This window comes from Triticum urartu, chromosome 3A, assembly GCF_056163025.1.
Source record: "Triticum urartu cultivar PI428250 chromosome 3A, HENAU_Tu73, whole genome shotgun sequence".
Classification (NCBI taxonomy): domain Eukaryota; kingdom Viridiplantae; phylum Streptophyta; class Magnoliopsida; order Poales; family Poaceae; genus Triticum; species Triticum urartu.
In genome coordinates, this window is record NC_141875.1 from 299,175,596 (window position 1) to 299,319,774 (window position 144,179).

Genomic DNA, 144,179 nt, shown 5'->3' on the forward strand with positions numbered 1-144,179 from the left:
TTTTCAACTTCGTTCATCTCCGTTGTATTCTTTTCTCGAAATGGCTTAACCTTTTTCAAGGTTCTTTGGTTTCACTCGTTTTGTCAAAGAAGCAACTTAGTTTTACCTCTCATCTTCCTCTTCCTTTTCCCTCCGGTGCCATTCTAGATCTCGGGACGAGATCCTGTCGTAGTGGTGGAGTGTTGTAATTGTAACACCCTCGATGCGACTATAGCTCCCACGTGTCGAGGCACGACTTAGAGACATAATCGCATTGAAGGCATATGACGCAAGTCAGGCAATCATCACAAACATCCCATGTAATATAGATAATAAAAAAAGGAATAACATAGTTGGCTTACACTCGCCACGTCAATCAAGTACATAAATAACATCACATCATCCAAGCACTCATGGCCCGACTACGGCGCCAAAATAAAATATAACCCAACATGCGACACGGTCCCGATCACCCCCAACAGGGCACCACTACTTATCATCAGGAAAGGAAACATAGTAACGTTGAGAGTCCTCGTCGAACTCCCACTTGAGCTCGAACGCGTCACCTGGAGCGGAAACATCAGGCCCTGCATCTGGTGTAATAGTAATCTGTGAGCCACAGGGACTCAGCAATCTCGCACCCTCGCGATCAAGACTATTTAAGCTTAATAGGTAAGACAAGGTAAAAATATATGTGGAGCTGCAGCAAGCGACTAGCATATATGGTGGCTAACTTATTCACAAAAGAGAGCGAGAAGAGGAGGCAAAGCGCGAGCGAGAAACTAGAGGACAACCTGCGCAAACATTACTCCAACACCATGTCCACTTCCGGGACTCCGCCGAGAAGAGGCCATCATGGTAACACACTCGGTTGATTCATTTTAATTAAGTTAAGGTTCAAGTTATCTACAACCGGACATTAACAAATTCCCATCTGCCCAGAACCGCAGGCACGACTTTTGAAAGTTCAAATCCCTGCAGGGGAGTCCCAACTTAGCCCATGACAAGCTCTCACGGTCAACGAAGGAATAGACCTCCTCCCGAGACGTTCCGATCAGACTCGGTACCTCGGTTCTTCAAGACACTTCGACAGGTTAAAACAAGACCAGTAACACCGCCCGAATTTGCCGACAAATCCCTATAGGAGCTGCACATATCTCGTTCTCAGGGCACACTCAGATGAGCTCTCCATACAACTAAAACCAAACCTCGAGTTTCCCCGAGGGGGCGCTGCACAGGACTCTAGTTCGGACCAACACTCAGAGGAGCACTGGCCCGGGGGGGGGGGGCTAAAATAAGATGACCCTCGGGCTCCGGAAACCCAAGGGAAAAAGAGGCTAGGTGGAAAATGGTAAAACCAAGGTTGGGCATTGCTGGAAAAGCTTTAATCAAGGCGAACTATCAAGGGGTTCCCATTATAACCAAACCACGTAAGGAACGCAAAATCCGGGAACATAACACCGATATGACGGAAACTAGGGCGGCAAGAGTGGAACAAAACACTAGGCGAGAGGCCGAGACTTCCACCCTTTACCAAGTATATAGATGCATTAAGATAACATGGCAATATAATGATATCCCAACAAGTAAATAAATGTTCCAACAAGGAACGGCCTCCAAGCTTCACCTGCAACTAGCAACGCTATAAGAGGGGCTGAGCAAAGCGGTAACATAGCCAATCAACGGTTTGCTAGGACATGGTGGGTTAGAGGTTTGACATGGCAATTTGGGAGGCTGGAAAGCAAATGGTAGGCATCGTAGCATTGGCATAGCAAAAGAGCGAGCAAACTAGCATAGCAAAGATAGTAGTGATTTCGAGGGTATGATCATCTTGCCTGCAAAGCTGTCAGAGTTGACTGGATCCTCGAAAGAAAACTCAACGGGCTCCTCGTTAGCGAACTCGTCTCTCGGCTCTACCCAAACAAGAAAAACAAACAACAAGGACAAAAATCAACCACGTGCAAGGATCAAACAATATGATGTAATGATGATATGCTATGCGGGATGCGATGCGGGATGCATATGCAAGATTTGACAAGTAATGCATGAACCTGGCCTCAACTTGGAAAGCCAAGTGTGCCACTGGAAAGATGAGATGAAATCGCTTGAAAACAATATAAAGAACGCCGGAATCGGAGTTACAGTTTGGAAATGGCAAGCGATTCAAATATGACACCGGTTTGCGATTTACAGCAAGTAGCTATCTAAAAGCAATGAGATGAACATGCTACAGCACTCAAACATGGCAACAAAATACATGGCAAGGGTGCATACAAGATGCTTAACAAAAGTCTAGCACTGAGCTACGGCCAATTCATCCATTAACAGGTTCAAACAAGCATGGCAAAAATGCATATGGAGAACAGATCTCAGACTTAGTGAAATTAACACTTGTCTGGAATTTCAGATCAGGTAGCCCACTTTGGAGCAACAAAACTACATGCTACAGGACCTGAACATGGCAAAGTAAAACATGGCATGGAGCTTCTCAAAAAGCTTAACAAAAGTCTCTTAGTGACCTTGAGCCAAAAGGGATCAGAAAACACATTTGCAAGCACGTGAACATAGCAAAACATAATCAGTTTTCAGACTTAGTGAAAACTGACACATGCTGAAACATAACTCAAGTAGGCATGTTTACGAGCTCGATGCACTCACTACGGCGCAAGTCATGAAAAGCTAAGCATACATCCATCAAGAATACACAAAATGCAAGCTAGACATGGCAAGAACAATAGCATAGCATGCACGGATCAACTACAACATCATCGGCAAAATTGCAAACAAGTTGACAATCTGCCCAGATTCGCGAAGTAGCAAAAGTAGAGCTCGATTGACTCAAGCTAGGGTGCTCCATAAATGCAAACAAATACATGGATGGATAGAGCACTACAAGATTAATAAAACATCCTTACTGATCATCCTCAAAAGAGGCACGGATCACTCGGAAACAACATGAACATATGACAACATGAGCTAAACAGCTCAAGGACTTAGTGGAAATGCTAAGTCCCTGAAATCAGAATTACCAAGTGCCTCACTTGGCAAGCTTGTGATAGTCACCACACACATCACAAAAATACATGGGTTGCACCTTTGGAAAGATGACAAAACCCTTAACAAAACATCTGTAGAGCATCAGGGCATATCATGCACACAATAATCATGACAAAAATGACAAATGTCTAAATGGAGCAACAGATCTGACAATTATCTCAAGTAGCCCTCTTCTAACAGCATTTCGGGCATCAAGATGAACTCAAATGAAAATGATGCAATGGAATGAAATGATGTACTCTCTGAGACGAACATTTTGATATGCTATATGCCAAAAACGGAGCTACGGATGCGGAGATATAGCATGATGAAGATGGGCACATGGATTAGGGTTTCGGGCAAAAGTCAACCCGAAAATAACCAGATCCAGATCCAGCGCGGGTTACGAGGTTGGCCGGAGTGAGTTCGCCGGAGTTGGAATGGTGGCGGCCGGAGCTTGAAGAGACGGTAAGGGGCGGCGCGGATCCAGTCGTCGGAGCTCGGGGCCGGAGCGGCGGGCGGCGGAGATGGCCGGAGAGGCTCGGGCGAGGCCGGGCGGCGATGTCGCGGAGGCGGCGGGCGGCCGGACCGCGTCGAGGTGGCGGCGGAGCGGCGGGCGCCGGCGCCGGCGTCGGGGGCGAGGAGGCGCGGGGCGGCGCTGGCGGCTGAGCCCGGGAGGGCCCGCGGCGGGCCTCAGCGGGCCGGCGGGGCATCCAAGTGGGCGCGGTGGCGGCGGCGAATGAGGAGGCGACACGTGGCGGCGGCGGGGTGGATCCGGACAATGTCCGTCGGTGGCGAATTGTCCGGCGGCGCGCGATGATGAGATCTAGGGTTAGGGGGAGGGGAGACCCGGGATTTACGAGAGGGGATCTATATATAGGCATAGAGGGAGCTAGGAGAGTCCAAATGAGGTGCGGTTTTCGGCCACGCGATCGTGATCGAATGCTCTCGATGATGGAGCAGGTTTAGGTGGGTTTTTGGGCAAATTGGAGGGGTATTGGGCTGCAACGCACATGAGGCCTTTTCGGTCCCTCGGTTAACCGTTGGAGTATCAAACGAAGTCCAAATGATACGAAACTTGACAGGCGGTCTACCGGTAGTAAACCAAGGCCGCTTGGCAAGTCTAGGTCCAATCCGGAAATGTTGAATACCCACACACAAAAGAAAGGTAGAAATGACCACCGGAGGAGAACGAAGCGCCGGAATGCAAAACGGAGAACGGGGAAAATGCTCGAATGCATGAGATGAACACGTATGCAAATGCAATGCACATGATGACATGATATGAGTTGCATGGCAACGATAACAACACACGGAGACAAAGACCCGAACCCGAGAAAAATAAAATAACTTAAAGCCGGAAACGGCAAGAGTTGGAGTACAAATTGGGTAAGTTACATCCGGGGTGTTACAACACTCCACCACAACGAAAGGATCTCGTCCCGAGATCTAGGACTGAAAGAACGCCGGGTACTCAGAACGGAGGTGATCCTCGTGTTCCCAGGTAGCTTCACGGTCGGAATGGTGTGACCACTTGACTTTGAGGAATTTGATCGACTTGTTGCGAGTCTTGCGTTCAGTATCTTCAAGAATAGCAACTGGGTGCTCATGATAGGAGAGATCTTCTTGGAGCTCAGTGTCCTCGAAGTTGACGGTGCGGTCAGGAGTCTTGAAGCACTTTCAGAGCTGAGAGACATGGAACACATCATTGACATTTGCAAAGTTTGAAGGAAGATCGAGTTGATAGGCGAGATCGCCTCTCTTGCTGACAATCTTGAAAGGTCCCATGTATCTGGGGGCAAGCTTCCCTTTGATACCGAAGCAACGAGTACCTTTCATAGGAGAGACGCGGAGGTAAACATGATCTCCGATCTCGAAAGCCAAATCACGGTGCTTACTGTCATAGTAGCTCTTCTGACGGGATTGGGCTGCTTTGAGGTTATCACGAATGACTTTGCACATTTCCTCTACCTCTGTGATTAAGTCATTTCCCAAAAGCCGACGTTCACCGGTTTCAGACCAGTTGAGAGGGGTACGACACTTCCTGCCATACAGAATTTCAAATGGGGCCTTGCCCGAACTTGCTTGAAAACTGTTGTTGTAGGAGAATTCAGCATAAGGAAGACAATCCTCCCACTTCATGCCGAAGGAGATCACACAAGCCCTGAGCATATCTTCAAGAATCTGGTTGACACGCTCGACTTGACCGCTAGTTTGAGGATGGAAAGCTGTGCTGAAGCGGATGTTGGTGCCCATGGCCTTCTGAAAAGAATCCCAAAACTTGGAGGTAAAGATGCTGCCACGGTCTGAAGAGATCACTTGTGGAATACCGTGCAGAGAGACAATTCGAGAGGTATAGAGTTCCGCCAAGTGAGCTGCAGTGATCGACTCTTTGATAGGCAGAAAGTGAGCCACTTTGGTGAGTTTGTCAATGACAACGAATATAGGATCATTGCCACGCTTGGACTTTGGAAACCCAGTCACGAAGTCCATTTCAATGTGGTCAAACTTCCATTCTGGAATGGCAAGAGGTTGGAGGAGACCAGCTGGTCTTTGGTGTTCTGCCTTCACTCTTCTGCAGACATCACATTCATTCACGAATTGAGCAATCTCGCGCTTCATTCGGGTCCACCAATAAGCCTGCTTGAGGTCCTGATACATCTTTGTACTCCCAGGGTGGATGGAGAGGAGAGAATTGTGAGCCTCGTTCATGATCACTTTACGAAGGTCACCTTTGGGCACAACAATACGATCCTCGAAGAAGAGAGTATCCTTGTCATCAAGGCGGTAGCACTTTTACTTGGGTTGACTCTTGGCACTCCCAATCTTCACATTTTTCACCATCGCATCAAGAAGCTGAGCTTGGCGAATCCGGTCTTCCAAGGTAGGAGAGACTTGAAGGTTGGCGAGGAAACCTTGAGGAACAACTTGCGGATTAAGTTTGCGGAAAGCTTCACAAAGCTCGGGTTGATAAGGCTTGATAATCAGACTATTGCAATAGGCTTTCCTGCTCAATGCGTCAGCAATCACATTGGCCTTGCCTGGAGTATACTCGATACTCGGATTATACTCTTGAATCAATTCGACCCATCGAGTTTGCCTGAGGTTGAGATTAGGCTGAGTGAAGATGTACTTGAGACTCTTGTGGTCAGTGAAAATGTCCAATTTTCTTCCCAATAAGAGATGTCTCCAAGTCAAAAGAGCATGCACAACTGCTGCCAACTCGAGATCATGAGTGGGGTAGTTCTTCTCATTGGGCTTCAATTGGCGAGAGGTATAAGCAACAACTTTCTTCTCTTGCATCAACACTGCGCCAAGACCTTGGTGAGAGGCATCACAAAAGACTTCGTACGGTTTGGATTCATCAGGTGGAGTCAGAACTGGAGCAGTGATCAATTTCTCTTTCAAAGTGTTGAAAGCAATGTCACACTCCGGATACCAAACGTACTTGACGTGCTTCTGGAGAATATTAGAGAGAGGCTTCGCGATCTTAGAGAAGTTTTCAACGAATCTTCGACAATAGCTTGCGAGACCGAAGAAGCTGCGGAGTTGCTTCATGTTCTGAGTAGGTTCCCAATTCACAATTGCAGACACCTTCTCAGGATTCACGGCAATGCCCTTGGCAGAGATGATATGACCAAGATAAAGAACCTCATCGAGCCAAAATTCGCACTTGGAGAACTTGGCATAGAACTGGTGTTCTCTGAGCTTATCAAGCACCAAACGCAAGTGCTTGGCATGATCTTCCTTGTTCTTCGAGAAAACCAGAATGTCGTCGAGGTAGACCAAAACGAAGTCATTGGTGCAGGCGTTGAAGATGAAGTTCATCATGCGAGAGAACGTCGGAGGAGCGTTGACGAGGCCAAAAGACATGACAGTGTATTCATATGAACCATAGCTTGTCCTGAAAGCCGTCTTGGGAATATCTTGCTCACGGATTCGAATCTGATGATAACCCATATGGGGATCAAGCTTGGAGAATACTTGGGCACATTTAAGTTGTTCGAACAGCTCATTGATGTTGGGAAGTGGGTATTTGTTCTTGATGGTCTTCTTGTTCAATGGACTGTAATCAACACAAAGTCGGTCCGTTCCATCCTTCTTCTTCACAAAAAGAACACCACAACCCCACGGAGAAGAACTAGGCCGGATGAGACCCATTCTTTCTTGAATATCGAGTTGCTTCTTCAGCTCCTTCAACTCTTCAGGTCCGAGCTTGTAAGGACGCTTGCACACAGGTTCCGTGCCAGGATCAAGATCAATAACGAATTCCACTGGCCGGTGCGGAGGCATTCCTGGAAGCTCTTCTGGAAAGACGTCTTGATATTCACAAATGACTGGAATTTGCGAGATAGCATCCAGTTCACCCTTCTCATTGAGAGAAAACAGACGGATGGTATCATCACGAGCGGCAAAGACAATTACATCCTCAGACGAATGAGTCAATTGAATCTGCCTGGCTGCACAATCAAGATGCGCCTTGTGCTTAGAAAGCCAATCCATTCCGAGAATAAGATCAATATCCGAGTCACCCAGAACAATAGGAGAAGCTAGAAATTTGTAGTCGCCCAACGTGATAGTAATATCCGGGACGCAGAAATTAGCTGTCATTTGCTTGCCCGGTGACACGATTTGCAAGGAGTTTTGCAGATACTGATAATCGCACTCATACTTCGATGCAAAAGGTTTGGAAATGAAACAATGCGATGCACCAGTGTCAAATAGAACTTTAGCTGGAATATCATTAACAGGGAGGTTACCCATGATGACATCTGATGAATCCTCTGCCTGAGCTGCATTCACCATATTGACCTTGGCGTACTTGGGGTTATGCTTGACCACAGCTGTACTTGCCGATCTCACAGGAGGAGGAGGAAGACGCCTCTGGTTGAGACACTTGTTGGCATAGTGACCCTTCTATTGGCACTTGTTGCACATGACCTCTGAAAGCGGACGGGGGTACGGAGCACTCGATCTTGGAGCTTGAGACGAAGTCTTGTTCTGAAAGCCATGGTTGGGTGGGTGGGAAGAACCACTGCCACCTTTGCTCTTCTGCTGATACGGCTGACGGAACGGAGGAGGAGGAAGCCAATACTTCTGCTGCTTGGCCACTTGAGTAGAGGAAGAAGGAGTAACATCTCTGACTCGCTTCTTGGAAGCATCACACCTCAATTGAGCGGCCTCTTGCTCCAGTGCCATGTTGTAGAACTCATCGTATCTCAAGGGCTCAAAGAGAACAAGAGCTAGCTGAATTTCTTCTCTGAGACCACCCCTGAGCTGGTATATCATGCTCTTCTCATCAGGGACGTCCTGCTTGGCAAAGCGGGCGAGCTTCTGGAACAACTTGTTGTAGTCATAGACAGACAAAGAGCCTTGCTTCAGGTTGCGGAATTCCTCACGCTTACTTTCAACCACGCTCTGGGGAATATGATGAGGTCGGAAATCTTGACGAAATTCCTCCCAGGTAATAACACGTCCACCTCTGGAATCCTTGTACTGCTAGAACCATTCTGCAGCTTGATCTTTGAGTTGGAAGGAAGCGAACTTGACGAAATCCTCAGGCCTGACATTACTGCACTCGAAATGCTTGCACAGATCCACAAGCCAATCATCAGCATCGGTTGCCTCAACACAATTGCTGAAAGTCTTTGTCCCATTAGCAAGGAACTGGTTGAGTGTAGCAAAGTGATTCTGATTGTTGCCTTGATTCCCTTGGTTGCCTTGATTGCGCTCTTGGAGAATTTGCATGATCAACTGTGTGTTTGCATTGGTTGCGGCCATCACAGCTTGCCATGCCTCCGGAGGAGGTGGAGGTGGTGGCGGATCAGGATTCGGAGTCGTGCGCGTTGGAGGAGCCATCCTGAAGAGGTTGACATCCATTAGCACATTGATAGACAAAATGAAGCTGAATCCAATGGAATGAAAATTGCAACATATAGTCTTCACATCTGAACAAAAATGAACGAATGCATTCCTCTTTAAATGGTCACATATCCATAAATTGAGAAGCCACGTAGAATTAAGGTAGAGAAATAAATCAACAAGGTACGGACCAAGAATGAATAATCGGTAAGAAATCCCAATCTCAAACCAATATCCGTGGAGGAAGAAACTAGAGCTACGAGAATTCCCACCTATGAAACTCCCAAACCTTTCCGGTTATGCAATCAGGTGTTGGGGATACAGGGGAAGCATAATATCTCACCCAAATCTAGCAAATCCTACATCCAGCTGTATCCATCCTTCAACACATAATCGAGAAAAACTTCGGAAACCATCTACCTCAACCTTCGAAAAAACATCCGTTATACAAGTTATGACGATACTCCCGAACTCGCGCCCCAGTACTGGGTGGCGTCGAGGTTATCTCACCAACGAACTGCATAAAAGAGATTTTCGATGTCGGCGTACGAAACTCAGGTATTCCAGAATAGCAACGATAAAATTATGACGACAACACCTCAGAGCTCAACTCCCCGGGACACTTCCACTAAACCCCTGACAGGAGGCACCAAGACAGTGTTCTCATCATAAAACCATCGGAACGATTCCAAGATACCCGCGTGATCCTAAATTTTTTTTAGTGAAATTTGAGAAGAGAAGAGTCAAAACTCTAAGTCAGGATGCCTTAACAGAGCGATGAGGAGACTGGGAAGTAAAAACAATTCCTAAACTCTCCGATATATAATTCCTAAATGACTCAAAACATTTTTTTCTAGACAGAACTCGTCTACTAAAAACGATCAAGCAATGGGGCTCCTACGGTCGGGGAAGGCTCTGATTACCAACTTGTAACACCCTCAATGCGACTATAGCTCCCACGTGTCGAGGCACGACTTAGAGACATAATCACATTGAAGGCATATGTCGCAAGTCACGCAATCATCACAAACATCGCATGTAATATAGATAATAAAAAAGGAATAACATAGTTGGCTTACACTCGCCACGTCAATCAAGTACATAAATAACATTACATCATCCAAGCACTGATGGCCCGACTACGGCGCCAAAATAAAAGATAACCCAACATGCGACACGGTCCCGATCACCCCCAGCAGGGCACCGCTACTGATCATCAGGAAAGGAAACATAGTAACGTTGAGAGTCCTCGTCGAACTCCCACTTGAGCTCGAACGCGTCACCTGGAGCGGAAACATCAGGCCCTGCATCTGGTGTAATAGTAATCTGTGAGCCACAGGGACTCAGCAATCTCGCACCCTCGCTATCAAGACTATATAAGCTTAATAGGTAAGACACGGTAAAAATATATGTGGAGCTGCAGCAAGCAACTAGCATATATGGTGGCTAACTTATTCGCAAAAGAGAGCGAGAAGAGGAGGCAAAGCGCGAGCGAGAAACTAGAGGACAACCTGCGCAAACATTACTCCAACACCGTGTCCACTTCCCGGACTCCGCCGAGAAGAGGCCATCACGGTAACACACTCGGTTGATTCATTTTAATCAAGTTAAGGTTCAAGGTATCTACAACCGGATATTAACAAATTCCCATCTGCCCATAACCGCGGGCACGGCTTTCGAAAGTTCAAATCCCTGCAGGGGAGTCCCAACTTAGCCATGACAAGATCTCACGGTCAACGAAGGAATAGACCTCCTCCCGAGACGTTCCGATCAGACTCGGTACCTCGGTTCTTCAAGACACTTCGACAGGTTAAAACAAGACCAGAAACACCGCCCGAATGTGCCGACAAATCCCTATAGGAGCTGCACATATCTCGTTCTCAGGGCACACTCAGATGAGCTCTCCATACAACTAAAACCAAACCTCGAGTTTCCCTGAGGGGGCGCTGCACAGGACTCTAGTTCGGACCAACACTCAGAGGAGCACTGGCCTGGGGGGGGGGGGCTAAAATAAGATGACCCTCGGGCTCCGGAAACCCAAGGGAAAAAGAGGCTAGGTGGCAAATGGTAAAACCAAGGTTGGGCATTGCTGGAAAAGCTTTAATCAAGGCGAACTATCAATGGGTTCCCATTATAACCCAACCGCGTAAGGAACGCAAAATCCGGGAACATAACACCGATATGACGGAAACTAGGGCGGCAAGAGTGGAACAAAACACTAGGCGAGAGGCCGAGACTTCCACCCTTTACCAAGTATATAGATGCATTAAGATAACCTGGCAATATAATGATATCCCAACAAGTAAATAAATGTTCCAACAAGGAACGGCCTCCAAGCTTCACCTGCAACTAGCAATGCTATAAGAGGGGCTGAGCAAAGAGTAACATAGCCAATCAACGGTTTGCTAGGACATGGTGGGTTAGAGGTTTGACATGGCAATTTGGGAGGCTGTAAAGCAAATGGTAGGCATCGTAGCATTGGCATAGCAAAAGAGCGAGCAAACTAGCATAGCAAAGATAGTAGTGACTTCGAGGGTATGATCATCTTGCCTGCAAAGCTGTCAGAGTTGACTGGATCCTCGAAAGCAAACTCAACGTGCTCCTCGTTAGCGAACTCGTCTCCCGGCTCTACCCAAACAAGACAAACAAACAACAAGGACAAAAATCAACCACGTGCAAGGATCAAACAATATGATGCAATGATGATATGCTATGCGGGATGTGATAGAGGCAAAGGTGTCCCGATGTTTCGATGAGATGGTGGCTATCGTTTTCTGTGGGAGTCGACCTTGACGATCCGACTACGAACGTGCGAGACGTCGCGCCTTAGCAATCGCTAAACCAACTTCCGAGGGGTTATTGACCACGCCGGAGCACGATCAACCTGACCACGAGGGCCTGTTTCCTGCGAGCAAACGAAGAACAAGCAAGAAACTGAGATTGCAATCTGGATATTGCGAATATAAGATGAAAGCTTTATTGATCAAGGTGGGGTTCTGTGACGTCTTGGTCTGGTCGTTGGACACAAACGAAGTACGCTAAGTTGCAGCTATGGCGAACTTTTAATCTAAACAAAACCCAAGGTCTAAACGACGCCCTAAGGGCTGTATATATGGAGGAAGAGAGGGGAATTTCGTGGCCCTTGAGGGTGGGGTCCGAAACCAACCCTAACTCTTGTTTCCCCACACATACGGACTCTAAAAATAGCCTATACTTAAGTATTTCGAAATTACATGGGCCTGGCCCATTAATAAGGTGACGCAGCACCTAGAATAGCCTATGGACGAATATTATGAAGTGGCATCTTGTATATTTCGTCCATGGCTTCATGCACTCCTTATGGCGGCTTCAAAGTCCTGAAATCATCAGTTGTAACTCCGTTCTTGATCCCCTTGCGCATGCCATCAACTTCATGCGTGTTCTTGCTCCAATGTTCATCCTTCTCCAAGCTAGGCCCTTCATTTGAAAGCAAAACAAATGTATCCAATTTAGGCAGCATCATAATCTCATGAACATTAGAATCATTACCAAGAAACGAAAGTACCTGGTAATTTAATTGGCGTGCGCGAGCTCTAGTAATTGGTCCAGTATATGTAACAGTAGGGGCTGTGGGTGTAACAATGGTATTGATGTCCTCATCATCCTCCCCTTCTTGAAATGAAGTTGTCCTCGACGGAAGCTCATCTTCCTCACCCAAATAAGGCTTCAAATCTGCAATATTAAAAGTGGGACTAACCCCAAAATCTGCAGGTAGCTCAAGTTTATATGCATTATCATTTATTTTCTCTAAAACCTTAAAAGGACCATCAGCACGTGGCATTAGCTTTGATTTGCGCAGATTAGGAAATCTATCTTTACGCAAATGTAACCAAACAAGATCTCCAGGTGCAAACACAACATGTTTTCTACCCTTATCTGCAGCAAGTTTATATTTAGCATTCATACGCTCAATGTTTTCCTTAGTTAACTCATGCATTTTTAAAATCAATTCAGAACGTTCTTTAGCATCAAAATTAACCTTCTCAGAAGATGGAAGAGGCAACAAATCAATAGGTGCACGAGGTAGGAAACCATACACAATTTCAAAAGGGCACATCTTAGTAGTAGAATGCAATGAACGATTATAAGCAAATTCAATATGAGGCAAGCATTCTTCCCACATTTTCTTGTTATTCTTCAAAACAGCCCTAAGCATAGTAGACAATGTTCTATTGACTACTTCAGTTTGTCCATCAGTTTGGGGGTGACAAGTAGTACTAAAAAGCAGCTTAGTCCCCAACTTAGCCCATAAACATCTCCAAAAGTGGCTAAGAAATTTAGTATCACGATCTGAAACAATAGTATTTGGCACACCATGTAAGCGAATAATTTCACGAAAGAACAAATCAGCAACATTAACAGCATCATCGCTTTTATGACATGGTATAAAGTGTGCCATTTTCGAGAACCTATCCACGACAACAAATATGCTATCCCTCCCCTTCTTTGTTCTAGGTAAACCTAAAACAAAGTCCATAGATATATCCTCCCAAGGAACACTAGGTACAGGCAAAGGCATATATAAACCATGAGGATTGAGTCGTGACTTAGCTCTTTGACATGTAGTGCATCGAGCAACAAAACGCTCACAAAACGCCTATAGAAACCAGCGAGGCCAAGGAAACTCCTCACTTGTGTGACCGTTTTGGGCTGCGGCCAACTCTTAATAGCTTCAATCTTGGCTTTATCAACTTCAATTCCCTGTGGAGTAACAACATAGCCAAGAAAAGATACTCGGTCGGTGCAAAAGGTGCACTTTCCAAGGTTACCAAACAAACATGCATCACGTAGAGCAATAAAAACAGCACGTAAATGTTCCAAATGTTCCTCCAAAGATTTGCTATAAATCAATATGTCATCAAAGTAAACTACCACAAATCGTCCAATGAAAGCACGTAAAACTTCGTTCATTAACCTCATGAAAGTACTAGGTGCATTAGTTAACCCAAAAGGCATGACTAACCACTCATATAATCCAAACTTAGTTTTAAATGCTGTTTTCCATTCATCTCCCAATTTCATACGAATTTGATGGTAACCACTACGCAAATCAACTTTGGAGAATATTGTAGAGCCACTCAATTCATCAAGCATATCATCTAGCCTAGGAATAGGATGACGATAACGAATAGTAATATTATTAATGCCTCTACAATCAACGCACATACGCGACGTACCATCCTTTTTCGGCACTAAAATGATAGGAACAGCACAAGGACTAAGGGATTCGCGTATATAACCTTTGTCGAGCAGTTCTTGTACTTGACGCATAATCTCCTTCGTCTCCTCTGGATTGGTACGGTATGGTGCCCGGTTGGGTAATGATGCACCGGGAATTAAGTCAATTTGATGCTCAATCCCGTGAATAGGTGGTAATCCCGGTGGCACATCTTGTGGAAAGACGTCGGCGAACTCCTGCAAAATGTTAGTGACAGTAGGAGGCAAAGAGGAAGGCACGTCCTCGTATGAAAATAATGCCTCTTTGCACACAAAAGCATAGCAAACAGATTTGCTAAAATCTAGATCATCAATATCAGATTTGGTGGCAAGTAAACATGCACTTTTCAATTTAATTTCAGAAGCAACACTAGATTATTTATTATTATTAGGCTGCATTTGTTGCTCAAATTCTTTTGCCACAATCTGATTTTCACTCTTAGTTTTCTCCTGTTTTGCTTTATTAGCTCTATTAATATCATCTTTCAAAATGGAATCAGGAGTCATAGGAAGAAAAGTAATATTTTTATCCTTATGAACAAGAGTATACTGATTGTTTCTACCATGGTGAATAGAATTTTTATCAAATTGCCATGGTCTACCAAGTAATAAGGAACATGCTTGCATCGGTACCACATCACAATCAACATAATCAGCATATGTAGAGATACTAAAATGCACACGAACAGTACGTGTTACCTTAACCTTGCCGCTGTTGTTGAACCATTGGATGTAGTAAGGATGTGGATGTGGTCTTGTTGTGAGAGATAGCTTCTCCACCATCTCGATGCTAGCCAAGTTGTTGCAACTCCCTCCATCTATGATCACGCGAACAGAACGTTCCTTCACAACTCCCTTTGTATGGAACAAATTGTGCCTCTGATTTTGCTCAGCTTGTGTAACCTGCACACTCAAAACACGTTGAGCAACTAAACATTCATACCTGTCAGCATCTTCAGGAGCCATGTATTGCGTCTCATGATCAGAATCGTCTCCACCGTGTTCGTCACGTGTAATAAGAGCCAATGTCTCCTCATCATAGTCACTAGCGGACTCATACCCACCATCCTCAGTAACAATCATCACACGCTTAGATGGGCATTCTCTTGCATAATGACCTCCACCCTTGCAACATCGACAAATAATATCATGTGTTTGCCCTGTTGATGCCATGGATGAAGAAGAGCTCTTTGCAGGCCCAGAAGGTGTGCTCTTGGCAGATAGTGGTGATTGTGCCTGCTTTATTGTATCACGGTTGGAGGTGGTAGCCGACGGACGCGCCGGTGAAGCAGAACGTGTGGAAGTAGATGATGCACGTGGTGTCCATGAAGAAGGTCGACCTGCAGAAAAGTTAGTCCGCGCCAATGCCTGTCGATCCTGCACTTCACGTTCAGCTTTACAAGCAAGATGGAATAAACGAGTGATATTAGTATACTCCTTATACTCTAGAATCGTCTGAATCTCTCTATTTAATCCACCCATAAAACGTGCAAGCATAGCTTCATTCTCCTCAACAATACCACATCTAATCATGCCAGTTTGTAATTCCTGATAATATTCTTCTACAGAATTTTTTCCCTGTCTTAAGCGCTGCAATTTTTGAAGTAATTCACGTTGATAATATGGTGGAACCCAACGAGTACGCATAGCAGTTTTCAAAGCAGCCCAAGTAGCAGGAATGGGATATAATCTACAATGCTCAGACCACCAAACACATGCAAAACTAGTGAATGCACAAACAGCAGCAGGAACACGTCTCTCCTCGGGATATTGTAAACATGTAAATCGTTGTTCAGTTTCTAACTCCCAAGTAAGATATATATCAGGAACATATCTACCCTCAAATGGTGGAATATTCAATTTTAGTTTAGGGAGATGGTCATGATCTCGTACCTGAGGGTGAGCCCTACCATTGCCATTATTTGCATGTGGACGACCTGATGGTTGCTGTGCTGGTGGTGGCACGTAGTTCTGATTTTGATCAACCTCATCCTCGTAATCGCCAGCAAAATCATCCTCCTCCGCATCAGCAGCAGGAGCCACAGAAGTAGCAACAGCAGCACCAACAGTTTGGCCAGGTGCAAGAGGGAGACGGCTCGCTCGGCGGAGGGCTGTTTCACGATGTGTAGGTAGTCGTCGTTGTTGTTGTTGTAGAGGTGCGTTAGGTGCAGCCGGTGGTGGTGGTGGAAGACGCGCGAGCAATTCATTAAACCTGTTATCGAGCTTTGTTTCGAACGTCTTCTCCATGTCATCTATCTTCTCCATGGCCTCTTCAAATCTGTTTAGCACATCCTGCACCTGTCCATTCATCATTTGCTGAAATTTATCATGCAACTCCTGATTCATCATGTTTTCCCAGTCAGTCTCGTTGGCTTGTGATCCTGCCATGGTTAGCAACAATAGAAAACACACAAGAATATGATCCTACAGAATACTAACAAGAGGTGGTGGTGGCGGGTGTCACAAATCCGTCAAGCAAATCTCAAATTCTTACCAGTTCTTACCCAGCAGCAGGCGGTGATCGGCAACCGTTGTAGTCAAAACTCTCAAAAGCTTGGATAGAGCGATTGCCAGGGAGAGTCAAACGCACGACGTAGAGGTATGTGGAGCTGGGAAGGCTTATAGTATGGTAGCAAAAAGGGTCAGCAATAATCAATTCAGAGATGCAAAGTTGAATAAACGCTCAACGACGGTACTGTGCTGGTCCTAGGCTAGACCATGCTAGAGACGCGAGCCTAGAACACTAACAAAATCACGGCGCTGCACGTAAATAAGGGAAAAGCACACTCTGGAACTTTTTTTTTTCGCTTTTTTTTGCGCTCCTCTTTTTTTTTTGCGCTCCTTTTTTTTTGCGAAAAATCACTATAATGGCGAGTGTCTCAAAACTCTTCCCTCGTCAAACTGATAGGATGGGCACGAAATTTTTTTTTCCACTTTTTTTTCGGAAATCAGGGCAGCGACGACGAAAAAGTGCGACAAAAAATCACTATGATGGCACGTGGCTCAAAAGACTCAGAAAAGCCTAAAAATAGGATAGGGAAAAAATATTTTTGCCCGTGAAAATTTTGGCCTAAAAACTGCCCGGGGGTCTCCAGACTCGTTTTTTTTTTCCGAGACCTACGCAGGCAAGGAAACACGAATCGGAATTGAGATTGATCTCAAGAACAAACCTAATATGAGAAGAACTCGGATTGGTGGTGGATATATGGTTGTGGTATATGGCAGCGGTGGTGGTATATGGTAGCGGTGGTGGTATGTGCTATATGGATAGAGATTGATGGTGGTATATGGATACGGATTGGTAGTGGTATATGGATAAGGAGTCAGAGCGGTGGCGGATAAGCAAAAGTGGTAGATGGGCGATGATGATGGTGCGGCGGCGGCGTGACAACTTATGACCAGAACTCGAAACTCTAAAAGACTAGACTCTAAGACCAGCAACTTGACACGACGATGCAACCGCAAATTCAACAAAGCAAAAACCCTAAAAAGATTATGCAAAGGCTCAGATTGGTTCGGATATGATGAACTAACCCTAATTTTTTTTGTGTGGCTTTTTCGTGGACTGTAGGTATGAAGAACAGACTCGATCTAATCTACGAAAAACTGTAAAATCTCACCGAGCAACCTGGAAATCTGATACCACTTGATAGAGGCAAAGGTGTCCCGATGTTTCGATGAGATGGTGGCTATCGTTTTCTGTGGGAGTTGACCTTGACGATCCGACTACGAACGTGCGAGACGTCGCGCCTTAGCAATCGCTAAACCAACTTCCGAGGGGTTATTGACCACGCCGGAGCACGATCAACTTGACCACGAGGGCCTGTTTCCTGCGAGCAAACGAAGAACAAGCAAGAAACTGAGATTGCAATCTGGATATTGAGAATATAAGATGAAAGCTTTATTGATCAAGGTGGGGTTCTGTGACGTCTTGGTCTGGTCGTTGGACACAAACGAAGTACGCTAAGTTGCAGCTATGGCGAACTTTTAATCTAAACAAAACCCAAGGTCTAAACGACGCCCTAAGGGCTGTATATATGGAGGAAGAGAGGGGAATTTCGTGGCCCTTGAGGGTGGGGTCCGAAACCAACCCTAACTCTTGTTTCCCCACACATACGGACTCTAAAAATAGCCTATACTTAAGTATTTTGAAATTACATGGGCCTGGCCCATTAATAAGGTGACGCAGCACCTAGAATAGCCTATGGACGAATATTATGAAGTGGCATCTTGTATATTTCGTCCATGGCTTCATGCACTCCTTATGGCGGCTTCAAAGTCCTGAAATCATCAGTTGTAACTCCGTTCTTGATCCCCTTGCGCATGCCATCAACTTCATGCGTGTTCTTGCTCCAATGTTCATCCTTCTCCAAGCTAGGCCCTTCATTTGAAAGCAAAACAAATGTATCCAATTTAGGCAGCATCATAATCTCATGAACATTAGAATCATTACCAAGAAACGAAAGTACCTGGTAATTTAATTGGCGTGCGCGAGCTCTAGTAATTGGTCCAGTATATGTAACAATAGGGGCTGTGGGTGTAACAATGGTATTGATGTCCTCATCAGGATGCGATGCGGGATGCATATGCAAGATTTGACAAGTAATGCATGAACCTGGCCTCAACTTGGAAAACCAAGTGTGCCACTGGAAAGATGAGATGAAATCGCTTGAAAACGATATAAAGAACGGTGGAATCGGATTTACGGTTTGGAAATGGCAAGCGATTCAAATATGACACCGGTTTGTGATTTACAGCAAGTAGCCATCTAAATGCAATGAGATGAACATGCTACAGCACTCAAACATGGCAAAAAAATACATGGCAGGGATGCATACAAGATGCTTAACAAAAGTCTAGCACTGAGCTACGGCCAATTCATCCATTAACAGGTTCAAACAAGCATGGCAAAAATGCATATGGAGAACAGATCTCAGACTTAGTGAAATTAACACTTGTCTGGAATTTCAGATCAGGTAGCCCACTTTGGAGCAACAAAACTACATGCTACAGGACCTGAACATGGAAAATTAAAACATGGCATGGAGCTTCTAAAAAAGCTTAACAAAAGTCTCTTAGTGACCTTGAGCCAAAAGGGATCAGAAAACACATTTGCAAGCACGTGAACATAGCAAAACATAATCAGTTTTCAGACTTTGTGAAAACTGACACATGCTGAAACATAACTCAAGTAGGCATGTTTATGAGCTAGATGCACTCACTATGGTGCAAGTCATGAAAAGCTAAGCATATATCCATCAAGAATACAAAAAATGCAATCTAGACATGGCAAGAACAATAGCATAGCATGCACGGATCAACTACAACATCATCGGCAAAATTGCAAACAAGTTGACAATCTGCCCAGATTCGCGAAGTAGCAAAAGTAGAGCTTGATTGACTCAAGTTAGGGTGCTCCATAAATGCAAACAAAGACATGGATGGATAGATCACTACAAGATTAATAAAACATCCCTACTGATCATCCTCAAAAGATGCACGGATCACTCGGAAACAACATGAACATATGACAACATGAGGTAAACAGCTCAAGGACTTAGTGGAAATGCTAAGTCCCTGAAATCAGAATTACCAAGTGCCTCACTTGGCAAGCTTGTGATAGTCACCACACACATCACAAAAATACATGGGTTGCACCTTTGGAAAGATGACAAAACCCTTAACAAAACATCTGTAGAGCATCAGGGCATATCATGCACACAATAATCATGACAAAAATGACAAATGTCTAAATGGAGCAACAGATCTGACAATTATCTCAAGTAGCCCTCTTCTAACAGCATTTCGGGCATCAAGATGAACTCAAATGAAAATGATGCAATGGAATGAAATGATGTACTCTCTGAGACGAACATTTTGATATGCTATATGCCAAAAACGGAGCTACGGATGCGGAGATATAGCATGATGAAGATGGGCACATGGATTAGGGTTTCGGGCAAAAGTCAACCCAAAAATAACCAGATCCAGATCCAGCGCGGGTTACGAGGTTGGCCGGAGTGAGTTCGCCGGAGTTGGAGTGGTGGCGGCCGGAGCTTGAAGAGACGGTCAGGGGCGGCGCGGATCCGGTCGCCGGAGCTCGGGGCCGGAGCGGCGGGCGGCGGAGATGGCCGGAGAGGCTCGGGCGAGGTCGAGCGGCGATGTCACGGAGGCGGCGGGTGGCCGGACCGCGTTGAGGTGGCGGCGGAGCGGCGGGCGCCGGCGCCGGCGTCGGGGGCGAGGAGGCGCGGGGAGGCGCTGGCGGCTGAGCCCGGGAGGGCCCGCGGCGGGCCTCAGCGAGCCGGTGAGGCGGCCAAGTGGGCGCGGTGGCGGCGGCGAATGAGGAGGCGACACGTGGCGGCGGCGGGGTGGATCCAGACAATGTCCGTCGGTGGCGAATTGTCCGGCGGCGCGCGATGATGAGATCTAGGCCGGGATTTACGAGAGGGGATCTATATATAGGCATAGAGGGAGCTAGGACAGTCCAAATGAGGTGCAGTTTTCGGCCAGCGATCGTGATCGAATGCTCTCGATGATGGAGCAGGTTTAGGTGGGTTTTTGGGCCAAATTGCAGGGGTGTTGGGCTGCAACACACACGAGGCCTTTTCGGTCCCTCGGTTAACCGTTGGAGTATCAAACGAAGTCCAAATGATACCAAACTTGACAGGCGGTCTACCGGTAGTAAACCAAGGCCGCTTGGCAAGTCTCGGTCCAATCCGGAAATGTTTAATCCCCACACACGAAAGAAATTAGAAATGACCACCGGAGGAGAACGAAGCGCCGGAATGCAAAACGGACAACGGGGAAAATGCTCGAATGCATGAGATGAACACGTATGCAAATGCAATGCACATGATGACATGATATGAGATGCATGGCAACGATAGCAACACACGGAGACAAAGACCCGAACCCGAGAAAAATAAAATAACTTAAAGCCGGGAACGGCAAGAGTTGGAGTACAAATTGGGTAAGTTACATCCGGGGTGTTACAGTAACCCCCCGAGACCGATGTGCCAGGTGTCTTCCAGTTATTCGTTGTTGTTGCCTTGTCATGTGTTTGCGTGTCATGCATTTCATATCATGTCATCATGTGCATCGCATTTGCATACATGTTCATCTCATGCATCCGAGCATTTTCCCCGTTGTCCGTTTTGCAATCTGGCGCTCCTATGTCCTCCGGCGCCCCCTTTTGTCTCTTGTTGTAAGCGGGTGTTAAACATTCTCGAAATGGACCGATATTTGCTATGCGGCCTTGGTTCACCACCGACAGAGTGCCTGTCAAGTTTCATCGCATTCGGAGCTCGTTTCATAGCCCAACCGTTAAACATATAGCGGCACCGTTGCCGGTATTCTCGCCGGACACTTCGGTATCTGAAACAGTCGCCGTGCCTCACTTCTCTTCTCCCCTCTCAGCCCGAGGCCTCTCTTCGCAGCCCACCTAGTCCACCCTTTGCCCGGAGCCGTCCGATCATGATCCGAGGGTCCAAAAACGGAGCAAAATCCCCTCTCCTAGCCCCCTTTTCCTATTTAAACTTCCCCTAGTCCATTTTTGGACAAACCCTAGCCCCTAGCCACCCCTAACCTGCAGCCGCCGCCCCCTCCTCGCATTCCACGCCGAGCCCCTCCTTCTCCGCCACTTGTCGGTGTCACAACAGCCGCGCCGCCGCCTGATCCGCCGGTTCCGCGAATCCCCCACCGCCACGTCGCCTCTTGATGCCCCTCCAGCCACTCAGGAGGCGCCCTGAGCCCCTGGTCTCTCCCGCGCCGCCCAGGGCCCATCCGCGGCCCGCCCTGGGCCGATCCGGGCCTGGAGGGAGCCTGCACCCGCCTCTCCACGCCAGCGCCCTGGCCCTCCCGCACCGGCGCCCGTCGCGCCTCCCAGCGCCGCCGTCTCGCTCCCGAGCTCTTGGGGAGGAGCCCTCGCCAGACCTGCACCCTACGGCGACCGCAGGCCGCCGGTGCCCGAGCCGCGCGCCGCCGCCGAACGCTGCTCTTTTGCCGACCCCATCGAATGAAGAGCCTCCATGCCGAGCTCGCCGCCGCTCGCCCCCGCTCTGCGGGCCGCCGGATCTGGCGATCCCCGCCCCGGATCCTGCCAGATCCAGGTCTCCCCCGTCTCCGGCGTCCTTCTCCGGCGTCGAGCTCGCCGCCGCCGCCCTCGGCCCGCCACGGGTTAGTGTCGTGCCGGTGTTGCCATAACCCTCGATCCAAGCACGCCCGAAGCCCCGCACCGCGCCGTCCCGAATGTCCCCGTCCATCTTTGCCCTGAGGTTGTTTTCACTAAGTCTCTAAAAACCCTCATCATACATGCGTGTTGAACATGGTGTAACTTGGTGCATGTATAACCGATTTGTGAATATGATATATCAAAATGTTCATCAGGACGTGTACTTCATTTCATCCCATTGCACCATGTTCATTTGAGTTCATCTCGATGCCCCAAATGCTGTTGCAAGAGTGCTATGTGATGTTAGTTTCAGATTCTTAACAGATATTGGACAATTGTCATTTTTGCCATGTTTAATGTGTGCCTCCTATGATCTTGAGCCCTACATGTGTTTTGAAGTATGCCATGCCATCTTTACAGGGGTGTATGCCATGTATTTTTGTGATCTTTGTGGTGACTAGCACAAGCATGCAAAGTAGCTCTCGTAATGTTGCTGATTTCAGGGACTTAGAAATCTTCTAAGTCTTTTCCCTGATGTTATTTTTATACCATGTATTCTTGTTGCTACAGGGTGATCCATGCCTCTTTTGAGCATGTTCAGTAAGGATGATTTTGAGATATTGTTATGCTCTATCCATCCATGTCTTTGTTTGCAATTATGGAGTGCTCTAGGATGACTCAATCTTGCTCCACTTTTGCTATAAAATGATTCCTGGCAGATTGTTTACGTGTTAATCAATTTTGCCGAGGTTGTTATAGTTTATTCTTGCGTGCTATGAGAGTGTTCTTGCCATGGTTAGCTAGTTTATCATGTCTACTTGCTGGGTGTATGCTTAGTTTGTCATGCAATGCCTTGTGGTGAGTGCATTGAGCTCACAAACGTGCCTACGTGAATCTGTTTTGCCATGTTCGAGTTTTCTACTAGTCTGAATCTGTTAACGAAAGTTGCTATGTTCACATGGTTGCCATTGTATTTTCTGACCCCTTCTGGCTTATGGTCAGTAAGGGACTTTTGTTGTATGCTTTGAGTAGCTTCATGCCATGCTTTGCCTTGCCATGATATGTTCCTGTAGCATGTTGTTATCTTGCTCTAAACATTGCTTCCTGATGTTAAATCCTGCCATGTTATTTTCACTAAGTCTGTGAACCTGATATCTTTTGCACTTTTTCCATGCTTGTTTGAACCTGCTATTGTGTGATTTAGCCGTAGCTCAGTGTTCATCTTTTGTCAAGCATCTTGAGTGGATCACTGCCATGTGCTTTGTTGCTATGTTGGAGTGCAGTAGCTTAGTTTCTTGTTGCATTCTAGATGGCATCATGCTGTTAATCGCAGAATAGTGCCATTATTGTTTTGCTTGCCATTTCCAAACCGTGCATCCGATTCCGGTTATCTTTATATCAATTTCGACCGAAATCAACTCATCTTTCCAGCGGCGCTCTTGGTTTGCCAAGTTGAGGCCTGGTTCAATCTTTTCCTTCCGGAGCATGCATATGCATTGCATATCACATCCCGCATATCATGCCATGTTTTGCATCATGTTGCTTGCGCATTGCACCGTGGTTGATGGTTGTTCCCTTTGCTTGTGTTCTTGGTTTGGGTAGAGACGGGAGACGAGTTCGTGTTCGAGGTACCCGTTGAGTACGCTTTCAAGGATCAAGCTTTCGTCCTCTCGGAGGACTTTGCATGCAAGATGACCATACCCTCGAAATCACTTCTATCTTTGCTTGCTAGTTGCTCGCTCTATTACTATGCCTATGCTGCGATACCTACCACTTTCTTATCATGCCTCCCATATTGCCATGTCAAACCTCTAACCCACCTTGTCCTAGCAAACCGTTGTTTGGCTATGTTACCGCTTTGCTCAGCCCCTCTTATAGCATTGCAAGTTGCAGGTGAATATGGAGTTTGTTCCATGTTGGAACATGGATATTTGTTGGGATATCACAATATCTCTTATTTAATTATTGCATCTATATACTTGGTAAAGGGTGGAATGCTCGGCCTTATGCCTGGTTGTTTGTTCCACTCTTGCCGCCCTAGTTTCCGTCATACCCGTGTTATGTTCCTTGATTTTGCGTTCCTTATGCGGTTGGGTTATAATGGGAACCCCTTGATAGTTTGCTTTGAATAAAACTCCTCCAACAAGGCCTGACCTTGGTTTTACCATTTTCCACCTAAGCCTTTTTCCCTTGGGTTCTGCAGACTCAAGGGTCATCTTTATTTTAAACCCTCGGGCCAGTGCTCCTGTGAGTGTTGGTCCAAACTAGAGCACTGTGCAGGGCCATCCCTTGGCAACTTGGGTTACGTCGGCTCCTGTACGCTTACCTTATCCGGTGTGCCCTGAGAACGAGATATGTGAAACTCCTATTGGGATTTGTCGGCACAGCGGGTGGTCTTGCTGGTCTTGTTTTACCATTGTCGAGATGTCTTGTAACCGGGATTCCGAGCCTGATCGGGTCTTCCTGGGAGAAGGAATACCCTTCGTTGACCGTGAGAGCTTGTGATGGGCTAAGTTGGGACACCCCTGCAGGGTTATGAACTTTTGAAAGGCGTGCCCGCGGTTATGGGAAGATGGGAATTTGTTAATGTCCGGTTGCAGAGAACTTGACACTTACCTTAACTAAAATGCATCAACCGCGTGTGTAGCCGTGATGGTCTCTTCTCGGCGGAGTCCAGGAAGTGAACACGGTGTTGGAGTTATGCTTGAACGTAAGTAGTTTCAGGATCACTTCTTGATCACTTCTAGTTCACGACCGTGCTTTGCCTTCTCTTCTCGCTCTCATTTGCAGAAGTTAGCCACCATATATGCTAGTGCTTGCTGCAGCTCCACCTCACATACCTTTTCCTACCCATAAGTTTAAATAGTCTTGATAGTGAGGGTGTGAGATTGCTGAGTCCCTGTGACTCACAGATTACTTCCAAAACCAGTTGCAGGTGCCGGTGATACCGTACAGGTGACGTAACCGAGCTCAGGGAGGAGCTTGATGAAGACCGTGTCTATTGTGTTGTTTCATTCCCAGTTGATCAGTAGTGGAGCCCAGTCGGGGCGATCGGGGATGTTTTGCATTAGGGGTGGTCTTCTTTTATTTTGGTTCCGTAGTCGGACCTTGATTGTATCTGGATGATGTGATGTTATATTCATGTATTGTGTGAAGTGGCGATTGTAAGCCAACTCTGTACCTCTTTCTTATTCAGTACATGGGATGTGTAAAGATTACCCCTCTTGCGACATTCCTACAATGCGGTTAAGCCTCTAAGTCGTGCTCCGACACGTGGGAGATATAGCCGCATCGTGGGTGTTACAAGACGATCCACGCGGACGCGCTTGCTCAACTCTTCTTCTGCTGCACGGCACTGCGCGTCTAGTGGTAACGATCTGTGATCTATTCGCATAGCATGTTCCTGGTTGTTGTGCGCATAGGATAATTTTAATTTGCAATCAATGCACCCTACCATAGAACCCAATAGAACTATGTCACACCACCGATAAAGTCTGTGGTTCTCCGATTCTTCATCCATTGAGATCGTTCCATCTACACCACATGAATGGTAATTAAAAACAAAACAACAACATTAATACATGTATTAACTGACGCCCAAACATGCGTGCATAAATCACAAGGTTTTATTTTCATAATTACAGAGGGCACTCCATATTATTATCTAGACGTGCAATGACAAAAATTAATGTCCTATCAATTTACACATAGAGTAATACAACACTACCATTAGGAATTGAATACCTTAATTAAGCCACTCACGAAAAGACTACCTTAATTAATTAGCTGTGCGACAACCTCCACCTAGCAGACAGAGAAGCATGATGCGGTGGCACGCGAAGACAACAAGGTCAAGGAGCAAAGCTTAGTGCGGCTGTCTCCTGAAGTTCGACCTCCACTATCCCGCCATAGACCGTGATGGAAGTGCTCCAATCACGCCGCCGCCGACCTCGATGGTTGAGCTCCTCCTATCTTGCGCCGCAGACCAAGGATTGGCCTCCTATGATGCCGCCACCGCCCATCGACCGAGGATTGTCCTCTTATCCGGTAGCCGCTGCCTAGGCCGCCGCCGCCATCTCTATATGCAGAGCGGCTATTTTATTTTTTGACGGATATTTGTAGAGCAGTTTTTACACAGTATCACCATAACTCAATTATATGTACATGGTAGTACATCACATACGGTTATGTCACGGCAACCGTGTCTCACCTACATTGTCTTCTCACACGGTTAGGTGTGGAAATCATGTGTGAAGTTGTAATACCTAACAAAAACGACATGTATAAACAGTGTGTCGTATACAACATATAGTGCCATAAGTATTACCCGACCGTTAGCTTATCCCTACCGTTTCCCCATTTCCCCCAAATCCCTAGATAGCCTCCAATTTCCTTCGCGTGGTGCTGACATTGGGGGAATGCGGACGAGTGGTGCTGATGGTTTCGGTGCGGCTGCTCCTACTCGTATTGCCGCTCTCGGCAACGCCACCATGATGTCGGTCGCCGCCAAGCACTTTCCTAAGGTCATCAGAAGGCAGCTATACTACGGATCCAAATCATCCTGTCAGGTTCCAATCTATCCTAATCTTTTTTAGCATGTCCGTCCTGACTGACCGCCCTAGGAAAGAGATCTGCCACCAGATCCGGAGCATGACTCCAGACTCCCGCAACACGAGTTCGACTCCGAGTTTTGCGCCACCGAGAAGTACCAAAATCTAAGTTGTGTGCATGAGCACACTCATGCTCGACGTGTATGCATGGAGGGATTCAATATTGGTAGGCGGTTTCTCAGTTGCACCTTAGAGGTTAGTGCTAAGTTCATCATTTTACTTGAGTTAATGCCACTGCTCATCCTGAATACTATTTAACATTGGCAGGGATATGAGGCTTGTGCCTTTGTTAACTGGCTGGATGAAGAATGGCATGGCAATGTTCGGAGTGTTATCACCAAGCTCACATAAGACAACGTAAAGCTGAAGAAGAAACTGACTGATCTTGAATGTACAATCAGTACGATGAAGCAAGAAAGAATCAATCATAGGCAACAGATGAAAGCAAGAGACAATAAGGAACTAGCATGTGTAGTTGTGGTTGTCGCATTAGCCATGTTCTATGCGCTGTTTGCAATGATGATTAGGGGTTTTGTTTGACAGTATTGCTAAAACACATCTAGATGAGCTCTAAGTAATGCACATGTAGGTCCTATGCCATTGATGTTATGCGAAGATTCGTGCATATATTTTCCCTTGTCTATTTTTCTTTTCCTTTGTAGTTTGATTATTACTGGCTTCATCAATAAGAATAGCTAAATGTATTGCTTGCCAACGGTCCTACTCCGTTCGTACCGGTACCGGTGCATAATCCCAAAACTCATTCCTTGTTTTTGTCCTGAAAAAATAAATCAGCCAATAGGAGTCCTACAGCTAGTATGCATTCAATGACTTCAGACTACTTAGCATAACATGCATGCAATGGTAAATTCGCTACATGCGATGGTATTGATTACCAAATACTAATCATCAAGTTCTCTTATTTTCCCCCACCTAGGTCACCAGACAGAGGGAGTAGAAGTACTAGAAAATGCTTGTTTCATATTTGGGCGCCCCAACGCCTGTGTGTAATTACTCATCACATTGAGAACTGCGCAACCCCGGGAATTTGGAATGACTAGGTACAAATAATTGTGGTTGATTATATCAGCGGTTAGATAATACATCAACACCCGCTTCAATTGGCATTCCTCTTCTCTGCATACCCCGCTTAAGTGTCCACCATCTTCATCGTCCTCGGTAGGCCGCGCTACACACTTGCACACACTCTGCAATCTTGCTTTCTCACGGTTTTATACGACCGCGGCCATGTCGAGCGACAACGAGGATGACAGTTTGGCTAGCAGTCTGGCGCCTGATGATAGGTCAACATCGGAATCATCCCACTCGTCTTCCATGAGTTCGGCGTCGAGCCAGGCCTCGATTATCCGGATCATGGAAGGGACACCGCCTCCGGAGTCATCGGGTGACAACCAGATGGACGAGGAGCCATCGTAGGACAAAGAAGAGGATGACGAAGATGATGAGGAGGAATGGTCGAACAAGGAGCAGGAGGAGGACGACAACAACGACGGCGGCGTCGATGAAAAGCCAACGGTCAGCAGCAAGAAGTGTCCTCGCCAAGACGATGTCGCGGGGCCATCAAACAACAACAAGAAGGACTAAATTAAGCAGACTGTATATATCTTTGTATGCATTTGCCATATTAATTTGTTATCTCTGTTTATCCTATCAATCTCATTGCAGACGGTTAGTAATACGTATTCGACAGAGATCTTCTACATTATCGCCCACATGTTGGTTTCTTGAATTGTGTCGGTGAAACAAACCCCGGGTCTGTTGCCCAGACTGTTCACAAGCCTAAGGAAAAGATAGCAGCAACCAAGATCCGACCAAGCACTAGAGAACAGTTATTTGAGGAATCAAAGCGCAGATCAAGAAGGCCAAATCAAGCTAGAGAGACAAGATATCGCTAAGGGAAAATCTCCCTTGCAGGCAGGCGAGCCTGGAGAGGACGAGGTTGCCCCGAAGACAAGCCACCATACTGCCCCTGCAGGCTTGCTGGGCACAGCAAGGGCGGTCTACACTGCCAAAGCTTCACCGATCCACTTCACAACGACGCAAGTCATCGATCAATGCGGTGTCAAGCCCCTAAGTGACTAAGTGGCTCCTTCTTGCCACATGGAAGCCACTTCCTATGGAAAACACCTCCAAATGACCCCCGTCCTGAGATGTGTCAAGCAAGCAGGCGCGAAGTTGGCAAAACAGCCCGGCAAGCCTTGTCGGGCATGCTGTGATGTGACACTAAGTGACACATTTAATGTGCTCTATCCTCCGACTGCCCCCACCACGGGCACGGTCGCAGGACATGCACCACCCCCGGAGCAAACTGGCCCAGCCAAAGTTCCAAACGGGGCCATTGGTCCACACATGCCAGCATCTCGTCACGACGCCATCCAAGCGGCTGGGTCCCGACGGCGGGAGCCCGGCGCAGCCACTGCTGGCACCGTCAGGAGCAGAGTGACGCTGCGATCTACATCGTCATCACCTATGCCAAGCACTGCTTCGGAGGCCATGACGCGGGCCCAGCTGCTGCTGAGACTTCCTTCGGTAGCTAAGCAGATGGATGAGTGGAGAGCCACCATTCAGAGCCTGATCAGCTTTGACGAGGCTGGAGGCTCACAGCGAGCTGGCCCGCCAAGGCCTCCCCAGGCAACGATGGCAGCCCACGCTGCTGGTCGTGCGGAAGGGGCCACCCCCATGGTGCAATCCCCACCGCGGCAACCAGCATGAGGGCCACGTGACCAAGAGCTTGATGACGTCTCAATGGCTTCATCCAATCCTCGAGCACGTTAAGGCCAATGGCGAGCCCCGGAGGATAGGCAGAGGTAGGGCGCGTGCATCACCATCGAGTGACGCCACGACAACCACCACCAGTCCGATGGGCGTGATGGCCCCAACATCGACGAGCCTGCACTCGGCGGGGGCGGGTACCTGCCTTTCGAGGCTGGGTACCGTGCCTTCACCCGCGAGTTGCGGCAGGTCCGTTGGCCATCCGCTCGCATGTTCAAGCCAGAGATACCAGAGAAGTATGATGGGAGACTAAACCCGGCGGAGTTCTTGAGCATCTACACCATCGTCGTTCAAGCTGTCGCGGGAAGAGACGAGAATGTTTTTGCCAACTACTTCCCTTTGGCACTCAAGCCAAAATGTGAGGTCTTGGCTGATGCACTTGCCAGAGAACTCCATCTTGACCTAGGCTGACCTATGGCATGAGTTCATTGGCGCCTTCACAGGCATCCATCAAGAACCAGGGCAGCCCAGCGACTTGCAGCTTCTCCCGCAGAAGGAAGGAGAGACTCTGCAGAAGTACATGCATAGGTTTAACCGATTCCACAGAAATATTCCAGACATCCACCCGGCAGCTATGATAGCTGCGTTCCAATCCAACATGCGCAATCGTCGGATACGTTCCAAGATGAACGTTTGGTTACCCAAGACTATGAAGGAGCTTTACACCTTGGTGGACAAGTGTGCTCGGGTGGAGGAGGGGCAGAAACTCCCTGGGGAAGAAGGTGGCGTCGACATCGACTTAGAGGATGATGACGAGGCCACCAGTCAGAAGAAGAAGAATAAGAAGCACAACAAGAGGCGCAAAGATAAGGCAATAATGATCGCTGAGGGATCGGGCACTCCTAGTACCGACAAGAAGGCTAAGGCTGAAGCCCCCCGCAAGGAAGTTGCTGCGTGCATTGATTTCCGAGAGGCTGCGGCTGTCGAAAAGGTTGCGGAAGGTGATGGGTCGTACTGCAAGACTAATCGGACCAAGGGTCACAATCTCCAGGAGTGCCATCAAGTTGAACAGCTCGTCACGAAGTAGAGGGCTGAGCATGAGAAGCATGATAAAGGGAAAGGTCAGAATGGTGCTGGCAGGAAGTGCCGAGGCGGCGAAGCAAGTCGTCCTGGTAAGTCTCCTTGGAATCAAGGAAAACCCACCAGAGGCCGTGAGAAGGAAGATTGCAATGATGGCAGTGATGGAGGGGATGAACGTGCAACTATCCCTGGGTGGTTTTGGTAATTCCTAACAACATATAGCTCATTGAACTAATTCTCTTTCAAGATGATCATTTCAGAAAGTTCAATGATTGGCATGAGATGGACTAGGAATGTGGACCCCTCAAAATGCTAAGGACACATATTTGCAAAAGCTCAAGACTCTACATTTTCATTTTAGTGATCCAAGATCACATTGATTCCATAGGAAAAGCCAATACTATTAAAAGGGGATGAGGTGTTGCTTAATGGCTTGCTTTCTCAAAAATTCTTAGTGATATGCTCCAAAAGCCCTCAACCACTTTCTCATATACACATATGTCCCAAACCAAAAGTCAAACTTGGCCCCACCGATTTGATCTATCCGGCGCCACCGAGTTCATTTGACATAGCCATAGCCAGAAACCCTAATCAGTTCGGTCTCATTGATAGGGATCTCGGTCTCACCGAGATGGGATTGCAAACTATCTGTTTCCCCTTCGTAACATTTCGGTCTAACCGAGATGAACGATCGGTCCCACTGAGTTCACAATGCAAACTCTGTGTTTCCTTTTCGTAACGTTTCGGTCTCACCAAAATGAGCGATCGGTCCCACTAAGTTTGCCTGACCAACTCTCTGTTTGCCTATTACAGAAGTCGGTTCCACCGAGTTCATGTGATTGGTCTCATCGAGATTACGTTATGCCCTAACCCTAATGAAATCGGTCCCACCAAGTTGACATGTCGGTCCCACCAAAAAGCCTAACGTTCACATTTTGAACTAAATCGGTCTGACCGAGTTTAACTATTTGGTCCTACCGAGTTTGGTAAATTGTATGTAATGGTTAGATTTTGTGTGGAGGCTATATATACCCCTCCACCCATCCTCCATTCGTAGAGAGATCCATCAGAACGTGCCTACATTTCTACCATTCACTTTTGTGAGAGAGAACCACCTATTCATGTGTTGAGACCAAGATATTCCAATCCAACCAAAAGAATCTTGATCTATAGCCTTCCCCAAGTTGCTTTCCACTCAAATCATCTTTCCACCATATCCAGATCTATGAGAGAGAGTTGAGTGTTGGGGAGACTATCATTTGAAGCATAAGAGCAAGGAGTTCATCATCAACACACCATCTATTACCTTTTGGAGATTGGTGTCTCCTAGATTGGTTAGGTGTCACTTGGCAGCCTCCGTCAAGATTGTGGAGTTGAATCAAGGAGCTTGTAAGGGCAAGGAGATCGCCTACTTCGTGAAGATGTAACCAAGTGAGGCAAGTCCTTCGTGGGCGATGGCCATGGTGGGATAGACAAGGTGGCTTCTTCGTGGACCCTTCATGGGTGGAGCCCTCCGTAGACTCGTGCAGCTGTTACCCTTCGTGGGTTGAAGTCTCCACCAATGTGGATGTACGATAGCACCACCTATCGGAACCACGCCAAAAATCTCCATGTCTACATTGTGTTTGCTCCCTCCAAACTCCTCCCTTTACCTTCATATGCAATGATTTACATTCCGCTGCTATACTCTTAGATTTGCATGTGTTGGTTGATTGCTTGATTTGTGCTAAGTTGCTAAAATCTACCAAGACTTAAAAATTTGGAAGAGGCTAGGTTTTTATTTGTTCAAGTAGTCTAATCACCCCGCTCTAGATATACTTTCGATCCCACAAGTGGTATCAGAGCTTTGGTCTCCATTTGCCATGATTTCCATAGCTTTGGTGATCATAGCCTTGGTTTCACAACCTAGGAGAGTATGGCGTCTAGCGAGGGAAATTACCACCGTAGAGGTCCTTACTTTGATGGTACTAATTTTGCTAGTTGGAAGCATAAGATGAAAATGCATATTCTTGGACATAACCCCGCCATTTGGGCTATTGTGTGTATTGGCTTGCAAGGTGAATTGTTCGATGGGAGAGCACCTAATCGTGAAGCTACCACGGAAGAATTGACAATGCTGCAATACAATGCTCAAGCTCGTGATATCCTCTTCAACGGATTGTGCCCCGAAGAATTCTACAAAATCATCCATGTTGAGAATGCAAAGGAAATTTGGGATACTTCGATTGATATGCACGAAGGTACCGACTCCGTCAAGGAATCCAAATTGGATGTGCTTCAAAGTCAGCTTGACAACTTCAAAGTGAAGGGTGGCAAAGGTGTCGCTAAAATGTACTCTAGGCTTGCTCTCATCACAAATGAGATTGCCGGCTTAGGAAGTGAAGAGATGACCGACATATTCATCATCAAGAAGATCCTTAGAGCCTTGGTTGGAAAATATGATACCATGTGCACATTGATCCAAATGATGCCTAACTACAAATATCTCAAGACAACGGAAGTCATTGGAAGAATTGTTGCTCATGGGATGTCACTCAATGATAAAGAAGAGCTTCACAACAAGTCAAGTGGTGCTTACAAAGCCTCATGTGATGCTCCAACATCATCAAGTGAGAAACAAGTCTTCAATGAGGAATTGAGCCTAATGGTGAAGAATTTCAACAAGTTCTACAAGAGTAGAAGCAAAGAAAGGAGTTCCAAGTCAAGGTCCTACAGTGACAAAAGATCTTCTAGTCATGAGCGAAATTGCTACAATTGTTGAAGACCTGGACACTGCTCCAATGAGTGTATGACTCCCTAAAAAAGAAGAGAAGACTCACCCAAAAGGATAAGTAGAATAGAAGAATCACCTCCAAGAGAGAGAAGGAGTAGAGATGATCGTTATGAACAAAGAACCTCTCGCAGAAGGAAGGATTCAGAAAGGAAGGACAAGTCATCAAGGAGCTACACAAAATGAAGACATCAAGCTCATGTTGGTGAATGGGTATCCGGCTCTGACTCCGACTATCACTCGGAGAGAAGTTATCACTCTGACTCCGAATATACTCAAGATGAAGGTGTTGCCGGTCTAGCACTTGTGTCAACCAACTCCTATGCCATATTTGACTCACCAAATGAAGGAATTGGTAGATGCTTCATGGCTAAAGGCCCAAAGGTATCACACGCCGAGTATGTTGATTTCAATAGTGATGAAGATGATTTGCTAGGTGATGATGATTTACTTGTGGACAACTCTAGTGATGAAAACTATGATGAACTTGCTATTAATCGTGCTAATCGAGATAAAACGAATGATGAAGATAAGAAGGAGATTGAGCGTCTAACTAAAGAACTAAACACTCTTAAGTTAGCTCATGAAACTACCTTGGAAGATCATCGAGATCTTTTGAGCATTAGTTCTTAAAGGCAATCAATGATGATCTTCGTAAGAAAAGTTCTTACATCGCCAAGCGTTTACTCTTGTCTACTTACATGCCACTAGTAAAATCTAGAAACAAGAGTAAGAAAGATTCTTCATCTAGTAGTAACAATAATCATGTTAAATCCAATGTTTTTGCTTCTAGTAGTTCTCTTGATTCCACTAATGATTCTCTTAGCCAAGTTACACTTGAGCAAGAAAATAGCTTATTGATGGGAATTATAGAGGAAGTTGTTTACAAGAGCCTTGTCAGAAGTAAGAAATTTAAGGAAATTGTACGCAAGCAAGGAAGGCAGCGGAAGAATCAAGGTGTTGGTTTTGAACGAAAGTTCAATGCCAATGGAGTTGAGTAGGAAGAAGATCAATACCCCAAGACGAAGTTTATTCCTCAACAAGAGAAGTATGATCCTACTTCTTTCAAGGGAACACAAGCTCAAGATGATCTTCCACCATAAGACCTCAAGAAAAAAAGGCAAGGACAAGCTTCAAGAGGATATTGATGCATTTGAAGAAGCTCCCAAGGCCTTGGTCAAGTGGGTTCCCAAGACTACGTCAAATTCTACTTCATCAAGTACGACTACAACTCCAAGGATTCCCATCAAGTTGTTGTGGATCCCAAAGAAGAAGAACTGGAAAGTTCTTGAGGGTGACTCCGCCAATATACTTCACTCATATCATTTTGGCGAGGACAAGTGCAAACAACTTCTACATCTTTCACTAGTTCAAGGAGTCACAAACCCTCTTGTTAGTAAGACAAGGGACAAGGTAACCTAATGCTTTCATGGACATCATCTTATGTGAACTTCACTCTATGTCTATGGATATCCTTGTTTGTTCCTTGTGGGACTAACCTGTGTAGGTATTGAAAGTGCAACTCACTCCAATGGATTGCTTCGAATGATCTACATCAACATTGAGCATCCACATCTTCAACATCTACATGAAGTCATCATCGACAAAACCCAAGGTTTGTTCATCCCTCTTAGGGGGGATATCACATTTAGGGGGAGCCTTACTGTAAGAATTTAGCTAAAGCAACTCTAAAGGTGTGAACACAACAATGCTTTATGTAAAAGTGGTAACCCCACTTGTGCTTAAACGATGAGTATGACCTATGATCAAATGTTCTCATTTGACTCCTAAGTCAATATACTCATATATAGATGACCTAGTCATCGCCAATTGCTTGATAGATGCTAGAGTGTTTGTGCATGCTTTGCCACATATTTCATTTGTCATTTTATTGTGTGAGCATGTTGGTTGCATATTTTACTCATTCGAGGACAATTATTTTTTTGCTTTGATTGTTTGGCTCTTCTTATTTTGCCAAATGGATGGACAAGAATGCCTAAGAACTTCCTCTAGCTATCTATTCTTTTCTCGTCTCAAACTCTACTCATGCTACATCACAAACTTTGATCAAGTCAAATTCGAACACTCTGTGTGAGGAGCACTCAGAGTCACCGATTCGTCTTAAACGTCCAAAACCTCTCTCTGCATTTCAGTCTGACCGGTTCATCCTTTTCGGTCTTACCAAGTTCACTGAGTTGATCTAGGTTTTCAATCTCGGTGCAACCGATTAGAACTTTTTGGTCACACTGAGTTTTAGTAACCGCTTGCGATTCTGCATCTTGGTACCACCAAGTTGTTCAACTCGGTCACACTGATAGGGTCAGGATATATATGTACCGACGGGTCAAATTTTGGAATTTTCTCAAAAACCACTTCGCTCACGCATGTCCTGCTCTGCCGTCTGGGGTCTCCAGATTGTCCTCTCGTCGCCAGCGACCTCCCGTCGCTGGTGTCCATCACCGTCAACGGACTTCAACACCGCCATTGGTTGATTGCTTGACTTGTGCTAAGTTGCTAAAATCTGCCTTAATCCTTGCCAAAAATCCTCGTGGATGTACGATAGCATCACCTATCGGAACCATGCCAAAAATATCCGTGTCTACATTGCATTTGCTCCCTCCAAACTTCTCCATTTACTTTCATATGCAATGATTTACATTCCGCTGCTATACTCTTAGATTCACATGTGTTGGTTGATTGCTTGACTTGTGCTAAGTTGCTAAAATCTGCCAAGACTTAAAATTGGGAAAAGGCTAGGTTTTTATTTGGTCAAGTAGTCTAATCACCCCCCTCTAGACATACTTTCGATCCTACAGGGGATGACGAGGAAACCAGCAAGCTGGAATTCCAGAAGGCCACTGATGCCCTGTGCATTGATGGGGGTGCATCTCTGCACTCCTCTCACCGCCAGCTTACATAGTGGGCACGTGCAGTCAATGCCATGGAGCTAGCGACAGACTCTCAGAAGCCGCTCAAGTGGTCATGGACACCCATCATATTTGATGAAGAGGACCACGCCAACCGCACCACTGCGGTAGGGTGTTTGTCGTTGTTGGTCTCACCAATGATCCGCAACATCAAAGTCACAAAGATGTTGGTTGACGGTGGGGCTGGGTTGAATCTGATTTCTCCGAAGGTCATCAGCAAACTTCAGATAACAGAGGATGAGCTTGAGGTTACTAACACGTTCCAAGGGATCAACCCTTGCAGGAGTCATCCTAAGGGGAATATCACTTTGCCGATGACGTTCGGGGGAGAGTTAAATTACCGTACTAACAAGGTTGTGTTTGATGTGGTCGACCTCCCTCTGCCGTACAACGAAATTCTTGGACGCCCAACTCTGGCCAAATTCATGGCCGCATCCCAGTATGCCTACAACACCTTGAAAATGCTAAGGCTAGTGGGCGTCATTTCCATTCCATTAGACGAGAAGGATGCAATCATTTGCATGGACAAGATGTACCGGGACACAGTCGCGGCAGAGGCCGCTAAGGTCACTGTTCCCACGAAGGATAGCAAGATAAAGAAGAGAGGTAGCAAGGATACCAGCAAGGAATCCGAGAAATGTATCTCCTTGGAGAACATTGTGCCCGTTGATGACTTGCCGGAGGGTTCCAATTGCAAGAGATCCAAGGCTGCTGCACCCACTATGAAAAAGGTCCCGGCAGGGCTGGCTGGCGCTGATGGTACTTTCACTATCAGTGCCACCCTCGATGACAAATAGGAAAGCGCGCATGTTGCCTTCCTACGGGTGAATATCGATGTGTTTTCCTAGAAACCATCCGATATCTCCGGTATTCCCAGGGAGGTAATCGACGACCACCTTGCTGTTTGCCCACATGCCCGACCTAGCAAGCAGAAGGTCCGAAAGCAAGCCTTGGAGTGGCAGCAGTTCATTGCCGAGGAGATCAAGAAACTTGAGGCAGCTGTTTTAGTCTGAGTACTACATCCAACGTGGTTAGCAAACCCAGTGGTCGTGCACAAGGCTAATGGGAAATGGAGCCTTTGCATAGATTTCACGGATCGGAACAGGGCAGTCCGAAGGACCCATTTCCCTTGCCACGCATCGAGCAGATTGTGGATTCCACATCCGGATGTGATTTGCTCACCTTTCTGGATACATACTCTGGATATCATCAAATCTTTATCTCCAAGGAAGTCGAAGAGAAGACCCCGTTCATCACCCCGTGTGGCACATACTACTTCGTGTGAATGCCTTTCGGGTTGAAGAGCGCCAGATCCACTTTTGCATGGGCAGTCGAGATTGATTTTGAGTCACAATTGCACAGAAACATTGAATATTACATGGATGATACTGTGGTCAAGACCAAGTACATATTGACCCTCATCCAAGACTTAGAAGAGACGTTTGCTAATCTGCGCATGATCAACTTGAAGCTGAACCCGGAGAAGTGTGTGTTTGGCGTTCCCTCCGGCAAGCTACTTGGTTTCCTTGTGTACCACCGCAAGATAGGGGCCAACCCCGATAAGATCAAGGCTATCGAGCAGATTCATGCACCTAAGATAGTTAAGGATGTGAGGCGTTTGACTGGGTGCATTGTCGCGCTTAGCAGATTCATCTCCAAGTTTGCCGAGCACGCCTTGCCGTTCTTCAAAATCTTGAAGAAGGCAGGACCCATTAAGTGGACTCCGGAGGCAGACACATCACTACAATATTTGAAGACCTACTTGCCCTCTGTGCCCACTTTAGTTGCTCCCATACCACAAGAGACGTTGCTGCTATACCCGACGGCAACTAATCAAGTGGTTAGTGCAGCACTAGTGGCGCAACAGGAAGTGGAAGCAGCAGCAGCCTCAGCCATTGTCCCTTCTGGGGGAGAAAGTGAGCATAGCCCGACAAGGCTAGACATAGATCAAGAGAAAGGAGGGCATGGCAGCGGAGGGAACCCCAAGGACGCGGCAAGGAACAAGGTGGTGCAGCGCCCAGTATATTTTGTCAGCTCCCTGTTGTGGGGGGCTAGATCTAGGTATTCTAGCGTGCAAAAGTTGATTTTTGTCCTTGTCATGGCCTCAAGGAAACTGCGCCACTACTTCCAAGCCCACGAGATCACGGTTGTCACCCGCTTTCCTTTGGAACGGATACTCCGAAACCCTGAGGCTACCGGCAGGATAGTGGAGTGGGTATTGGAGTTATCCAGCTTTGGTTTAAAGTTTGAAAGCACATCAACAATCCAGAGCTGAGCATTGGCAGAGTTTATTGCAGAATGGACACCAACCAGTGATGAAGAAGTATTGGAGACGATTATTCCTGGCAAGGAAGTGCCCCCAAGAATGGATTGTGTATTTTTATGGTGCTTTCTCCTTGAAAGGTGCAGGAGCTAGCGTGCTTCTCATTTCTACCATGGGAGAGCACCTGAAGTACGTCGTCCAAATGCATTTTCCACGGGAGAAAGCGACCAATAACACTGCCGAGTACGAAGGGCTACTTGCCGGGCTCGGGATTGCAACAGAGTTGGCAATCAAGAAGTTGATCATCCGCAGAGATTCACAACTCGTGGTGAGACAAGTCAACAAGGATTACCAAAGTCCATTGATGGAGGCATACGTTGAGGAAGTGAGAAAGCTGGAGGAGCGCTTTGACGGATTGCAAACAGAGCACGTACCCCGTGCGGAAAACAACATTGCTAATCATCTTTCAAAATGCACTGCATAAAAGCTCCCTGTGGAACCAGGAACATTTGTTCTCCATCTTACTCAGCCCTCTATATCCCCGGCAACAATGGCCCGGAAGAGGAGGAAACTAGACTCCGGCAAGCCTCTCCCGATAGAGCCTCTCGGGGCTCCCGGCAGAGAGCTTGACGGGAACAACCCCCCTTCAGCTGCTGAGCTACCCCCTCCCACTAGACCACCGGTCCCCATGGTCAAGGGGTGCACTCCCACGAAGGAGGAGGTGCCGCTAGTCCTTGTTGCCAAGCGCCAGGCTCCAACTTGGGCGTGGCACATAGTTCATTTCCTCCAAACCGGAGAACTTCCCGAAGAGCAAGAAGAAGCTGAAAGAGTAGCCCAGAGGGCCAGTATGTATCAGTTCGTCGATGACACACTATACAGAAGAAGGCCCAACGGTGTGAAATTGAAGTGCATTTGCCAGGAAGAAGGAAAGGAACTGCTGGCAGAAATACACAAAGGCATGTGCGGCTCCCACATTGAGTCAAGGGCTTTAGTTGGGAAAGCATTTTGGCAATGATTCTATTGGCCCATTTCCCTCCAAGATGCAGTCGAGCTAGTCACCAAATCTAAAGCCTGCCAGTTCCATTCCAAGAATATCAATCTGCCAGCCCAAGCTCTTTAGACATTTCCTTTGTCATGGCTGTTTTCAGTCCAGGGGCTCGATATCCTCGACCCTTTCCCCCGTGCTACCGGGGGCTTTGAATTCTTGTTCGTTGCAATCGACAAGTTTACAAAGTGGCCTGAAGTAGAAGCCATGAGAATGGTGACTGCTTAGTCAGCTATCAAGTTCTTGAAAGGATTGGTGTGCCACTTTAGAGTCCCTGCCCGGATCATCACTCACAACGGCACCCAATTCATGAGCCACGCCTTCATGCAATATGTTCATGACCTTAGAAGCAAGATATCATTTTCTTTTGTTGCACATCCCAGGAGCAATGGGCAAGCTGAGAGGGCGAACAGTGAAGTGTTGCAAGGACTCAAGAAAAGAACATTTGAGAAGCTGTAGAAGTGTGGCAGGCAATGGATCAACGAGATGCCGATGGTTCTCTGGTCCCTTAGAATGACACCAAATTGAGCTACCGGGCAGACTTCCTTCTCCCTAGTCTATGGGGCAGAAGCAGTTATCCCCACAGAACTCATTTATGAGTCACCTCGACTGCTTGGCTACGATGAAGTAGCATAGGAACATCACGGGCGTGACGATGTTGTGCTTCACGAGGAGAACCTTCTTCAGGCTGCTACACATGCTACATGCTACCAGCAAGCCCTGCGTCACTATCACAGCCGCAGGGTTCATGCCTAGTGTTTTGAGGAAGGCGACTTTGTCCTTAGGCACGTTTAGTCTGCCAAGGATGCAAACAAGTTGACGCCAAAGTGGGAAGGCCCTTACCGGGTAGTACGAGTCACCAGACCGGGAGCAGTCCATTCGGAGACCGGAGAGGGCATTCAGTTGCAAAACTCATGGAATATTTAGCATCTTCGCAAGTTCTACCCATAAGGCGCAACTGTTGCGCCCTGCCCGGCAGCCACCCTTTTGTATAGGCTTTGCCTCAATTGCATGTAACCCCTTGTACAAAGCCAGGCACAGACCCTGAGCAACAAAGAAATAAATGAAGCACTGGGGGCCCCGACAAATTACATGCCTGCATAAGCATATCATGAGCATTGCATGTTCATGTAGATAGGATCTCATCTGGCATCATTTTCATCTGCATAAACTGTAGGCTCCTACTGTGGACTTGGTCCGAAAGAGGAGATGAGAATACAGGCCTACATTGCGATCCCCGGCAAGAAAAACAGATAAGTTCCTTCTCTTATCCATACGTGTTCTACAAGTAGGGACTTGTGCATAAGAAAACCTCTCTGCCATTGAAACTTAGGTGCTCCCATCCCTTGACTCGAACGTTCTTCAGTCTGGATGGTCATGGTGGCCTTTGGCGAAAAAAGATTGGCATGGGGCTGATCCCTCTTCATGATTTGTACCCGGTAGGCATAACTCCGCGACAACAAACTGAGGGTACCTGCAGGATAGCCCACTGGGGGAAACTTTTTCACTTAAAAGTCTAGAGGCGTCCCACCTCTGCATGGACATATGACGTGCACGAGTCCCCGACAATGTTTATATTTTTCATTAATATGATGATCAAACAAGGACAAACCCCAGAGAACACAAACATGGATTAAAGAGATTACATAATTTGAACTAAATATGGCAAGTGCCTACATATTTAAGATTGAGAAAAGGTAAGTGCCCCATAATCCCCCTTTTTGGCCCCCTTTTTTCCCAGGTATGGCGGTGGGAAGAGAGGAGGTCAGAATGAGCACCAAAGCAAACGCCTAACTTGGACCCATCAGGGGCTTGCCGGGTGCAGCCTGACAAGATCGGGAGTGGCGAGGCTGCGAAGGGGGAGGGTTGGAGGAGCAGCTCGGTGGTGACTTGTCACCACCTCCAGGGCCAGCGGGAAGCCCCAACACAAGCACCGGCAGGGGGAACCGCCGGAGCACAGCTAGAAGGCTGCTGGAGGAGGCAAAGGCACAAAGAGAGCGGCCCCCTCCCTGGCAACCAAGAGGCCGGCGATGATGGTGCCGGGGAGGGAGGGGAAGAGTGGAAAGACGAGGCGGCAGGTCGCCAATAGGAGACGAAGGCGTCGATGCCATCGTACTCCAACCTGACGCCCTGCCACCTGCCTTCTCTGTCTTCCCTTGTTTTCTCTCCATCACCACCACTCCAGGGAGACACCGGATGCCTAGCCCCTCGCCTTCCCCGGAGAAGCAGTCGACAACCAAGATGGCCAGGGTGTGCGCAGGGCGCCGCACCCTACCTTGGCAAGCAGGAAGGCTCCCCTTCATTCAGCATCGGCCCCGGCTCCACTGGAAGGAGCAGTGCTGGGATTACCAACGATCCCAAGACCTGTGCCCCAGACGGGCATCGGAGGCTCCCAGGACCTGGTCGCCGGGACAACGAGCTGCGACGGCTCGTGATAAGACCCAGTGCCCCTGTCGGTGTCAAAACCGGCGGATCTCGGGTAGGGGGTCCCGAACTGTGCGTCTAGGCCGGATGGTAACAGGAGACAAGGGACACGAAGTTTTACCCAGGTTCGGGCCCTCTCGATGGAGGTAAAACCCTACGTCCTGCTTGATTAATATTGATGATATGGGTAGTACAAGAGTAAATCTACCACGAGATCGAGGAGGCTAAACCCTAGAAGCTAGCCTATGGTATGATTGTCGATGTGTATGTTGTCCTACGGACTAAAACCCTCCGGTTTATATAGACACGGATAGGGTTAGGGTTACATAGAGTCGGTTACAATGGTAGAAGATCTTCATATCCGTATCACCAAGCTTGCCTTCCACGCCAAGGAAAGTCCCTTCCGGACGCGGGACGGAGTCTTCAATCTTGTATCTTCATAGTCCAGGAGTCCGGCTGGAGGTATAGTCCGGCCATCCGGACACCCCCTAATCCAGGGCTCCCTCAGTAGCCCCTGAACCTGGCTTCAATGACGACGAGTCCGGCGTGCATATTGTCTTCAGCATTGCAAGGTGGGTTCCTCCTCCAAGTACTTCATAGAAGATTTTGAACACAAAGATAGTGTCCGGCTCTGAAAAAATAAGTTTCCACATATTGCCATAGAGAGAATAATATTTACACAAATCTAATCTGCTGACGTATTCCGTAGTGTGTCATTACACTACGGCCAAGCTTTTATTCGAACTGTTTTACTGTCCCATCTCAGCGCGTTATGTGAGGCGGTTTCCTTGGCACGTCTTGTTGAAGCAGAGATCGTGTCCCCTTATCCCGGGATTCTCATCAATACGGGCGTGGGTAACCCAACCGCTTCTAGGACCCCTAGATTATAGGCAAGTCCAAGCGGACACGGAGAGGACGCTTGATATTCACCCTCTTTATAAAGGGGACAAGGCTTTTATTTTTCCCTCCTGTGCTCAATCGAATCCTTCCCCCACCTCAAGCTCAAACGCCCGAAGTTCAGGTCAGGTGCTCCGAACCTCCAGTCATGTCCGGATCTAGCCTTCAAGGCCGATGGATGCCTTCCTCCGTCACGGAAGAAGACATCAAGACGTTGAGGGAGGCCAGATATCTGACCGCCGAGATTTTGCATCGGCTGCCTCCCCGAGGGTAGGCCGTGCCCACCCCCGAACCCAACGAGAACGTCGTGTTCGTTCCCCACTTCCTCCGAGGTCTAGGTCTTGCCCTGGATCCATTCGTCAGGGGTTTGATGTTTTACTATGGGCTAGATTTTCATGATCTAGCTCCGGACTCCTTTCTTCATATCACGACATTTATTATCGTGTGCGAGGCCTTCCTCCAGGTTACCCCTCACTTTGGCCTATGGCTCAAGACCTTCGAAGTGAAGCCGAAGCTGGTCGAGGGGGAGCATGCAGCGTGTGGAGGTGCCTTAATACGCAAGATGACGGGAGCTCCGTGGCCCAAAGGTTCTATCCTAGAGGTGTCTGAATTGTGGCAACAGGAGTGGTTCTACATCACGGCTCCTAGAAGTGCCAAGTGGGCGCCCCCCCTGTTTTCCGCTCGCCCCCCCACCACAACTGATGTCATGGATTAGCAGAGGTCTGAGCTGGGGGCCAGCTAAGGACGTGCCTATATTGCAAGGCCGCATTCGAGATCTCTTCAATGGAGATTTCAGTTTGATTGCAGTGATACAGGTTATGCTGGTTCGTCAAGTCCAGCCTTGCAAACGCTGGCCTCTTCGCCTGTGGGAGTTCAATCCTGAGGGACCGCGTGCCATTCAAAATTTTCTCGGCCTGACGCACGAGGAGATGTACAAGTCATTCTTCGGACCTCAGACGGAGTGTCCGGAAATCACCGAGGATGTGGGCCTGAGTAGGAACCGCACCGCCGAACAGGTAAGGCATCTTCCGGCCGAACATACTTTCTCTACTTTGTTACGAAGATATCTCTGAGAGTTCGCTTTTTGAACAGGACTGGCTAACAAAGGCGAACTTGATTCGGTGTTCGGGCCCCCTCCCTGAGGGTTTGGAAAATCCGGTATTGGAAAAGATGCTCCAGACCGCACCTTGCCCGGAGCCCTTGAAGGAAGATACTGTGGAGGATAATGCGGGTGGACGCGGGCCCCCAACGCTGCCTACTCTAACCGAGGGAGCGAGCGTCTCCATGAAGGAAGGCGACCAGAAGAGGAAAAGTACTGCGCCCGGGGATTCGGAAGCCGAAGCTTCCAAATGGGAGAAGAAGTCTCCCACGGAGGGTCCTACCTCGGGGGGCGCTGTTGCCGCACAAAGTCCGCGGGGGGATCAATTCTCCCACGAGTCGTAAGTGACCCGAAATACCTTTAATAGTACAGATATGCCATTTTTCGTCTGAGAAAATAACCACCGCATATATTTTGCAGTTCGGGCCTTAGCCCCTCTCAAATGAGCTCATCTTCGGGGGATCTTCTTCCAGAGATGATGGAGAGCGAGACACCTCCTCCAGACTCCTCCGCTCCAGAAGCGGGCGACCCTGAAGTGTCGTCGCGGAGGGCCTCTCCGAGCCCGGTGAGGCCAGAAGATAACCCCATTAACCCCCGAAGCTCCCAATGTCCGGCTCCCGAAGAGAGCAGACAAAAGAGTCCGGCACCGTCTAGTGTGCGATTGGATGTTCTGAGGGAGTTGGTGGGGCGAGCGGCCATCTCAGATGAACATCGTGTGCTGATGAACACGGTGATGGAGAGAATATCGTCCGCCGAAAGCGGATTGCATGAAGCTTTTATGAGTCTACTGACAGGCTTTGAGGTACGTAAAAGAATGTACGATAACCCTGCACATGTTAGGTGTGCCCTGTGTAGATAGTAGCCCCTGAGACTCTGGTTGTCGTCGAAAACGACGACGAACAGAGGAGCATATTCCTAGGAAATAACCATACTGCCTTTATGTGCAGGTGATGGAAGCTCCGGTGGCTAGCCAGACTAGCGCGTTTGCCCATTTAGAACGACAGTTGGATGCGGCAGATGCCGACATCGAGCTTGTTAACAAAAGGCTTGACGAGGCACAGGGTAAGTGTCATTATCTGGTAAACGCCACAATAGGAAGAGCAGTATGATGCAAGCATCTTTAATATGTTGTGACTGCAGATGGAGCTGCCACTGTTGAAGCCTTGCGGGCAGAACTTGCCCGAGCCAAGGAACAAGCGAGGTTGGGTAATGCGGCTGCCTTGAAGGCGTCTGAAGAGTTGCAAGCCGAGAAGGCCGCGCATGAAGAGAGCCGAGACAAGATGGCCAAGATGGCTATAGAATTAAAAGCCGCCGCCGACCGTTGTCGGGTTCTTGAAAAAGAAAACCAGGCGAAGGCATCGGACCTTCAAAAGGTTGCTGCGATGAAAAAGGATCTCCGCTCTGCTATGAGGGCAAGGAAGGAGGAGCTGCGGGAAGCCGGGGGTATTGTAGCTGGGAAATCCTTTATGTTGCGGAGGAAATTCGGAGATCTACGGTATGCCCCTCTGGATCGGCTGTGGAGTTCGGAGGATGTGTATATGGATTTGGCGGCGAGCGATGCCGATGCGGCCAAGTACTTCCAGGGTCAGACGGACCATGGAGTAGACTAGCTGTTTTGGAGACAATTCCATTCTCCCGAGTGTCCACTTTCATTGACTGACCAATTAGCCGAATGGGCCGAACTAAATAGGTTGTCCGGACTCTCCATGAGGTCTGTTGTGGATCAGTTATGGCCAGAAAGGTCAAAACCGAACAACTATTTCAGCTTGGTGCAGCAGTTCCTTGGCGTGGTGCCACGCATTAATGCGATGAAGAGGTCGGCGTGCATAGAGGGCGCACGGATGGCCTTTTCCCGTGTTAAGGCATACTGGGCGGAGATGGATGCTACCAATGTTGCAGCGCGGGATTCGGCTATAGATCGAAAGGCTGCTGAGCACTACTTTGAAGAAGTTCTTGAGGGTGCCCGCTTGATAGAGACCCAGTGCTTAAAATATTATGTTTGAGTGATATGTAATCTCATTGTAAGCGAAATGCTTTTATAAAATTTTTATAAGGCTATTTTTATACTTTTGCCTGAAAGTAATATGATGCCTCTTGGGCAGCCGTTTATGTATACATGTGTATAACCTGAAAGATTGCAGTCGTTGGCTTCAGCCCCCACGCATATAATGCGGAGGTGCTCGCAAAAACACACGTTCACACTTAACCCAATGTCTTGGTCCTATTAAGGAGGTGATAGCGGAGCGAGCGAGGCAACCAGACTATAATGCTTTAGCACTTTCACTTAGCCATAGGAGTTTGACAGTGGGGCTACTAGATAGCCCCTGGTGGCTCCGCACTCTCCCGGTTCCGGGGTGCGTACATGCCTGGCCGGAAAACGGTCCTTCGTTAAGGCGAAGGAATTCTAACATTCCCATAGGTCATCGAGTGGTTGACCAGTCTCACGCTATATCATGACAGTCAGTTTTCGGCTTTCTCTACTGAGTTGCTCGTTCGGATGAACCAGGGCACAATCGCAGTAGTTCTCCTAGTGCTACCTTAGCCGGTAAAGCGGAATGTAAGGCACCAAAACACAGGAGCCGGGCAAACGCAACATTTGACCAAAGACAATGATTCAGAGCTGATGCATATAGGGCCAAACTCGCGACGCCGAACACTCCCTAAGGTATTCGGTCTTTGTGGTGTAAACCGGGCCTAAATAATGGCCTTTGTAAGAAGCCCCTTGTGTCCAGGTACGTGCATTGTTCTGGCGTGGCCACATGCCAAGACGTCAGCATCCTTCTCAATGGTGGATATGTATCAACAAGAGACAATAAAAAAGGTTTACGCAGGGTCTTAATCTAAAAAGAATCGCTGGAGCGGGTCCCTGCTGCACGTCTGCACCTGTGTCTCCGTTGTGCCGTATCCTGGACGGGTGTAGCACGATGATCGTCTGTAAAAGAGAGGAAGTTAAGTGAAAAAGCTGTCGTGCAAAAAGGATAGTTTTTAAAGAAACCATGTGTAATTCAAGATCATAAGAAATTGCCACTTGTCTGTGCGCGTTGAGCCCCTTGTATTGACAAATAGGGGTGTGACCACTTATTTCTGTATAAATAGCGGCGCCGGACTTGATTAGTTGTATCTGAGGTCTTGACGACCTATTAGATGCTTTCGTTTGTCCGGGCGCCTTTAGTGTGCGGCGGCCAAGGCAGCCTCACTCTCTTCGGCGCGTAGAGATCGCTTGATATTTCCGTGCACTGTAATGATGCCCCGTGGACCGGGCATCTTGAGTGTGAGGGAGGCGTAGTGCGGTATGGCATTAAAGCAAGCGAAAGCTTCGCGTCCGAGCAGTGCTTGATAGCCACTTTGAAACGGAGCGATGTGGAAAGTTAAAGGCTCGCGACGGAAGTTATCGGGGGAGCCGAATATAACTTGTAGTGAGAGGGAGCCCGTACAACGAGCCCCTGGGCCTGGTGTTACTCCTTTAAAGGTAGTATTGCTATGGTGAATTTGTGTTGGGTCTAACCCCATCCTGCGGATTGTATCCTGATATATTAGGTTTAGGCTACTGCCGCCGTCCATCAAGACCCTTGTGAAGTGATATCCGCCAATTACTGGGTCTAATACCAAGGCAGCCCATCCTACGTGTCGGATACTTGCTGAGTAATCACGATGGTTGAAAGTGATCGGTTGAGATGACCAGTGGCAGGACTTCGTAGTGATAGGCACTTGGGTATACTTTCCTGGGAGTGTCGTATTGTTTTTTCCCTTGATTATGTGTAACACGTTTACTGTTTTGACTTCTGGTGGAAATTTCTTTTGTTCTGCCGTGTCTTACTTGGGAGGCTCGTCCTCGTCTTCACTTTGTGTATCCTCCCCCTTATGTACGGCATTGAGCTTGCCGGACTGCTTGAAGACCCAACATTCTCTGTGGGTATGATTAGCAGGTTTACCAGGGGTACTATGGATCTAACATACTTGTTCCAGAATTTTGTTGAGGCTGGACAGTTCGTCCCTCGTGCCTTTAGGCGGCTTTTGACCTGGCCGAGAGCTTTTGAATCCGGCATTTATTGCCATGCCCTTCGTGTTGTCTTCTTTATTCCGGCGTTTGTTATTGCTGTTGCGCCGTGATTTCCCATTTCCATCTCTAACTTCAGATGTACTGGGGTCGCTGGTGGTGCATCTGGCTAGCCAGCTGTCCACCCCCGCGCAAAAGCGGGTCATGAGGTTTGTTAATGCGGCCATCGTTCTCGGCTTATTTTGGCCGAGGTGTCTGGCGAGCCATTCGTCATGGACGCTATGCTTGAAAGCTGCTAAGGCATCGACGTCTGGACAGTCGACAATCTGGTTCTTTTTAGTAAGAAACCTATTCCAAAGCTTTCGGGCTGACTCTCCGGGCTGTTGAGTTATATGACTCAAATCGTCCGCATCCGGAGGTCGGACATATGTCCCTTGAAAATTTGCCCGAAAAGCGTCTTCGAGCTCTTCCCAACTTCCAATGGAGCTTTCGGGGAGGCCTTTGAGCCAATGACGAGCTGGCCCTTTGAGCTTGAGGGGTAGGTACTTGATGGCCTGGAGATCATCTCCTCGAGCCATATGGATATGAAGGATGTAGTCCTCAATCCAGACCCCAGGGTCTGTTGTTCCGTCGTATGCCTCTATGTTTACGGGCTTGAATCCTTCTGGAAATTCGTGGTCCAGCACCTCATCGGTGAAACATAGGGGGTGTGCAGCACCCCTGTAGCTGGGTGTACCGCGTTGTTCGGATGTTTGTTGTGTTGCATTGCATGCTGGGGCGCGCTTGCGTGGTCCATAGATGGATCTGGTTGCGCCGTCCTTTGGGTGCAAGCCCTCGCATGGGTCGCGTCTTGTATTGTGAGCGGCGTTGTATGCCACCCTGTGTTGGTAGAGGGGTCGTCTATCCGACCAGGTGGCTGCTTTGATATTTGGTTGTGGGGGTTCTGAGGCCTCCTCATCGAATTTGGGTAGCAGCATCCACTTTGGGTAGCTTTTGGAAGGGCGATTGTCGCCGTACCTTGATGCAGTGCTGAGTATTTTACTCCATCTGAATTGGAGTGTGTCTTGCGCGGCCTTGAGCCTTTGTTTCTGCTTTTTCAGGCTCCTCGCGGTGGCAATAAGCCTTTTATGGGCAGTCTGTTGCTCCAGGTGTTTGTCCGGCGTTATGTCGTCCAGACCATTATCCTTGATAGGATTTGTTTGTTCGGTTTGATTATCCGGATTGCCGTTGTCCGGCAGCGGTTCGCCCTGCTCCAGCGCTGGGTCTGCGTGATCTCTATTTCTGTCAAGGCAGGATTTGGGGCGGCGCTTGCGTCGCCACTTTGACTGCTTTTCGAGGGAACAAGCCTTCGGTGCGTCCTTCCGCTCCTCGTCGTCATATTTTGGTGCGTCCACCATGTATACGTCATATGACGAGGTGGCATTCCAGGGCCCAATAAGCGCTGGTTCTTCATCATCTCCTTCATCAGCGTCCATACCATCGATATCTTCGGAGTCGAAGTCGGGCATGTCGGTTAAGTCATCGACAGGGGCTACAAAGTGGGTGGTGGGTGGGTTTTGAATTTCTTCATCGTCCGTACCCTAACCTTGCTGACCGTAGTCCGGCCAGGGTTCTCCTGATAAAGAGAGAGACTTCAGTGACTTCAGGATATCGCTGAAAGGCGAGTGCTGAAAGATGTCCGCGGCGGTGAACTCCATGATCGGCGCCTAATCGGATTCGATTGGCAGGGGCGCGGAGGGTTCGGAGTCCGGAGAGGAGTCGGGATCCTTGGAGTCAGGAGTCTCGCAGAGTACGGGGCTGGTGTCTGGCTCAATCATCGTTGGGGTCGCAGTCCCCGAGGTGACGTCCAACCGCCCATCCTCGATCGGTGCAGTTGGCTCCGAATTAAGGGTCGGAGCCGATGCGGGTGCGGCCTCCAGGGCACTGTTCGGTGGCAGAGCTAGATCATGCTCGTCGTGACAGTGCGGCGCGCTCGGCAGTGGCTCGAATCCGTCGAAGATCAAGTCCCCGCGGATGTCAGCCGTGTAGTTTAAACTTCCAAATCTGACTTGACGGCCAGGGGCGTAGCTTGCGATCTGCTCCGGACGGCCGAGCGAATTGGCCCGCAGTGCGAAGCCGCCGAAGACGAAGATCTGTCCGGGGAGGAAGGTCTCACCCTGGACTACATCGCTATCGATGATCGTAGGAGCCATCGAGCCTGACGGCGAGGACACAGAGGAACTCTCAATGAAAGCACCAATGTCCGTGTCAAAACCGGCGGATCTCGGGTAGGGGGTCCCGAACTGTGCGTCTAGGCCGGATGGTAACAGGAGACAAGGGACATGAAATTTTACCCAGGTTCGGGCCCTCTCGATGGAGGTAAAACCCTACGTCCTGCTTGATTCATATTGATGATATGGGTAGTACAAGAGTAGATCTACCACGAGATCGAGGAGGCTAAATCCTAGAAGCTAGCCTATGGTATGATTGTTGATGTGTATGTTGTCCTATGGACTAAAACCCTCCGGTTTATATAGACACCGGATAGGGTTAGGGTTACATAGAGTCGGTTATAATGGTAGGAGATCTTCATATCCGTATCACCAAGCTTGCCTTCCACGCCAAGGAAAATCTCTTCCGGATGCGGGACGGAGTCTTCAATCTTGTATCTTGATAGTCCAGGAGTCCGGCTGAAGGTATAGTCCGGCCATCCGGACACCCCCTAATCTAGGACACCCTCAGCCCCCAACTAGATAGCCGGCTCGAGAAGAGGAGACAAGCATCCCACCATAATGGGAAAGCTTGATATCTCCTGCACTGCAACCAGCTCGCTTGCCACATTTTCTGAGAGGCCAGACCAGATTCACACCCCAAGCATCAGCACAAGCATTCAACATCGCCGACACCAAGCTAGGGTCCAAGGCCTGGCCCCGGGCTCTCCCTCTCGGCATACCCAGAAGAAAAGCAGAGGATGGAGGAGGAGAGGTGTATGGATGGGTACTCCCACTCCTCCCCACCCTCCTTTTATAGGCAGACTAGGGCTGAGGGCTGATCCCTCGGTGGGTAACCGCCATCCTCCTCCACCAATCCAAGAAGACCAGGCCCCTGTCTTGATGCTCTTCCGCACCACGCGCCTCCGTTACCTACCCACTCAATGCATGTAGCATACGTGGCTAATGATAAGAGCTTGGTGGGAAGAGTGAATTGGCAGTTACTCGCCCGTGCGTTAAAGTCATTCACGGGCCATTAAAAAAGTGGCCCCACCACAATTGGTGTTACATGACACACGGGTGAACCGGAAACTGACCTAGGCTTAGGTTAATGAAGAAGCAAAGAAGACCTCAAAGGGTAGGCCACCACTACGCTCTTGCCTGTGCACCGGTTAGGGCCTACCCCGACGACGCCTGGCAGCGCGTTCGGGCTAGGCCCCATGGCTCCTGTCGGTGCACCAAACCTCGGGTCTAATGGCCAGACTGTGCACAAGCCTAAGGACAAGATTGCAACACCCAAGATCGGACCAAGCACTAGAGATCAGTTATTTGAAGAATCAAAGTGCAGATCAAGAAGATCAAGTCAAGCCAGAGAGACAAGATATCGCTAAGGGAAAAACCTCCCTTGTCGGGAAGGCGAGCCTGGCGAGGATGATGTTGCCCCGAAGAGAAGCCATCGGACCGCCCTGGCAGGCATGCCGGGCACAGCAAGGGCGGACTGCCCTGCCAAAGCTTCACCGCTCCACTTCATGGCGACGCAAGTCATCGATCAATGCAGTGTGCCCCTAAGTGACTAAGTGGCTGCTTCTTGCCACATGGCAGGCACCTCCTATGGAAAACACCTCCAAATGACACTCGTCCTGAGACATGTCAAGCAAGCAGGTAAGAAGGTGGCAAAACAGCCCGACAAGGTTTGCCGGGCACGCTGTGATGTGATGCTAAGCGGCGCATTTAATGCACTCTGTCTGCCTCCAGAGTTAGGTATGATAGCACACAACAATATGATGCATGAATGTGACATGGCAATATGCTGTGATTTGAGCTAATGTAGCTAGCAACAGTTTAAATGAAGTTGGTTTGAACTAAAGGTTCAAATTCAAACTCCATATGCGATAATTTAAATGCCAACATTTGATTTTCCCTACTCAGCAACTCTAAGTTGTTCCAACATGCATGAAAATGGTACAGATGGATAGATTGCATTTTTCTGATAATTTTTCATATATAAATTATTTCATTTGGAGTTACGGTTGAATTTCTATGATTTTTGGAAGTATAGGACATTTTCTAGAAATAAAATAAATCATTTAGATTTATTTAAAATCCAGAAAATATTTATGATGTCATCACTGCGTCACAGTTACGTCAGCCAGTCAACAGGGCTGGTCCAGGTCAAACCTGACCAGTTGGACCAACTAGTAAGTGACTTGGTGCTGCCTAGGGTCACATACACGTGGGGTCGAGTCAATGAACACGTCATCATAGTCAACTCTGACGCATGGGTCCTACTGGGTTATAAACTAATATAAACAGAAAATAAACCCGGAGTTAGTTAGGCGTGGGGCACAGCTGTCGGTGTCACTTGAGGGGTTAATTAGTGGGTCATTAGCCACTAATGATGCCCACGTCGATGGCTAAACGCCGGCGCTAAGCACAGCACGGCGACGCTCGCCGGGAAGATGCAATCATTTAGATGGTGAAAATAGCCGAGAGTTGAGCAACCCCTAAAAGCAAGCTATTCTTGGTAGATCCACTTGTCAAGGCGCGGATAGTCGTGTTCCTTCTCAGCTCATGCTTTCCTAATTGATTTTAAAGACCCTACACATCACCGTATCCTTGGCTTTCTTCCCACTTTCAAAGAACTTGCTATCATTCTTTCGATTCTATGTCCTCGCTTTAGGTCTTATGCTTCTTAGCGGACCATTCTGGCCACGAGAGCTCACGCTCTTGGGCTCTACGGAACCAGCACGATGAGGCGCTTTAGATGGTGGTCTTATCAGGCCGTGGGGATGCCAGAGCAGTCGACGGCGTCGAGGATTGGCGGTGGCCGGAGCACGGGATAGCGCGGGCACGGGGCTATAGCTCACGTTCATGCGAACGAAGAGCACAAATGGTAGCTACAGGGCAGTAGGAGCTCGACCACGTGCTCAAACATGACGTTGCTCCACCGTAACGATGACGACGACAAACACGGCGACCGGATCTTGCGGGTAGGACGGCGAGGTCAGTTAGCGAACGAGCGCGACCAGGGGAGTAGGGGAAAAGACGACGGAGCTCACTGGGGGTCGATGCGCAGATCAGTGGGCTCGGGGAGGCATCGGACTTGGTGAATCAACGAGCGGTGTCCGGCAGCCGTGCATGAAGGAGACGGCTCGATGACGGTGATGTAGGGCGTCCGAGGTTGTTTCCTTCTGATTGGAGACGAGTTGCTCGATGGAGGGGCTCGTGTGTACGTCGGAGAGGCGAGGGGGACGCAGTGGCTACGACAACAACGAGTGGCGGCGACGGCTATGCTCGAGCGGCGCTCAACTACAAGAAAGAGGGGGCTAGAGGAGGGGACCAGGACGAGCGGCGGGTGAGAGGGACCGGGGTGGCGCGTGGCGTCATCCAAAGGGGTAGTGGAGGCCAACCAAGCAGGAGGTGGCACACGCGTCTGCGCGAACGGCGGGCACGCGCCCTCCTACCCACTGGCAGGAGGTTGAAGATGGTGGGGGCCTGGTGGGCTGGGCCAGTAGTGCCAGGTCAGGTGGGCTACAGGTAAGCCAGGTAAAAACTCTCTCTTCTCTCTGTTTTCTCTTTTATTCTGTTTACTAATATTTCAATCTGTTTTGAATTTACCTTTCAAACCAAATCAAATTTTCTGCTTCTGAAAATTATAGTGGGAGCTAAATGGGTTATTCCACGGACCCACAAAATGTTTCAGAATTATTGGAGATAAAAATATAATTATAGGAATTTGTAACTCCAATGCAAATACTTATTGGATTAAATCAGAGACCATAAATGCCATAGAAAAATGTGAATCATCTCTGCTTAAGGTTTTCACCTTTTTCCATAAATAATGAACATTTTTAGGGGCATTTTGGGTTCATTGAAAATATTTTTGGTTGAACCTATTTGAATTCCATTTGATCCTAGGGTTTGAACATCCCCAATTCAAATTCATTTGAATTTAGACATAATGACATGATAATCAAGCAAAGAGAAACAAAGACTGATCTAGGGCTGTGACACTAGGCCTCGTCATCGTCCATCACCTGGGTGCTATCTGCGTGGCGTGGTCAACGTGGTCAACGAACGACAGCCATCGGAAGAGGACTCTACGCAGTGAGGATGACAGATGGACCCACTAGCTATATCTTCGCACGCAAGGAAGTGCGTCCTTATCCTCCCTGACAGCTGCCACCCACCCGGTCGAAGCGTACATAGTGTTTTCTGTCTGCTCGCATACTGGTCGATCGGTCTCTCTATAACGATGAACCTTGGCCGAGCAAGCAGTGGCACGTGTAGTAGTAGAGCTCCTGACTAGCAGTTCAGGCAGTCCCTTCTAAATAGTGTATTTGTACGTACAACCACATGCCAAAATATACCAGATACATACATACGGGCGGGGTCTCGAACGCCTAGCTACTCGTGCATACGTACAACCAGGGCATGTGTACATGGAGAGGCAACGGATGGCAGGAACGGTGTCCTGTTCATTGGAAGCCAAACGACTGGTTCGGAATGGAGAAACTACGTCGTGTTCATCGGGAGCCAACCAGCTTGGACAGAAAAGCCGAAACGGGGTTTGGCATCCCGTAGTATGGAGGAAACGGCCTTCTGTTCGAGTGCCTACGGTCAAATCGGGGTCATGTTGATTCGGAGGGGTGTGGCATACCGAAAAACGGAGGAAACAGACATGTGTTGGAGCGCCTATGGTCGAAATGGGGTCCTGTTCATCAGGAGGGGTGTGGCGTACCACAAAACGGGACTCCACGAGGTCCTATTCATCCACCATCTACTCCCTTGCTCCAGCCTCCACGGGCTACTATTCATCCACCGTCGACTTCCTCCAGCCTCCACCTGCTATTGTTCATCCATCGTCGACTTCCTCCAGCCTCCACCAGCTACTATTCACCAAAGGGTCATGTTCATCTAGCCTCCACCGACTACTATTCAACCAGCCCTCCACAGGGTCCTGTTCAACCAGCCCTCTGCCGGCTACTAATCAACCAACCCTCCACAGGGTCCTGTTCATCCACCCCACCGGCTCGAATGTGTATGGCGGCCGCCTCGATCGGGGTCATGTTCATCCAGCGGCAACGACCTCTACTACCAGGGGGTCCCAATATATGATAAAAAAAAATAAAAGACTCATGCACAATATATGAGATGAAACGATAGAGGTCCCAAGTTTCGGGATACCGACTTTATTATACTTGATCATAAAAAGGTATATACATGATAAAGTTATATACAATGATTGAAGCTAGTGGCTTAGGTATAGTAAGGCCGAAGATGAGCAATGTTCCAGGGCATGTTGGTCTCTTCCTCAGAGGTACGTGACTTATTGTGCTCACGTATGTCGATGAGATAATATGACCCATTGTTGAGGTTCTTGCTAACCACAAAGGGCCCTTCCCAAGGAGGTGAAAGCTTCTGTATGACTGCAGATCTTGAATCAAACGGAGCGTTAAGTCGCCCTCCTGGACAGTGCGGCTTTGAACCTTACAGCTATGATAGCGACACGGGTCTTACTAGTAAATTGCAGGTCGAGCCGCCGCAAGATCACGTTCTTTCTCCAAGGCATCCAAAGCATCTTGACGAGCCATCTCATTGTGTGCTTTGACGTAAACTATCACTCGGGGCGATTCATGATGGATATCACTTGGGAGAACCGCCTCTGTGCCATAAACCATGAAGAACAACGTGTAGCCTGTTGATCTGTTGGGGGTAGTCCTTATGCTCCAAAATCTGCAGGAAGATCTTCAACCCAACAACCTGGAGTGCGCTCTTGGGGAACCATTGAAGGAAATATGCCCTAGAGGCAATAATAAAGTTATTATTTATTTACTTATTTCATGATAAATGTTTATTATTCATGCCAGAATTGTATTAACCGGAAACATAATACATGTGTGAATACATAGACAAACAGAGTGTCACTAGTATGCCTCTACTTGACTAGCTCGTTAATCAAAGATGGTTATGTTTCCTAACCATAGACAAAGGAGTTTTTATTTGATTAATGGGATCACATCATTAGTTGAATGATCTGATTGACATGACCCATTCCATTAGCTTAGCACCCGATCGTTTAGTATGTTGCTATTGCTTTCTTCATGACTTATACATGTTCCTATGACTATGAGATTATGCAACTCCCGTTTGTCGGAGGAACACTTTGGGTGCTACCAAACGTCACAACGTAACTGGGTGATTATAAAGGAGCATTACAGGTGTCTCCAAAGGTAGATGTTGGGTTGGCGTATTTCGAGATTAGGATTTGTCACTCCGATTGTCGGAGAGGTATCTCTGGGCCCTCTCGGTAATGCACATCACATAAGCCTTGCAAGCATTGTAACTAATATGTTAGTTGCGAGATGATGTATTACGGAACGAGTAAAGAGACTTGCCGGTAACGAGATTGAACTAGGTATTGGATACCGACGATCGAATCTCGGGCAAGTAACATACCGATGACAAAGGGAACAACGTATGTTGTTATGCGGTCTGACCGATAAAGATCTTCGTAGAATATGTAGGAGCCAATATGGGCATCCAGGTCCCACTATTGGTTATTGACCGGAGACGTGTCTCGGTCATGTCTACATAGTTCTCGAACCCGTAGGGTCCGCACGCTTAACGTTCGTTGACGATATAGTACTATGTGAGTTATGTATGTTGGTGACCGAATGTTGTTCGGAGTCCGGGATGAGATCACGGACATGACGAGGAACTCCGGAATGGTCCGGAGATAAAGTTTGATATATGTGATAATAGTGTTTGGTCACCGGAAGGGTTCCGGAAATCACCGGAAGGGGTTCCGGATGTTTCCCGAAATGTTTGGGTACGAGAACACGTTATTTGGGCCAAAGGGGAAAGCCCACAAGGTTTTTGGAAAGCGCAAAAGGAAGTTTTGCGGAGTCCAGGGGCCAGACGCCAGGGTCCCTGGCGTCTGGGTCCAGACGCCGGGAACCCTGGCGTCTGGCCCTGGAGTCCGAGAAGGACTCTTGCCTTTCGGGTGAAAGCGACTTTGTGGAGACTTTTACTCCAAGTTTCGACCCCAGGGCTCAACATATAAATAGAGGGGCAGGGCTAGCACAAAGGACAGATCAAGAAACACCAAGCCGTGTGCCGGCAACCCCATCTCCTCTAGTTTATCCTCTGTCATAGTTTTCGTAGTGCTTAGGCGAAGCCCTGTGGAAATTGTTCTTCACCAACACCGTCACCACACCGTTGTGCTGCCGGAACTCATCTACTACTTCGCCCCTCTTGCTGGATCGAGAAGGCGAGGACGTCACCGAGCCGAACATGTGCAGAACTCGGAGGTGCCATGATTTCGGTACTTGGATCGGTCGGATGTGAAGACGTACGACTACATCAACCGCGTTGATATAACGCTTCCGCGTGCGATCTACAAGGGTACGTAGATCATACTCTCCCCTTTCGTTGCTATGCATCACCATGATCTTGCGTGTGCGTAGGAATTTTTTTGAAATTACTACGTTCCCCAACAGTGGCATCCGAGCCTAGGTTTTATGGTTTGATGTTATTTGCATGAGTAGAACACAAGTGAGTTCTGGGCGATATAAGTCATACTGCCTACCAGCATGTCATACTTTGGTTCGGCCGTATTGTTGGACGAGACGACCCGGACAAAACATTATGCGTACGCTTACGCAAGACCGGTTCCCCCGACGTGCTTTGCACATAGGTGGCTTGCGGGCGACTGTCTCACCAACTTTAGTTGAACCGAGTGTGGCTACGCCCGGTCCTTGCGAAGGTTAAAACGGAGTCAAATTGACAAACTATCTTTGTGGTTTTGATGCGTAGGTGAGATTGGTTCTTGCTTAAGCCCGTAGCAGCCACGTAAAACTTGCAACAACAAAGGACGTCTAACTTGTTTTTGCAGGGCATGTTGTGATGTGATATGGTCAAGACATGATGCTAAATTTTATTGTATGAGATGATCATGTTTTTTAACCGAGTTATCGGCAACTGGCAGGAGCCATATGGTTGTCGCTTTATTGTATGTAATGCAATCGCGATGTAATGCTTTACTTTATCACTAAGCAGTAGCGATAGTCGTGGAAGCATAAGATTGGCGAGACGACAACGATGCTACGATGGAGATCAAGGTGTCGCGCCGGTAACGATGGTGATCACGACGCTGCTTCGGAGATGGAGATCACAAGCACAAGATGATGATGGCCATATCATATCACTTATATTGATTGCATGTGATGTTTATCTTTTATGCATCTTATCTTGCTTTGATTGACGGTAGCATTATAAGATGATCTCTCACTAAATTATCAAGAAGTGTTCTCCCTGAGTATGCACCGTTGCCAAAGTTCGTCGTGCCCAGACACCACGTGATGATCGGGTGTGATAAGCTCTACGTCCATCTACAACGGGTGCAAGCCAGTTTTTGCACACGCAGAATACTCAGGTTAAACTTGACGAGCCTAGCATATGTAGATATGGCCTCGGAACACGGAGACCGAAAGGTCGAGCGTGAATCATATAGTAGATATGATCAACATAACGATGTTCACCATTGAAAACTACTCCATCTCACGTTATGATCGGTTATGGTTTAGTTGATTTGGATCACGTGATCACTTAGAAGATTAGAGGGATGTCTATCTAAGTGGGAGTTCTTAAGTAATATGATTAATTGAACTTAAATTTATCATGAACTTAGTCCCTGATAGTATCTTGCTTGTTTATGTTGATTGTAGATAGATGGCTCGTGATGTTGTTCCGTTGAATTTTAATGCGTTCCTTGAGAAAGCAAAGTTGAAAGATGATGGTAGCAATTACACGGACTGGGTCCGTAACTTGAGGATTATCCTCATTGCTGCATAGAAGAATTACGTCCTGGAAGCACCGCTGGGTGCCAGGCCTGCTGCTGGAGCAACACCAGATGTTATGAACGTCTGGCAGAGCAAAGCTGATGACTACTCGATAGTTCAGTGTGCCATGCTTTACGGCTTAGAATCGGGACTTCAACGACGTTTTGAACGTCATGGAGCATATGAGATGTTCCAGGAGTTGAAGTTAATATTTCAAGCAAATGCCCGGATTGAGAGATATGAAGTCTCCAATAAGTTCTATAGCTGCAAGATGGAGGGGAACAGTTCTGTCAGTGAGCATATACTCAAAATGTCTGGGTATAATAATCACTTGATTCAATTGGGAGTTAATCTTCCAGATGATTGCGTCATTGACAGAATTCTCCAATCACTGCCACCAAGCTACAAGAGCTTCGTGATGAACTATAATATGCAAGGGATGAATAAGACTATTCCCGAGCTCTTCGCAATGCTGAAAGCTGCGGAGGTAGAAATCAAGAAGGAGCATCAAGTGTTGATGGTCAACAAGACCACTAGTTTCAAGAAGGGCAAAGGAAAGAAGAAGAAGGGGAACTTCAAGAAGAACAGCAAGCAAGTTGCTGCTCAAGAGAAGAAACCCAAGTCTGGACCTAAGCCTGAAACTGAGTGCTTCTACTGCAAGCAGACTGGTCACTGGAAGCGGAACTGCCCCAAGTATTTGGCGGATAAGAAGGATGGCAAGGTGAACAAAGGTATATGTGATATACATGTTATTGATGTGTACCTTACTAGATCTCGCAGTAGCACCTGGGTATTTGATACTGGTTCTGTTGCTAATATTTGCAACTCAAAACAGGGACTACGGATTAAGCGAACACTGGCAAAGGATGAGGTGACCATGCGCGTGGGAAATGGTTCCAAAGTCGATGTGATCGCGGTCGGCACGCTACCTCTACATCTACCTTCGGGATTAGTATTAGACCTAAATAATTGTTATTTGATGCCAGCGTTGAGCATGAACATTATATCTGGATCTTGTTTAATGCGAGACAGCTATTCATTTAAATCAGAGAATAATGGTTGTTCTATTTATACGAGTAATATCTTTTATGGTCATGCACCTTTGAAGAGTGGTCTATTGTTGATGAATCTCGATAGTAGTGATACACATATTCATAATGTTGAAACCAAAAGATGCAGAGTTGATAATGATAGTGCAACTTATTTGTGGCACTGCCGTTTAGGTCATATCGGTGTAAAGCGCATGAAGAAACTCCATACTGATGGGCTTTTGCAACCTCTTGATTATGAATCACTTGGTACTTGCGAACCGTGCCTCATGGGCAAGATGACTAAAACACCGTTCTCCGGTACTATGGAGAGAGCAACAGATTTGTTGGAAATCATACATACAGATGTATGTGGTCCGATGAATATTGAGGCTCGTGGCGGATATCGTTATTTTCTCACCTTCACAGATGACTTAAGCAGATATGGGTATATCTACTTAATGAAACATAATTCTTAAACATTTGAAAAGTTCAAAGAATTTCAGAGTGAAGTTGAAAATCATCGTAACAAGAAAATAAAGTTTCTACGATCTGATCGTGGAGGAGAATATTTGAGTTACGAGTTTGGTATACATTTGAAAAATTGTGGAATAGTTTCGCAACTCACGCCACCCGGAACACCACAGCGTAATGGTGTGTCCGAACATCGTAATCGTACTTTATTAGATATGGTGCAATCTATGATGTCTCTTAAAGATTTACCACTATCGTTTTGGGGTTATGCTCTAGAGACGGTCGCATTCACGTTAAATAGGGCACCATCAAAATCCGTTGAGACGACGCCTTATGAACTATGGTTTGGCAAGAAACCAAAGTTGTCGTTTCTTAAAGTTTGGGGCTGCGATGCTTATGTGAAAAAGCTTCAACCTGATAAGCTCGAACCCAAATCGGAGAAATGTGTCTTCATAGGATACCCAAAGGAGACTGTTGGGTACACCTTCTATCACAGATCCGAAGGCAAGACATTCGTTGCTAAGAATGGATCCTTTCTAGAGAAGGAGTTTCTCTCGAAAGAAGTGAGTGGGAGGAAAGTAGAACTTGACGAGCTAACTGTACCTGCTCCCTTATTGGAAAGTAGTACATCATAGAAAACTGTCTCAGTGACACCTACACCAGTTAGTGAGGAAGCTAATGATGATGATCATGAAACTTTAGATCAAGATACTATTGAACCTCGTAGATCAACCAGAGTAAGATCCGCACCAGAGTGGTACGGTAGTCCTGTTCTGGAAGTCATGCTACTAGATCATGATGAACCTACGAACTATGAAGAAGCGATGGTGAGCCCAGATTCCGCAAAATGGCTTGAAGCCATGAAATCTGAGATGGGATCCATGTATGAGAACAAAGTATGGACTTTGGTTGACTTGCCCGCTGATCGGCAAGCAATTGAGAATAAATGGATCTTCAAGAAGAAGACTGACGCTGATGGTAATATTACTGTCTACAAAGCTCGACTTGTCGCAAAAGGTTTTCGACAAGTTCAAGGGGTTGACTACGATGTGACCTTCTCACCCGTAGCGATGCTTAAGTCTGTCCGAATCATGTTAGCAATTGCCGCATTTTATGATTATGAAATTTGGCAGATGGATGTCAAAACTGCATTCCTGAATGGATTTCTGGAAGAAGAGTTGTATATGATGCAACCGAAAGGTTTTGTCGATCCAAAGGGAGCTAACAAAGTGTGCAAGCTCCAGCGATCCATTTATGGACTGGTGCAAGTTGGAATAAACGTTTTGATAGTGTGATCAAAGAATTTGGTTTTATACAGACTTTCGGAGAAGCCTGTATTTACAAGAAAGTGAGTGGGAGCTCTGTAGCATTTCTGATATTATATGTGGATGACATATTACTGATTGGAAATGATATAGAATTTATGGATAGCATAAAGGGATACTTGAATAAGAGTTTTTCAATGAAAGACCTCGGTGAAGCTGCTTACATATTAGGCATTAAGATCTATAGAGATAGATCAAGACGCCTAATTGGACTTTCACAAAGCACATACCTTGACAAAGTTTTGAAAAAGTTCAAAATGGATCAAGCAAAGAAAGGGTTCTTGCCTGTGTTACAAGGTGTGAAATTGAGTAAGACTCAAAGCCCGACCACTGCAGAAGATAGAGAGAAAATGAAAGATGTTCCCTATGCTTCAGCCATAGGCTCTATCATGTATGCAATGCTGTGTACCAGACCTGATGTGTGCCTTGCTATAAGTTTAGCAGGGAGGTACCAAAGTAATCCAGGAGTGGATCACTGGACAGCGGTCAAGAACATCCTGAAATACCTGAAAAGGACTAAGGATATGTTTCGCGTATATGGAGGTGACAAAGAGCTCATCGTAAACGGTTACGTTGATGCAAGCTTTGACACTGATCCGGACGATTCTAAATCGCAAACCGGACACGTGTTTACATTAAACGGTGGAGCTGTCAGTTGGTGCAGTTCTAAACAAAGCGTCGTAGCAGGATCTACATGTGAAGCGGAGTACATAGCTGCTTCGGAAGCAGCAAATGAAGGAGTCTGGATGAAGGAGTTCATATCCGATCTAGGTGTCATACCTAGTGCATCGGGTCCAATGAAAATCTTTTGTGACAATACTGGTGCAATTGCCTTGGCAAAGGAATCCAGATTTCACAAGAGAACCAAGCACATCAAGAGACGCTTCAATTCCATCCGGGATCTAGTCCAGGTGGGAGACATAGAGATTTGCAAGATACATACGGATCTGAATGTTGCAGACCCGTTGACTAAGCCTCTTCCACGAGCAAAACATGATCAGCACCAAGACTCCATGGGTGTAAGAATCATTACTGTGTAATCTAGATTATTGACTCTAGTGCAAGTGGGAGACTGAAGGAAATATGCCCTAGAGGCAATAATAAAGTTATTATTTATTTCCTTATTTCATGATAAATGTTTATTATTCATGCTAGAATTGTATTAACCGGAAACATAATACATGTGTGAATACATAGACAAACAGAGTGTCACTAGTATGCCTCTACTTGACTAGCTCGTTAATCAAAGATGGTTATGTTTCCTAACCATAGACAAAGGAGTTGTTATTTGATTAACGGGATCACATCATTAGTTGAATGATCTGATTGACATGACCCATTCCATTAGCTTAGCACCCGATCGTTTAGTATGTTGCTATTGCTTTCTTCATGACTTATACATGTTCCTATGACTATGAGATTATGCAACTCCCGTTTGCCGGAGGAACACTTTGGGTGCTACCAAACGTCACAACGTAACTGGGTGATTATAAAGGAGCATTACAGGTGTCTCCAAAGGTAGATGTTGGGTTGGCGTATTTTGAGATTATGATTTGTCACTCCGATTGTCGGAGAGGTATCTCTGGGCCCTCTCGGTAATGCACATCACATAAGCCTTGCAAGCATTATAACTAATATGTTAGTTGCGAGATGATGTATTACAGAACGAGTAAAGAGACTTGCCGGTAACGAGATTGAACTAGGTATTGGATACCGACGATCGAATCTCAGGCAAGTAACATACCGATGACAAAGGGAACAACGTATGTTGTTATGCGGTCTGACCGATAAAGATCTTCGTAGAATATGTAGGACCCAATATGGGCATCCAGGTCCCGCTATTGGTTATTGACCGGAGACGTGTCTCGGTCATGTCTACATAGTTCTCGAACCCGTAGGGTCCGCACGCTTAATGTTCGTTGACGATATAGTACTATGTGAGTTATGTATGTTGGTGACCGAATGTTGTTCGGAGTTCGGGATGAGATCACGGACATGACGAGGAACTCCGGAATGGTCCGGAGATAAAGTTTGATATATGTGATAATAGTGTTTGGTCACCGGAAGGGTTCCGGAAATCACCGGAAGGGGTTCCGGATGTTTCCCGAAATGTTTGGGTACGAGAACACGTTATTTGGGCCAAAGGGGAAAGCCCACAAGGTTTTTGGAAAGAGCAAAAGGAAGTTTTGCAGAGTCCAGGGGCCAGACGCCAGGGTCCCTGGCGTCTGGGTCCAGACGTCGGGAACCCTGGCGTCTGGCCCTGGAGTCCGAGAAGGACTCTTGCCTTTCGGGTGAAACCGACTTTGTGGAGACTTTTACTCCAAGTTTCGACCCCAGGGCTCAACATATAAATAGAGGGGCAGGGCTAGCACAAAGGACAGATCAAGAAACACCAAGCCGTGTGCCGGCAACCCCGTCTCCTCTAGTTTATCCTCTGTCATAATTTTCGTAGTGCTTAGGCGAAGCCCTGCGGAAATTGTTCTTCACCAACACCGTCACCACGCCGTTGTGCTGCCGGAACTCATCTAGTACTTCGCCCCTCTTGCTGGATCGAGAAGGCGAGGACGTCACCGAGCCGAACGTGTGCAGAACTCGGAGGTGCCGTGCTTTCGGTACTTGGATCGGTCGGACGTGAAGACGTACGACTACATCAACCGCGTTGATATAACGCTTCCGCGTGCGATCTACAAGGGTACGTAGATCATACTCTCCCCTCTCGTTGCTATGCATCACCATGATCTTGCGTGTGCGTAGGAATTTTTTTGAAATTACTACGTTCCCCAACAACCATAACCCGAGGCTTGATCCCTCGTAATATCTCTTGATTAGCACGTTCAGCCTGGCCATTGGACTATGGATGAGCCACTGATGAAACATCAAGCTGGATATGTTCCCTCTGATAGACCTCCTTCATAGCACCTTTAGACAGTTTTGTCCCATTATCAGTGATAATACTATAAGGATAACCAAAGAGGAAGATCAGTTTTTTCACAAACTTTATTACAGTTCCTGCCGCACAATTATTGACTAGCTATGCTTCAACCCACTTGGTAAATTTATCAACTACAACCAATAGGTGAGTCTTTTTGTCCTTAGACCTCTTAAAGGGCTTGACCATATCAAGCCGCCAGACCGCAAATGGCCAAGTTATTGGGATCATCCGCAATTCTCGAGCCAGCACATGAGCTTGTCGTGCAAACTTCTAGCAATCATCACACTTGCACACAATGTCCTCTGCATCAACACGAGCAGTTAACCAGTAAAAACCGTGTCTGAATGCTTTGCCACCAAAGATCTTGACCAGACATGATGACCATAGTCTCCCACATGAATTTCATGCAGAATTTCACGACCTTCTTTGGGGGAATTACAACGTTGGAACCCGCTAGTCACACTGCATCTGTGTACTCGCCATTGACAATCATCATGGACTTAGACCACTGAATGACCTGTCGAGCCAAAATTTCATCTTCTGGAAGCTCTGCCCGAGTCAAATAAGCCAGATAAGGCATCGTCCAATCCGTAACCGCACGTAGAGCTGCCACCAACCGTCCTTCCGAGTTAGGGATAGCAAGATCTTCCTTTGAAGGCAATTTGGCCGAAGGATTATGCAGCACATTGGTGGGAACCGACTTATGCTAAGACCCCAGTCGAGTCAAAGCATCAGTCGCCTCATTGTGGCACATGTCTATGTGGTCCACTTGATAGTCTTTGAAGTGACCTACAATATTAGTCACTACTTGACGATAAGCCGCCATGAGCGAGTCCTTAGAATCCCAAGTCCCCCAAACTTGCTATGCAACGAGATCTGAGTCGCCAAGGCATCTAACCCGCTCAAGTTCATCTCTTTGGCCACACGGAGCCCACGTAGTAAAGCCTCATACTTAGCTACATTGTTAGTATAGGGAAACATAAGCCTCAAGACATAAGAAAATTTGTCACCTTGTGGGGAAGATATTATAACTCCAGCCCCCGAGCCTTCCAATTTCCTGGGCCCATCGAAGTGTATCGTCTAGTATGTATTATCTGGCTTCTCCTTAGGTCTTTGTAGCTCTGTCCAATCATTGATACAATCTATGAACGCCTGAGATTTGATGGTAGTCCTGGGCAAATATTTTAGATGATGTGGCCCAAGCTCAATTGCCCACTTAGCAACCCAGCCTATGGCTTCTCTGTTTTGGATGATATCCCCTAGAGGAGCTGAACTGACCATAGTGATTGGATGCCCCAGAAAGTAATGCTTTAACTTGCGGCTGACCATGAACACCCCAAACACCAATTTCTTCCAATGTGTTTACCAGTGCTTGGACTCCGTCAAGACCTCGCTGACATAATAGGCCAGCCGCTGGACTCGATTTCCTTCCCTGCCTCCTTGCGCTCCACAACAATTGCCACGCTTACAGCTTTATTATTATCCGCCACGTACAAGAGCAAAGGCTCTTGGTCTATCAGAGCAGCCAAGATGGGTGGCTCAGCCAAATGCTTCTTAAGTGCCTCAAAAGCCTCATTAGCAGCATCACTCAAGACAAAATTATCAGTCTTTTTCATCATCTGGTATAGGGAATTGCCTTCGCACCCATGCGGCTTATGAACAGGCTCAAAGCCTCAATATGACCCGCCATGCGCTGAATGTCATTGATACATGTCAGCTTAGATAGGAGGCGATGGCTTCGATCTTCTCTGGGATAGCTTTGATGCCTCTATCTGAAACCAGAAACCCTAGCAATTTTCCTGCCGGGACACCAAAAACACATTTGGCCAGGTTAAGCATCATTTTGTATACCGGAAGATTGTCAAAGGTTTCCTTCAAGTCATCAAGCAAAGTTACCTTCTTCCTTGAATTAATAACAATGTCGTCCACATAAGCATGAACATTGCATCCAATCTGCCCATGAAAGAAATTCTGAACACAATGCTGATAAGTCGCCTGGGCACTCTTGAGCCCAAAAGGCATAGAACCATAGCAGAATGCTCCAAGCACTGGTATAGTGAGGTGCTATACAAATGAATTTTAACCCCTTTCCACGATGGAATTTTGAACCATCCCCAAGTGAGTGTGTGCGATAGGGGGGAGGGTGGGTCCTACCCACATGACCCAAAAACCGTCGGCGTTAGGGAGCCATGGTGCATATAGTTGTCCCTATAAAACTACTTATGATATCTCGAATATCCCAAATGCTTCGTCCTTGCAACTCGTTTGTGCTTGCATTGCCATCACAGTCGGTATTTTGTGGTGGTATGTTTACGATGCGCGACCCATCACAAACAGTGCATGATTATAGAACGTGTACGATAAGCAGACAATCACACACATTTACTTTTCCTCAACTGTATGTGATTCGATGTAAGAGCGCATACAGCTATCCCTATAAAACTTTATGCGAAGCTTGAACACATCCCACACTATTCATCTGTCGTACCCGCATTAGATGAAGACCTATCGCACACGTTCTTCTATGACCAAATGTTTGCGATGCGCACACCATTATAAACAGTCCATAATTGCGAAGGGTGTGTGATAAGGTGACTTTCACAAACATTTAATAAGAAGGAACTGTGTGTGATGCTGTTGTTAATCGCACAGATTTTTTCTCGGCCAAGCCTATGTGCAGTAGAGATTGATCGCACACGTAGTGGATCCGAGAAACGTGTCTGATCTCCATGTCTATCGTAGACGTTTGGCTTTCGCAAATCATGTGCAGTGTAATCCCTAATTTAATCCCTACATTTAAAAATCAAAGATTTTGAATTTGAAAGTAGGCAATCTCTTATTTCATATCAAACCATGTTATTACAAATATAGGTTCATCCACGAATGCATAATTCGATGCACAAGTACATATACTGAAGAACTAAAGAAGCACCAAGTAAAGAATGATAAAGCACAGTTGTATGGAAGACTGTAAAGAGAGAGGCGAAAGACATTCTGGTTGCTAGATAAGGTGAAGTGGAATGCCCATATTGTGCCCTCCTCCATGCGTAATGCACGCACGAATCTAGGCCAAACCCTTGTGATGGTTGCCGATCCATCCTTCATTGTCTTCACTAGGACTTCTCGATGCTCATTGTAGTCTAGATGAAATACTTTAACCTTCATTGCATGCCCACCAATCATGTACTTTGCGAGGTAATCTTGAGTAAACTGCTTTGGGAACGACTGCGAATGAAAAAGATTCAGACATTGTTGTCTAACAACTCATTATGAGCAGTAATAAGAGAAGGCTGCTGATTTTGTAGTTGCCATCCTACAGCTCACTATTGTGTTGGATAGAGCATAAACTAATAATTTGCTTTCCACCGTTCTTATCTTTTTTCTGATATCCTTATCAATTTCCTCACTTGATACTTGTTCATGAATACATCATTGCCCCATACGCAAAAAGTTTTGATGCGTGGATCTATGCAAAGGGCATATGTACCTACAAGCAGCAAGTCAATATTAGAAGCTAACAAGTGTCTAGGCCTAGATCTATATGCACTACATTATGGAACGATGGGGGGTGTACAAGCCGAGGGATGAAACTAACCTCGGCGGAAAATTCTGGCCACTCTCGTTGTTGTCCTGCATAAGTAGTGGAACAACATGATAAGTACTACAACCTTAACATCAAACAAATATAGCAAAGGCAAACAACATCATCTCCAAATGATAGCTTGAATGTGTTGGTTTCAGCATGCTGGTAAAGCAGATATAAAATGGAAGGGAATGTTACCTACAACACGCTTAACAACCATCAAATATTGCAATTCAAATTGGTATTGTTGAAAATGAATAGAACGTAGGTCGTGCTTAAACGTCACACTGGATAAATGTGTAAAACTGAAATAAAGGGCATGTGTTAACTATACGAGGCATACCTGGAACCAAATATAGCCGTTAAAACTAGTATTGATGAAATCAAGCAGCACACTTCCGACTTGCACAAAATGAACATGATATAGGGTGGAACCCTAGATGGCTGATCTTTCACGAAAGGAGCGGATCCCGCGAAGAACACGAAGAACACAAGGGGAAACACGAGGGGAAACATGAGAGAATCACTCAAACCAATAAAAATTATCACACATGTGCTAGATCCTCGAAACACAAAGAGAGATACACGATCCAAAGTCAAGAAAGGACGATACAAGAGGTAACCGGTTCATCTCCGTGAGGAGGTCTTGAATCCACGAGGGGATCTTCCCGTGAGGGGTCTTGAATCCAAGGTGGATCTTCTCCGTAGAGGTCGCGGTCTCTCTCATGGAGTAGATCTGTATGGATGAGCGAGGCTCTATCTCACAAATGAGCTATCACAACGCTAACCTTAACTAGGTGGAGGTAGAGGAGTATAGATAGTCTAAGGCCACAAAGGGGTAAGTGAGGGCGAAGGGATACATGGGCTTGGCCCGATACACTGTGCGTAGACAGGCATCCGTCGTCCGAAAGGTACAGGAGGTCCAGTGGCTCGCGAGGGTCTGGTCGTCCGTTACTTGTCGGACGTCTGACATTTTGGCTTGGTTGAGGTGGCGCCGGATTTCCGTAGACGGTCGGACGTTCGGTCGCTAGAGTGTGTCGGACGTCCGGTACTTATCGGTCGTCCGGCCGATGTGGCTTCCGTTGGCTGGCCCTTCTTGCTGGATGAGTGTCCAGCCGTCGGACGTCCGGCGTCATTCGGTCGTCCGGTGGCTGAAGCTTCCGAGCAGCTCCTTCTCTTGCTCCTCGCGCTTGGTGTACTCGTCGTCTTGTCCATGGTCTCCCTCTTGGTTCCTGGTCATGCACATCACATATGTTTGAGGTACTAGTTATGCCTCACATGTGGAAAGTGATGGTCTGAAGAGGAGCGAGTTCACCTTGTGTCCAATAGTGTATAGTTGAGGTCTCATCGTATGTCCTCTTGGGACATGGGGAGTAGTCGTAGTGCACATGGGGACGATCATAGGATGCTCCGCATCATCTCCCCCCCCCCTTTGGGAAAGATCCGACCTCGGATCATGATCCTCATCACCATTTAAACGGTTGTTGTGGACGGACTTGTAGTTGTACGGAGTTGAAGACATTGCGCAATCCAAGTACTCCAAGGTGTCGCCGGAGTGGTGTACATGTAAAAAGAGCAAACACAAACGACACTCGGAAATACAATGGTTAGCGCACACAATGTGTCCATCATGTAAGAATGAGTCCGTGTGGCAAGATTGTTCGTGACAAAGTGCACGAAGCTTATCATGATGATATAGAATGATATGCAAAGCGTTCATGGGAGCAAAAGCATTCATTGTGCACACAAATGTGTTCTGAATATTATCAATGCAACCATGGTGCAAAATGATGTCATAGTGAGACGATTTATCAATAGCATGAATATGGCAATGGATACTCAATATGAATAAGTTATCATGCAATTGATGTTTGGCAATATGATCATGATGTATGAATATGTCATCACGAAAGATCACAACAAATTTGCTAAGGAAATGCACAAGCTCATATATCATGGATGACATGGGAATACAAGATGCAACAAAGAAATCATAATGTGAGTCAATCCATGCATAAGATGCCATTTTGTCATGTGTATGATATGTCCATCGAACATGACATGTGTGAGCACAATCAACAAATATGGAGGTGTTGGTGTACCAATGCTCGATGTCGTGTCATGAGTGGAGGTTAGAAGGTGCCTCCAATAAGTCTGAGCGCTCCTCAATGTGAAGGTCCATAGAGCCAATATCCAATGTCGCTCCTCCGTTCGCGAGATCTATCATGTAGACAAGAAGGAAACAACAATGAAAGAATGACTTATCCAATATGCGTATGTGAGGATGGCTCAAAGGGAAGGAGTTCACCTTATGAATGTTGCCGAAGATGTTGGAGTTGCACATCATGTACGCCTTCACATAACCAATATGTCTCGTGATAGTGGTGCCTTGTGATTCCTTCAAAATGAAAGAACATGACAAACACTCGAAAAACAAATGAGGTTAGAGGGAATGAAAAACATATCATTCGAGTGGTGAGATACCCAACAAGTGTTTTCATCATTCTTATCATAAGAAAGGACAAGAGAGCATTTCATAGTATGGAGGCATATGATGCTAGAACAACCAAATACAATAGGCTCAATCAAACAAGCATGCATCACAAGTAATATGTCCAAGTCTCCATGATCAATAAGCATAGATGCAAAAATTGGAGGCAAGCGACAATGAACAAGATATATCATGTGAGAGGCATGAACATATATGGCATCAACCCAAGAAAGCGAGTAAGAATGGAACATGGGCGATGCGACAAAGCAAGCAATCATAGTGATCAAGTCAAGCAAGCTAGTAGTGCGAAGATGCAACATACTCGAAGGAATCATGGCAAGCATGCCATGGGTGCAAATAGTGTGCATGGATAATTCACATGACATAGCACAAGCATGAAAGGAAGATATGAGCAAAGAAGGTTCATGGTGTTGGCAAGAAGTCCTATGTAAATAGCAATGGAACATCATGACTCTCCCAAGACAACAAGCATCAATAGCATGAGGAACATGATAAACATGGCAATATCAACAAGGATCTCCACCAAACACGCAAATATACATAGGAGTAGTATAATGGTGAATCATGGGTAAATTCTCGCAAGGGTCACAATCGCATGGGAAAATCATAGAAAGAGGTGTATCATGTAAAGTGAACACACTACAAAGGGCATAAAGTAACAAGTGATATATAGCCCATAGCAGTGTGAGAGCCAAGTAAAAGAGATGCGTGTAGTCATTGCGCGAAGAGAATGGTGGTAAGGATAGTTCACGGAATCCCAAAGCATCGTTGCTCTCAAGAGCTCATTTTGTCAACTCTTGGTATTGAGAGGTTGATGAGTATACGTGAGTACCTACACAAAACAAAGATAAAGGGAAAATTGTGTGTGCATGGTATATGTACACATCATCCATCATGATGCGCATGTGCTTGTGTCGGTTAGCACAAAATATCCAATGCTCAAATAAATGAGATGCATGATATAGAAAAATGTCATCCATCATGATAGGTTTGTTGTTATGTATAACATAATTGAGACTCAAATTGTGTAATGCATCATGGAAAATATCTAGAGCATTGTTATGAGTGGAATGCATATGGTGCAAGCAATTATGGGAATCATGCAAAGTATGTAATGCATCAAAATTTCCTAATATGTACGAGGAAACTATGGGGGTCTCCTCATGAGCACTAATGGAAACATCACATGGAGAATATTGACAACATCCAAAACAAAGAATATTTGGTTCTATGTGATCATGGCATGGTAGAGGAGATGAATTGCGCAAATCATGTAAAGGAAGCATGGCAATATCATCGCATGAAAAACAAAAGCCAATGGCCATCATCTCGTCATATATGCCGTAAGTGCAAATGGGATTTATTTTAATGGGGCATGCATAGTTACTATGTTGAGATTGAAATAGTGAAATATGGGATATCTCACTCATAGCATATGACAAGTTTAAAGGATTGTCAAACATGAAGTGACCAATAGAATTTTCACATGATATCCTATGGAGCATAGCATCACAACTAGGCAAGTCAACATGCTCATCATCATATTCATCATAAATGGGTGGCATATCGAAACATGACATAGTATGCGATGAATCCATAAGGTGATCATCATCATGCAAGCAATCATTTGCAAGATAGTCCACTAGTGGGACAAGAGAAGTACCATCACCTATGTTACCTTTGGAGAATCGCTCACGTGTTGTAGGTGAGGTGTCGAAGACCAAGTCGTGGTCATCATCATCTTGATTTAACCATGTGGGGGTGCATCATCGTCCACCATGGCCATCGTCGTCGTTGGATGTATGGACTCGTTAAGGGTAGGCATGTTGTCATGTAGGAGACCTAGCACCAAAGAATAAAACACACTCGGACTAGACGTTAAGTTGTTAGAAATCATAGTGGCCTCACATGTCATCTCAACTACCTCACTCACTAAGTGTTGTGGTTCACTCACTCCCTCTTGGATGCTCTCACTCGCATGGTTGGTGGATTCACTCAAATGGCTCTCAACCTCACATAGGATGTGTCGCATGCTCTCAAGTGTTGGTCTAGTGGTGGTCACACTCATCCTCTCATAGGAAATGCACTCAATGTCATATATGGTGGACTCACTCATGTCACTCGTGGGGTGGTGGCTCTCCTCACATGGAAATTGGGGCATCTCATCATTTGTGGGTGTCAGAGAGATGTAGGTGCTAATGTCTCCATGCTCAATCATGTCGTAGTTGTAGCCGTGGATGAAGGCCGAAGATGGAAGATCATCACTCTCCTCTAAGACCAAAGATAAGGTCTCATGTGTGGTCACGTAGCTTGACTCGGAGACTGAGTCCTTTTGGTGTGTCGTCTTCATGTAGTTGAAGAGGTTCATGCTCGTTGTCGTGGTCGAAGGGGATGGCCCTTGCTCGACCTTCTTGTCACTGTCTTGTTGTTGGAGGCCCATATGATGTGGCACCTCGTAGCTCATCTCCATGACCGAAGGGAATTTCCCATGCTTGGCCATCTTCTTTGAGGGGCTTCCGAAGATGGAAGTGTCGCCCTCGCTCGTAGGTGGTCGCCTTGTTGTTGAAGATGTCGATGTAGGCGAACTCATGGAAAGTAGGCAAAGATGCCATACGTCCGAAGGCAACGATGCCTTGATAACACTTGGCGAAGATGCCGAAGTGGTTGGTGTAGCCGTAGCTCCGTCTTGGTGGTGCTCGTCTCGCGGTCTTCTCTTTTGCTCTTGAAGCTTGGCCTTGGCGTGAAGTAGTGCTTGTTTGGACTTGTGCATTTTCGCTTGGCGGTCATATTCATGATGATGGTGTCGTTGTCGTGCTTGAGCTCGATGGTGTTCGTCGTCGTCGTGCACATGATGCTTGGAGGTGACTTTCCCTTCATGATGATGTGGATCACGAACGTGATGGAGGTCGCCATGGAGATGTGGAGGTGGACGACTTGCGCTTGCATCATTTTTGCGCTCCAAAGATGATTGACTTGCTCGCCGTCTCCTTGAGGATGATGAAGGGGAATATCATTTGGCCAACAAAGTACGAATCTCCTCCATCCTTGCATCTCGCTCCTCCTTTTTTGCGGAAAACTTGTTGTCGAAGTAGTCCCTTCTCCTAGCTTCGGAATGTCGTCAGTCGGTGGTGATGTTGTCGATGACTTGCATTGCTCATTGTAGTCCGAAGTGGGGAGTGTTGGTGTTGGAGTTGTTCACGCCGTCGTTGTTGTCGAAGACCGGATATGAAATTCCTTGCCTATCCATCACAAAACTCGAGCAAATATGAGTGGGAGAAAGAGAAGAACTATACCAAATGTACCTTGACCTATGTTGAAGATGGATCAATGATCACTCAATGATGTAACAAGGAAATAGCACAATTGGTACCGATCTCATCAATTTCTCACACCTACACAAATAAGGCTTATGGTGGAGCTCGGTGAGGATAGTGTCACAAAAATTGAATGCAAAATGTTAGCAAGAGTCAATAATGTTCAAAAAGATTCACAAATTCACGAGAGAAATAAGTAGACCAATAGCAATATGGGTGGCACACGAAACTCACACACGAATAGATAAATGGGGTCGTGCAACCAAGGATGAGCACAAAATGTGGAATCCACGGAAAACGCTCGTGTTGCACAACTCAAGAGAGACGCTGGCACAATTTCTCTATAGGCGGATACGACACTTGTGTACAACCTATAAGATGCAAAATGTATGAGCTTTGTATCCCAAGTATGCTATGTATGTATGGTTCCCAGTGTTTCGCACATGATGATCCAAGATGATCAATATGGTAGTATGACATGTAATGTGGTATGGTGCTATGGCTATTGCTTACAAGCTTCTTTATCTCTTTCTATTTTGCTTAAAAGCTTTTTTTATACGGCCACAATGTGGAATGCACAAACCAAGATAACGATTGGGTATATGCGGAAACAAACTTGAGGCACACAAGATGATATGATACCAATATGATATGGTATGTATGCAATGGATGGTGTAAATCATTAATGTGCACAAGTAATGTTGCTGGCAATACTCAATTGACTAGTCTCGATAGGCAAGTGACGCAAGATAGGCTAGGGGTTAACAATGCAATGGCAAGGGAATATACAATGGAGGGATACCACGATACCAAGAAGATACTGATCTGGAGGTTACCGTCGAAGGTTTCTCGTTTGTAAGCCATGAACGGATGATGGTGAAGTGGTCAAATTCGAAGATGACCTCGTGGCGATGATGAGTGGTGGTGTTCTTGATGTAGATACCAAGATGATGGAGACTCGTCCCTAAGTAGCCAAAAAATCTTAGGAAACAGAAAAACCGCGAACTCAGAATCTCAAAAGATAAATGTAAAATGGCAGTAGTGGGATATGGTGGTGGTGTTGTGGAAGCTCAATGGGATTGCGGAAATGCAATGATGGGTTATGCGAGTAGGCAATGCGAAAGTGGAGGGTTATTGGGTTATGTGAGTCGGAGTTGAAGGTCATCGTCCCTAAGTAGCCGAAACACCTTTGGAGACACTACTCACAACTCAAACAAATTTGTGTTAAGTTAGGGTGGCGGAAGTGTATGGTGGGCAAGTCTATGCGGAAGTAGTGGTGGTGGTTGATGAAGAAGAAACTGTCCCTAAGTAGTTGAAACACATTAGGAGACTCAAATCACAACTCAAACAACCACTAATGCTATATGGATCAAAATGGGTTAGGTCGCAGAAGTCGGTGTTCGTGTAGCGGATGATGTGGTGGAAGCCCTAGGCAAAGCTGTCAAAGTTATCAAAATTTTATGGCCTCAAATGATGTTGGAAGTATTTTTGTGGGAAAGGGGGGTGTCAAGAGCTTCAAAACGAGCTAAAGAGCGTCAAAATCGGAGTTCAGATGAATTAGTTATGGCCAAAACAAGAATCAACCGAAGTCAATATATACAGGTTACGGACGTCCGGAAATGGACGAATGTCCGGAGGCCGGACGTCCGGTGGGCTCGGAAATCTGTAAATTCTGCTCGGGTTAGGGGTTCCAGATATCCGGAAAGGGTCGGACGTCCGGTGGGCTTGGAAATTCATAAATTCTGCTCGGGTTAGGGCTTCTGGATATCCAGAAAGGGTGGGACGTCCAGTGGTTCCTGGGGCTCCGGATGTCCGTAAAATGTCGGTCGTCCGGTGGGTCGGGGTCAACGCAAGATGCGAGTTTCGGGACGCGATTTTGGGCGGAAAATGGGGATTTTGGTGTCAAAATTGATGAGATTTCATGGATGAAAGATGGAGAAACTTGGGGAAATGCTAGATCCACTCGAAACCAAGCAAATGCATGGATCAAAATCAACAAAAATTTATCAAACAAACAAATCACAACAAAGTTTGGGGCTATTTTTGGTGGGGATTTTCGAATTAGGGAAGAACACAACAAAATCAAGCTAGAAAACGGAGAGGGGAGGCTCCGAAATCGTGATCAACATGGCTCATGATACCAAGATGATGTAGGGTATCTTTCACTAAAGGAGCGGATCTCACGAAGAACATGAAGAACACGAGGGGAAACACGAGAGAATCACTCAAACCAACAAGAATGATCACACATGTGCTAGATCCTCGAAACACAAAGAGAGATACACGATCCAAAGTCAACAAATGACGATACAAGAGGTAACCGGTTCTTCTCCGTGAGAAGGTCTTGAATCCACGAGGGGATCTTCCCGTGAGGGGTCTTGAATCCAAGGTGGATTTTCTCCGTAGAGGTCGCAGTCTCTCTCGTGGAGTAGATCCATATGGATGAGCGAGACTCTATCTCACAAATGAGCTATCACAACGCTAACCTTAACTAGGTGGAGGTGGAGGAGTATAGATAGTCTAAGGCCACAAAGGGGTAAGTGAGGGCGAAGGGATACATGGGCTTGGCCCGATACACTGTGCGTAGACAGGCATCCGTCGTCCGAAAGGTACAGGAGGTCCAGTGGCTCGCGAGGGTCTGGTCATCCGTTACTTGTCGGACGTCTGACATTTTGGCTTGGTTGAGGTGGCGCCGGATTTCCGTAGACGGTCGGACGTTCGGTTGCTAGAGTGTGTCGGACGTCCGATACTTATCGGTCGTCCGGCCGATGTGGCTTCCGTTGGCTGGCCCTTCTTGCTGGATGAGTGTCCAGCCGTCGGACGTCCGGCGTCATTCGGTCGTCCGGTGGCTGAAGCTTCCGACCAGCTCCTTCTCTTGCTCCTCGCGTCGGTCATCCGAAAGGTACCGGACGTCCAGTGGCTCGCGAGGGTGTGGTCGTCCGGACTTGTCAGACGTCCGGTGTTTTGGCTCGGATGAGGTGGCGCCGGATTTCAGTAGACGGTCGGACGTCCGGCCGCTGGAGTATGTTAGACGTCTGGTACTTGTCGGTCGTCCGGCCGCCGTAGCTTCTGTCGGCTGTCCCTTCTTGCTGGATGAGTGTCCAGGCGTCGCACGTCCGGCGTCATCCTGTCATCCAGTGGCTAAAGCTTCCAAGCAGCTCCTTCTCTTGATCCTCGTGCTTGGTGTACTCATTGTCTTGTCCATGGTCTCCCTCTTGGTTCCTGGTCATGCACAACACATATGTTTGAGGTAGTAGCCATATCTCACATGTGGAAATTGATGGTCCGGAGAGGAGCGAGTTCACCTTGCGTCCAATAGTCTATCGTCGAGGTCTCATCGTATGTCCTCTTGGGACATGGGGAGTAGTCGTAGTGTACATGGGGATGATCGTAGGATGCTCTCCATCAGAACATCACATTGTGAATGACTGAAATAAACAAGGCATAAATGATCAGTATAACAACCAAATATGGCCATTGAAAACTGGACAGAGTCTCACTGCAACCAACCTAACAAGCAAATACAGATAAACAGGGCATATGCTTGAAAACTGGACAAATGCTCACTACAACCAACCTAACGACACTACAAAAAAATACACTTCCATGATGATACGTGTTTGTCACAGTAGGTCACGTTTTCTGTCATGCATGTACATCCATGATGATTTTATGATAGAATCAAGATAGTCATACCTATGCTGTCGTAGAAGTGTTCCATGGCAATACCAAAATTATCATCATGGAAGTGCCCACTTCCGTGATGATAAATGGCGCTTCATGGAGGTGCTTTTGTCAAGGGTAACCGACACGTGGCATCCACCATAACGAGTCACCGTTAAGCTATCGGGTTCTGGTTTGGATCCGATAACTCGTTAACAGCCTGGACCAATGGGGATTTTCCACATGTAAAATCATCACTGGCCGGAGAGAACACGTGTCGGCTCATCGATGGGCCAGATTTCGTCCATCCAATGGAGGAGACATGCCTATGATGCGTCAACATGTGGCAGGGCCCAATAGAGGCCCATACAGGTTAAAAAGGCCAGCCCAGTCAAAGGCCCGAATAATTTACTCACGTACTAGTGGGCTAGCCCACTAATGGCCTGCTTATACCTGGCCCATTTACAACCCGAAGCCAGATCTGGCCTGTTAATTGTTCATTGAGTATTTGGGCCAAATTACGGCCCAGTGACATTTCAGCCTGCGAGAGGCCCGATGTATACATGGGCCCATTTCAGCCCGGTGTGCCTTTCGGCCTAGGAATGGCCCGCGCTGCCCATGGGCCATATATGGTATGACGTGACATCCCGCCCACTAACGGCCCTTGATCAAGGTGGCAACAGTTCAACCCAACATGACTTTGGGCCTGTTAAAGGCATGTCATAAAATTCGGCCCATTAATGCCTCTATTAAGCTTTTGGCCTATTAAAGGCCCATGATATCAATGTGCCAAATAAGGCCCGAGATATGTTTCGGCCTGGTAATGGCCCGTCATATAACTAGGATAATAATTGCCCGGTCTACATTTCAGCCTACTAAAGTCCTGTGGATGACTATTTAAAATTGAGGCCCAACATGCATTTCGGCCTGGTAAAGGCCCGTGGTATCTTCTAGGCCGTAACAGGCCACCGGAATATTCAGCCTGTTAATGGCCCGAAGCTACCTAAGCCCCACTAAGCACTGGGTCCACTAAAGGCCCAACTAAATTTTGGGCCAAATGTAGGCCCATGTAAGTTGTGGGCCTCGCACAAAGTGTGAAAGCCCCAATGACCTTTCAGGCCCAAGAAAGTTGCGGGCCAGCCCAATTGTGGCCTGCTAAAATGCAGGCCCGATAGAGGCAAATGTTTCGGCCCGGTCGACTACATCAGATTTTTGCTATTTTTTCCAAATAATGAATGATGGCATATATGGTAATTAGTTGGAATTAAGAACAAACATACTCTATACAATAAAGAAATTACGGCATAGTAACTTAGAATAAACCAACACTATACAATAAAGGATTTATGGTATAGTACATCCACTAGGCATCGAAGTTCACCGCTAGTGATCATAAAGCGCAATGAAGAAGCAGATTACAAAAACCGGGCGCCATTGTAGCATAACAAAATGATACTGAAACAAGACCACACCCAAGACAGTTCAAGAAAGGTTAGCCTTCCACGGGAGCTGCTGCGCAAGCTGCTGAGCAAGGTTGTGAGACCGGCCTAGCATGTCGGTCATAGCTTCCAGGTGTAGCTGTTTAGCAATGAGGTTCTCATTGGTGTTCTCCACGATCTTCCTTAGAGATAGGACTACAAGACGAAGTTGAGTTGCAGAATGCCTTTCTTCTTGAACTTGGAACTGAAGAGTCAAACTGATTCGGACAACGAATTCTGTGAGCTTGTCTGACTGCTAGTCTCAAGTAACTTGAAGACTGCATCAAGACAGGACTTAGGGGTTGTCTCGCTATCCTCAAGATGTTTTTCCTTCTTTGCTACAATATATGTTGGGTTTGTCTCACAGCCTTCAGCAGACTTGTGCATGGCATCAGTTATATCACCTTGAAACAAGTGGAGAGATGACAGATTTTGCACGTGTATAAACAAAGATGGTAATTATGCTGTCAATTCCATCCAATTTCAAATTAGAAAATAAAGAGTCAGTTCAAAATATCAATAGCATAATTTGGCATTGTTCATAACGCGGAGAGCCTCACCACACTATTGGATTACCATGTCAACAAAACAAGCATAGATGAAGGGCAAAGACAATCATTGTATCTATTTTGGTTAATGTGCATGGCATGTTGTTCATATCATCAGCCACATCAGTAAGATAAAACAGGAGAGGACAAGGTGCAAACATGGGCTGCTTCACCACACATTGGACCATAGATCCACAGAAACAAGCATACATATAGGGAGTATTGAGTAATGTGCATGGTATGAATAGGGAGTTTGGTTTTACAACTAAAACTTGGAACTTACAGTTGTTGCAAACATGCATTTTGATACAAACATCAAACTACACTGGATTATACATCCACAAAAACAAGCATACATATAGGGAGTACCGAGTAATGTGCATGGTATGAATAAGGAATTTGGTTTTACAACTAAAACTCGGAAGCTACAGTTGTTGTGAACATGAATTTTGATAGAAACAACAAACTAAATAGCAGTTGACAATAGGGAGGAGGAGCAAATTAAACAGCAGTTGAGGATAAAGGTTTTAGAAGGACGGACTTACATTAACAGTTAACACCGGCTTTATAATGCCCTTCTCCATGTCAAGGGAATGATAACTCAAGAATTTCAGCACATAATCTTCTTCATAAGCATTGCCCATACTCTACATTTTGTAGAGAGTAATTATAGATACGATAATACTAGAAGGGATATAGGATAATGAAGATATGATGCAGATTAATGCTACATAATCAACTACCAATCCCTGTAAGTACAAGCGTTATAGGACAAAATGTACTGACAAGAGCAATGGGCTACACTTCTACACTAGCATTGTCTGTGTATTCAACTTTTTGGCCAGATTAAATATAGATATGATATGTTTTAGTAAATGGTGGGCGAGGGAGATAAGATGCAGAATGCTACACAATGAACCAATCCCTCCTTTCCATAATATAAGAGTATTTTGTACACTAGTGTACTAGACAAAACGCTATTATATTATGGGATGGAGGGAGTAGCTGTTAATGTTAGTATAGTGATAGACAACGTTCAGTCCTTACAAGAGGACTGCAGAGCTAAACCTCTTAAAAATCATTGGGTTGATTCTAAATTTATGTAAGAGTCGATACAGATTTTATAATGTCCACCAAATAGAGGATAACGAGGCTAACATGTGTAGTGATGCTGCATAATCAACCAACTATGAAAGTAAGTATGGTCATACATTGCAAGAGGTACTCACAAGAGCAATGCATGTGCAGTATAGTTGTGAGATAGTGTGGTCCCTTGAGAATGGACGTTTTTCTGCGAACAGTTTTCGTACAAGTGAGACGTTAAGGCACATGCAGAAATGTAGTTCAAATTGTGATGTGATATAATAGACAGTACCTTACACTGGAGACGAGACCAATGTTAACAAGATTATTCCAGTCACTGTCTGATAAATGTAGCACCGGAGACTGTACAGAAATTTTGTTTAGAGGCTTGCCATTGAAATGCTCTTGCCTCAGGTAGGAATGATACTTCATCAACGACATATTGAAAAGCGCAACCAACCCTTGCTCGTCTTGACTATCCAATTTGGTCCTCGCCTATTTAAAACAGTGAAATCTTGTGTCTTCTGTCAGCAAAAACATATGCAATAATTACCATGAATAACATTAGTACAATACTTACGCGTAAGTTGTGGAGGAAGATTGGAAATTGTTCTTTGTTTGTGGTATAATCTTTCCATGAAGTAAAGATGCACACAAAGTTCCTGACAACAATATAAGCTTCGTCTTCTAAACTGGGAAGAAGTGGAACAGAGTTTGTCGTGGGATTGTCATGGCAGATGTCCTAGTGTGAGGACTTAGTCGTGGAGCCATAGCAACTAGGTTAGCTTAAAGGGGTTAAGCGGGACAAAGGACACATGGAGTTTATACTGGTTCGGCCCCTTGCGGTGAAGGTAAAGGCCTAATCCAGTTTGGCATGGTATTGCTTATGTCTCGATTACCAGGGAGCGAATACGCTTGACCTAGATTTCGATCTCTTGTCTCCTGCCCTAAGTCGCCGCCGGGTCGTCCCTTTATATACACAGGTTGGCACCCGGTGGCTTACAGAGTCCCTGCTGGCTCATAAACAACGTGTCCGGGTCGGTGACTAACTATATATGCCTTACAATACAAGTTATGCTCCTATGGCATTTTACACCTACGGGCCTTAAGCCACCTTTGGGCCTTGGGCTCTTCATAAGTCATCCTCATAATTGCCTTCTTCGATTCCTTCATGAGCTTAGTCTTGTGAGTTGCCATGAGTTAACCCGGCCCATCCTAGGTGGGATAAATCAGTAGCTATATCCCCAACATTAGGCCCCAGGTTGATTTGAACTTGTTCACATCAATCTTCAACATTTAGAAAAATTCCTTCTTCATTACCTTCACGAGAACTTATAACTCGCAGTGACATCATCCTCTGGAATCTTGATAACACGCCGTGATGTCACCTGTCATTAATTTTACACAAAGCCAAAATCTTTAATGTATCTCCTCCTTTTTAATGAATCTCCAAAAATCGAGGCGTCTATACTGTCATATATCCGTTTTTGGTCTCCTCGATTCCCGCGTTTGTCACTTATCCATTTGCCTTATAAATAGGGTCGGGGGTCTCTTTCACTTTCCCCTCCCGTGCCTCTTCGTCTTGTCTTCCACCTTGCGACGCCCTAGCACACGAGCTTTGCCGCCGCCGTCGACCTTCCCCTCTGCTCCAACAATGGCCGCTGCATCAACCTGTTCGGACCAGATCACATCCGCGCACCTCTGCTGCTCAATAGCCCTGGTAAGTTCTTCTTCTTCCTCCCCTCATAGATCCGTTAGGGTTTTAACAAGGTTCATCGAAGGTCGTTCTTGTTCTTGGCCGTAGGAGTTTTGATTCGCCCTTGGTACTCCTCCTACACTGCAGCAATCTTAGCAATCCCTTTTACTATTTAGAATATCTCCTTCGTAGATAAAAATCTATCTATACCCATGAACTGCTCTAGCACTGATACCTTTAGGTCTGAATATTTTTGTATTTAACTAAAGTGCGCTAGATCTGAAATTCTATCATCAACCTGTGAAAACTACTTTTCTGAACACTTAGCCATTTTCCTCATCCATAGATATGCTCTTTCAACATCGATATAAGTGACTTAACTCAAAAAATAGTAACCCGCCAGGTATCATTAGTGTCACAGCCCTAGAATACCTGAGTGTAATAGTTGCATCAGTGAGCATGCATCATGTTAAATACAAGAAACTGAAATGAAGAATATTCAAAGCCTCAGAAATTATTTTAAAAGTAGGGCAAGAACCCTTTAAATTGCATTCAGTGATTCCAACATGCCCTAAAAATAGTTTTGAGAATTTTGGCAAGGGTTATATACCAAACCAAAATTATGGAACATTTTTTAGGAATAATTTGCTCTCTGAATTTAAAAAAATATTCTATTTTAATTTGAAAATATATTCAAATATATATGGGATATATTTTCAAATGCTGTGTGATGATTTATGTGCCTCTGGAAAAGTCCATGAAGCAACATAAAAATACTCAGAGGATGTTTTGGCATTGTTTGAAATTTGTTTGAATTCAAAACAGTGGCAAAAGATTAAATAAAAGAAAAAACGGAAGGAAAATAAAATAGAATATAACTTACCTGTAGCTTACCTGGCCTAGCAGCACTTGGCCTAGCACTATAGCTCGGCCCAGCCCAACAGGCGCCGTCTTCAACCTCTGCCGGTAGGCAGAGGCGTCTCGAACGCGCGCGCGCCCGAGCTCCACCTCCTACTTCGCCTTCGCCCTGTCCTTGCGCCACGGAGACGTCCACGAACCCCCTCACTCTCTGGTTCTCTCTCCCCCTCGATCTTCTGCTTCCCCTCCCGACGGCCGAGCATGCCGTCGCCGCCGATCGCTGCCACCACGGCCACTGGCCAGCCCTAGCCCCATGGACATGTCCCCGAGCTCCGTTTTTGTCCTCTACGCCATCTTCCCCGAGACACGCGACGTCGGACGTCCTGCATCGCCGGCTACCTAATCTTCTTCCTCCTCGGGTCGTCGAGATCGACCCCACCGTTCCGCCTGCACCGGACCTTCCTCGAGCCCGCTTCGACGCCCCCTGCCATCGCCATGAGCCACTGACCTGAAACCCCCTCCTCTGAGCTCCATTTGCACGCTGTAGCCGTCGCTCCGCCCGAGACCGAACCGCGCCGCCGCCCGAGCTTCTCGCCACCGTGGCCACAGTCGTCGTAGCTCCCAACCGAGCACACCCACATGCTCACCGCGCCGCGTAGGTGCCGTAGGAGCTAAGCATGCTACTCCACGGCCACCACAGCCCCGTTCCCGAGTGCGCTCGAACTCCGGCCGCCGCTGAGGTCGATGTCGCGCTCAGATCTGGCCACCCCAGCTACTGTCACTTGCTGCACTGGATGCAGGAGAGCACCAGCTCCCCGCGGGTGCCCTCCGTCGATCGTTTGGGCACCGGGAGAGCGATCCCGACGCCCTCCGCCGTCTCTGGCCTTGCCAGCGACGAGCCTCGAGTCAACTCCAACGAGTTTGACCCGGTTGACCAGTTTGATCCCCCCTCCGAGTCACTGACATGTGGGCCCAACCACTAACTAATTCTAGATTAGTACTAATTAAAATAGGCTAGTTAGTTTGACACTGACACGCGGGCCCCACTAGTCAGGTTTGACCTGGACCAGCCCTGTTGACCGCTGACATCACACTGATGTCATGCTGACACAGTAATTCTTTTCTGGAATTTAAATAAATCTTAAATGGTTTATTTATTTCATAAAATGTTTTAAACTTCTAAAATTCATAGAATTTCAACCGTAACTCCAAATGAGATAATTTATATATGAAACATTATCAGAAAAATATGAAGAATCTGTTTATGGCATTCTCATGCATGTTTGAACAACTTACAATCATTGTATATGACAATTTGAATAAATGTCATTCGAAATGCCTTACATGGAGTTTAAATTTGAACCTTGGGTTCAAACCAACTTCATTTAATCTGTTGATAGCTGCATTAGCTCAAATCACAACATATTGCCATGTCATGATCATGCATCATATTGTTGCATTGCATTGATTGTGTTCTTCCTTGTTTGCCGGTGTTGGTCCCCTCTCAGTAGACTTGGTTCCGACGATGAGTTCGATGACACCGATAAAGAACTATACTATCTTCAGAAGTGCCAGGCAAGCAGAACCCCCCTGTTCATTTCGATACAATCCCACTCTCCCGCTCCTGCTCTCTTTTACTGCATTAGGACAACAACGATTCAACTCTCACATCCTGCGGTAGTTGAACCCCTTTTCCTCTGCATGACCTGTCATTGCCGCAGTAAATAGATGAAACCCACTAGCATGAGTAGGAGTTGTTTGAGCCCTAATGTGCCTACTCTTTCATGCTTGTTTGTCATGCCTGCTACTGCTTAGAGTTGAGTCAGGTCTGATTCATCGGGGATGAATTGGAGGTGTGTGAACATGTCCTACTGTTGAGTGCTAAGTGTGTGAACACGATTTGGTAAAGGTATCGATGAGAGGCCATGTAGGAGTACATGGTGGGTTGTTTCATTGAAGCCGTCCTTAGGAACCGAGTTCTGTGTTTGTGATCCATGAACAGCTACTACCATGTGTTGGGCCCGAAACCAATGGACCCTCTCGACTTATTAACTGCCCTTGCCCTCTATCCAGGAGTTGCAACTAGTTTATGGTGTCTGTAGGATATGTGTTGGAGGCCGTGCGTAGCACTGACCCTAGGGGTGGGCTATGATGCGGTAGATACACCGTGGCCGGGTATGTCGGGTGCCCGTTTGGTGTCACCGAACCTTGTACACATCGTTTGGGGCTGTGAGCGAAACCCCGGCCGGATCTCCTCGCGGATGGAACCCAAATAGGCGATAAACCTGGACTAGATACTTGTGTGGTTAGTCAGGTCATGGCTGACTCCCTCGCTAGGCTTCCGCTTGAAAGTTGCCGAGATACATGACGTGTACACGGTGGTAAGTTGTGAGAGCGTGTGTGAAGAGGTACACCCCTGCAGGGTTATAAATAATCTATTCGAATAGCCATGTCCGTGGTAAAGGACTTCTGGGTTGCCTGTACAGTTTATAGACAAGTGAAAGCGGATACTCTAAAATGCGCAAGATAAGCGTGAGTGCTATGGATGGCGTTCTCGTAGGGAGATGGGAGCGGATCCATAGTGGTGTATTCATTGGTGAATATGTGGACTCGTGTGCGCCACCTCAAAAGAGTTACTTGCAGCAGTAGTTCAGGTTAGCCACCGAGTCAAAGCTGGCTTGCTGCAGTTAAACCCCACCATCCCTTTGTTGATAATGATGCATATATTGTTAGTTCTGATGTAAGTCTTGCTGGGTACATTTGTACTCACGTTTGCTTAATTTATGTTTTGACAGAGAGACTTCAGTCTCGCTAGTACATCCGTGTGGACTTCGACGTTTAGCTTGATACCTCAGCTACGATCTTGTGCCCTCGGCAGGATCTGGTAGATAGTCAGGCTTCTCAGCCTTTTTCATTTAGATGTCTATACTCAGACATGTTAAGCTTCCGCATGTGCTTTGACTTGTATGCTCTGAATGTTGGGTCATGAGACCCATGTTTGTAATATCTCGCTCCTCGGAGCCTATTGAATAAATACTTGGAGTCATAGAGTTATGTTGTGTGTAGGAATTGAAATGCTTGGTATGTGTGGGATCTGACAACCTAGTTGTTTATCCTTGGTATCCTCTCTTACCGGGAAATGTCTCCTAGTGCTTCCAGTGAGCCATGGTGGCGTGCTACTGCTCCAAAACACTTAGGCTGGCCGGCATGTGTCCTTCTTCGTTCCGTCGTCTGTCCCTTTGAGGAAATGTCATGCGGTGTCTCTGGATTCCTATTAGCCTGCTACAGCCCAGATTTTTTGGAGTCTTGTTAGCCCAGCTGCTATAGCCCGGATTCACTCACTGATGACTGGCACGTTCGTTGCTGGGTCATGTATGCCCGTCCCTGTAAGTTAATGCCACTTTGGGTTTACAAATAGTCTTGTTGGCCCGGGTTCTTTGTCATATGGATGCTAGCGACACTATCATATACATGAGCCAAAAGGCGCAAACGGTCCCAGGCCAGGTAAGGTGGCACCCGTGGGAATACTGTGCGTGAGGCCGCAAAGTGATATGATGTGTTACATGTTAGATCGGTGTGACTTTGGATTGGGGTCCTGATAGCTTTGGTATCAGAGCCTGATTGCCTGTAGGATTACCAAGCTAATCGGGTCGAAGTTGAGTCTAGAAATTCTTTAGTTATGTAAGGGAATTTATTGTGGAAGGGAACGTAAGGCTCTTTGTACTCCTTTACCCTACGGCCTTCTGATCTGAGTCATCCTCTTCCCTTCTACGGGGATTAAGAACTAGGCCTTCTCATCTATCTATCAGGATGACGTGTTACTAATCCATAGACTTATAGGATTGATGGATTCAAGCCTCAGTTCAGTTTCTACTACTTTTAGTATGTTGTCAGTTGAACCAGAACCTTGATATGATGTTGTTAAGTGACTATGCAAATCCTTGTGAATGTCTCAAATCTTTTTCTCAGCATTTACAGCCGTTATGCTCTCCGAGTCATCCCAGGTTTCTAAATAGTCTGATGCATTTGCAAATTCCTACTTTCCATTCCCGATGTAACTTTGGGACAAAATAACCACGCTAACTAGTGCGTTGAGGTACTTTGTTGCCTTGACATATATGTTGGAGTTATTATTATGACCCTAGGCCTCTTAGAGTGCCACCTAGTAATCTAGCCATGTTTTGTGTTCCCAGTGTGATGATTCTGGCCATTATTCTCGAAAGCATTCCGTGATGCCATTTGGTTAGTAGGCATTCTATTCCTGGGTTCTTGAACCGGAGATTCACCCTACTTAGTTCATGTGGATAGTGTTGCTAGTTCCTTTAGGATATTAGTAACCTTGCGGCAGTCCTTGTGGTCCGTGGTATTTCCTTCTTCCAAATACCATGAACCATTAAGGCAGAAGTTCTTTGAACCAAAAGATCACAATCAGAGTACTCTTCAGGAGTTCTCCATTCATAGTTGTGATTCTGCCAGTTCTACCTTTCTGCATGGGTTATCTGTAAGAAACCTGTTGAACTTGGTTTGACATATTAATCTATGCATCCACAACTCAGAAAATCATATGTTATTTGCGTTGTCCCTCTTTAGTTGTTCTCTGGCTGTCATCTATCAATTGATAGACATGAGTAGTTGTGCATTCGTGATATCGATGCCTATTATCTCTGTGGTCTGTCAAGCCATTTTATTCCGGGATGACTAGGAAAACTAACTCCAGTACCTTATCCATATCTAGTATTGGGTCAAAGCAGTCGTACTCCACAGATCAAATGCTAATCCAGCTTTTGTTATGTTCCACCTTGGGAGTGTTACCCTCTTTACATTGGGATTGTCATGAGAACTGCACCACCTCTTATGAATTCTTGACGCAGTGATACTTCTCACCATCATTATTCATTCCTCGATTCCGTGTTGTCGCAACCGGAATGCCGACAAGTGAATCGTGATGTGTGAAATCAATACTCCTAACAATTGTGTTGCTTGGCAGTTAATGGACAATACTCTTATTATTAGTGTGTTGGTTATTGAATCATCATCCTAAGATTTATCAGGTGACCTAGTCCATTTTCCCTGGTGCACTCCTCGATCAATGAGATAGGATTGTGTCAATCTATCACTCTCTTGATCACATCGTCTTGCCTTGAAAAGCAAGATTCTTCTCGAGCTTAGAGACATATTGGTGGTTCGTGATTTTATGAATATCGTCACGGAAGTATCACCAGGTCGTCCCCTGACCGATACGTTGAGTTCGTGATCAAGTTGATTTTCCAATAAACCACTCTTTTTCCATGAATCCGTGTTGGATACCCCTGAGCTAGTTGGTTAAGCCAAACAACAACTTGGAGAGTTGGAAGATAAAAGCTTGTCTGACTTAGTTCATGTTAAGGGATATCTTTGTGTGTGTGTGTGTTGAAGAAAGAGGATATCTTCATCAATTGGTCCTCGTGATCAGTTATCAGCGCTATTGTCTTACAATCCTTTGATTTGAGTGTGGGCTATCATCAAATCAAATCAGAACCAATGATGTTCGTAATGTTGTCTTACTCATGGTTGTTTCCTCGAGCATAGATCATTATATCTTTTGGGTCTGACCAATACTATCACCTTGTTCACATAGTTGTGGAATTCCATCTTCATGGAAGTATCGATGATTTGTTGTTGAGCTCATCAACATCATTTTATCTTGTTCATGATTCATGTCGAACATCTAAGTGGTGTTGGAAACTTCTGTAAGAATTTCTTCATGCTAGTTAATGAAGCATATGTTAGTTCAAAGAAGTGACTTCTAATTCATGTGCATTTGATGCAAGTTGCCGCCTTGAATTCGAGAAAGTTTATTTTTGCTTCCTTTGGAGTCATCCCAAGTTAGTCATGCAGGTGCGAAGTATTCTATGGTTTGATAGGCTCGCTACATTCATTCCATATGTATTCCCTAGCACACCAAGCCACTGATTGACTTGTACAAGGATAAGAAGTTCATCGATAAGTGCACAAGGACTTCGATATCCTCGATGATGGTTCCTTACCAGAACTCGGTAGTGTTTTATCGTAAGACTAGTCTGTGGTCATGCTTGTCTTGGACAACATGTTCACATGCGTGTAGCAGAACCAGCTCATGTTTTGGAGCTTGCTACCATAGTCCATCTCCTGGGAATCTCGCAACGCCATCTCGTCGATTTGTGTTGCAAACTTTCATTTTTCTTTCTGGACTTGATGAGTCTGGAGTATCATGTTACCAAGCCGATCTGAATCTCAGGCAGATATGATGGTTGGAACATTCCCAGCATTTGCATTCTGTTCCCAGCTTGCACCGCCTTGTGCCAATTTCCCATGGGCTGCCCTTCTCAGCAATTGTTGTTACGGATCATCTTCAGAGGTAGTCCTACCATGGGTCCCATCCATTCTGATGATAAGCAGAAATCACTCATTGCGTTGTCTTCAACAAGGTAGTCCACATCATCCATTCTAGTATGAGTATGCCATTTCTTCAAACTCATTCACACGATCGTTTGTGATTGCCTTAGGATGGTATAAGAGTTTCAATGATCTATGGATCAAAAGTAATTCTTTTGCCACTTAAGGGAATAATTTTACGAGTCACCTCCTCTAAGATGTCTCATTATGGTATCATGGCAACTCAACTCCTCGCTACGTTGACAACCAATCACCACCTTCTTAAGTGTGCAATTGTCGCCTACCCAGTGAATCTTCGTCATCTGTTTCACTCCATACCTCTGGATGTATGCTTCGTGTCTCAGCTCAAGAGATGTTTTCAATGTCTCACTCCATGAGTTGATCCTGAGTTGTTCGATCTTCGAGAAGATCGATCCTTCTAGAGTTTTCCATTTCCTCTCGTTGTCATATTGGTTGGAGTTCTCAGAGCAAGACATCGAGACAAATGGTGATCGAATCAACGTTCTTATGAAGTGCAACCTAGATCGCGAAGATTGTGTTAGCTTCGTGTTCCTCTGTCTTCTTACCTCACGTCTTGAATCTCGAGACGAGATTCTTGTTTAGTGGGGGTGAGTTGTCACAGCCCTAGTATACCTGATTGTAATAGTTGCATCAGTGAGCATGCATCATGCTAAATTCAAGAAATTGAAATGAGGAATATTCAAAGCCTCAGAAATTATTTTAAAAGAAAGGCAAGAACCCTTTAAATTGGATTCAGTAATTCCAACATGCCCTAAAAATAGTTTTGAGAATTTTGGCAAGGGTTATATACCAAACCAAAATTTTGGAACATTTTTCTGGAATAATTTGGTCTCTGAATTTAAAACAATTTTCTATTTGAATTTGAAAATATATTCAAATATATATGGGATATATTTTCAAATGCTCTATGATGATTTATGTGCCTCTGGAAAAGTCCATGAAGCAACATAAAAAAACTCAAAGGATATTTTGGCATTGTTTGAATTTTGTTTGAATTCAAAACAGTGGAAAAAGATTAAATTAAAGAAAAAACAGAAGGAAAATAAAACAGAACAGAACTTACTTGTAGCTTACCTGGCTTAGCAGCACCTGGCCTAGCACTGTAGCCCAGCCCAGCCCAACTGGCGCCGTCTTCAACCTCTACCAGTAGGTATAGGCGTGTCGAACGCGCGTGCGCCCGAGCTCCACCACATGCTTCCCCTTCGGCCTATCCTTGCGCCACGAAGACGTCCACGAACCCCCTCGCTCTTTGGTTCTGTCTCCCCCTCGCCCCTCCGCTTCCCCCTCCCAACAGCCGAGCATGTCGTCACCGCCGATTGCTGCCAGCACGACCACCGGCCAGCCCTAGCCCCATGGACGTGTCCCCGAGCTCCGTTTTCATCCTCTACGCCATCTTCTCCGAGACACGCGATTCCGGACGTCCTGCATCGTCGGCTACCTCATCTTCTTCCTCCTCGGGTCGTCGAGATTGACCCCGCCGTTCCACCTGCACCAGACCTACCCCGAGCCCGCTTCGACGTCCCCTGCCATCACCGTGAGCCACTGACCCGAACCCCCCTCCTCTGCACTCTGTTTGCATGCTGTAGTCGTCGCTCTGCCGGAGACCGAACCGCTCTGCCGCCCAAGCTTCTCACCGTCGTGGCCACAATCGTCGTAGCTCCCAACCGAGAACACCCACGTGCTCACCGCGCCGCGTAGGTGCTGTTGGAGCTAAGCATGCCACTCCACGGCCACCGCAGCCCCGTTCCCAAGTGCGCCCGAACTCCGGCCGCCGCCGAGGTCGACGTCGCGCTCAACTCCGGCCACCCCAGCTACTGCCGCTTGCCGCACTGGATGCGGGAGAGCTCCAGGTCCCCGCGGGTGCCCTCCGTCGCTCGTTTGGTCACATGGAGAGCGAACCTGACGCCCTCCGCCATCTCTGGCCTTGCCAGCAACGAGCCCCGAGTCAACTCCAGCGAGTTTGACCTGGTTGACCAGTTTGACCCCCCTCCGAGTCACTGACATGTGGGCCCAGCCCCTAACTAATTCTAGATTAGTACTAATTAAAATAGGCTAGTTAGTTTGACACTGACACGCGGGCCCCACTGCTCAGGTTTGACCTGGACCGGCCCTGTTGACCGCTGATATCACAGTGACTTCATGCTGATGCAGTAATTCTTTTGGAATTTAAATAAATCTTAAATGGTTTATTTATTTTAGAAAATGTTTTAAAATTCTAAAATTCATAGAATTTCAACCGTAACTCCAAATGAGATAATTTATATATGAAAAATGATCAGAAAAATATGAAGAATCTGTTTATGGCATTCTCATGCATGTTTGAACAACTTACATCCACTGTTGACAATTTGAATAAATGGCATTCGAAATGCCTTAGATGGAGTTTGAATTTGAACCTTGTGTTCAAACCAACTTCATTTAATCTGTTGATAGTTACATTAGCTCAAATCACAGCATATTGCCATGCCATGATCATGCATCATATTGTTGCATTGCATTGATTGTGTTCTTCCTTGTTTGCCGGTATTTGTCCCCTTTCAGTAGACGTGGTTCCGACGATGAGTTTGATGACACCAATGAAGAACTATTCTATCTTCAGAAGTGTCACGCAAGCAGAACCCCCTTGTTCATTCCGATATAATACCACTCTCCCGCTCCTGCTCTCTTTTACTATATTAGGACAACAACGATTCAACTCTTACATGATGCGGTAGTTGAACCCCTTTTCCTATGCATGTCCTGTCATTGCCACAGTAAATAGATGAAACCCACTAGCATGAGTAGCAGTTGTTTGAGCCCTGATGTGCCTACTCATTCATGCTTGTTTGTCATGCCTGCTACTACTTAGAGTTGAGTCAGGTCTGATTCATCGGGGATGAATTGGAAGTGTGTGAACATGTCCTACTGTTGACAGCTAAGTGTGTGAACACAATTTGGTAAAGGTATCAATGAGAGGCCATGTAGGAGTACATGGTGGGTTGTTTCATTGAAGTCGTCCTTAGGAACTGAGTTCTGTGTTTGTGATCCATGAACAGCTACTACCACGCGTTGGGCCCGAAACCAATGGACCCTCTCGACTTATTAACTGCCATTGCCCTCTGTCCAGGAGTTGCAACAAGTTTTTGGTGTTTGTAGGATATGTGTTGGAGGCCGTGCGTAGCGCTGACCCTAGGGGTGGGCTATGATGCGGTAGATACATAGTGGCCGGGTATGCCGGGCGCTCGTTTGGTGTCGCGGAACCTTGTACACATCGTTTGGGGCTGTGAGCGAAACCCCAACCGGATCTCCTCGCGGATGGAACCTGAATAGGCGATACACCTGGACTATAGACCTATGTGGTTAGTCAGGTTGTGGTGGACTCCGTCGCCGGGCTTCCGCTTGAAGGTTGCCGAGATACACGACGTGTACATGGTGGTAAGTGGTGAGAGCGTGTGTGAAGAAGTACACCCCTGCAGGGTTATAAATGATCTATTCGAATAGCCGTGTCCGCGGTAAAGGACTTCTGGGTTGCCTGCACAGTTCATAGACAAGTGAAAGTGGATACTCTAAAATGCGCAAGATAAGCGTGAGTACTATGGATGGCGTTCTCGTAGGGAGACGGGAGCAGATCCATAGTGGTGTATTGATTGGTGAATATGTGGACTCGTGTGTGCCACCTCAAAAGAGTTACTTGCAGTAGTAGTTCAGGTTAGCCACTGAGTCAAAGCTGGCTTGCTGCAGTTAAACCCCACCATCCCTTTGTTGATAATGATGCATATGTAGTTAGTTCTGATGTAAGTCTTGATGGGTACATTTGTACTCATGTTTGCTTAATTTATGTTTTTGCAGAGAGACTTCAGTCTCGCTAGTAGTTCCGTGTGGATTTCGACGTTTAGCTTGATACCTCAGCTACGATCTTGTGCCCTCGGCAGGATCTGGTAGATAGTCAGGCTTCTTAGCCATTTTCATTTCTAGATGTCTGTACTCAGACATGTTAAGTTTCCGCATGTGCTTTGATTTGTATGCTCTGAATGTTGGTTCATGAGACCCATGTTTGTAATATCTCGCTCCTCGGAGCCTATTGAATAAATACTTTGAGTCATAGAGTTATGTTGTGATGCCATGTTGTATTTGCACATATCGAGCATATTGTGTGTATGAATTGAAATGCTTGGTATGTGTGGGATCCAACAACCTAGTTGTTTATCCTTGGTAGCCTCTCTTGCCGGGAAATGTCTCCTAGTGCTTCCAGTGAGCCATGGTAGCGTGCTACTGCTCCAGAACACTTAGGCTGGCCGGCATGTGTCCTTCTTTGTTCCGGTGTCTATACCTTCGGGGAAATTTCACGCGGTGTATCTGGAGTCCTGTTAGCCAGCTACAGCCCGGATTCTCTGGAGTCCTGTTAGCCCAGCTGCTACAGCCCGGATTCACTCGCTGATGACCAACACGTTCGTTGTTGTGTCATGTATGCCTGTCCTTGTAAGTTAATGCCACTTTGGGTTTATAACTAGTCATGTCGGCCCGGGTTCTTTGTCATATGGATGCTAGCGACACTATCATATACATGAGACAAAATGCGCAAATGGTCCCGGGCCAGGTAAGGTGGCACCCGTGGGAGTACCGTGCGTGAGGCCGCAAAGTGATATGATGTGTTACATGCTAGATCGGTGTGACTTAGGATCGGGGTCCAGACAATTAGTCCCCTCTTAAGCCGCCAATAGTTCTTCGGTAATCTTGAAATTTCAATCTCCAGCTTAATACCTAGTCATGCTTCATTATTATTTTTCCTTTAACCGTAAGCCGGCTTAACCATGTAACCTTAAACCGGCATAATCTTTTTTCAGAAATGGCTAAGACATATACTTCTTGCAATTAGGTCAAATCCCGGATTACCAAGGAAGATCTGTACAATCATGTCGCCGCTGACGCCTTAGCCAAAAAGGAGGATATCCACTAGAGAGCTCCTGGTGATGAAGTCCTTCCTCAACCCAAAAATGGAGGAGTAATTGTTTTTACTGATCACTTGGATCGAGGGTTCAGCCCTCCCGGCTGAATTTTTTTCATGATGTGCTTCATTTCCTCCAACTGCACCCTCAAGACATCGAACCCAACTCCATGTCCAACCTTTGCAACTTTCAAGTATTCTGTGAAGCCTATCTTCAAGAGGAACCCACGGTTGATCTATTCAGGGAATTCTATTATTTAAACCGCCAAACTGATTTTGTTCATGGGCCATGCCAAGAACTTGGTGGAGTCATTTTTCAGAAAAGGAAAGATGTCAGTTTTCCTCATGCCAAGCTGCATAGCCACCCCAAAGATTGGAACCAGACGTGGTTCTATGTTAGAGACACATCCCCAGCTGGTGACAATCCTATGCCGGGTTACTGTGAGCACCGGCTTAACAACAACCATCCACTTCCCCAACGTCTTGATGCAAAGGAACGGGCCAAGTATGCACCTGCCTTCTCAAAACTCAGAGCCTTTATGGCCAACGGCTTAACTAGCGTCGATTTTCTCCAGTGTTGGCTATCTTGGAGTATCTTGCCATTAAGCCGTCGCCCCGGATTAATGTGCGGATGTACTGGTGATGTTAAAGATCCTCAGCACCATTGTGATATTCAGTTATCTAAGGCAGAAGTTACTGAAGCCACCAAAAAGTTGTTGAATGAACCTGTAAAAGAGTGCAGCAAGACTGGACTTAGTCCCTTCTACACTGTCAACCAACCACCAGCCGTAAGAATTTCCCAACTCCTACTTAATCCATATTCTTAATATCCTCTTATAATCTTTCCAATTTTAACAGGCTGATGATCCATTTGGAAGAGGAAACCGCAGGATAAGACGGACAAAGCACCTCGTGTCAAGCACAAGGTCAACAAGAAGCCTACCAAAAAGAAAACTACCGAGTCTGCCGAGTTAAACATTGATAATGACAATGGCAATTATGAGTAAGAGGTAGAACTTGATTCACTTGGCTCCATTTTCATCATTGACAATATTTTTTATCAGGACGACGTAGAGGCTAGTCGGGCAGGTGACGCTGGGGTAATTATTTTTTACTCTGGCTCAGAACCTCTGCCAAACACACAAAACCCGTCAAGCAAGCCAGAAAGTAAGATTTTCTCACCCTCTAGCCCACTTGGATCCAAACTTTCTTTTGAAGAAATAGCAACATGAAGCTCGCTGCATGACTCGGCATAGTGGCAACGTGATTACTTCTTCCAGCTTACCAGACGCCCCGCCTCGCAAACGCCGTCCAGAGGTCTTACATATTTTTGACATACTTTACCCCAAGGCGGGTTATTTTTGACAACCTCTTAACCCGTCTGATTCAAACTATTAGGGGACTTCCCATTCCTCCTCTGGCGAGTCAATAGGAACACAAATTCCAGCTTTCAGGGCTGTACCTGGGTAAGTTCATTTCCAATTATTCCAACTTGCATACTTGATCATCCTCTTGACTTCCATTTATTGTTTCATTTTCTGAGCCCAAGCTAAGCCCAGCAAGAGGGCCAGGCTAAATAAGCCGGTTAATGATTCCAATCCGTCTGAGCCAGAAAAACAACAACCAGAACTTTCTCACCCAACTATTGACAATATTGTTGATGATTTGCCACCACAAGACCATAATGTTGATATTGATCCAATGAATGCTAACCCATCTGACATCAATCCGCCAAGTCCTATTAGAACAACCAGTCCTGTTAAGCCGGCGGAGGAAAAAGATGATGATGTCACCATTACTGGTCATGGTTTCACAACTCCGGGTCGTCCTACTGTCTTATCCAGGCACAACGCCAAAGAAGAAATTTCTGCTAAAGATAAAGGCAAGTGGAAAGTATTATGGGAGAGTTACACTCATTTTAGTGCCCAAGACCTCCATTCTGGCTATCTGAATCGTATGTATACCAGTCGTGACTTCGAGGTTGGCTTAGTTAACTTGATGAAGGAACGCTATGAGGTAAATACTGCAATCCCTTTCATATAAATATATTTCCCTTAGCCGCCAGGTTTATTGGACATGACAGAATAGAATGTGCTGTAAACTTAGATAGTTGCATAGATGCAAACCAGTAACCCCCAAGGGCTGGTTTGTATTTTGAATATGTACCAGGACTTAGTATTTCAATTCTGCATATGTAGCCCCCAAGGGCCGGCTTAATATATATGTTAAGCCAGGATCTTTGAGAAATAGAAGTTAACATTGCATCTGTAGTCCGCAAGGGTCGGCTTAACAATTATGTTAAGTCGGGTCTTATTTTGTAGGAATTGCATAATGTTGGTCATAGTCTTCATAAGCCATATTATTACCCCTTGTCCGGGTCAACCAATATGCTTATCTTTTGACAAGAGCAGTATGCATCAGCCCCCAAGTGTTAAGGATAATACTTGTATTATGCTTGGGACTTCACAGTATTTGAAGAAGCGATAGACATTAGCCCCCAAGTGCCAAATATATTACTTGTATTGTGGTTCGGACTTTGTATAAATTCATTGCCATCTCACCAATTGTTTGTCGCTTGTAGTCTGAGCTGAACAGTAAAGAATCCCAAATTGCTGACCTTCGAGAAAATATCAAGTCTCAACAAGGTGAAACCTCCAAAGCCAAGGATTAAGTGACCAATGCTTTAGCAACGATGGAAAAGTTGAAGGAAAGCTTGAAGGCTAAAGAAACAGGTTGGGATACGGAAAGGTCAGCACTGCTAAAAAGAGCCGAAGATGCTGAAGCTGCGATTAAGCCGATAACTGAGGAGTTATCCGGCCTAAAGCAGTAGATTAATATTATGTCAACGGCCATCTTTGGTAAGAACATATCCCCCTTGTACTGCATGAATCATATTAGAAATGTCCGCGGCTTATCCGTAACTTTACTGATACGGGTTCTCGGAGCGCTAAGTTGGGCTCAGATATGCGCATCCGGCTTAAAGCGGTCTACACTCTTGTAGAGCAGCTATATACTGGTGCCCAACGAACCATCGCTGCGACAATGCATAAGAAGACTCCTTCAACACTTATCCAAGACATTCTGAATCAATTATCAGTGCTGCCTAGAAGAATTGAGGACTTAAAACGGGGAGCCGCTAGAGCTGGCATGTTAACTGCTTTAAACCGGGCCAAAGCATGGCAGGCCGATCTTGACCCGGAGGATTTGTCCAAAGCATGCCCTGCCTAATGAGTAATGAATCAATTATAAAATGGGTGATGAGGAGTGGTTGCTGAGTGTTAAGGACGTATCTCAGGATAAATCGGGTTGGCTTAGTGGCTGCTACACGCTTGTGCCCTGAATGGACTGGGAAGGTAGGTACGGCGGCGTGCCCAGGCAGCGGTGACACTATTGGGCGAGCGGCTCCTGACCTCCTGTTAGTTCGATGTCTCCTCCTAGAGTCATGCCGTCCGGGGATGACAAATCACTAATGAGGCTGGCAGCTAGGGGCGAGTAGAGATCGGAAGCGCATCAGAACAAAGGGCAATCAGGGTCTAGGCCGACCAAAAATCCCAGGTTGGGTCACGGCCCACTGTGGGCACCGTGTAGATCCACACCCCAATGGCGTACATGCATTTTCAAAACTAAATTAGGAACATTTAGCTGGCCTATTAAACGACTATGTTTTAATTATATCAGATTCGTATTTGAACAACTAAGCTTGTTTAGCTTGATGGGTGGAGTGGCACTATTATGTCACAAAGCACGTATGCTGATCATATATTGATCATAAAAGGGGAAACCCTAAGCATGATCAATTAAGCAGTATTATGACTATGCCATGGCATATTTGAAGCTACAAACCGCAAAAATGCTATTTAGAAACCATTGTTTGCTTCGAACTAAGAACTAAATTCTAAGAGCCGAAAAGAAAGTACAATAACCAAGTTACGATCTATTTTCTGGTTGAGATCAAAAAGTTGAGCAGATATGAAGTAGTACCACCTCTCTTGCGGCGCCGTGTAGGCATCAGGGGTGTGATGGCTGTCGGTGGCGTTGAAGCAGATCTGCGACGGTAGATGGGTGCATCGGGGGATAAATCTCGTTGAAGTGGACGAGAAGGTTGTGGGAGTGGCCTCGGCAAGGAGGACCACAGTGCTGATGAAGTGAGAGGGCGCGAAGTAAGGCTCCTAGTCCGTCGCCGAGGATGAGAAATGTCTATCTCTAGCAGTGGACGACACGATCTTGGAGGCGCTCCAGCATGGTGGAGGACAGTGGCGATGGATGGGGTGGACGACGACGACAATGGATGGGACGGCAGACGGAGGAGGCTGGTGTGGGGATGGTGTTCTAGTGCAGATGGTGTATGAATGGGAAAATGGAGGGAGAGGTACGGGGAACCATGTCTTTGGGACACGCCTGTCCAAATTATGGGAAAGTTACGAACTTTGCCATCGTTTAAAATTTGGATGTCTCGTCGGTTGGGGATAGGACGGTAATCTCGCATCTCCCCAATATTTTCCCAGAGCGATTTCGCGCGAGGAGAGGGTGTTTTGGCTCCCATGGTGTATGAACATGGCTGACTGGTAGGGCGGTTGTGTCACGTCTGAGTGAAGTTACAAACCTGCCCCTATTGAAAATATTTGCCTACATCAATTTCGGCCGAGTCGACTTTGTTTTGCCCCCCATCGTGTATGAATGGGGAAATGGAGGTACAGACAGTGGTATTTCGGATGAGCTTGAACCAAATGTGTTTTTCCGCCCATGTTTGGTGCCCATCGTGTATGAATGGGCTCAGAGGCGGTCGTGTCATGTCTAATTGGAGTTACTAACCTACCCCTATTGAGAGCAGTGGAAATTGGGCTGATCAATTGTCTGTGTAATGGGTAGATAGTAATTTTGATTGCGTGCTGAAAAGTAGTTATTAACATCATTGTAACCGGTTGCAACAACAAAGCAGCTAAACAAACAAGTTTTGCAAAAGGTACCTGTTGTGGCATTGGAGTTTCTCTTGGGTCCTGAAAAGTTGAGTAGCCAGTAACGTGATTAGAGCAATCGGTCGTAGCAGCAAAGCAGTGAAACAAACAAGTTTTGCAAAAGGTACCTATTGTGGCATTGGAGTTACTCCTGGATCCTGAAAATTTGAGTTGTCAGTAACATGATTAGAGCAACTAGTTGCAGCAGCTAAGCAGTTAAACAAACAAGTTCTTCAAAAGGAACTTGTTGTGGCATTGGAGTTTCTCTTGGATCCTGAAAAGTTGAGTAGTCAGTAACTTGATTAGAGCAACACATTACAGCAGCAAACCTGTTACACAAATATATTTTTGAAAATGTACCTGCTGTGCAATTGGACTTCCGATTGGATCCTGAAAACTTGAAGTTGGTAAGATGATTACAACAACAATTTACAGCAGCAAGCCAGGTAAACAAGGAAGTTTTTCAAAACATACGTGTTGTGCCAATGGAGTTTCAGTTGGATCCTGCAAACTTGAATGTTAGAAATCATAAATAAAGTGTTGCAGGAGCCATAAGAAACTAACATCAAACTAGTAAAACTAACCAGTTTTGGCAACGTATTTAATTACACATGAACTAGTAAAACTAACAAGTTCTTGGCAATGTATTAAAGTAACAAGGCAGTACCGTTTAGCAGCAACACAGACATTTGGAAATTTATTTGATGTAAGCAAAATGATTCCAACACACACACACACACACACACACACATATATATATATAAGTAAAAAAAGGCGTTGTCCCTCATATAAACCTGACAGTTGTCTATCTATGAACATGCAAACATTACTAGTGCTACAAGTGATAACAAATTTTTTGTTTAACAAACAGGGTATCAGAACGTAAATTACACGTGATTTTTGCTGCACCCTAGAAGTACATATATATGACCAGCTATCTACATGCTTAAGTAGCTATTTAAGTTCAGGAAAACAGGTAATTGTTAACAGTAAGTATCAAACACATAGATAGGCACAGTCTATAATAGGATTAATAGGCTATGGCATTATATGGCATTATGTAATCAGTAGCAAACTAAATTAAGCCAAGCAACATAATTGAACAATTTTGCAATCAGTGGCTAACTAAAATTCCAAGAAGTAGGTAACTGAACTTATGCTAGCTCTTTGTACAGGCCCACTTCAACTTCTTTTTTTGCTTACAAGGTTCTACGAAGGAGTCCATGGCATCAATTGCTTGGATACGCAGTTCCAATACTTCTTTCTTCCCACACTGCATTGGTAAGTCGAATTGTTAATCTGCTAAGATGGTGCGTCCTTGATATGTTATGAGGACGGGTTGTCAGACTAGTTGTAGCAACACACACATCACACTGGCTTTTACTGTATATTTCATGCGGTTACATTTAGCATATCAAGATCTAAGCAATCTACAATAGGATGAAAAGACTGGCATCCTTCAAATTATTTGCGAACTCAGTTCATAGAAACAAGCAATTCAACCATTCTGCGAGTAAATCAAAGGTGCCACTGGAATATTTTTCACAACCCCAATCATACACTCAAAAAGGGGCAACGCCACCGTAGGGGCTGGTATGGGCGGCCGCCTCGGGTGGCTGGAAAGTGTGCACCTAGTTTGAGTCATCTAGGTTGGCCCAGGCTAGTTTTTTTGTCCTAGCGCACAAGCAGGCAATGTAAAAAATGAAGAAAAATGTTTCAATGTGGATGGGCCAATAATGTAAGTGCAAGGCAGGCCCTATAGCAGGCTCGCGGACCAAATGAGCGCCTCCCATATCTATCAATAGCAGGAAAAATCCCCAATTCGTTCACTCTGGCCTCAAGTCTGGATTGCTCCTAACCTAGCCGCCGCTGGACGGACCGACACATCACTTCATTGCGCCCTCATTGGACGTCGGTCGCCGGGCTTCAAGCGAATGGAAGGACAAGAAGATGAAGATCCAACCCTGGGTGTAGCTTGCGTGGGAGGCAGCGGCGACAACAGGGACATGGCATCAATCTTGCACAAACAGACAGTTGCAGCTTGCAAGGGCAGCATGCACAATGAGCAAGTACATCACATCCCTGATTATATCTAATTCAACTATTCAATTTCTGGCCAATAGTTAAACCTGACGGTGTTGTAAAACTGCTTGTATGTAGGGAATCTATAAGAAAATGTAACCAATTTCTCCTTATTTTATAACTCCCCAATCCATACTAAACTGAATGAACCTGATGTGTATAATCAAGTTTCCGATGCAAACATACAAGTTCATGTTGTTCTTGAGCCTGAAGTGTCTAATGAATAGTTTGCTAATGAAGGATTTGATGCAAACATTTTACATGCTCTTGGTGACGAACATATAGTGTCTAATGAGGGATCTAATGCAAGCGTTTTGCGAGCTCCCATTGAATGGTTTAGTGTCTAATGATGATCTAGTATGTTGACAGAGATAGAGATTTGCAGGAATTGATGACAAGCAAATTATAGTACATTTTCATCGCTTGAGGAAAAGTCGAGGCCATCTATCAGAAACTCCTCGTATCATGACAAAGTAGCATAAATAGTTTTCTAATCTGTTGTTTGAAACTATTGGCATACTTGTGCAGGATAGATATATTGATATGCAGTTTGCGCACTAGTTATAGGTGCAAGTACACTTGGATATTAGAACGAATAATTCAAGCAGGTATAGTCCATGTTAGTAGAACTTGTACACCATGCTGCATTTTGTGTTTTTTGGTGCTTACATCATTTAGTGTTTTATAATCTGGAACTACTTTGGATCATTAGCTGGTTTTCAAAGTGCAAGTAGCTTCACATTTCTCAAGTTATGTTGATTTCTGGAGTGCAAGTGCCTTCCTATTTTTTAAGTTAAATTTTCTCCCCTAGTAATTGAATTCGTTGATCCGCCACTACACACAAATCATACACGCAGGCCAGTACAAATTGAAATGAAATGTAGGGACTTACGCTAGCTCGCTGTATAGGCTCACTTTAGCTCTGCTTGCACTTGGGATGGTCCATGTACAAGTCCATGTTACCACTTGCTTAGATGTGTAGGCCTTGTGCTCCTTGCATCCCCCTCTGCATTTTTGACACGACGAATGGTTGATCAAATGAGAGGAATTTACCTTGCTGTTGTACCGGAGGACGGGTACTCACAAGGTTATAGTGGTGTGCATGATTTGTACCAGACCCCGTAGCATCGTCATGCTTCCCTAAACAATGGTTTTGCTTGTTTCATATGATATCTCCAAAAGAAATAAGAGTTAAAGTCAGAGTTGCAAGGCATGTAAGCAAAGAGAGCAGTAAAAGGATATCCAAACATCATTAGAATAGTGCACAAGGGAGTGATATGTGGATACCTAGTTTGGTCCGGCATTTGAGCATGCTCGCCTAGCTAGAGTGTGGGTCACTTAAGAGTCGTTGAGGGTGATGCACCGGCATTGGCTGGCCGCGCACATATGCAGATATTGAGCGGCCGCGGAGCGATACGATGTGGTGGACGAGGCAGTTGTTCAAGCCCCAAGGGCCTCGGGGGATGGAGGTGTGACGATGTGCTCGGTGAAGTAGCCCCGGTGAGGTGGGAGATGGCGTCGGTGAGGCACACCTGATGTGGTGGAAGTTGGTGTCGGCAAGGCATGTCCATTGCGGTGGCCGACGTAGTCAGTGGACCACCCGGTGCGGTAGACGAGGGCGTAGATGAGGTAGCTCCAGTGCGGTGGTGAAGAGCGACCATCATCTTCGTCGTTGTCGTCCGACACGGAGGTGGGGAAAGAGATGAGACCAGGGGCGATTAGTACTTTGCTTGGGCTGGCGGCGAACTAGGGATTTGAGCGTTATGGACGCGGAAGGGGACGACAGAGAAGGGAGATTTTGCAGGGCTGGAATTGGGGCCGATAGATATTTCAATCCGAAACATGGAAGTGCAATTTTTTTTCGTCATTCTTTTTTTGGGGGGGGGGGGGGAGGGAGGGGGTGGGTGGATGGGTTCTAGCGTTCGTACGACACACGCGACCACCACAACACGACCCTGGTCTGGCTGGTGCGCCTACATTTAAGAATGCAAACGAATCTTCTTTCATTTGCAAATGAATCTGTATGTATTACCATGCCCGTGTTTTCCTTGCAAATAATTAGTCGTTCGAAATGAGATAATATAATTTAATTGATGAGGAGTTATTTGAATTAGAGTGTGTGTCATATAGCGATCTCCAATTCTAACATGGATTTCGCATTTCACGGTATCCATGCTACTTTTTAATACAAATTCATATGTATAATATGAACACCATGGTAGTGAGAAAACTTTGGATGGATTCAAACATATGACCTACAAAATACCACAACAATCGAGTCAATGTCAACTTTTCCAAAACTAGTGTGGCATGAATTTGAAATAATTACGGAAGCCATGTGCATGGTCCTCAATTCAAATTTTACAATGTACACTAAATTGAAATGTCGATATTAAGTCTAGTACTATCTACATTCAAATGTTGTTTTTAGCCCCACCCCTCGGCACACACGCTACATACTTCCTGTATCGATTAATCTTCCTCTCCTAACTAGCTTACAAAGATATTGGTTTTCAACACACGTTCCTTCTTTCTCTCCATGTTTCAATCTCTAACTCTCTCAACTACACAACCCCCTTTTCCACTCTGTTACCAAATGTATCTCTCTCACACACCTGCCATTGCACTCCATGTCGAGCTCTCTCTCTCTCTCTCCCTCCCACCCTCTCTCGCTAGATACATGCATTGCCTATGTATACCACCCCCTCTCATGTGCACGCATGCACATTGTCTATCTAGGTCACTCTCTCGAGACTGTCTCACTCTTTGTTCTGCACGACGGCCCACACTTGCTCATTCTCTCTCTCTCTCTCTCGCTCTCCTTTTCTAAGTCTCGATTAACCTCGCTTTCTCTCACACACAAATGATATATCTCCCTGTTTGGGCCCCGATCGACACACTCTATACTCTCTCATGCAGATTGTCTATCTAGGTCAGTCCATCCAAGCCACCCCACTCTTTCAACCTCATGGCAGCCCATGCTCGCTCAATCTCTTTCTTTTTCTCTCTCTATGCATGTCTCGATTGACCTCGCTCCTTCTCAGACAGAAATGATATATCTCCATGTTTGAGGCCAGTTCGAGATATTCATATTGTATACTCTCTCAAGCACATCGTCTATCTAGGTCACATTCTCCAATCCGTCTCACTCTTTCGGTCGCATGACGACCCACACTGGCTCAATCTCTCTCCCTTTATCTATGTATCGACTGACCTTGCTTCCTCCCACGCACAAAATATATCTACATGTGTGTGACTGGATCATGTCTCAAGCTCTATCTTACATCCCTCACCCTTTCCAAAAGCTCAACCGGACAATATCTCTCCAGCATATATATCTTTTCAACTAATGATGTCACTCACTTTGTCTCTCTATCTATCTGTATCTCAATTGACCTTGCTTTCTCACGTCGTATCTTCCACACATTGAAGCTACATCTCCATCCCTCGCAGAGCTGAAGATATTACATTGCGAGGGGGACTCCAAGCTTGGATTAATTTATGAAGTCATTTATTCTGGTGGGTTTAGATTATATTTTCGTAGCATTCGGCCCACAACTACTCCAAACACTGATGCAACCCCCGCACCTCCCCCAATTGATTTCCCTCTGGCTTGACACCGCTCTCTCGCACGTCCTTTCTCACCTTCCACGCCACACCATGGTATTTTTGCAAAACACTCTATTGTACTCTTTAATTATTACAAATAATCTACAAAATACACACCGATAGTCCACTAGTAATGGAATAAATTTTGACCCAGAAATTAAAGTGCTACAAACTACTCACCGAGGGGTCCACATCAACAGGCAACATAGTAGCAACGTTTCTTGTACCCCCCTTTATTGATATAATGTTTTTATATTATCACAACCTATTTAATGGGTAACATGTTTTAATATTAATTTTAGTACATTAGTGGAACCGGCTTGTTAGCACATAGTATTCACTTTCACTTACTGGTGGGTTCCGTGTCTGCTCTCTCTCTCTCCTCCCCTTCTATGTTTAGATGCACGAGCAAACATGAAGAACGTGTGGGCGATGTTGCCGTTGACCATATCTGGACGCGTCCACAAGTTACGGCAACAGTTTCACGTACTACTAGTGTTATACATGTAACAAGTTTAGGAACAAAAGTGACTCTGATGGAGAAGTTAGGCTAGTTGTAGTACTATTTATCTACTACTCAGTAATAATTAAATGCATGGATAAATAAATGTATCGCCCAGTGCTCGGACAAGGGGTTTACAAGAATAAAGTTGCGTAGTAGACATCAAGCTCTTTTCTGGCGCCGTTGCCGGGGAGGTGAGTGCATGAAGGTATATCTTTAGATTTTGCAATCGAATCTTTTAGTTTCTTGTTTTGTCACTAGTTTGGTTTATAAAAGAAAACTACAAAAAATGGAATTGAGGTTGCATCATATTATTGATCATCTTTATAATATCTTTCTTGAAAATGATGGTTCATAAAATTGTGCTCAATTGTTAAAAGAAGTCAATAAAATGTTTGGCACAAAATATTTGAATTATGATCATGATTGCAATGTTGTTAGTATGAATTCTTTGAATATTCATGATGCTAACGATATGCAAAAGCTACAAGCTTGGGGATGATATGTTTGATGAAGATGATATTTTTTGTCCCCCAGGTTTTGATGTGCAAATTTATTATGATGAAAGCATGCCTCCTATTTATGATAATTATATTGATGAAAGTGGGTTTTTAAGAGTGTCAACTTTAGGAATTAATGATCACACTATTTTGGAGGGTGTTGAATCTTATTGTGATAATTATGAAAGTGGATTTGGAGAGGTCATGACTTTATTTAGTGATGAATCCACTATTTCGGAAGAGGTTCCAATTAATTATGAGAACAAAGTTGCTATATATGATGATTATGGTGATGAAATGTATTATATGAAGAATAATGATAACCATGAAAATTTTCATCATGATTTTAATTTTCAATCCCATGATAGTTATTTTGTTGAGTTTGCTCCCACCACTATTATGGATGAGAAGAAATTTTATTATGAGGAGAGAAATAAAGTTTTTATGCATGTGGATCATGAAAAGAATGCTTTATGTGATAGCTATATTGTTGAATTTCTTCATAATGCTACTGGAAATTATTTTGTGTGAGGAACTTATGCTTGTAGGAATTACAATAATATCAAGTTTCCTCTCTATGTGTTGAAAATCTTGAAGTTATGCTTGTTTTGCCTTCCTATGCTAGTTGATTCTTGTTCCCATAAGTTGTTTGCTCACAAAATCCCTATGCATAAGAAGTGGGTTAGAGTTAAATGTGCTAGTCATATGCTTCATGATGCTCTCTTTATGTTTCAATTCTTATCTTTTATGCGAGCATCATTGAAATCATCATGCCTAGCTCAAAAGACATTAAAGAAAAGGGCTTGTTGGGAGACAACCCAACATTTACCCCTACTGTTTTTGTGTGTTCACATGATTAGGCTACTATATTAATCATGTTTTATTGCTTTTGTTTCAATAAAGTGCCAAGTAAAGCCATTGGGATGGCTTACATTGATAGTTGATTTGATCTTGCTGAAAAACCGAAACTTTTGCACATAGGAAAACAATTCTCATTTTTAAAAGAAGCGCAATGAAATGATCATTCTTTTTATAGAAGATTAATATACAAATTACCCAGGTTTTCCTATTTTTCAGAATTTTTGGAGTAGCATAAGTATGGTTGGAGTACAGATTACAGATTACTACAGATTGTTCTGTTTTTGACACATTCTGGTTTCAATGCATAGTTTGCTTGTTTCTTAGTTTCTATGGCTTATATTGGTCAATATAAATTGTGGAAATGATATGCTACAGTAGGAATTGTGTGAGATCAATTATGAATCTTGTCTTTGACAGTACCAAAAGTGAAATGGTTTGCTCTTTATCATACTAACCTATCTCACAAAGTTCCATTAAGTTTTGTGTGATTGAAGTTTTCATGTTTTGGGTGAGATGTCGATATGAGGAGAATAAGGAGCGACAAGACCCAAATCTTGGGTATGCCCAAGGCACCCCAAGGTAATATTGAAGGAAGATCCAAGAAAATAAGCTTGGGGATGGCCCGGAAGGCATCCCCTCTTTCGTCTTCAACATTATCGCTAACCTCACTTGGATCTATGTTTTCATTCGTCACATGATATGTGTTTTGCTTGGAGCGTCATTTTATTTTGTTAGGATTTGCTTGCTTTTATTTAGAATAATGTTTGACATCTTTTATTTCAATAGAAGTCGCAATGATAGCCTTTGCCATGCTTATTTTGCAAGTATACATGTTGCTCTTTGAAAACAGAAAGTTTACCGTTGTTGCAAAAATTCCCTATAAAAGTCAGAATGTGATAAAATGGTAAAACTTTTTGCAAAAATAATCTCTGATAAATTTTCTGCAGTGTAGTAAATTTTCTTAATTTTCGGAATTAAAGAAGTATTGATACTCTTGCATTCTTTACAGACTGTACTGTTTTGGCAGATTGTTGTTATGTTTGCATTGTTTGCATATGTTTGCTTGTTTAATGATTCTATTTGTGGATAGGAGTATTAAATATGCAGAGGCATTAGTGTGAAATGTTGAATAATAATTTTAGTGATTTGCTATAGTAGAGAATGATAAGGTTTTTGCATTGGTTTATACTAACTTATCTCACGAGTTCTTGTTGAGTTTTGTGTGGATGAAACTTTTGAGATTTAGGAAAACCGTGATATGAGAAGAATTAAGGAGAAACAAAAGCTCAAGCTTGGGGATTCCCAAGGCACCCCAAGATAATATTTCAAGAAGTATCAAGCATCTAAGCTTGGGGATGCCCTGATAGGCATCCCACCTTTCCTCTTCAACAATTATCGGTTAGTATCGGTTGAGCCTAAGTTTTTGCTTCTTCACATGAGTTGTGCTTTTCTTAGAATGTCATTTTATTTTCATTTTTATTTCTGTTTTAATAAAATACTTAGATCTTCAAGTTTTTAAATAAAATAGAGTCCTCAAACAGTTACTAGGGAGGCTAGGTAAGCGGCACTCACATCCCGTCAACAAAACTCTTTTCTATGGAATTGCTCTAGTGCTTCAATTATATCCTATGAGTAAATTTTTGAATAATTGAATATAGTGAAGTTAAAATCATATCATGCCTAGTGGTAGCTTCACATTGGGTTTAGAAAGTGAAATCTTTTGAGTCTTAACAATCACAATATTGGTCATAAGCAATTCACAAATAATTAGTATAAGAAGAGAACTTTCACATGCAAATACACTGTCTTGGGAATCTTTTGTGATTGTGAGCCCCCATCAAAATATTATATGCCAAATTTGTTGACGTTGGATAAGGAAGACAACATAATGGTTTATGTTTTTTCATATTCACATAGAAGTTATATTGTCATAGTCCTTCAACATGTGGTGCTTGCCCCCCATCTTTGCCAGCCAAAAATCCCGCAGCAAGTAGAGATACTACTTGTGCATCCAAAAACCCTTAAACCCAAATCTTATTTCCAAGAGTCAACCATACCTAACTAAGGATTGAGCAAGATCCTCCAAGTAAGTTGTCATCGGTGCAATAAGGCAATAAAAATTTCTTCTAAAAGTGTTAGATCATTTAGTGTAAGAGAAAATTGAGCATTGTACAAACTTGTGATGGCAAAGAATAAAAGAGACAGATTGCGTAATAAAGGTTGCTATCATAAGGGGCAATATAACATGATTTTGTTTTGCCCTAAGGGGTTGAGCATACAAACAAATTAGCGCATGGCAACCTCTGCTTCCCTCTGTGAAGGGCCTATCGTTTACTTTTCAGTATTTACTTTTATGCAAAGAGTCAAAGTTTTTCTCTCTATTCCTTTTTATTTTTCTCTTTTGGCAAGCATCATGTGGTGAGGAAAGATCCAGGCACATATATCCAGTTGCATATGGGTAGCATGAGTTATTATTGTTGACATCACCCTTGAGGTGAATACGTTGGGAGGCAAAATTATAAGCCCCTATCTTTCTATGTGTCTGGTTGAAACGTTTTGCTCATGTGTTTGCGGTGAGTGTTAGCAACCATAGAAGACTATATGATGGTTGAGTATGTGGAGCTCTTACTTAAACTCTGTTGAATAAATTGAATTACAATTGCTTGGTTACTGAAAACATAGGTTATTGAGTTTCAAGAGAATTCATTGTTTGAACTTTAACATGTGAATTGGTTGCTACTATAACATGAGAAGTTTTATAAGAAAGAGTTGTTGTCATGATGCTAGGAAAAGTGACTGAAATTATCATTGATCAAACTTATGCACTTTGCTAGCATTCACACTTCATAAATTATTTCTTTTATCATTTACCTACTCGAGGACGAGTAGGAGTTAAGCTTGGGGATGCTGATACGTCTCCAACGTATCTATAATTTATGAAGTATTCATGTTGTTATATTATCATTCATGGTTGTTTTACAATCATTTTATAGCAACTTTATATCATTTTTGGGACTAACCTATTGACCCAGTGCCCCGTGCCGGTTCCTATTTTTTGCTTGTTTTTTACATCAGAGGAAATCAATATCAAATGGAGTCCAAACACCGTGAAGCTTTTTGGAGATTTTTTATGGACCAGAACACCAAGGATGGGCCAGAGCAGCACCTGTAGGGTGCCTCGACGGGAGCACAACCCACCAGGGGCGCGCCTGGGGGCCCAGGCGCGCCCATGTGGCTTGTGCCCACCTCGATGGCCTCCCGCTCCCCCTCTTTACCCTATAAATTCCAAAAAATTCCAGAAACCCTCGGGGTTAACCTAGATCAGAAGTTCTGCCGCCGCAAGGCTCTGTAGCCGCCGAAAACCAATCTAGACCCCGTTCCGTCCGGCACCCTGCCGGAGGGGGAAATCATCTCCGTTGGCCATCTTCATCATCCCGGCGGCCAGCGCGATGAGGAGGGAGTAGTCCACCCTCGGGGTTGAGGGTTTGTGCCAGTAGCTATGTGTTTAATCTCTCTCTCTCTCTCGTGTTCTTGATATGTCACGATCTTGATGTATTGCGGGCTTTGTTAATATAGTCGGATCATATGGTGTTTTCTCCTCTCTATCTTGTTGTGATGAATTGAGTTTTTCCCATTGAGATTTCGTTGTTATTGTATTGAATACTTTTATGGATTTGAGAACACTTGATATATGTCTTGCAATTGAATACTCGTGGTGACAATGGGGTATCATATTGATTCACCTGATATATGTTTTGGCACTCAACTCATGGATTCCCAAGGTGACATTGGGGTAATCAATGCATAGGGGTTGATGCACGTTCTTGTCTTTGTTTCTCCGTAGAAATCATGGGGCACTCTTTGAAGTTCTTCGTGCTGGATTGAATATTATGAATCTGAATTTTCTTTGGTGTTATTTTAGTACGATCTCTTGGTTAGATCGATCGGAAAGAATAGCTTCGTGTTATTTTAGTACGAACTCTAGGATAGATTGATCGGAAAGAATAGCTTTGAGGTGGTTTCGTACCTTACAAACAATTCTGTCTTACATTCTCCGCTAGATAGGAACTTTGGAGTGATTCTTCATTGCATGTTGTGGGACGGTTATATGATCCAATTATATTAGCATTGTTGAGAGATTGCACTAGTGAAAGTATGGACCCTAGGCCTCATTTTCAAGCATTGCAATACGGTTTTTGGGCCCGTTTACTATTTGCTACCTTGCTCTTTTTATTTATTCAGATTATAAAAATATATCTCTACCATCCATATTACACTTTTATCACCATCTGTTCGTCGAACTAGTGCACCTATACAATTTGCCATTGTATTGGGTGTGTTGGGGACACAAGAGATTTCTTGTATTTGGTTGCAGGGTCATTTGAGAGAGACCATCTTCATCCTACACCTCTCATGGATTGATAAACCTTAGGTCATCCACTTGAGGGAAAATTGCTACTGTCCTACAAAACTCTGCACTTGGAGGCCCAACACGTGTCTACAAGAATTAAGTTGCGTAGTAGACATCAGGGGGTATCTCCCTGATTCTACTCCACAATGTGCATTTGCTATCCAAAGCAATTTCCTCAAATATGCACATGTTTATCCCCGTTGAAAACTTAACCTATATTGTCATTAATCACCCAAAAGGGGGAGATTGTAAGTGCATCCAGTGCCCCTTAGTGATTTTGGTGTATTGAATACTTATAGGTTAAGGGACTAATGAGTTTGTGACTATACACATGTCAATAAGTCTATGAGGAGTTTGATATTCACGATGAAAGGTGACCCCTAAAAATGAATGTCTTCAGCTGAAGACTTTGAAAGTGAAGAAATTGGTGTGACCTTGAAGACTTCGGTATTCATGCGACGATTATGAAGCATGAAGACTTTTGTTTTCGTAGTTTCATTTTCTCTTTCTTGAGTCATAGGAAACACCGTACTGTTAAAGGGGGTCGAGGTAAAACTAAGGAAAAGTTTCCAAGTGATGCTCATCTCAAAATCCTACACTTACCCAATCCTTTCAAGTGAAGCCATTGGAAATCTCATACAGTTCAGTCAATTTCTTCAGTGATAGAGACGAAGTTCTTCTGGACTCTGAGGAATTTGGTCTGACTGAGGAGTGAGGAGTTTGCCAGTGCGGATTGCCTACAAGTGAGGAACATGATAGCCCTGAGGAATTTGATACTCAAATATCCGACCATTGCTGTGCTATGCGCCATCTGTCCCAAAATATCTACCCACCTAACGGTCATATCATTGAAGGGCATTTATGTCTTATCATGTCAGGCTGCTCCCTAGGCTATAAATAGCCGCTCCCTACAATCACTAGCTGGTTGGATGCTCTGGGAGAAACTGACACTTGTCATTTAGAGCATCCCATCCTCTGAGGACTTTGAGCGAAAATCATCAAGTGAGGAAAACCCAAACCCAAAACACCTACAAACCTAAAGTGATTGAGCATCACTCAAGAAATTGTTCCTGTGTGGAACCAACACTCATTACGTTTGAGGACTGCGCATCCTCTAGACGGTTAGGCGACATGGTTTAGAGGATCCAAGAGGAAATCGTGGATCGCCAGTGACCGAGTCTGTGAAGGTTTGGAAGTCACCCGAAGACATACCACGAGTTATTGGGCGAGGTACGTGTGACCTTAGCTCAAGGAGAATACGGTGAGGACTGTGTGTCCAGGACTACGTGTCCTGGGTTTAAATACCTAGCCGCTCCAACCAGACAAACGACTATCACAGCAGTTGGAACTGGTCTACCAAATCATCGTCTTCACCAAGCTACCGGTTCTATTTCCTCAAACCTTTCATTTCCTCATTCATGCACTACAAAAAAAGACACATCCGTGACATTTTGGGCCGAACGAAAAAAATTTCTATCATACTTATGACACTTCTATGACGATAATTGTGACAAAACTCGGTATCATCATAGATGTGGTGGGGTCCTACTTCTATGACAAAATTCATGACAGAAAATGGGCTTTTCGTCCTGGGCGGGCCGAAGACGCAACTCCAGGACATTCTTTGGGCCGTCCATGACAGAAAAAACCATGGTAGAAGCGAGGGCGAGGAAAATATAGGGGAGTTCCCGGTTATAGTGGGTGGGGGGGCGAGCAATGCGCGTTTCTCTCGTACGTACGCGCGTGTGTGCGAGGCGTTGGGCTCTAACTGAGCCCGAGCGATTGCACTGCAGGCTACGCGTTACTGAACCCGCGCGATCGATCGATCCCTTGCTGTTAACTCAACCCGAGTGATTCCTTCGCTACTGCTACTAACTGAAGCCGATTGATGCTGCCTCTGGATAAACATTGAGCATTGTTGGGGGGGGGGGTTGGATGAACAGTTCCCGGTGTGGGGTTGGATGATCAGGACCCGTGGTAGTAAAGGCCGTTGTCGCTGGATGAACAGTACCCCGATCGATCGAGCCGGTGGATGAACAGGACCGCATGGAGGGCTGGATGAACAGGACCCTGTGGAGGGCTGGATGAACAATAGCCGGTGGAGGGCTGGATGAACTGTAGCCGATGGGGGCTGGATGAACAGTAGCCCGTGGAGGGGTGGTTGAACAGGAAGCCATGGAGAGGGCTGGTTGAATAGTAGCTGGTGGAGGAGCGCGCGGTGGAGGCTGGATGAATAGGAGCCCGTGGATGAACTGTCACAGGTGGAGGCTGGAGAAAGTCGACGGTGGATGAATAGTAGCCCGTGGAGGCAGTCGATGGTAGAGATGAACAGTATCCCGTGGAGTCCCGTTTTGCGGTATGCCACACCCCTCCCGATGAACAGGACCACCGTTTCGACCATAGTGCTCCAACACAAGTCCGTTTCCTCCGTTTTGCGGTACTACACACCCCTCCCGATGAACAGGATCCCATTTCGACCGTGGCCGGTCGAACACAAGGCCGTTCCCTCCGTTCTGCGGTACTCTAGGCCTTGTTTCCATTGGCTGTTCCATCCAAGCCGGTTGGCTACCGATGAACACTACGCGTTTCGTTGCCTCCGGATGAACACTACGCATTCCGTTGCCTCCCCATGAACACGACAGCGGCGCCGCTTCTCTGTTCTGACCCAGCCATGTACATGAGCCCTAGCCGTACGTATGCGCAAGTAGGCGTTCGAGACCCCGCCCGTATGTACGTACGTGGCTGTATTTTCTTTCTTGCACCCTAGCCGCTGCACGTACGTGTACATGCTACATGCACGCCTCTACTACGACACGTGCGCGCCTCTACATCGACCAGTATGTACTTACACATTCGTGACTAGACTGACAACACTACATACGCATCGACCAAGTGGGTCCCAACTGTCAGGCACTTCCTTGTGTGCGAAGAAGTACCTGGTGGGTCCTAGCACTCAGTGGGCGAATCATTTTTTCCCGTAATACGGACGCACTTCCTTGCGTGCGAAGATGTAGCTGGTGGGTCCCATCAGTCAGGGGGGAAATGTTTTTTCGTGAAATACGATGGCCCGTCTGGTGGGTTCCTGCTGTCAGGTGAAGGAATGATTATTTTCCGCGTAATAAGGAGGCACTTCCTTGCTGTGACCGTGGACCTAGCTGTCAGCCTCTCCACGTACAGTACTCTTCCGATAGAAGTCGTTCCTTCACCATGTTGACCATGCCGCGCCGAGAGCACCAGGGTGGTGGCCGACGACGAGGCCTAGGAAGGGGATGACGCGGAGCTGAGGAAGACGCGACAGTGGTTGCCCATGCGGAGAGGAGTACGAGTGTTCACTGGTTCGGCTGCGGTGTGAGGCTGCCGTCGCCGCAAAATAACAGGGGGTGTGGGTGAGTAGAGGAATGGCTAGGCCAGCGGTGGGAGTAGTACGGGGCGATGAGTCCTCCGTGGCATCACAGCCGGCCATGGGAGGCAGGAGCACATGGCACGACCGGCGCTGGTTTCGGCGGCAGGAGCAAGAAGACCAGAGGTTGAAGAAGCACTAGGGCCGTTGGATGGCCATCGTACGGTCACTGGAGCTAGAGTCGTTCATATTGACTAAGTTGACAAAGCCCTCCATCCCGTCAACTTAGTAGGCCCACAAGTCAGCCTCCCACTATGGTGGGTGCCAGCTAGTAGGGGGGTATTCGTTTTTGTGTGCGAAATAAGGAGGCACTTCCTTGCGTGCGAAGATATAGCTGGTGGGTCCGACTTGTCAGCGGGGGGAACATTTTTTCACGAAATACAGAGGCCCTTTCGGTGGGTCCTAGCTGTCAGGTGGAGGAATCATTATTTTGCGCGTAATAAGGAGGCATTTCCTTGCGTGCGGCCGTGGAACCAGCTGCCAGCCTCTCCCCGCACAGTCTACTTCCGATGGATGTCATTCGTTGACCACGTTGACCACTCCGCGTCGAGCGCATCCAAGTTGGTGGACGACGACGAGGCCACGTACAGCAGACGAAGAGGTGTACGAGGGTTAACTGGTTCTGGTGCGGTGTTGTTCGGCAGTTGGTGGAGAAGAACAGGAGGTGTGGAGGGGTGGAGGGATGGCCTGGCCAACGGTGGGGTAGCGCTTCCCAGTGAAGTGTGCTAAGTAGAGCTGCTAGCAGCAGGAGGTAGGAGCAGGTGGTCCCGGTGGCGCTGGAGGAAGAAGATGAGAAATTGAAGATGGATGCCAGTCGTTGGATGTAAATCCAACGGCTAACGATGTCAGAATCATTTGTTGGCTAAGTTGACAATGACTTGTATTGGCTTCGACCTATTGGCCCACATTTCAGCCTCCAAAAATGTGGCACATATTCAACCCATTTTTTCAGAATTTACAGTCAATTTGATCTTTTTTTAGAATTACAGTCAACTTAGTACCCGTCAACTTAGTAGGCCCACAAGTCAGCCTCCCAGCAAGGTGGGTCCCAGCTAGCAGGGGGGGTATTCATTTTTTTGTGCGTAATAAGGAGGCACTTCCGGTGGGTCCGAGCTGACAGCGGGGGAACGTTTTTTTCACGAAATATGGTGGCCCGTCCGGTGGGTCCCAGCAGTCAGGGGAAACGATTTTTTCACAAAATACTGGTGGCCTGTCCGGTGGGTCCCCGTTGTCAGGTGGAGGAATAATCATTTTCCGCGTAATAAGGAGGCACTTCCTTGCGGCTGCCGTGGACCCAGCTGTCAGCCTCTCCACGTACAGTACTCTTTCGATGGAAGTTGGTCGTTGACCACATTCACCACGCCGCGCCAAGAGCACCAGGCCGGTGGACGACGGCGAGGACTAGGAAGGGACGACTCGGAGCTGGGGAAGACGCAGTAGTGGATGCCCACGCGAAGAGAAGTACGAGGATTCACTGGTTCGGCTGCGGTGTGAGGCTGCTGTCGCCGCAGAATAACAGGGGGTGTGGGTGAGTAGAGGGATGGCCTGGCCAGCGGTGGGAGTATTAGGGGGCGGTGAGGCCTCCGTGGCATCACAGCCGGCCACGGGAGGCAGGAGCACGCGGCACGACCGGCGCTGGTTTGGGCGGCTGGAGCAAGAAGACCAAAGGTTGAAGAAGCACTACGGCCGTTGGATGAACATCGTATGGTAACAGGAGCTAGAATCGCTCATATTGACTAAGTTGACAAAGCCCTCCGTCCCCGTCAACTTGGTAGGCCCAGAAATCAGCCTCCCACTATGCCGGGTTCCAGCTGGCAGGGGGAATATTCATTTTTTTGTGCGTAATAAGGAGGCACTTCCCTGCGTGCGAAGATAGCTGGTGGGTCCGACATGTCAGCGGGGGGCACTTTATTTCACGAAATACAGAGGCCCTTCCGGTGGGTCCCAGATGTCAGGTGGAGGAATCATTATTTTGCGCGTAATAAGGAGGCATTTCCTTGTGTGCGGCCATGGACCCAGCTGTCAGCCTCTCCACGCATAGTCTACTTCCGATGGTGTCGTTCGTTGACCATGTTGACCACGCCGCGCCGAGTGCATCCAAGGTGGTGGACGAGGCGAGGCCCCGGACAGCAACGAGCCGGAGATGGGAAGATGCGGGAGTAGAGTCGCAGACAGAGAGGTGTACGAGGGTTAACTGGTTCTAGTGCGGTGTGGTTTGGCAGTCGGTGGAGAAGAACAGGAGGTGTGGAGGGATGGAGGGATGGCCTGGCCAATGGTGGAGTAGCGCTTCATAGCGAAGCGTGCTAAGTAGAGCTGCTAGCAGCAGGAGGCGGGAGGTGGTCCCGGCAGCGCTGGAGGAAGAAGACGAGAGATTGAAGATGGATGCCGGTCGTTGGATGTAAATCCAATGGCTAACATGTGAGAATCATTTGTTGACTAAATTGACAACGACTTGCATTGGCTTTGACCTATTAGCCCACATTTCAGCCTCCAAAAATGTGGCACGTATTCAACCCATTTTTTCAGAATTTATAGTCAATTTGATCTTTTTTTAGAATTACAGTCCATTTGATGGGCTGGGTGAACAAATAATGTAGCGTCCATGCGGCCCATTTAATTTTTTCCTAAAAAATTACAGGCCATTTGCACTTTCTCGAAATACACGATTTTGCTGGGCTGATTCTAATTATAATGTCGGGTTGGGCACAGCAATGTTATCAAAAAATAAACAGGGACTGAGCATTTTGTTATAAATATATTTAAATAATAAGTGATTTATTATTACATTGATCCTTAAATCTTACCAAGCTTTTGTACACAATCACCAGGAGTTTCGTTGCCAAAACAATCCAGGATTTTATTGTTAAGAAATTATTTTTATAAGTTAATAAGATGTGGGATATTGTTTTGTTACATATGTAAGTATCTGTTAAATATGTGATGACAATAAAAATAATATATAATAACATATAAAATAATTTAAATATATATAATATAATTAGAAGGGAAACATAAGTTAGACCAGGCGTTCCTATTCTTATATAGAAAAATAGAACAGACCTTTGCGTTTTCTTCAAAAAATTACAGAAATTGGGTTGCCGATGTTTCAGGAAAAATAAAACCTTGGATGGGAGATCCATAGGCCGGTCGATACATGACGGCCCTCAAAAAAATACAAACCGGCATATCGTGGGATGCGCATGTTAAAAAAGAAAGCCTAAACGGGGAAGCCCAAAACGAAGCTAAAACTTGCTGCCCTAGTGATAATAAATGATACCTGCCAGCTCCCTGGTTCGTTGTGAATTTATCTCCTATAGTAACTACGTTGAAGCACCTTAAAAAATGTAACTATGTTGACAAACCCGTGGGCCTCAATGTTAGTATAGCATTAGGAGGAAGTATTTTTTTCGATGAGGCACTTACTTGCGTACGGGCATAGACCTGGTGGGTCCCGACTGTCCGCCTCTCCACGTACAGTCCTCTCTAGATTCCTCTCGTTTGTTCAACATTTTCAAACCGGCAGATAGCAGCGCTGCAGCGAGCGCACAAAGGTGCAGGAGGAGATCGGACCACCTGAGGCAGTGCCTTATTTGTAACGAAAGTACTGAACTAGCCCAGTGGCCAAGTGACACTACTCGACAGCTGTTCCACCCGGGTTCGATTCCACCTGATGTAGGGAAAATATATCCAAATTTTTTGCCTCTGCCATTATTGACATGTGGGTCCCCATTGTCATCTACGCACACCACGTCCAACACTTGCCAAAACTTCATCCCTCATTTTCTCTGTTTTTCACACACTCGACAATGTGTGGGCATTTTGAAATAGCAAACCTTTTTGACTGTGCATGATATGAAGATGTGCTATGCATGAATGTTGATCAGCACGATGTTGACTGGCTGGTAGTTCCATTTTCGACCATGAATAAAACTTCCAACATGATGTTAACCCTGTTTGAAAAGGCCGTGTTAATATAAATGCTCTGCCTCTGAAAGTTGAAGTTTCTTATCTGAAACTGAACTTGCAGTTTCCTATCTGAAACTGAAACTTGCAGTTTCTTCTCTGAGAATCACATTATCTGCACTTTTATACTCCTATGAAACTACCTTTTTTAAGTGCTAAAAATAGATCTCTAGAATTCATAAAATACTTCATATGCTCAATACTGGAAATCTGTAATTCAAAAGAAATTCATGTCTGAAAGTACTCTCAAAATACACAACACAAAACACAATTTAGAACCTGCAAATACTGACAACCCTAAGCTCATCTCCCTCTTCTCCATTGCAAAACCACCTCCTCTCCTCGGACGAGGATCCCCTGACATAGCCCATCCTGCCATTGAGACACTGACACATAGGTCCCAACAAGCGTGGGGCCCATCTGTCAGCGACAGAAAGGCAGGGAAACCTCTCCTCTCCATGCCAAAATCACCGTATTGCCTCTCCCTCTTATCCATTGCAAAACCACCCCTCTCCTCTCGATCATCTCCATTCCAAAACCACCGTCTCGCCTCTCCCTCTTCTCTATTGCAAGACCATCGTCTCTCCTCCCATCTTCCAAAGCTAGCACCAGACTACTGAGAAGGACATCTATGGAGAGGATGCAACATCGAATCAGGCAGATCGCCGATGGCGACCAGGCAAAGTTAGCCAGGTTGAAGGAGATCCTTAATTGGTTTGACAATGAGTGGGAGATTTCAAGGAGGGTGAGGGCCATGTGGCAATGTATGCAAAAGAGCAAGACGGCGGCGATGAGGACAACGATGTACTCCCCGGCGGTAGTCACAGTGCAGTCCTTCGAGTTCATCATGTATCTCCTCTGGGCGATGGAGCAGACAGATTCGCCCGAGGCGAAAGTCGGGCAGAGGTGGTGGGCGTACAGGTCGAAGGTCGAGCACCCAAAGGATAACGAATCAATCGAGTACGGTGTGCCATTCGTGAGGGTGCAGAGCCAGCCGGAGCGACATGAGTAATCGTTCTACCACCGCAAGAGGAGGTCGGATGGCGCGACATTCCTTCCCCGCCGTTCTCCACGGTACCCTCGACGCTCGGCTCATTTCAATGGTGTCGATAGGGTTTAAGGTAAGCTTCGCACTAACCTAATCTTCCATCTTCTCATGCTTACAATCAGTGTGACAACTAATAAAAATCATTCTTACAATCAGTCTCCGAGTACTACGCCAATCACCCTAAAATAGCTCTGGACCTTTGGGTCAAAGTTGTGACACTGTGTACAAATAAATAAAAATAGATTGGTGTTATTTCAGAAAAGAGTACTCCCTAGCAAACTGCCAATATAAGCTACTAGTATTTATTTTTGAAGTCTAAGCTAATAGTATCTGGTTAGATGATTTGCTGCCGAGAAAGATCCTCCCACAATGAGCGCCACACATCCCACTTGTGGTGGTGGATGCCAATGCTTAGATGGAGCAAGGTTGGTGTCGGTAATTTTTACTTGGCACCTCACGCTCTGCATATATGCCGGTTCCATCCGTACATTTGTGCAGTTCCACCAAAATGCAGCCGAATAACCCTGTTTGCACAGATAATGAAAAAGCATGATTACATTGTAGTGGCACTAGTTGATGAAAGATACACTAATAAATAGAAGAAAATATTCCGATAGTATCATAGTATGCCATGCTGCGAGGGCGAGACGGGCCCTATGACACCTCATACTGGAAATCAACCCAAGTCTCCCCGATACACCTTCTGCTAGTGATGAACATCAGTGTACGGCGGTAGTACAAGGTGGGGCCTTGAGACATTCCAATCTCTATTTTTTGTAGATCAACTAAAATTAAGCACCCCAGTTTGCAAAAACGCTTAAACATTAACAATGGGACTAGTTGATGAAACATATAGTAACAAAGAGAAGCACTTTCTTTATCTACATTGGAAATGAAATGATAGAGAGGACACTCGCTCTATTTTAACTGTATTATTACTTCATTTTATCAATGGCACTAGGGTTGAGCAGGTGGCAAATGAGGTGTACCGTGCGTCGCAAGGATGGAGACCGGGGGTGCTTAGACTGGGATGCTGAAGCTGGCTCAACTTCCCCCCTGATGTTTCGGTGGTAGCTTTTGGGTTGTAATCCAGACATGGTCGAGCTGGTGCTGCGTCCCCCTACCTGCCTAGCTTATGTGGCGAACTTGTCTCCTGCTAGTACTTAGTCTGGTCTAGTAGTAGTTGCATAACTGCCCGTTTACACTGAGATGTTGTCGGATAATGGTTCTCTATGGTAGGGTTTCTTTAATGAAATTGGAGGAAACCCCCTCTTTCGATATATAAAAAAATCAGTGGCACTAGCGGTGCCAAAATGTTGCCTCAAATTAATACTTCAACTAGATTAAGGTGCAAAATAATAACATTACTGCTTTATCATGGCAGTGCCAAAACAGTAGCACGAGAGCAGACTCAACATGCAGGATCTTTGGCAAACGGCCAGACCAAAAATCCACATACCTCGTGATGGGAACCATATGTGCAGTTAATGCCATCGTAGAAGGGATGACACCAGTGACCAACATGAATGATTCAATTCATGGAACCTTTTGGTGCAGTTCACCTAAAATGAAGCAATGTCCCATGAGCTGGCAGCTTCTTCATTTTTTTTAAGAAAAGGGCTTCAGCCCCGGTTCCATTTCCATCAAAAAATGAAGCCCACAGAGCTTCTTCTTCATTACTTGCAATAAAATTGAGCAACATCAAGGTTGGTTGTGAAGCTCCTGGAATGTTCAACTATAATTTGGATATCATTTGTGCAGTTCAACTAAGATCAAGCATGAAATATATGTCTCTGTTTGCACAAAAAAGGTGGAAAGGAGGGTGACAAACAAGTGATGAAACATACATCAAATGAAAATAAGCATGTTCGTTATCTGAATGGCAATCCTACAAGGACAGTAGCAATTTCTAAAGCGGCAGCATTGCCAGATATTAGTGTGGGCATTAGGATTAACTATGGCAACCGTTAAATACGACATTACTTTAATGGTGCCATTGCTTCATTTTACTAGCAACATTACATTAACAACTACTACAGAGTCAGTATTTGGGCACGGGAGAGCAGGTGGACCAGGACAGTTGCATTTCTAACGAAAAGAAGCTACTTATCTTAATGGGAAATTTAGCAGGACATGAAAAAAGTGCCATTGATTCATATTACTGGAGGCATTACATTGAAAACAACATTGGTTTAATGTGCCCTTACTTTTAGCAGTGCGACTGCTACATTTTACCAGTGGCATTACATAAGAGTGGCTCGGGGCAACAAACATCAGAATAGGATATCTGGGTTGGTCCCATTTTTGTTTGGTATAGCCACCTTATACTGCGTGAGGCTAGCAAATCTAGTGCTGGACTTACTCTATTGACTTGTCCCCTAGTCCCCACTTTCTTTCCTTTTTCAACCAATAGATCGGGTTTATATCGAGTTTGTACTGCGTTTCCCTTTATTTCCCTATTAGACCAAGAGACCAGTTGGATAGCCAGTCTCTACTACTTTTCGCCCCCATTATTTCTTGTTTCGACCAAGTCCTAGATTCAGGTAGCAGATCTTCCCCCACCGCCACCCCCTTTCTTCCTTGTTTGAACCAAGTAGTACCAGATTCGAGTGCATGAACTACTTTTCCCTCTTAACAGTCAAAATTTAGGTGGCTTTCGAATAGCCGATCGATCCTATCTACGAGGGGGCCTGGGAAATAGTAAAAGAAACAAATGCAGCAACGTTAGGAGCTCGGGAAGTAGAGCAAGGCCAGTTTCAAAGGAAGTTATACCTGAGGGTCGTTGGGATGTCGCTAGGTGGGCGGCGGGAGGCCGGATCTGCCCACACTACGACAGCAAGGAAGAAGGGGTCGGAGGCCCTCCCTAGCCAGTGGTGCTTGGGAGAGAACGGCAAGGCACGCTGATCAGGACGTGCTGGTAGTTGGTAAGAGCCGTCGCCAAGGACGACCTCGTGAACATTGCACCTTCTCACCTTCCCCGGCGGAGAGGATCCGGCTGGATCTGTGACCAGCGGTGAGCAGAGAGAGAGAGTGTGTGTGGCCACCGCTGTCGTGTTTATATCTGGAGAGGACGAGACAGTGTGAAGAGAGCAACACTAGCAAGCAAGCGCGAAGGCTCTTGCCTATATAGCGGAGTACTAGTTTTGTTTTGTCTACCGGAGCCGGCTTGACCTCGTCAATGACTATGGAGAAGCCTTCATGCACGTGCCCCGGAGGCGAAGTTGTCGTCATTTTGATCCGAAGCACTGAATTATAACATATAACACGAAAAAAATGCCACATGACAAGAAACCATAACCTCACTACCCAAAGGAGACAACATGAATCCCGATGGACAAACTAGAAGAGGATTAAATCTCAAATGAAAGATAAACTCGTAGAAAAGGGGTCCATCGATAGATGTCCTAACTAACATAGCCTGCTTGACGAAGATGGCAGCCCAGTAGTCTTCGTGCATGTGCCCCCAATGACCAGCGCCTTGGAGGAACTCAGTTGTCGCTGTTTAACCCTCGCAGTGATCCGAAGCACATGACACCTAATATTGCGAGATGATAAGAAACCTTTTTTTAGAGTTCTCATCGGAACTACAGCCCTGTACAACACAGCCTGCACGATATGTAGATGATAGCCAATCCAGGCGTGTCTACTAGAGTCTACTCACATGCATGGACGAACTGATCTTTCGTGTCATGCAGGGATCGTCGAGGCACCAATGTCTGTACAACACTTCTCTAGTACTATCACTCACCTCTCTCTTTTATTAACTCACCCGACTTGCGGGGCCGGGGAGTGTGCCTATGGTCGGTTCTCGATTGCGGTCCCACATGTGTGTGCAAACACAATATGATGCGTGTTCCATTCGGAGAGCGGCATGCCAGACCGACTGACCGTCTAGGGTGGACGCGAACGCAACGGGCGTGCTGTATACTCCGTTCATGTGTATCGCCGTTTTCTTGAGGCTTCTCTCCATGGTGCAATCCATGGATACAAAACTAGTATACTGTACTATTTAAAAGTCGAGGGCGGGGCAGTTCCACCTAGCCGGTTCGACAAAGACGCGAGAAGATGAGGGACTAGGCTGCTGCAAATGTAGGGCCGTGTGATTTGACAGCGAGTTACTGCTGGATAGGTGGGGCCCCGTGATATGACTTGCCATTTTATCATTTTAACTGTGATGCTACGACCGGCGTGAGTCTCCCGATTCCTGACCAGCTCCATGGTATACAAGTGCCTTTCCAAATGCTCCACCATGTAGAGGCTGGCTCTTGCACAAGAGCCCACTCCTCCACTTTTTCCTTGCCTCTTTCCTCCACATATGCAAAAATGCCATGTAAGCGGGCTTATGGCCCACTATTGTACTTGCTCGTACAGGTGCTAAGCCTGCCACATAGGCATAAAGTTTGATGTGGCAAGTTAATTACTCCCTCCATCTAGGTGTGCAAGTCATCCTATGAAAACCAAATAATCCCAAAACACTTAGGCACAGTGCATACATCGTTTCTTGTTTCTTGACATATCAACCAATAAGAGATGTGGGGTGTGCATGCTTTTAATGACTTGAGACTACCATTTCATTGGAAGAGGTCACTCCTTGGCAAATGCAATAAATACTACGAAGAAAGAGATAGAGAGAAGTATAAAAATACTCTTATAGCCAACCTTATAGCTAACCTTCTTGTATGAGTGACTAAGTGATGACTATGTATGACATGCCAACATCAGATAGCCTAACGCACCGAGTTAAATCTGCAAGGGCGCGACCGTGTGAGCAAGGCGACGGTCGTGGTAGGCGCGACCATGATATGGGCTGCTGGCAGCCCTTGGATCTGAGATCGAACGGTCGCATGCTAAGTTGCTGAAAATTTGCAGAATAACCCTCGAGGATAGGATGTTCACCCATAGGTCTATAATCACGCCATGCAACCATTTGATCTCAGATCCAAGGGCTCTCAGAAGCCCGTATCATGGGAGAATGGAAAGCTTCGTATCACCTGTAATTTTCCCGACGCTTAACATGACATCGAAAGCCATTTAATTGGGTGTCGAGTAGACATGAAATCTAATTGGGCCCCCATAGTACTGTGCATGAATCCATTTATCCACTAGGAAAGCCACTACCCTGTAGTTCGCACGCCCCACTCAACTTTTTTTACAAAAACTGCTAGCAGTTCGCTCCTACTCGTCCCCGGATGTCCTTTAACATTATGGCAGTTCGCTCCTAGTCGTCCCGTCCTTTCACATTACGGCAGTTCCACTAATCCTAACCCTCCTCCCAAATCCATGGCGTCCCAAATCTACTTGATCAGCGGTGAGTACAAGGTTACAACCATCACCGGTGATGAGTTCGACGTCATCTACACCCATTCTTCCGCGATGGTGAAAGGATGGCTTACTCGCTTCAAATGCATATTCGAAAACTCAAAGGATGAGTGGGTCGTTGGGATAGATGTTGAGTACACCACAGTCCTGAAAGCGAGAAGACTCTAAAGGAGGCAGAGAAGAAGAAGCCCGCTGAAGGAAATATGCCCTAGAGGCCATAAAAAAGTTGTTATTTATATTTCCTCACACCATGATAAATGTTTATTATTCATGCTAGAATTGTATTAACCAGAAACTTAGTACATGTGTGAATACATAGAAAAATGGAGTGTCACTAGTATGCCTCTACTTGACTAGCTCGTTAATCAAAGATGGTTAAGTTTCCTAACCATAGACATGAGTTGTCATTTGATGAACGGGATCAAATCATTAGAGAATGATGTGATTGACTTGACCCATCCGTTAGCTTAGCACTATGATCGTTTAGTTTATTGTTATTGCTTTCTTCTTGACTTATACATGTTCCTATGACTATGAGATTATGCAACTCCCGAATGCCGAAGGAACACTTAGTGTTCTATCAAATGTCACAACGTAACGGGGTGACTATAAAGATGCTCTACAGGTGTCTCCAATGGTGTTTGTTGAGTTGGCATAGACCGAGATTAGGATTTGTCACTCCATGTATTGGAGAGATATCTCTAGGCCCTCTCGATAATGCTCATCACTATAGGCCTTGCAAGCAATGTGACTTATGATTTAGTTACGAGATGTTGCATTAAGAAACGAGTAAAGAGACTTGCCAGTAACGAGATTGAACTAGGTATTGAGATACCAACGATCGAATCTTGGGCAAGTAACATACCGATGACAAAGGGAACAACGCATGTTGTTATGCGGTTTGACCAATAAAGATCTTCGTAGAATATGTAGGAACCAATATGAGCATCCTGGTTCCGATATTGGTTATTGACTGGAAGTGAGTCTCGTTCATGTCTACATAGTTCTCGAACCCGTAGGGTCCGCACGCTTAACATTCGAAGACGATCGGTATTATGAGTTTATGTGTTTTGATGTACCGAAGGTACTTCGGAGTCTAGATGTGATCACGGAGATGACGAGGAGTCTCAAAATGGTCGAGACATAAAGATTGATATATTGGAAGGCTATGTTTGGACACAGGCATGGTTTTGGATAAGTTCGGGCAATTACCGAAGTACCTGGGAGTTACCGAAACCCCCCGGAGAGTCAATGGGCCTTAATGGGCCATGGTGGGACAGAGAAGGAGGCGGCCAAGTGGGGGGGGGTGCGCGCCCCCAAGCCAATCCGAATTGGGGAGGGGGTTGGCCCCCCTTTCCTTCTCCCTCTTCCTTCTTATCCTACTCCAACTAGGGAAAGGGGGAAACCTACTTCTACTAGGAGTTGGAATCCCCCTGGGTGCGCTCCATAGAGAGGGCCGGCCCTCCCCTCCTTCACTCCTTTATATACGGGGGAGGGGGGCACCCCATAGACACACAAGTTGACAGTTGTCTTAGCCGTGTGCGGTGCGCCCCTCCACAGATTTCCACCTCGGTCATATCGTTGTAGTGCTTAGGCGAAGCCCTTCGTTGGTAACTTTATCATCACCGTCATCATGCCATCATGTTGATGAAACTCTCCCTTGGTCTCAACTGGTTCAAGAGTACGAGGGACGTCACTGAGCTGAATGTGTGCAGATCGCGGAGGTGTCGTGCATTTGGTACTTGATCGGTTAGATCGCGAAGACGTTCCACTACAACAGCCGTGTTACTTAACACTTCCGCTTTCGGTCTACAAGGGTACGTGGACACACTCTCCCCTTTCGTTGCTATGCATCTCCTAGATAGATCTTGCATGATCATAGGAAGTTTTTTGAAATACTGTGTTCTCCAACACCCTCCGTGATCCAGGTTTACGTGCATGACTTATGCTTGGTCTACCACATATGCCATTCCGACGCTGAGTGCCAGGATTTTAGGAACTTCCTCAAGGACGGTCGAGTGAAATTTGTTACTATAGACTTTAGGAACGATAGGGAGGTCCTGCATTGGATAGGCCTAGTTGTAGGCAACCCCTTCAACCTCCAGAAGAAAAGGCTGGTGCCCTCCCATGATCAGCCTTCAATGTTGACCTTGGCAGGAGCCATGGTTCATCCTTCGTACGGTACACTGAATAAACTTCCATTTAAGTTTCATCATGCATGGGAGTGGAATGTACTAGATATAGACCTCATCCACTATGTTGCAATGGATGCCTACCTTTGTTTCAATATCTACAAGGGTTGGATGAAGAGAAAGAGCCAAGTGTGCAGTTCAAGCAAAGAAGTATCGGCCAAGAGGAAGAGGGACAAGGACAAAGTCGAGCACGTGGACGAGGAGTCCGAGTAAGGTGGCAGTGTTGTTGCTCATGGTGGTTCTAGTGCAGTGTCTACCGGATTAGTTGCTTAGTTTAATTTTAGGTGTGCTTAGTTTTGTTTGAGGGGTGTGTTGTGCTGAGCCCCCAGCAGAACTATGTTATGTTCCTTCTCGTTACTTTAACTCTTCAGTACATACATAATAGTATTTCTTACAGTTTATCTTTTAGTTGGTATGGTACTACCACTCGTTTCTTCACATTATATATGTACAATATATATGGCCAATATCATATAGCCAGCAATTTAGTTGTCAAAGAATTTCAGGGTGCTTAATTTTATTTCAGGGGTGTGTTGTGCTGGACACCATTATTGTAACTCAAATCTCTTTGGCCATGTTATAATGACATAAATACCAATGGACCAACTTTCCAGCTCTCCCTCTATCTCATTACAGTAAAATAAAGTGTGGGGCCTACTTGATCCCAACAGCATTCTTATTTTCCTGTAAAATTATTCGCTTGGTTAGTCCTGACAAGCGGGGCCACACTTATCATTGTGAGAATCGGCTTATTTTTGTCATACGTATAACATGGTCAATGGGTTTGACATGAAAATAACAATGTCTAATGGCATTTTGAGCAGACATCTAACTTAACATGGCATTTTTGAGCAGGCATCTCATGGATCGATGGCATTTTTGAGTAGTTGTAACTTCTAATGGCTAAACTGAGTAGTGATACACAACTAGTGACATGAATAATAAGAACCCAAGAATTAAATAGGTATGCTAATTTCTTTAATATAATTTAGCACCCTATTTAAGCTCGTACTAGCTTTTTTAATAGTACCGTATGCATAATTTGGCGACGAGCGCTCTCTATGTATCACCTTTTTTTTATTTAATTCCATCTTGTTGGTTTTGCTCCATGGCGCAATCCATCGATACTACTACTGTACGAAAGTATACATTTTTTAAAAGGCCAGAGGGCGGGGCAGTCTAGCTTGGTCGGTTTCAAGAGAGGCGAGGGCCTTTGTGATTTGACGACTCATTACTGCTGGAAGGCGGGGCCTTGTGCTTTGACTGCTTGTATAAATGTGCCATGACCCGAGGAGGAGCAAAGAACTGTGTGGTATACTCAAGTTTTCCACTGGAGTAATACGACAGAGGAGCACGAAACACGGCAGCCCAGTGCCATATGGCGATAAAAAATGATCTATTTTTCTAGTCATCTCATTGTTAGCATTGTTCTATTCATGCCTCGCAAAGAACGTGACACGTGCGGCAAAACACCCGAAGCAAAAGAAGAAACACAGGAGAAAAGGAAGAAGGAAGATTATCACCCAAAAAAAAAAGAAGGAAGACGCACACACAAGTCTGGGGCGCTGCTCTCTACTACATGAAGGGTTGGTGGCTGCGGAGTCTTAACTGCTTCTTCATCGCCTCCATGACCTCCATCTCCTTGCGCGTCTCCTCCGCCATCTTCTTCATTCTATCCATGATGCGGGATTTCTCAACGCGAGCCTTCATCATCTGTTCCACGGCCACATTATGTACATTGACAGCAGTCGGGTGCTCGATGCGGAGCTTCGCCAACTCCTCCTTCTGTTCCATGATGAGGGCCTGCAGCATCTTCATTGAGGAACTACTATTCTCATGCAGCTTCTTCCAGCCGGCGTTATCCTCCTTCAGCTGGTCGAGCTTGTGGCAGAGCTTCGCCTTGTCCTCCTGAAGTTGCAGGATTTCGCCGTTCGCCTTCTTCTCCGAGGCAATGCTCTTCTTCAGCAGCATCACCAAGCCAGTGGTCAACTCCCCCTGCTCATTGAGCTCAGTGGGCATGTCATCGAGGCTCTCCTTCAGCAGCTCCACCAAGGCGTGGATGAACTCCTTCTACTTATTGAGGTGCTTATTGAGCTGATCAGGCATGCCGACATGTTTGCCTTCGCGGCTAGGGCGCTCCTGGGAGCCATCACCTGCCCGTGAGTGATCTTTCGAGGTCTCTACGAGGCGGCGATCCCTCTCTTTTTTTCGCAGCCTTGGTGGCCGCTCCCTTGTTACGGGTAGTTCGGATAGTTGTCAACCTAAAGCTCTGCACACCGGCCATGGCAAGGACAGACGAACAAGAAATACTTATAAGGAGCAAGAGGTAGAGTGATTTTCGGCTAGGTACTAGTTCCCCTTTTTATAACCTAGTACTAGCACTAGTACTAAAACATGCCTAGTGGGAACACGTTCAGATTTGACATGTACTAGGTGTGAGCAGGTTTGCACTTAATTATACAACTCCTTCCGTCTAGGTGAATAAGTCATCTTAGGTTGTGCATCGTGACCAAGAGGGAGCGGAGAACGAGAGAACTTAATGTTTATTTGCTAATTAATAACATTGCATGCAATAAACTAACCACTGCATGTCGTGTTTGGTAGTCTTGAGTCATTGAAAACATGCACGCCCCACATCTCTTATTGGTTGATATGTTAAAAAACAAGAAACAAGGTGGGAGGATTTATATGCACTTTTGGAATGTGATGGGTACAAGCTAAAGATTAATTGATCGTTTTGATTTCGAGGCCCGAAACGGCTCTCGATTAGTTTAGTGGAACATAAATTTCAAGTACTCCCTCCATCTCCAGTTTACAAGGCTTGCACGTCTATCTAGGTCGTCAATGTAATGATTTGAAGTTTGTAATGATTTTTTGTAATGTATGCCTACTATTAAGTTGGTAAAATTAATGACCTAGGTACACGTGCAAGACTTGTAAACTGAGATAGACGGAGTACTACATTGCTCAAATGTGTTTGCACAAGTCAGTGATGTAACTGGTCGTACATGTCAGACCAAGCCGATGCGTGTCCCTTCGGTGAGACGCGGCTCTGACCGGCCGTAAAGTATTACGCGATGGATACTTCTGGTTGTGGCTTCGGTTGATTGTCACGACCAAGCATTCTAAAACTAGTGATAAATCAATTACCATCTTTTTCCAAATGACCAAGTATTTTCACAGGAATACAATACATATAGATGGAGTGATTGTCAATGTTGCAAACCGACATGGCATTGCAAGTTCAGTAAAGTAGTAACCGACTAGGTCATTGCATCGCTGGTGGGGAAGGAGGGAAGCTCACCTCGCCTATGATGCATGCCCAGCGCCGCCGCCGCAACTACTCCCGGGATTTGGCTTCTCCTACCGCCCATTTGAACAGTTGCACCGGCTGCTCATGCCATTGTGCAGGCATGCGCGTTCTTTCCTCCGCAGTCGACTCCGTGAATATGATCTCTGCCATTAGCCCTAGCTCGAAATCAACGCGACATTGCCAGATGTTGACAGCCCTCAACATCTCTCCCCTGAGATCGACTTGCGCCTCTGCCTTGTGCTGCGCCAGGCACAGCTCCTTGGAACATCTCTCCAATCGATGCGACGCTTCCACGATCCGATTTGCCCTTTCTGCCCACCACCTAAAACGCAACCCTAGCATGTCCTCCGGCGCCACCAATATGTGATTCTAGAGCAATGGATCCCCTCTAAAACACATGTGGGTTTCGCTCAAAGGCGACAGTGCTGCGGGCTGCAGCGAGAGGGCAGCCCGCGGGATCCTGGGATCGAAGGGATTATCCATGGCTGGATCTGGTGGGCGAGGCGGGGAGGCGAGCCTAGGCGCTGGGAGAGCCCTACGAGGCTAAGATAAAGATAGTACTACTCCACTCCTTCCATATTTAAATACAAAGGCCGCCAACAGTAGCCCTGGCAAAAATTGATAATGCTGCCCGCGTCCTGGTTTATTGTCCCCCCTTTTTTTGTGCCACTTTTTATGACATGCATAAATATTATGTTACTTAAAAATATGGTCAAAAATTGGCACAAAATACGAAGGAGACGAATGGAAGTAGCGACCCATGATTTAACTACTCGCATGCACTCTGTGGAGTAGTAATGTCTTTCTTCCTCCCTCATGTCCACTCAATTTGCATGTGTTATATTAATTGACCATCAATGAAGTGAAGGACTTTACATGTGTCAAAGTATCACATGGGGTAGATCTTCGTACAAAAATGTGTCTGCCCGTGTACCCGCATGTGTGTGCCAGGGAATGAGTGCATGCATGCCGTGCGTGCACATCTTCGCTTCGTTCATGTACCGCCAGTGTGCCTCAGAGATGATGAGTACATTCTTCTGGAACCAGCAACACGTAACTGTGATCAATCCACACAAGGAGGTCGCAACAATGCCTCCACATGTGCCACGTGGATTCATGAACTGTAAGAGAGACACTGTGTAGTGTGCCATTGGAATTCTAATTTACGTGTTTTGCACATACTTGAAGTACTAGTAAGGTACACATGCATTGCACACATCAGATTTGGCAACCAAATTGTGAATAAATACAAAACTATAGCATGTAAGCTTTGAGTCATATATGCCTAATGTAGACGTTTGTTTAATTCTTATAGTTCAAGTCATTCAAAATCAATTAGTTTTTATAAAAAATCTAGGGCCTCTTTGATTCATAGGATTTCCAAAATGCGGGAATAGGAAAAACATGGGATTAGAGTGGAATATCGTCTTGAATCCTATAGGATTGTACGAGTGTTTGATTGTGCATAGAAAAAACGTAGGATTCTATCAAACAAGTTTGAGTGGATGGGATGTTTCCTATGAAATATAGTGCAAATGAATCCTATGGAAAAATTCCTATGGTTTACAATCCTTCGAATTAAACTACCAAGATAGGAAATATTCCTAAGGATTAGAATCCTCCAAAATTCCTTTGAGAATCCTTTGAATCAAAGAAGCCCTTAATCTATTTTATGATTCATGGAATTGTGCGTTGTGAAGCATAAAGTAAAAAGCAAATAATGGCAATTCAACTAGAAAAAAGCTTGGGCAGTTATGATACGGAAGATTCTAGAACAAAGGAGAAGCACTTGTGTTTTGAGGTTTGTGCATTATGTTTAAGTTCAACCATGGAGTCCGCTACATTGTACATGTGGCAAAATCCGATGGGGGGCTAGAAGATGGTGCGAGGGTCCAAGTGGAGGGAGACTATGAAGGAGTGCACATGTGCGAGATCGATATTTAAAGAGAGGGGGCGAGAACATTCGTTGTTGCACGCAGTGGCGGAGTCATGAAAAATAAACGAGCTAGGCGGACAAGCATTGCTAATCCTTTACGAGGAGGGCCAATTCATCAAATTAAACCATTTAGAGGAACATCGATCGTTGCACATGCACGTGAGAGATAAAGAATGCCCAATATGATGGAGAGGGGGAGGTGTGTGTGTGTGTGTGTGCATGCATGGGAGACGACCTGAAGAAAAAGATTGCATGTGTGCGATAGATAATGCCGACTGGTAGTGTGCGTGCTTGCATGCACGGGAGAAAGTTAGTAGTAAAATTATAAAGAGAAGATGACTGTGTGGGTGTAAAAGACTAGGTGAGGTCATAATCAATATAAAGTTGAATTCAAATATTTGAATAAGAGATCATGATGTTTGAAACCCATGCATGCATGAATATAACTAAGATATGCGCGGTGTGGTTTGGAAACGAGCATGTTGTACTGTATACATATTGAACAAGGTCAGACTGATTTGAATTTGAGATACCGATGGCAGACATCGTTTGGCCACATTGCATCCGTGCATGGGCAAACTAGTCTAACTAGAGATGATGGTTGGCTTTCGCATCACATATCTATATCCATACCCCCTATATTTTATATTTTATATTTTATATATAGTGTGCGGATAACTTTAACTTTGAAAGATGGTCGTTGGACTACAAAAAAGACACATCCGTGACATTTTGGGCTGAACAAATTTTTTTTCTGTCATACTTATGACACTTATATGACAATAATTGTGACAAAACCCGATATCATCATAGATGTGGTGGGCTCCAACTTCTATGAAAAACATGACAGAAAATGGGCTTTTCGTCCTGGGCGTGCCGGAGATGCAGCTGCATGACATCCTTTGGGCCGTCAATGCTGGAAAAAACCATGGTAGAAGCGAGGGCGAGGAAAATATCGGGGTGTTCCTGGTTATGGTGGGTGGTCGGGGGCCGAGCGATGCGCGTTTCACTCATATGTACGTGTGTGTGTGCAAGGCGTTGCGCTCTAACTAAACCCGAGCGAGGCGTTCGCCTAACTAAACCGGAACGATTGCACTGCAGGCTACGCATTACTGAACCCGAGCGATCGATCGATCCCTTGCAGTTAACTGAACCTGAGTGATTCCTTTGGTACTGCTGCTAACTGAAGCCGATCTAACACTACTTCCTCCTTCCCTTGATGAATAGTGAGCATTGTTGGGGGGTTTGGATGAACAGGACCGATGGGGGGATGGATGAACAGGACCCCGTGGTAGTAGAGGCCGCTGCCACTGGATGAACAGTACCCCGATCGATCGAGCCGGTGGATGAATAGGACCCCGTGGAGGGGTGGATGAATAGGACCCCGTGGAGGGCTGGTTGAACAGTAGCCGATGGAGGGCTGGTTGAACAGTAGCCCATGGAGGGGTGTTTGAACAGGACCCTGTGGAGAGGGTTGGTTGACTAGTAGCCGGTGGAGGAGCGCGCGGTGGAGGCTGGATGAACAGGAGCCCGTGGAAGAACAGTCGCAGGTGGAGGCTGGAGGAGGTTGACGGTGGATGAACAGTAGCCCATGGAGGCATTCGACGGTGGAGATGAACAGTAGCCCCTGGAGTCCGGTTTTGCGGTAAACCACACACCTACTGATGAACCGGACACCCGTTCCGACCGTAGCACTCCAACACAAGTCTGTTTCCTCCATTTTGTCATATGCCACAACCATAGGAGGTCTGTTTCCTCCGTTTTGCGGTACGCCAGACCCATCACGATGAACAAGATCCCGTTTCGACCATGGCTGGTCGTACACAAGGCCGTTTCTTCTGTTCTGCGGTACGTCAGGCCTCGTTTCCATCGGTTGTTCTGTCCAAGCCAGTTGGCTCTTGATGAACACGACGACGCATTCCGTTCCGACCCAGCCGGTTGCCTCCCCATGATCACGACGACGGTGCAGCTTCTCCGTTCCAACCTAGCCATGTACACGAGCCCTGGCCGTACGTATGCGCAAGTAGGCATTCGAGAACCCACCCGTATGTACGTGCGTGGTCGTATTTTCTTTCTTGCACCCTGGCCGTTGTACGTACGTGTACGTGCTACGTGCACGCCTCTACTATGACACGTGCGTGCCTCTACATCGACCAGTATGTAGGTACACATTCGCGACCAGAATGACAACGCTATGTATGCTTCGACCAGGTGGGTCCCGACTGTCACACACTTCCTTGCGTGCGAAGATGTAGCTGGTGGGTCCTAGCAGTCAGGGGCGAATCATTATTTTTTTTGCCCATAATATGGACGCACTTCCTTGCGTGCGAAGATGTAGCTGGTGGGTCCCAGCAGTCAGGGGGAATGTTTTTTTTGTGAAATATGGTGGCCCGTCTAGTGGGTCCCTACTGTCCGGTGGAGGAATCATTATTTTGCGCGTAATAAGGAAGCATTTCCTTGTGTGCGGCCGTGGACCCAGCTGCCAACCTCTCCACGTACAGTCCACGTCCGATGGATGTCGTTTGTTAACCACGTTGACCACGGCGTGCCGAGAGCACCAGGAAGAGAACGACACGGAGCCGGGGAAGACTCGGCAGTGGTTGCCCACGCGGTGGGGAGTACGACGGTTTACTGGTCCGGCTGCCGTCGCCAGAAAATAACAGGAGGTGTGGGTGAGTAGAGGAATGGCCTGGCTAGTAATGGAGTAGGGTGCGGCGGTGCGGCCTGTGCGACAGCACAACCGGCCACGGGAGGCGGGAGTAGGCAGTCCCACCGGCGCTGGTTTGGGCGGCTAGAGCAAGAAGACCAGAGGTTGAAGAAGCACTACTGCCGTTGGATGGACATCGTACGATCTCTGCAGCTAGAATCGTTTATATTGACTAAGTTGACAAAGCCCTTGGTACGCGTCAACTTAGTAGGCCCACAGGTCAGCCTCCGAAATGGTGAGCCCCAGATGTCAGGGGGAGGAATCATTTTTTGGGCGGCTGAAGCTACAATATCTAAGATTGAAGAAGAAGCACGACATCCGTTCGATGGACATCCAACGGCCACTGCTGCTAGAACCGTGTGTTGACTATAAGTTGGCAAAGCCTTGCATACACATCAACTTACTTTTTTTAGGGGTCACGTCAACTTAGTAGGCCCACAAGTGTGTGGCAGAGAACTTATAGCCCATTTGCGATTTGCAAGAATGTACAACCCATTTTTGAATTCTAATGGAATTTATTACAACCCGTTTACAGTTTGTTAAAAGTACGACCCATTTTCTAGCTAGGACAATGATTAATACTTTCAACCAACCGTTCAAAAAAGAATTGAACAAAATTTCCCACATTTTGATGGGATCCGGAATATTTTTATCCGGAAATTCTAGTCTGATTATATACAATTTCAATATAAATTTGTATTACGTAAAAATTCCAACGAAACATTGCGCGTGCAACAATTAATGAAATTAAAATTTTCAAAATCCAAAAAAATTATAAACTAATTACGTGTTTGGTGCATTTTTTATAGTTACTTCCAGTTTTTATAATGACATCCCATTTATTATTTCTTAAATCCCATTTCCTTGTTAAGCCTAATGCATCCCTCCTTGGAAAGATTTGGAGCCTAGCGGGGCGGAGAATAACAAGTTGACCTTGCCTGGGTATTCCTCAAAAAAAGTATAGCTGGGCTAGCCATTTTCAGCTTGAAAAAAATTAATATCTGGGCTAGATATCTGTCCTGGGCTAGACGGGCCATAGCCCGCCCAGTTAGTACCCTGCTCTCCTCTGAACAACAACGAAAACATCGCTCAAGAAAAACTCTACAGTGCTCACACCTCAAAAACACAAATACTGCTCGAGCTGTTTGGTCCCAGCTATTGCCCGCTCCTTGTGCAATTATCTCGTTTGTTGACTACATAGGTTGGCAATGGTGTGGGACCGTGATGTCAGGAAACCAGGTGGAAGCAAAAAATATTATAGTTGTATAAAATAAGGAGGCACTTGTGTACGCGCGGCTATGGCCCTGGTGGGTCCCCACTGTCATCCTCTCCAAGTAAAGTTATCTCCTCATTCCTCATGTCCATTGACCATGTTGACAACGCGAGACGACGGCGCCACGGCGAGCGCAACAACTCGAAGGACGGCGGAGAGGGCCTCGCGGGCCCTACGGTTGGACTAATACAACACCCGATGCTCATTCAGGAAGCCAGGATCATAGGGCCACATGTCCGCGATGGCATTGTCGTTCGCTTGTTCACCGGTGCTCGTTGAGGAGACGGAGGTTGCAGCATAGGTCCTCTTGTGCTAGTAGCTCTTCCGCCATAAGGGCGTCGAGGTGTGGCCGCACCCGCTCTACGGTAAACACAGCATGAACTGACTTGGACAGTGGCACCAGCTCCTGGTCGGAAGCTACGTCCATCATCTGATTGTCGACGCTCAGCTCGGCGAGCTCACTGGTGAGCTAGCATGTCCAGCTGCTGGACCTTCCCACTGCCAAGCACGTGTCTGACTGCCGTGGCCCACCAAAACCGCCTCCCTCGCCCACGCGCGCTTTCCGCCCGAAACAGTCAGCGCCGCCCGCCCCGTTTCCTGATGCAGGTGATTGCTCCATTTCAAACGACACAAGTGTCATCCGTCCGTTCGTCTGTCACCCACATTAATGGTACGCGATTGCCGAGGTGGCTACTCCGGCGCCACACGTCCGTCCCTCCGCCGCCCACCATTGCTATATAAACAGCACCATAGCCACAGTCATCCGCCTCTGTTCCCTTTCTCCTGTCCAGACCACTACTTCCCACCATGGCTTCCTCGCGCTCCAGCGCTCTTCGGGACGGGCGGACGACAGACCACAAGGAGATGGCAGCCATTGTTGCTGACCGGCTGGCCGGCAGGCAGCCGGAGGACGACGATGTCCCAATGGATATCACGGTAGTCGACAATCCGGCGCCAACCCCCTCCTCCGTGCCATCCTCGCGGGTGCATTGCACCATGACCATAGGCGAGGCCCGTGCCCAATACATGGACACGGTGAGGCATAAGCGTGAGGAGCAATTATGGGAGGCGCAGGCCAATGCCTCCTACAACCACCATCTCCTCCAGGAGCACCAACAGGCGGAGGAGCAGATGCCCGAGGAGCGGGCAGAGCAGGAGGCGCTGCTCGACTCGTACCGCTCCGCCCACGAGGGCCGCCTCGAGCGCTGGCGGTACCGCATGCGGGTGGCGGAGGCTGCGGCCGCCTACAAAGAGGGCGATGAAGCGGGCGAGGCGCTGTTTGGCGAGACCGAGGACGAGGTAGAGGACAATGCCGGCTCCAACGAGTCCCTGCTCCGCTGGCATCGACGAGGCCCTACTCCGTCGAGGCTCCACGGCGCCAACAACGAGGTCGAGGACACCGTAGGCTCCGCCGACGCCCTGCCTCGACGGCTTCGGCGAGGCCCTACTCTGCCGAGGCCCCGCCCCACCAACAACGAGGCAAAGGACACCGCCGGCACAGCCTAGACCCCACCCTACCGGCAACGAGGGGGAGGATTTCCCCCGCTCCGCCAAGGCGCCGTCCCGCTAGCAATGAGACAGAGGATATCGCCGGCTCCATCGAGGCCCTGCCCCGCTGCCAACGAGCCCGCGCCACACAGAAAACGTGGAAGAGTAGAACACGATAGGTCGCCGCCACTCGGGTCCAAGTAAGGCCGCCACTGCTACCCTCCGGTTGAAGCCAAGCTAGGTGGGTTGACCATTAACGGCCGATTAGCTTCTTGGCGGCGACGTGGAGTCGGAGAGCTATGTTGCAGAAGGACGCTGCTTCAGTTACTTAACGGCTGGTGCAGTTGGGTCACTGACACGTGGGCCCAACAAGCATTTGGGCCACATGTCAGTTATGCAACTGCACCTGCAGTTAAGTCACTGAAGCTCAGTCCGCTACAGAATAAGCTTCTATTCGGCTCAGCCGGACATAAGTGGGTAGATTCGGTTAATTAATTATACCTCCAGCGCACCCCTTTTTAGTTAAAGAATGTATGAAATGTAATGAATTTCGTTCGATTAGTTCGAATTCTTGTATCACTGGTATTGGATGAACATGGAAAACAATACGTACTAGGATTATTCCCAGGGTGATCACCTTGTTTGCAGCAGTTTCACATGTACTCCATCCGGTCCTTTTTAGTCTGTATAGAAGTTTTGTCTGCAGTCAAAGTATATCTACTTTGACCACTCTTTTAGAAAAAAAGTATGAACATTCACAATGTAAATCAATTGACTTGAAATAAATCTAATATGCGAAGTAAAAAGGAACAGAGGGAGTACAAAGAGTTTGAGCTGCTTTTTAGCGTTCCTGTACATTGCAATCAAACACATAGGCCTGACAATTCACAGAGAACATTCAAAACAATCGACAATTATGCATCTCAGCGATTCACATGTCAGAGCCAATATTTACTTCACAACTAAACAATAAAGAAAAATCAATCGATGCTACTAACAGCAAAGGGCGTCTCATTCGAAAATATCAAATGCATGTCTTCTTGCTAAAATCAATGAGCAAAATTCGACAAGGTTGTCCCATTCCAGAATTTCAAATGCGTGTTGTCTCGCGTACATCAATGAGCAAACTTTGACAAGGTTTTCCCATTCCAAAATATCGAATGCCTACGATTGTGGAATGGGCAGGGTTTGCCATTAGTTCGAACATTGACATGGCACCTCATGCAAAATAAACCAGCTGTTCTTTTTGTGCAGTTCCACCAAAATCAACCAAATTCGCACGTAGCTTGTATGATTTCGCCTTTATATGTTGCAATGCCTTGAACATATCGACAAATCCTCTCTTGTGGTGGAAATGAATGATTCGATGTATTCACGAACATTTTGTGCAGTTCCCATTGAAATCAAGATGAGCACCCCTGTTTGCACCAATACAAAATAAGTGATTAGTATAATGCAAAATGTACTATGAATTGACAGTTTAAACAGGCACCAACATGGTCCATGTAGAGCACACTTTAAAAAAATGAAACTCACCGGAAAGAATCCTAGAACAACATTGTACTTGCGCATCACAGCAAAAAGATGGAGATCTGTCAGTCCTTCCGAGCTGAAGTTAGTTTGGTCTTGTGGGGAGTAATGTAACCATCCTTCAACTGCTCCTTCTGATGAGAAGATAGACATGGCTTCTTCATCCTGACATAATCGGAACTAGTTACTTCACGTACTCCATATTCTTCTTCAAAGGAGGATGATCCTGTTGTGCAAAGACAAGAGGACAACTCAATGCTAGCATCCCTGTTTGCTCAAAAAAAGGAAAGGAAATATTTGAAACAACACAGATGAAGCACTTCTCAAGGACAATACCACTTTCTCATGACAATATCTAAACAGTAGCACAACACCAATAGAGATGACAAAGCACAATCATATGGATGAAATCCGTGGGGAGTAACAACCTTTGTCAGGAGGCTTATTTTGTAGAGCATACAGATCAAGCACTTCTCTGGAAGCAAATGTTGTTATCTACTGTGGTTTCCATGCTTACTATATACTCCTCGATTAGTTTAATGTTTCCAACATCTTCCTGTGCAGTTCCACTAAAACATATGGTATCTTCAAAGAAGATCCCTGTTTGCACAAGTAGAGATAATTAATATTACATTAAGAGTGGCATCAAATCAGTGGCAAAACAATTGCTCCTTCCAGCCATAGCAATAAATTAAGATGCAAAACTATATCATTACTTGTGTCATCACAGTTCTAGTGCTTCATTACAACACCGGGAGTTGATTTTTGCTTTTTTCCGCTTGTTCTTCCCCTTCATCACTTGGTTCAATAACAGACAAGCTTCGCCTTCAATGTATGATTTGGCATGTCAATTATGGAGCACAAGTATAGCACTAAATAATGACATTAATTTTCTGATGAAAGTGGCAAAATACAGGCCAAAAGTTGTGCAATATCCTTATCTTACCTCAATGGGATATTACGGCGCACATACAGATTGGAAGTCTTGTCTCCATTTGTGCAGTTCACTAAAATCAAGCAACATTACCATACAAGTAGCACAACATACGAAAGCACACTGCACAATCATGTGAAAGAAGGCTAGTACTAACCTCTCATGACGCGGAATTCAAACAACTCACAAGAAGAAGATCTGAACCAAATTTGCCAACACGGATAGGAAGTAAGATCTCCTCTTGTGCAGTTCCACTAAGATCAAGCAATCAAGCAATGATGTCGGTGTGACATTTTGGTTGAACTGCACAAAACACTCTTAAAACAAAAGGGTTTTGTGTAGTGCAACAAAAGGTCACAATAGCAATGAGGTGAAGTAGATAACCTTGTTTACACAGAGGTGCAAAGGAAACAACAAGTGGTCAATAACGATGGATGACACAGAAGCCAACAAAAAGAAGCATCTAACTTATCTAATTGGGAAAGAAATCAAGACAGTAGCATTTCTCAAACGGTGGCATTGGTTCATATTACCAAAGAGATTATATTAACAATAAAGTTTGTTAAACATGCAATATGCTTTTAACTATGGCATTGCATCAATTTTCCTGCGGCATTATTAGATGGTGTTTGTTTAGAGGGACTTTTTGGTGTAGGGACTAAAAAGGTCCCTTTCAGTCCCATCTAAACCAAACAAGAGGGACTTTTAGTGACTAAAAGTGGGCATTTGGGACTAAAGAAAGAAGACCCCGAGGGAGAGTCTTTTTGGGACTTTTTCCAATAGTTTCCCCTGCCCTACATCGCATCTTATCTCTATTTGTTCATTACTAGGGGTAAGATGGTCTTTTAGCTTGTCATTTAATAACCTCTAGTCCATGTATAGTCCTTGGAACCAAGCAGGCAGGGACTAGGGACTTTTTAGTTCAGACTAAAAAAATTACTAGGACTTTTCAACCAAACAGGGCCTTAATTAACAACCGCTAAAGAGTTGCACGGGACAATGGACTCACCATCACCATGTGCATCTACCGATGTATGAAGGGGTGATGCACAATCTGTTGCAACAAAGAACAAACAACCAAGGAGCATATTTGTGTTGGCCCTAGTTTTGTTATCTTTAGACACCTTTCCCTATGTGAGTGTAGTAAATCTAGTCCTGCTAAAACTCTACAGCCTTGTCCCCCAAAACAAAAAGATCAGTTCGTTACAAATATGCATACTACATTTGTCATTGTTTTGCCTTTTTGACCAACATAGGTGCTGGATAGCCAGTCTGTACTAGTACTTTCCCCCTTCCTTTCCTCTTTGAACCACGTCCTAGATTCATGTTATACAACTTTCCCCCCTTCCTTTACTCTTTGAACCACGTCCTAGATTCATGCTATACAACGTTCCCCACTACTTTCCCCCCTTCCTTTCCTTTTTTAACCACGTCCTAGATTCATGCGATACAACTTTACCCACTACTTTGCCCCCATTCCTTTACTCTTTGAACCACGTCCTAGATTCATAATATACAACCTTCCCCACTACTTTGCTATTTGATCCAACTCCAAGATTCGAGTGCAGAAGCGGAAAAAGCCCACATGCAGCTAGAGCAATGCATGTGGAATTAAGTAAATTATACCTTAAGGTTCTTGGGGTGTGGTTTGGTGGGCGACCAGAGGGCATTCTGCCCACACTATGTACGGCGGTGAGGAAGAAGGGGTCGGAGGCCCTCCCGCGTTGCCGCTGGGTGAAAGAGAACAATTGCGCCAGTAGTGGATTCCCTCCCTCGCCGACGGCGACAGCGTTAAGCCTCCTCCCCTTCCTGGTAAATGGATCATGCTGGCTGTTTGAGGGGAGAGAGAGAGATGCCAACAAATTCTTGTTTAGATCTGGAGAGGGTGAGAGAGTGTGAAGAGAGCAACTACAAGCACTGAGGCTCCAGCGTGTATATATATAGTGGAGGGAGTGTGAAGAGTGCAAACCCTAGAAAACAAGAAAGAAGTCGAACAAAAACAAAATTATGCTCAAGTGTGGTTATCGAACCCAAGACCTTTAGTTTGATGAGCGAACAGGCTAACTAGCTACACCACCCTCACATTATTTTTAATGAGAGGAAAGTAACCTTTTATACATTCCTGCATTCGTGAGACAAGCATGCCATGTTTTTTATTGCATGGGAGTCATTGGGATTTAAATCATAATCGTGTCATGTGGCTTTGGTGGTAAGGTCTTTTAGGATTTAAAGCAGTGTTGGTAGTACAGAAATAATGCGGCCTTAGTCACCTTACCTATCTCTACGTAGTACGTTGGGTCCCACCAGTCAAAGGGTGAAACAAACAAATTAATAAGAAAAATGTTAGTACACGAAATACAAATTAATATAATTTTTTGTGATATGCATGAACATTTTGTTAGTTCAATCTATGGTCAAAATTTGACACGTAATGCAATGGGGACCAATAAACCAGGACGGAGGTAGTACACAAAGTTTGCCATCGGAAGCGAGCCGACCTGGCTCTCCTGAGCTAGCATGGTTTTTCTAGCCCACCAAAGCTAGCTAGCCCACAAAACCTCACATATTTTAACAGTTCCAAATGCCTAACCTTGCCCGGCTAGGCTATAAACTGTTCTTGCTAAGGATCCAAATGCTCCCTAAGGAACTCACACGATATTCCTATTCTATGAACCTGTGTGTGCGTGTGCGTGTGTATGTTTAACAACATGTGTGTGTTAGAGAGAGCGACACATCGACCTACTCCTAGAAAGAGATGGTGTGTAGTGTAAGATTTAGCCGCGAGAGTCGGTGCATCCTCTAGTTTCCGAGCGTCCCGTCGGGACAGGCGAACCACTGCCACGCCCGCTCCTGACCAGCCTGGCCCACCCGCGCGCGCTTCCCGCCCGAAACAGTCAGCGCCGCTCCAAAGAATCGGTGACGCATTCGTGCCCGGGAAGAGCGGACATGACCTCTCACTGGCGCCTGCATTGAAGAGAGAAGCGGATTCAAGAGTGATGGTTGCTTCGTCCGTCCAACTTACTGCTGGGTCTATGTGATTTGACGGCTCATTGGTCATTATTACTGAGATGGTAGGACTGCTAGATGTCCCACGCTTTCAGCGAAAGGAGGTACTACTAGATT